This window comes from Lotus japonicus, chromosome 2 (genome assembly GCF_012489685.1).
Source record: "Lotus japonicus ecotype B-129 chromosome 2, LjGifu_v1.2".
NCBI classification, from domain to species: domain Eukaryota; kingdom Viridiplantae; phylum Streptophyta; class Magnoliopsida; order Fabales; family Fabaceae; genus Lotus; species Lotus japonicus.
Genome location: NC_080042.1, coordinates 87,837,100 through 87,968,815, shown reverse-complemented (window position 1 = coordinate 87,968,815; position 131,716 = coordinate 87,837,100). Strand labels below are relative to the sequence as shown.

General features: G+C 34.6%; 17 protein-coding genes and 1 long non-coding RNA gene across 28 annotated transcripts; 10 read left to right on the top strand and 8 right to left on the bottom strand.

Annotated features, from left to right (window-relative positions):
* Positions 1–1,281: 1,281 nt before the first annotated feature.
* On the bottom strand, positions 1,282–3,285 carry LOC130740645 (V-type proton ATPase 16 kDa proteolipid subunit). The gene is made up of 3 exons (XM_057593312.1): positions 3,088–3,285; positions 2,700–2,985; positions 1,282–1,699 (listed from the first exon to the last, which is right to left on the bottom strand). The coding sequence occupies exons 1-3, from the start codon at positions 3,161–3,163 to the stop codon at positions 1,567–1,569; spliced, it is 495 nt and encodes a 164-aa protein (XP_057449295.1). The 5' UTR covers positions 3,164–3,285; the 3' UTR covers positions 1,282–1,566.
* Positions 3,286–24,416: 21,131 nt separating this feature from the next.
* On the top strand, positions 24,417–29,206 carry LOC130740644 (NAC domain-containing protein 37-like). 3 transcript variants are annotated; one of them, XM_057593310.1, is made up of 4 exons: positions 24,417–24,560; positions 26,111–26,293; positions 26,586–26,857; positions 28,161–29,206. In XM_057593310.1, exons 2-4 carry the CDS (start codon positions 26,128–26,130, stop codon positions 28,713–28,715), a joined length of 993 nt encoding a protein of 330 aa, XP_057449293.1. In that variant the 5' UTR covers positions 24,417–24,560; positions 26,111–26,127; the 3' UTR covers positions 28,716–29,206. The 3 variants fall into 3 exon arrangements, with proteins under 3 accessions (XP_057449293.1, XP_057449292.1, XP_057449294.1); XM_057593309.1 differs by lacking the exon at positions 24,417–24,560 and adding an exon at positions 24,601–24,735; XM_057593311.1 differs by lacking the exon at positions 24,417–24,560 and adding an exon at positions 24,879–25,830.
* A 6,297-nt stretch (positions 29,207–35,503) lies between these two features.
* On the bottom strand, positions 35,504–37,041 carry LOC130740643 (histone H3.3). The gene is made up of 5 exons (XM_057593307.1): positions 36,905–37,041; positions 36,703–36,804; positions 36,168–36,244; positions 35,967–36,057; positions 35,504–35,875 (listed from the first exon to the last, which is right to left on the bottom strand). The coding sequence occupies exons 2-5, from the start codon at positions 36,772–36,774 to the stop codon at positions 35,705–35,707; spliced, it is 411 nt and encodes a 136-aa protein (XP_057449290.1). The 5' UTR covers positions 36,775–36,804; positions 36,905–37,041; the 3' UTR covers positions 35,504–35,704.
* A 7,477-nt stretch (positions 37,042–44,518) lies between these two features.
* On the top strand, positions 44,519–45,806 carry LOC130737209 (uncharacterized). The gene is made up of 2 exons (XM_057588966.1): positions 44,519–44,579; positions 45,157–45,806. The coding sequence occupies exons 1-2, from the start codon at positions 44,519–44,521 to the stop codon at positions 45,804–45,806; spliced, it is 711 nt and encodes a 236-aa protein (XP_057444949.1).
* Positions 45,807–47,025: 1,219 nt separating this feature from the next.
* On the bottom strand, positions 47,026–47,977 carry LOC130740642 (histone H1). The gene is made up of 2 exons (XM_057593306.1): positions 47,736–47,977; positions 47,026–47,651 (listed from the first exon to the last, which is right to left on the bottom strand). The coding sequence occupies exons 1-2, from the start codon at positions 47,895–47,897 to the stop codon at positions 47,190–47,192; spliced, it is 624 nt and encodes a 207-aa protein (XP_057449289.1). The 5' UTR covers positions 47,898–47,977; the 3' UTR covers positions 47,026–47,189.
* Positions 47,978–51,304: 3,327 nt separating this feature from the next.
* On the top strand, positions 51,305–55,097 carry LOC130740641 (uncharacterized). The gene is made up of 6 exons (XM_057593305.1): positions 51,305–51,510; positions 51,609–51,692; positions 51,777–51,864; positions 53,169–53,257; positions 54,104–54,215; positions 54,472–55,097. Exons 1-6 carry the CDS (start codon positions 51,475–51,477, stop codon positions 54,693–54,695), a joined length of 633 nt encoding a protein of 210 aa, XP_057449288.1. The 5' UTR covers positions 51,305–51,474; the 3' UTR covers positions 54,696–55,097.
* An 856-nt stretch (positions 55,098–55,953) lies between these two features.
* LOC130740639 (GDP-mannose 4,6 dehydratase 1) lies at positions 55,954–57,463 on the bottom strand. The gene has a single exon (XM_057593304.1). It carries the CDS (start codon positions 57,301–57,303, stop codon positions 56,200–56,202), a length of 1,104 nt encoding a protein of 367 aa, XP_057449287.1. The 5' UTR covers positions 57,304–57,463; the 3' UTR covers positions 55,954–56,199.
* A 4,509-nt stretch (positions 57,464–61,972) lies between these two features.
* Positions 61,973–66,915, top strand: LOC130740638 (zinc finger CCCH domain-containing protein 6-like). The gene is made up of 4 exons (XM_057593303.1): positions 61,973–62,354; positions 64,853–65,062; positions 65,195–65,319; positions 65,537–66,915. Exons 1-4 carry the CDS (start codon positions 62,295–62,297, stop codon positions 66,702–66,704), a joined length of 1,563 nt encoding a protein of 520 aa, XP_057449286.1. The 5' UTR covers positions 61,973–62,294; the 3' UTR covers positions 66,705–66,915.
* Positions 66,916–71,522: 4,607 nt separating this feature from the next.
* Positions 71,523–73,492, top strand: LOC130740637 (uncharacterized). 3 transcript variants are annotated; one of them, XR_009020218.1, is made up of 3 exons: positions 71,523–71,681; positions 72,814–73,183; positions 73,295–73,492. XR_009020218.1 is itself a non-coding variant. In XM_057593302.1 (2 exons), exon 2 carries the CDS (start codon positions 72,747–72,749, stop codon positions 73,179–73,181), a length of 435 nt encoding a protein of 144 aa, XP_057449285.1. In that variant the 5' UTR covers positions 71,537–71,681; the 3' UTR covers positions 73,182–73,492. The 3 variants fall into 3 exon arrangements, 1 of the variants encoding a protein (XP_057449285.1); XR_009020217.1 differs by having other exon boundaries at positions 71,537–71,681; positions 72,747–73,183; XM_057593302.1 differs by having other exon boundaries at positions 71,537–71,681; positions 72,747–73,492.
* Positions 73,493–75,119: 1,627 nt separating this feature from the next.
* On the bottom strand, positions 75,120–76,638 carry LOC130740636 (60S ribosomal protein L8-3-like). The gene is made up of 2 exons (XM_057593301.1): positions 76,141–76,638; positions 75,120–75,639 (listed from the first exon to the last, which is right to left on the bottom strand). The coding sequence occupies exons 1-2, from the start codon at positions 76,578–76,580 to the stop codon at positions 75,294–75,296; spliced, it is 786 nt and encodes a 261-aa protein (XP_057449284.1). The 5' UTR covers positions 76,581–76,638; the 3' UTR covers positions 75,120–75,293.
* Positions 76,639–77,111: 473 nt separating this feature from the next.
* On the bottom strand, positions 77,112–77,681 carry LOC130737208 (uncharacterized). Its single transcript, XM_057588965.1, has 2 exons — positions 77,444–77,681; positions 77,112–77,380 (listed from the first exon to the last, which is right to left on the bottom strand). The coding sequence occupies exons 1-2, from the start codon at positions 77,679–77,681 to the stop codon at positions 77,112–77,114; spliced, it is 507 nt and encodes a 168-aa protein (XP_057444948.1).
* Positions 77,682–81,776: 4,095 nt separating this feature from the next.
* On the top strand, positions 81,777–84,072 carry LOC130740635 (uncharacterized). Its single transcript, XM_057593300.1, has 3 exons — positions 81,777–81,934; positions 82,621–82,831; positions 83,656–84,072. The coding sequence occupies exons 2-3, from the start codon at positions 82,650–82,652 to the stop codon at positions 83,840–83,842; spliced, it is 369 nt and encodes a 122-aa protein (XP_057449283.1). The 5' UTR covers positions 81,777–81,934; positions 82,621–82,649; the 3' UTR covers positions 83,843–84,072.
* Positions 84,073–85,022: 950 nt separating this feature from the next.
* On the top strand, positions 85,023–90,018 carry LOC130740634 (filament-like plant protein 6). The gene is made up of 6 exons (XM_057593299.1): positions 85,023–85,269; positions 86,161–86,300; positions 86,397–86,598; positions 86,755–88,561; positions 88,764–88,824; positions 89,314–90,018. Exons 2-6 carry the CDS (start codon positions 86,175–86,177, stop codon positions 89,755–89,757), a joined length of 2,640 nt encoding a protein of 879 aa, XP_057449282.1. The 5' UTR covers positions 85,023–85,269; positions 86,161–86,174; the 3' UTR covers positions 89,758–90,018.
* A 3,371-nt stretch (positions 90,019–93,389) lies between these two features.
* LOC130735820 (protein SMALL AUXIN UP-REGULATED RNA 12-like) lies at positions 93,390–93,926 on the bottom strand. The gene has a single exon (XM_057587712.1). It carries the CDS (start codon positions 93,881–93,883, stop codon positions 93,572–93,574), a length of 312 nt encoding a protein of 103 aa, XP_057443695.1. The 5' UTR covers positions 93,884–93,926; the 3' UTR covers positions 93,390–93,571.
* A 3,624-nt stretch (positions 93,927–97,550) lies between these two features.
* On the top strand, positions 97,551–98,224 carry LOC130735819 (protein SMALL AUXIN UP-REGULATED RNA 51-like). Its single transcript, XM_057587711.1, has one exon. It carries the CDS (start codon positions 97,623–97,625, stop codon positions 97,935–97,937), a length of 315 nt encoding a protein of 104 aa, XP_057443694.1. The 5' UTR covers positions 97,551–97,622; the 3' UTR covers positions 97,938–98,224.
* Positions 98,225–101,593: 3,369 nt separating this feature from the next.
* Positions 101,594–111,413, top strand: LOC130740633 (uncharacterized). Of its 7 annotated transcripts, none has more exons than XR_009020211.1 (13): positions 101,594–101,970; positions 102,207–102,402; positions 103,720–103,773; positions 103,846–104,016; positions 104,828–104,928; positions 105,350–105,431; positions 105,725–105,806; positions 106,100–106,181; positions 106,722–107,091; positions 107,403–107,467; positions 107,572–107,636; positions 108,242–108,311; positions 109,014–111,403. It is a non-coding gene; the product is annotated as an uncharacterized LOC130740633 (long non-coding RNA). The 7 variants fall into 7 exon arrangements; XR_009020216.1 differs by lacking the exons at positions 101,594–101,970; positions 102,207–102,402 and adding an exon at positions 103,471–103,620 and having other exon boundaries at positions 106,722–106,788; positions 107,039–107,091; positions 109,014–111,413; XR_009020215.1 differs by lacking the exon at positions 102,207–102,402 and having other exon boundaries at positions 101,598–101,970.
* A 2,388-nt stretch (positions 111,414–113,801) lies between these two features.
* Positions 113,802–116,821, bottom strand: LOC130740632 (protein WUSCHEL). The gene is made up of 3 exons (XM_057593297.1): positions 115,372–116,821; positions 115,192–115,292; positions 113,802–114,671 (listed from the first exon to the last, which is right to left on the bottom strand). The coding sequence occupies exons 1-3, from the start codon at positions 115,793–115,795 to the stop codon at positions 114,318–114,320; spliced, it is 879 nt and encodes a 292-aa protein (XP_057449280.1). The 5' UTR covers positions 115,796–116,821; the 3' UTR covers positions 113,802–114,317.
* Positions 116,822–126,066: 9,245 nt separating this feature from the next.
* Positions 126,067–128,713, top strand: LOC130737207 (replication protein A 70 kDa DNA-binding subunit C-like). Its single transcript, XM_057588964.1, has 10 exons — positions 126,067–126,222; positions 126,325–126,592; positions 126,700–126,796; positions 126,897–127,018; positions 127,133–127,217; positions 127,369–127,504; positions 127,654–127,808; positions 127,986–128,103; positions 128,208–128,399; positions 128,480–128,713. The coding sequence occupies exons 1-10, from the start codon at positions 126,067–126,069 to the stop codon at positions 128,711–128,713; spliced, it is 1,563 nt and encodes a 520-aa protein (XP_057444947.1).
* The last annotated feature ends 3,003 nt before the right edge of the window (positions 128,714–131,716 follow it).

The following is a 131,716-nucleotide window of genomic DNA, read 5'->3' as shown; positions in this document are numbered from 1 at the left end:
TGTAGTTAGTACCAACAACCAATGTTCGAACATGCTTAAAGAGGTTTATTATTACCAATCATGTTAAAATGTTGAGGAACTAAAATTCAAAATTGATTTATACACCACTCATGAATGTAGACACCAGGGAGAGGAAGGAAGAAAAGAAGATAGAAGTAATGAATATGATATATAATGTGATGTGATACGAAGTAAGAGACGGAAAAAAAAACCAGGTGCTTGTGGGTGTCTATATAATTGAGTAGCCTATGAATCAAACTAAAAAATACTAGTTTACATTCTAATTAATGGATTATTAGTTTGGTGTTGTATTTTTTTAATCAGCCAATTGTTGTAGGTAATTCACTCAGATCCCTTTGTTAAATGTTGGCTAGAGGAAGTTCTGTATTTAGGCACTTGGTCTGTTGGACTGCTGTAAGCCTGTAACACCCATGTGTGGGTGGGCTTTTAGGCCTTTTTCCATCAATGGATCGCTGCACCATTGACCAAAAAAACAAATTTAATCCGAAGAAAGAGTTTTGATACAAATTAACAGTATTGAAGACCATGGAAATTAGACCCAAAAAAAGCATTGTTTTCTAAAAGTATCTTAAAATTGGAGAGGCTGTTTTGACCAAAAGAAAAAAAATAGGAGAGGCTGCCAAGAACCAAAGCCAAGACACTACTAACAAATTAACAATATTCTCCATCTCTCTGTATACATAATTACATGCTTAGAAAATTCGAGCCTCCAATCTAAAACATTAGTCTTAAAGTAATAATGCATTTTATGATTATCATCTCAAGTGCAATATGCACTCCAATGGAGTTAAGTCCCAAAACATTGACAAAAAGAAAACAAAAAGAACTAGACCATTAACTGTTTTGGAGACTCTTTTGTATGGGCATTTCGGACCGTAGAATCCTTGATAAAAAAAAACTGCAAATCAAATTATTATCTGTCTTCTCCAAGATATAGGGTGTGAACAAGTAATTTATCTCTAGTTCGCCAATGTTTGAGAAATGAGTTGAATGAATTAAACTTCAAATAAGCCTTACATTATTTTCAAAGCTAAATAAGAGAAAATTTGTATGTAGTAGGATAAGTTTATTTGGCAATTTCAGCCGTTACTTTTCAGAATGTTCACGAGTAGAAAATAACACAAACAGCATTGTTCAAGAATCTTCTATCCATGACCTACACGAATCATTAGCCAGACTTGCAAGTGAAAATGATCCATAATGTTCAGAACTGATACCATTTTTACAAAGAGATATTGGGTTGGGGGAGGGGCTAAGGTGTTTAACAGTACAGAACACAATACTAAACATTATTGAATCAACACAGACATCTGTTTTATTACATAGATAGCTAACCTAGATTGAATTCAACATAATTAAATACAATTACTCCAAAGAAATAGTTTGACAGGCTTTATTCCAGGATAACCTGAATTTCATAACGAGTAGAAAAGAGTCATAAAACGAATAAAGAGCATGACAAACCTCCACTTGTACTAAGCCAAAGTCCCAGCCAAAAGCCACAATCCATGGTCCTGCACGCTACTAGCAACATGAAATTTTATATTACTCAGCTCTGGATTGGCCAGCTCGGGAAGAGAGGATGATGCCAACAATGAGACCATACAACGCCAACGCTTCGGCAAAGATGAGAATGAGAATCATCCCAACAAAAAGCTTTGGCTGCTGAGCATTTGCTCTGCAAAAATTGTTCATATTCAGCATATCAAATTCATTAAGTTAAAACAATAGAATTGAAACACAAAACAGTGAACAATTAACATAGCATCAAATTTTTGAAAGCAGGAGCAGCAGTAGTGATATTGTGATTCTAGCATTATAATATTATATAACTGTGGGACTTGTAATTCAATCAACAATAGACAGAGACTGATTGTATCTACCAAAGTACCATTTAATTTAGCCTGGCCTAGAGAAAGACCATTAACTCCAAGTCTACAATGCTAACGCTTAGGACTTCACGGACTGCATATCTATCGATTCGAGCTATTGTCTATAATAGCCCGACCTAGAGGAAGACCTTTATCTACAAGTCCAACTTGGAGGGCTGTGTATCTATCGAGCTATCATCTACCATAAGCCGGCATGAAGGAAAACCTTATCTATGACGGGGGTTTGTCTTTAGCTCTACTCATGTATACAAGTGTCAAGGTAGAGGTTCGCACACGATGACCGTGGGTCTTCTAATTATTCGTAACCCCCGTAACCGTTCAAAACCCCCATGTTAATTAACTAATCATGGGACCATTCAATGATCTAATAATCACATAATAAATGCTAAACGTCAAGAAAAACCAAGAGACAATTCCAAGATCATCAAGTATCTTCGCTCTACTGCTATTCCTGGGAGCTAGGCCTAGTCACTTAGTCTGATCCCCGGAGTTTGGAGATAACACTGATGAAGTTGAATACAGCCACATGCCATCAAAGAGGTTAATCAGGTCATGATAACATCAACTAAACTACGTATAAATCAACGGCAATGCAAGTAACTAGCACAACAACCCTCCAAATTAAAATGTCAACAATAACAACACACTTTGCTCAAATCCATATAGTATTCACATGTTCTATTTTCACAGTTACATCATACTAGACAATTATAATTCAATTACAAGAACAAAATGTAAATGAAAGAATAAAGCAATCAGTGAGAGAGGATAAGGGGGAAAAAAGACCTAACACCAGCGTCGCCAACAATACCAATGGCCATGCCAGCGGAGAGGCCAGCGAGACCACAAGCGAGACCAGAAGAAAGGTGAGCATATCCATCAAATAGATAGTAAGATTTCGCCTTAGGGTTAATCCCGGTGCTGATAATCACAGCGATGATCAAGCCGTAAATACCCAACACACCAGCCATGACGACGGGGACGATGGATTTCATAACAAGCTCCGGTCTCATCACACCCATCGACGCCACACCAACACCACTTTTCGCCGTGCCATAAGCCGCTCCCATACCTCAATTCATCAATCATCAAACAACAAACACCATTCAAATAATTTCATAAAAAAGATTAAAATTAGAGAGGAAAATGGAAAGGAGAAGAAGGTGGTTGTTACAGGAGAAAACAAGGGCAGCGGCGGCGCCGAGAAAGCCGAAGAACGGAGCAGTTTCATCGCCGCTGAAACCAGCCATTCTGAGAATCGCGAGGAGATGAGAATTTCTGATGAAGAAGAAGAAGAAGGAGATCTATAATTTTATTTATTATTGTTGGACATTATTAAAGATTATTATTTAATAGTATCGCTTTCTCTTCTCTGGGATTTTATTTTTGGGACCAATAGGAAGTTTCTTCACTGGACCCAACTTTGCGTTTTGTTTGTTACTTATCTGTCACAATTTCAAATACTTTTTGTTTTATTTATCATATACTTTTGTAATTTTTATATAGTACTAATATTATTTTACCAATTATATATTGAGATTAAAAACTTTAAATTATAAGTTAGAACCACAGATAAGTATTAGTACTTGATAGAACCAGAGAAAACGAGAAAAGGAGAGAGAGAGAAGAGAGAGAAACTGTAACAGAATCTGAAACTGAATTTCTATTTTCATTATGCTAAGTATTACAATAGTGAGTAGATGACTTATATAGAGTGCTGGTAGCTTGCTCTTCAAGCTAACTATTCAGTTATCAAATCCTAACTGAATCCTAACTAATAACAGCTGTCATTACAGCTGTCGATATTTACATATCCCTATTCTACCCTTATACACTTATACACCCCCACAAACTGAAGGTGGTTGCACAAACTTGTGTTTGTCAAGCACATTCAGTTTGTCCCTTAGAAACTGAAACCTAGTGGGGGGTAGGGCCTTTGTAAAGATGTCTGCTTTCTGATGCTCTGAAGAGATGTGTTGAACCACAAGTTGCTTTGCCTGAACCCTTTCTCTTACAAAAAAAGATGTCCATTTCCATGTGTTTAGTTCTGGAATGAAGAATGGGATTATGTGTGAGTAGCACTGTACTCATGTTGTCACAGAGAATCAGAGGTGTTTGAAATGGAAGATGCAACTCAGTAAGGAGAGATTGGACCCATAAAAGTTCTGTTGTGGTGTTGGCCAAGCTCCTATACTCTGCCTCAATGCTGGATCTTGCTACTAAAGTCTGCTTTTTAGCTGTCCAAGAGATTAGATTGGGACCAAAAAAGACACATGATCCAGATGTAGACCTCCTATCATCTGGATCAGCCCCCCAATCTGCATCGCGGAATGCAACAAGAGGAAGAGGTTTGCTGAGAGAACAAGGTTGCAGAACAACCCCATGAGAGATAGTCCCTTTGAGATATCGTAAGATTCTCTTTACTGCCTTCCAGTGCTCTTCATGTGGCTGAGCTAAAAACTGACACACTTTGTTCACAGAAAAAGCAATCTCAGGTCTGGTAATTGTTGCATACTGAAGAGCCCCCACAATACTTCGATACAAGGTTGGATCAGACATGAGAGTGCCACCATGTCTTGAGAGTTTAAGACCATGTTGCATAGGAGTTGAAAAACTAGTTGCATCACTCATCCCAGCCTTGTCCAGCAGATCAGTAATGTATTTGGTTTGATTAAGCAACAAAGTGCCATTAGACAAGTGGGAAACCTACACTCCAAGAAAGTAATCCAGCTGGCCAAGTTGCTTGAGGGCAAAAGTAGAGTGAAGTTTGTCAATAAGTTGCTGAATTTGAGGCATAGAAGCTCCTGTGATGATTATGTCATCTACATAGATGAGCATGTAAATACAACACTGGGAAGTGTTATATGTGAACAAAGATGGGTCACATTTACTTGCAGTAAAACCAAAGTGAAGAAGAACCTCCTTCAGCTTTTGAAACCAGGCCCTAGGAGCCTGTTTAAGTCCATAAAGAGCTTTGTGTAACTTACACACTAGAGCCTTATTCCCTTGTTCAAATCCAGGAGGCTGGGACATATACACTTCCTCTTCTAGTACACAATTCAAAAATGCATTATTTACATCCAATTGCTGAATAGGCCATCCTTGAGAGATTGCCAATGAGAGATTGAGACGAATTGTGATGGGCTTGACCACTGGTGAGAAGGTTTCTGAATAATCAAAACCATGAACTTGACTATAGCCCTTAGCTACCAACCTAGCCTTGTACTTGTTAACTGAACCATCCTGATTTTCCTTTATTCTAAAGATCCATTTGCAGCCCACTGGTTTTCTATGTGGTGGAAGAGGCACTAGAGACCATGTACCATTATGCATGAGAGCATCATACTCCTCCTGCATAGCCTTAAACCATTTCTGATCCCCCAAAGCTTGTTTAACTGATGTAGGCTCAGCCTGAGTAAGAAGAAGTGTAGGCTGAAGCCTTGGTTTGACAATACCAGATTTAGCTCTAGTTTGCATGGGATGAGTATTTGCAGGAACAATTGCAACTGATGTTGGAACAGACTCTCCACTGAGAGGAGCCTCTGAAGGTGCTGGAGAACTAGGCTGTTGTGAAGAATCTGAGGAAATAAGACTCACTGGCTGTGCAACAGTGGCTGACTGGCCTGATTGAGCACTTGCTGCTGGCTGAGAGATAGAATGCTCTTGTACAGAAGGTGCTGGAGCTTCCTGAGGTTGAAAAATAGGCACTGCAGGTTGCTGATCTGCAGGCAATCCTCTAGAAATAAGAGGAATATGAGATACTGGATGGGACAGATCATCTGAGGTACAAGGAGAGCTTGCTGTGTGAAACAGTTCCTCATAGGGAAATCTATGTTCATGAAACAATACATCCCTTGAAACATATATTCTTCCTGTAGAATCTAGGCATTTGTAACCTTTGTGACTAGATGAATAGCCAATGAACACACATTCTTTAGAATGAAGAGACAATTTATTAGAGTTATAGGGTTTAAGATAAGGAAAACAAGCTGAACCAAAGATTTTGAGGCTTTTATAATCTGGAAGTTTGCCATAAAGTTTGGAGAAGGGACTGTGTCCTTGAAGAGTAGCAGTAGGCATCCTATTTATTAGATAAGTGGCAGCTAAGAAGGCATGATCCCAATATTCAAGAGGAATTTTAGCATGGGAAAGAAGAGTAAGACCAGTCTCTACAATATGCATATGTTTCCTTTCCACACTACCATTTTGATGGTGTGTGTGAGGACATGTTAACCTGTGAACAACTCCCAGATTTGTAAAATGAGAGATTAAGGGTTTAAACTCCCCTCCTCCATCAGTTTGAACACTTTTGAGTTTGTGACCAAACTGAAGTTCAACCATGGATTGAAAATTAAGAAAAGTAGCACATGTATCTGATTTTCTTTTCAAAGGAAAGATCCAGGTAAAGCGAGTGAATGCATCAACACAAGTAAGAAAGTAATAAAATCCACAAGATGACTCTTTGGAGGAAGGCCCCCAAAGGTCTGCAAAAACTAATTCAAAAGGAGTAGAATAAGTGGTAGAAGACAAAGAAGAAGGCAATCTATGAGATTTACCTAAGCAACAAGCTTTGCAAAAGGAAAATATGCTTTTATTGCTGGGAATTGGTATATTACAATGAGATAAAGCAAGTTTGAGTACATCATGATGGGGATGACCCATTCTATAGTGCCACAAATCATACAAAGAAATATTGCTACTGCTACTACTATCAACAACATCAGCGTGAGTGTTGGATTGTGTAAAAGAAGACAAAGAAGGTAAACTACTACTTGTAGCAAAAACTGCTTTATTGACCCTAGGCTGTGAGACAAGAGCAGCCTGGTGATGCTGAAAGGAAAGTGCTGATGAAGACTGGCTTGAGGACAAAGAAGCTCGAGTGAGAGGTCCATCAAAGGAGTAGAGACCATCTTCACCCACACGTCATGTGAGAAGAAGCTCAGAGGTGTCCTGATTACGAACACAACAGTAAGTAGCATGAAAGGAAAAATACACATTGTTATCCCTAGCAAACCTACTAACAGAAACAAGATTCTTTGTAATGGAGGGAACTAACAACAGTTTATTAAGAATAAGAAAAGCTTTAGGGTTAAAAATTGAGGGAAGAGAAGATGAACCTATGGATTGAATAGGCAATCCTTGACCATTGCCCATGTAAATCTGTTATGAGGAGCTCACTGGACTATTATCAACAAACACAGCAGGGTTATTGGTGACATGGTGAGTAGCACCAGAGTCAGGAAACCACTGTACTGCTGCTGCAACTGCAGTAGGAGAAGGACCCTGAGAAGGAACAATAGCAAGCATTGCTTGTGGTGGTGCTTGAGGTGGTGCAGTAGGAGGAGTAAAACCTCTGGGAATAGCTCCTGCCTGTTGTTGTGGTCTGGCAGAAAATTGAGAGCCCCAAGTACCATGTACAGTAGGAGGTGACCAAGGACCAAAAGGATTGTGCATTCCAGCTCCAAGACTAGTATAGGGACCAAAACCTCCATATTGAGCATTAGGAAATCCCAGATTTCCTCCAGAGAACCCTAAATTGAGTCCAGAAAATCCCAAATTTGCTCCAGGAAACCCTAAATTCGTGTAGGGACCAAAACCCCCAAATTGAGCATTAGGAAACCCAAAATTCCCAAATTGAGCTCCAGAAAACCCTAAATTGGGTGCAGCAGTCGAATTTCCAAAATTGGATTGACCAATAGCACCATTCGAACCATTCGATGCTGTCGCAGGCTTCGACCAGCAAGAACTAACATCATGACCAAATTTGTGACAAAACGTAAACTGGAGAGTACTGCGACCTCTCCCGCGACCGCGTCCACGACCATAGCTACCTCCATAGTTGCCATTGGTGCTTCCTCTATTGTCGCGATCGTGCTCATCATTCTGCACCGCAGATTGTGACGCTGAAGGTGGTTGCCACGGAGACGATGGAGAAGGATTGGCCACCGGTGGTGGTTGCGACACTGGTGCAGGAATCTGAGAAGGAACTTGGGTAAGAAAGACAGATGCAGTGGAATCTGCATGCTGCTTCTTCTTCATGCGCTCAAAGCGTGCTTCATGAGCAATCACCATGGCCTCAACTTCAGAGATGGTGAAAAAGGTGTCACGACTGTAAATCACAGTCATCAACGCACTATACTCATCTGGAAGTCCATCAAAGATGGCTTCAAGATGATCACGAAACAGAACTGGCTCACCAATCGAAGTCAGTGTATTGACAATAGTCTTGATTCGCTTGAGATACTCTGTAGCAGTCTTCGTTCCTTTTGTGATTGTCTTCAATTCCGAGCGCAGTTGAGTAGATTGAGCCTTGGAATGTGCGTTGAAGAAAGTATGAACCTCATTCCAGATCTGCCATGAATGTCAGACACTGAACCACTGTAGGAAGAAGAGAAGCAGATAGTGTTGAAAGCAACCAAGTAAACAGAGTAGAATCTTGTTGCTCCCATTCAGAGTATGCTGAATTCACTGTTTCTGTCAATCGATCTTCCTCAGTCAAGAACTGTTCTGGAATTTGCAGTGGATCTTGAATGAACTTCTGCAATTTGTGAGCCTTAATCACTCCTTCAACCAGTTGTTTCCAGGAGTAGAAATTCGTGTCATCAAGCTTGATGACAGCATGAGTCAAAGCTTTCTCATGCAAAGAAGAAGATGAGGGAAGCGTAGAAGAAGAAGAGGGAAGCGTTGAAGATGAAGCTTTTGCCATTGAATCTAAGCTCTAGATACCATGATAGAACCAGAGAAAACGAGAAAAGGAGAGAGAGAGAGAAAAGAGAGAAACTGTAACAGAATCTGAAACTGAATTTCTATTTTCATTACGCTAAGTATTACAATAGTGAGTAGATGACTTATATAGAGTGCTGGTAGCTTGCTCTTCAAGCTAACTATTCAGTTATCAAATCCTAACTAATAACAGCTGTCATTACAGCTGTCAATATTTACATATCCCTATTCTACCCTTATACACTTATAGTACTTTTGTCTGGGCTTATACCCGTTTTGTTCGAGTCTCAAAGGTCTTACGTCTTGCTTCTTTCTTCTTTGTTTGGGCTTGTACTTCCGCAGGAACATCATTGGTCGTCGAACTTGTGCTCTTTCGTTTAAGTCTCGTAGATCTTGTGACTTTCTTTGGACGCCCTTTCTTTGTCTGGGCTCTGTACTCCAACAGGAACACCATTGGTCTTCAGACTTATGCTCTTTCTTTGAGTCTCAGAGACCTCACGACTTATTTTATCTTAAGCTTGAGTTCGGCATAACGTCATTTTAGACTTTTGACTCGGTAGCGTGTCTTTTAACATATTGTGATTGAAACTCAATACTCTCCGTCTCACATACATTCAATTATTTTTTTATTTTATTTTTTTCAAAATTTAGAAAGGAAAAACTGGCCTTATAAAAACATGACATACATAATTTTTCCGAAAAAAGGCCAGGCTTGAGCAAATAAAAGCCTTTTTTTAATTGACAAGTGAAACCATTTCTATGAATTTGTTGTGGCCCGTCACGTAAAAAAGGACTAACTTCTATGAGTCTTTTGGGCTTGAGAAAGTATTATTCTTGGACAACCGCATGGATGGACTTCTTCTTTTGTCTAAAAAAAGGTGGACTTATTCTTGACAATTTATTAAAGCTAATGTGACACTTTCTTGGAGAACCAAATCCAATTCATCCATATTTTTACAGGGACTAAAAATACATTAACATAGAAATCAAATTTTGTCACGTTTAATTAACTGAATGTGAGTTAGTGTTGAGTTTAACTGAAGCACACACGTAGTAATAATGTGTTCATAGAAGTGTTACCACGTTTTTCAACATTCACACTTTTTGATTTTGCTGAATCGAACCTTCACACCGAAGAGGAACAGTATTGGCCACACGTCAATTCAGAGATGGTACGTGCTCATAAGATGTATGATAAAAGTCCAATGAATACATTACCAAAATAATTACCAGAGGCATTAGCACTTTGATATGGAAGTGTAATTATTCTCAAAAGCTTATTACATTCATGAGTTGTCCAATTTCTGTAGCAAATTAAACTGTAAATCTTCTGTTTGAATCCATGTATACTAATGCCTCATCATTCATCATGGTTCTTTTAGAGCATGAATTTCACCTTGTGTTTCAGTTTTTTGTGGGGTATAAATTTATACATATAATAGACCTTTTTGATCTGCACACGGTTTGCTCCACTGAAATTTTAATGCCATCATTGCTATTTTTATCTTTGCCCTCGCTTAACAGATGTTACACTCCAAAAACGTTGGCCCATCTATAAGAACATTCCATGGTGAAGTTGTAGCTTACACCTGTCATGCCAAAACGAAGTTTTTTTCTTTCAATGAAGTAAGCGGGCTAAGCAGCCTTAGGAAAAAAAACAAAGCAACTGCAAATCTCTGCAATAGATAGTGTAGCAGCAATATCAATCAAGAAGAGAACCGAGCAAAAACTAGGAAAAAAATAAAAGATCCTATCCTCCATGGTGATTCCCTGGCCAAAGCTAAGTTTAGCACAAAGGCAATGTGTTTGTTACTTATGGGAACAGTGACATTATAATTGGGGCGGTTACAAGTGGAATTCAATGTATGCTTGTGCAGTAATAAAAGGTGAGATTGGCAATAAAAACAAAAAAAGTAATCATTGATATTCAATCCTTTATATATATTTCTAAACTGAGATGAAACGGGATGCCGATAAGCTAATAATTTAGCTAGATAGAAATATTTTATATTGTGATTTCGGTATGGATGGTTAATTAGTTTAAATGATACATGTGTGATTTCTCCTAAGTAATGTCTTGAGTTCGAGTCTTATGAATTAAAAAACTCTTACTATGAGACTTAGTCTCCTTGTGATGTGAATGTTTCCGGCTCGAACATGATTGTATTCGAAAGGAGATAGGTATGAGCACCAAAAATTGGTTTAGGCAACCATTTTGTATACTCTAATATTTTGGTGTCAACAAGGATACACCAATAATCTAAACAGTTTAACTTAAACATTAAATCATAGTTATGTTCTGTCTAATAACGGGGAGAAGCATTATATCTAAATCTTTCAAACCTTTGAATAGCAATTCCGTCTTGTTTTTGCTCGATACTTGCATCACTAGAACTAGAATGGCATACATGACAAGCTTTCTTAGATTTTGACCTACAAAAGCAAGTAATAGCTAGGGAAATTAACGTGTTATTGCAAAACTACAACTGCCACAGTTTGCTCTGGTTCATGAGTCATGACAAGCAAATTGCAAGCGTGTGAGGATTGATATATGGTAGCCAGCACCATTACAACTCTAGTGTGCCTCTCTTTTTGGTCGGCACCTCTACATTCACTGTGACATCATTTGAAGAAAACACATACCCTCTCAGCTTAATTACAACGTCCATATCAAGAAGTAGCAAATATCTTTCATTAATTAAGAGTGGCAAGTCTCAATCAGAACTCGGTAAGAAAATTCATTGCCTACAAATTTGTAAAAAGTGTGATATTGAGTAGAGATATAACCAATATAGTCATTATAAATAGTATTGTAATACTGTAATTAGTCCTTCAACACTCGAGAGCTAATTTTGAACTAGAGTTAGATCTAACCTAAATTGTAAGAAATTAATGAGGAAGTTCATTGACTACAAATTGGTCATTAAGAAAGTGAGGAAAAGGTAATGCAAACAGAATCATAGCTTTTTGACAAAATTGCACAAAGGAAAATTCCTTATCAATGTGATATTTGTAAGTGCAGAACATTAAGAGGCATGTCTGTGAAACACAAGCAACAAGAATTTTTATTTGTCAATTTTTATAACGCGTTGTAAATTGTAATCGATTTGAGTTGGACCCTCCACTGAAACCTTAGAATACTCAGCACTAGGCCTAGCCCCGGGGAGCCTCTTCATTGAAATTCAATAGCAACTCTGTTTGAATTTCCATTGAGATCAACTTAAAAACACATTCAACCCAAAAAAAGTAAAAAATGTACTTTCATGTTTACTCTTCTGAAATTCTAGTGTAATTTTTTTTTCCATTGAAGTTACCTTATAACGCGTGTGAATTGTAAACCAAACAAGAACTTTATAGCTCCGTTGTGGCCATCATAGCCATCTATTTGTGATCAATTGCCATCCTTTCTCAACCAGAGGTCCAGCTTGTGCCCCATTCATATCTCATGCTTTGAGAGAGTTTGTGTTCAAATGAATTACTTATCCATCACTTTCATTTCTTTAAGTCCTCAGTTTCCTGGTACCTAATTGTTGATTGGGACAAACCAAATCAAATATGACATTTTGTTGAACATAATTCTGTTTGTTTTCTTGTTTAATTTGGGAGCTAATGGCTTATCTCACCAAGAATGAATAGTCACTGGATTGCCCCCACATTCAATATCTTAGGCATCATAAAAAGTATTTACATTGAACACAACCCCCTATCATATAGAGACATATATTCACACATCACACATTTAATTTCAACCCTTGGTACCATTTTATCCTATAATCATTCTAAACACCTAGAAGAAACTTCCATTGGCACAACACAATGCCTCCGTTAGAAAATCATTGGTGCAATTTTTAATCAATCCAAACTTTTTAACACGAGTAATAGAAATTAGTCCACTACTGATAAACATGATAATCAATCATCACAGCATAGAATGAAGAATTACACGTTAATAAGTGCTTATAATTTGATACCCACAAATATAGAAAAAAATGTCATCAAAGGAGGGAGAGGGGCTCTAGAAATTGATATCAATCATAGTGTTTTTAGAGTTTGGCTCTAGAAAGTGAAAAACATGTTCTTATTGCTCTTTCACTGAAATGTAAAAATAGCACCTATGAGGGTGCAATCATAGTTCATGTCCCTCTTAAAAGAAGCTTGTGATTCACACCTAGACACAAAAAGAGAGTAGTGAAGTAGAAGACTTTGGTGGACGGCGAACCCCATTTTATTCATATTTTATATTGGTTTATTCCTTTTCATTTCAATTCATGTGAATAAGCAGATCTAGAGTTCAATTCAACGTGGTGATTTCTCTCCACCAACTACCGTCAACTATAAATAATTAAAATTGCATAACTAACATAAAAAATTGAACGGTAAGGTGTAATTGATTAATAGAGGTTTGGAGCAAAGTCCATGTCAAAAAGGGCTAAAGATCCTTGTATGACCCCGCAAGGATTTCCACCTTTAGCTGGTTACGCTAACTCTGTGTTTCTCTCACAATTTTCTTAGGAAAATAAAAAAATTATGAACATTAAATTGGTGTGTTAGAGAGAGATAGTTCATTTGATTGTTCATTACGGCCATAGCATTTGGGAGAGGAAGCAGAGGATGTTGTTAGTGGGGATCCACAGAGATCTTGGAATGAGATTACTGATGCAGTTCATCTCATGATTGGGATCCCGTGGCAGACCACCACCACCATCTTACGTGGACTAATCCTGTGTGTACATTATTTCCGGAAAATAATTGGTAGATATTCACAATGCGTACATATGCAACAAATATTTAGAAAGAAAGAAAATAAAGAGAAGTAGTATGTAAGAAGAGATAGAAAAAAAGTTAAGGCGTGTGTGTTGGGTATAGATTATTTGCATGCTCAAATATCATTACCGCTATAGGTAAGTTATTCAACACAATGTAGTGATGTACACACGAGTATGGATGACAATGGGTCTCAGACTCATAGGGTATCCGTAAAAAATACTTACTATCGTAGGGTAAAAATCCGCTAGATAGATAAGGGGTCGGATATGGGTAATTACCCGCAAAACGTAGTGGGTGTGGGTGCGGATATGGGCACTATAGTACCAAACCCGCCCCATACCCGCACACATATATTATTATTATTATTATTATTATTATTATTATTAGTGGGTGTGGATGCGGATATGCTTAGTTGAATGATTTTACTTGTTAAGTATTTGAATTTGAATAATCTTTTGTATTTTTTATTAGTGTTTTTTATTTAAATATGTGCTTAGACCTGCAAGTGATGACTAGGTTGAAGTATATCTTCTTAATGGTTCTTTTGAAAAATTGTAAATGCAGGTGCAAAATTAAAAGGATCACCTATGTAAGCATGAAGTTTTGCCGTTTCAAGAAGCTTGGACTTGACTTTCTATATGCTTATTAATGGATTAGGACACATGGCTTGTAAAGTGTCAAGTATGAATAGTAGAGTGTTGTAGAAACATATGTGTACAATATCTTTAGATATTCAAATGGGTTGACGGGTTCAATCTTTAAAGACACCCCGATTCTCGAGTATTTGGAATGTGTATTTGTACTAAAGTGGAAATTCAATCGCAAGATATTTTCATTTATGCATTTGTTTGATCGTTATATCTGTGTGTTATAAATTTGTATATATTTTCTTATACAAATTGAGTAGATCAAGGATTACACTAAAATGGGGGGGATTTGTTGGTGATTTTAGAATCATCAATGTATTTTAGTAGTAATGTGATCTACTAAAGGCTGATGCAATTATGCGTTAGGCTCAGAATCGAGTCAGGATAGTGCGGAGTGCACGCTCAGTGAGTCAACGCATAATTGACCGCGAATTCGAACCGGGGTCCAAGGGGCGGAGCCCCTGGCTGGGGTCCCGCTGAACAGTTGTGACCCTAGTTTGAAATTGTTTGAAGAATTATGATTTTTCGGAACAATTGTGATCATTCGTGCAAACACAACCTTCTATATAAGGTTGCTTGCAGCCTAAGGAAAAGGAACACAGAAAACAAAACCAAAATCGCTCTCTACTTTCTGATCTGTTCTCTATTGCCAGAAGCAGATTGATCTTCAAAATTATCCCAACAAGGATTTCGTGAACCCAGGCAAGAATAGGGTCGAAATACTTTGTTCGGAAAGTGCGCAAACACGATTTTCGAAGTTATCCAGGATTATCACACCCAAAATCCTAACATATACTTGATCCGCCAATACAACCTACAAGAGTCTGAACTATGCAAAAATATCCCCACATAATCTTAGGAATTTCCACTTTAATATAATCCATAGTCCATTTGGTTTGGCAGGTACACCCATTCCAATTTCTAATTTTCTTTCTTATGATAAATTGTCAACTAATTAGAAGATCTTTGTTTTTTCATGGTGTACATACCCAAACCTTAGTCTTATGCCTAAGATGAAAAATATGATTGTTGGAAGAGAGGATGATGAAATTTCAGCCCTTCAAGTATTAGAAAATTCTATATGGAGACTCAAAGAAGTCCAACATTTGGTAGATTAGCTAGTGTACAAGTTTATATAATAAAGAACACACACAATCATTGCCTTAAGCCTAAGTTTTGTGGTGGTATGTAATTCTAACTTATAATTCTAACATGGTATCGAAGCTGCCTTCTGTCTTTTGACAATTGGATCCTTACTGCCTTACCCCCAAACAAGCACCTAATTGGCGACAGTAGAAAGATACAAGGTTAGATCAGAATCCAAGAGATACACACAAATACATGATTTAGACAACTTTGAGACATTTTTTCCAATGGCAAAGATGGCCACTGTCAGGCTAGAGGCTAGTTCTTGCAATTACAATATCAAAGGATTGACATCTCCATCAATTTGATATTAAAAGAGCATCTTTATCCATCACATTCACTAGAGTGTCTACACTTCATTTTATATCATTTTTTACAATTTTCCATAGTGCCACATCATCTAAACCTCCAACCCAACGACTCTTAAAAGTTTCTTTAGTAGGCCCCACAATCAAAACCAAACCACTTTTACTACATTATAATAATAATAACTTTTTTTGTTTTTTGTGCACAATTTGAAGAGACATAGTGTCTAGTTGTAGACACTAATTTTTGACCGCATGGAGATTTTATTTACTCCAATAGTGTGAGACACTCATCTTCAAGTATCTTAGGCAAGAGACATTGCCGTTGGAGGTGCTCTAATAATGCTTTTTTATAATTAGCTTTGAAATCGTCACAGCCACCCTACCACCTCAATCATATTACTTCTTCCGTTCCACATTTTACAATAATCTCGGAGAGATGCTATATAACGCGGCATTTTTGGTGAACAATCAGAACAAATCAGGACGTGGGGCTCTTGGCGGAAATCATGGAAGGGTTGTGATTGAGAAGAGAATAAAATATGTATAAATCAATGGCACATAATGAGTAGTTGTATTTTTGTTTTCTCTTAACAAAAATAGTGAAATTATATTTTGGTTAGCTGAAGTACTCAGAGGGTACGGGGACGGACATTCAAGTTGCTACCCACGCGGGTATGAGGACGGGTACGGGTAATTTTTGAAAACGCAGGTATGTGGATGAGTACTATAGTACCAAACCCATACCCTACCCATTGCCATCCCTAGACACGAGGGGGGTTCACAAAAAAAAACATGAGGTATTATCAAAGACATTTCAACGCTCAAGTTAATGTATAAGTAAAGATAAAAAAAATTAAAACCTTAGAAGAACAATGAGTTAGAAAATATGTTTTGCTTATGCAAATGAATGATCGAACTTATATTTATGAAGTACATTGAACTATAATTAAAGTGTTGGGTTTTAGTGAAATCTTCTTGATGTTTGTGTCGGCTTCGTTTTGCTTAGCTAACTATGATACAAGGTAAAACTCACTTTAGTTGTCCTATGGTCAATCATTATGACGTTCACTTGGTTGTGAGTTCTTTGAGCTGGTTAAGTTGATATTGAACATTATGATAATTTAGATCAGCCATGAAAGTGGGGATTTGATCGGAGGATTGTCTTTTTGTTATTCTCTCATTGGTTTTTTGAAGGAATATTTTGTCATAAATAATTAAATATGATTTTCCATATGAAAATAGAATCAATCATTAACTATACCATCTTAATGCTTCGTGTTCAAACGTTTTAACAAAACTCAAAAGACTGTTTAAATAAGGTATGACCAGGAATTTAGCAACTGATTAATTCTTGAACTTAAATTGGTATGTGGTTTTGCCAAATTAAACTTAATAAAAGTTCAAGATGTTGGATCTTCTTCAAGATTGGCCTATACAAGTGGAGACCACTTTGAATAAATACCTCACTATTGTCTAACTCGTCACTTTCTGCTAATCCTCTAGAAGGAAAATTGCTACATGTATTGTATGCAATAAAAAGGGCCGTGATTATTACAAATTAATTACATTCCAAGCTATCAATTAACACTCATCAACCCACACACCCTTCTCCGTACCGGAGGAAATTAAGACTGAATCAGGCTATGATAAAAAATCTTGCTCTTACAATTGGCCCAAATGGTCCATTCGTGTTGGCAATCTCAGAAAAAAGATTGAATTATGCTCTTAAACATTCATAACACCTGCACATGTATAAAAGAACCACTAATGTTTACATGCCATTGCCGACATTGCACCCTTTCTCTATTTGTGTTTATAGATATTATTCATGATAGTTTCTGAATCCAATATCTATATCATAATGATATATACAGGCACAATGTCAGATATATACCTCATTCTTTAACCCTTTATATAGAGTTCATGTGCAAGTTTCCTTGAATTGTTAGGAGGTGCCACTTGATCTATTGCTATTCTTAGTTTGGAGCCACTGCCCTGCCAAATGATTTCTGGCTCCAAGTACTGAAATGGTTCCTTGCAATTAAGTAGGGGTGTTTATAACTAATCTAATCAAATAAAAACTAAAAAATTGATAAAAAAAAAAATTGAAATACAATCAAACAAACCAAATATTTTTATTGGATTGGATTGATTTTTAATTTAACTTATTGGACGATATCATACGAGTTGAACTAACCCTTTCAAACATATTGAACAACAAAATAGAAAAAAACACCTGAGATTTGTCCAAATGAATTTTCCTTTTAAAACCGAACTAATCTAATTCGTGAGCACCATATCTAGCTGAGATCAAATATATGTTCATATTAGAATATGATAGAATATTAGGGTACAATATTCTTTATTTATTTATCTATTATTTAATTACGCATGTAATCAGACTTAGATTTGTTTAGATTACATTGTTCAGTCAACTCGCAATAGTATAAATACATTGTCAAGTCTCAATAATAATCACGGAATACAATTCATTCATGCTATCAGAAGCTAGTTCCAATCCTCTGACCTAACCTTTATTTTTATTTATTTTTTCAGCCGCCGCCGCCGCGCTCTACTCTTAGAGCGCCGTCGTAACCGCTCTCACGTGTGATCCTCGCCGTGATTGAGCAGTCGTCGTTTCCGCCCTCTACTCTTAGAGTGCCTCCGCCGCATCTTCTCTTCTTCTTCCTCTCTCCCTCATCATCTTCTCCTAACTATATCATCATCTTCTCCTAACTATATATATATATATATATTCCTTCTCCTTCCTTTACACAATAACATTCGGAGCCTTGCCACCGTGCCTCTGGACTCTACGGATCGACCTCTCCTCCTATCGCCGGTGGTATGTAACCTAATATTCTATTATACTCTAACACTTAATTTTATGTCATAAATAAATATTTTTAAATATAAATATTTTTTTTCAATCATATCGATCAGATGAAAAATAAAAAATCATGTGAGATTTGTTCTTAGATTTTTTCCTTTCAAAACTGAACTAATCATATTTGTGAATACACCCAGCACACCGCAACTTGCTAACAATATCGTATATATGTTGATTTTTTGTCATAAATAATGTTTTTAAATGTAGTTTTTTTTAAATCAAATAGATACTCCGTGAGTCAATCTTGTTAAGCTAAAACAAATCCAGCCAGTAAATCAATGGATTTTTGTGGTCAAGTATATACTTAAAAGTAATTGTTAGAAATTTTATTCTAATTTGGATTTATATTGATTGAGGGCTTTTTATTTTATTAAAATGAATCTGATATTTTTTTTTGTGAGTCTATATGTTAATGTGATCCTTATAAGCTATTTTGGGAATCCTTGTCTGGATATAAGTTTATTGGATTGAATCCTATAAGTAATGTGTGAACTTTTTGTGCCTAATGGGTCTCATATCTATGATGGATGAAAATTATGTTTTCCTTGTTTTATTAATAAAGAGCAGGATCCCCACTTAAATCCTATAAGTAATGTGTGAACTTTTTGTGCCTAATGGGTCTCATATCTATGATTGATGAAAATTAGGTTTTCCTTGTTTTATTAATAAAGAGCAAAATCCCCACTTGACTCTAATGTTCTTTAACGGCTCAATGCTCATCAAAGAGTAGTTTGTCAGAGACTAGAGATCAAGTGGAAGTTCTTGTTGTTGTTGCATACAATTGTGTGCTTTCTTCCGCGAGTAAGAAAGATGTCTTCAAGGGACGAAATTTACTGTTTTATTAATGTTTATGAGGGTGTTCTAATTCCTAGTATTGACCCGTATAATTATTCTCCCAACATGTGGTATCAATACTAGGAATAATTATACGGATCAATACTAGGAATTAGAACACTATCAGAAACAATAAAGTGAATTGCGTACCTCTTGAAGACATCATTCTTACTCGCGGAAGCAAGCATACAATTGTATGCAACAACAACAAGATCTTCTACTTGATCTCTAGTCTTTGGTAAACTTCTCTTTGATGGAGCACTGAGCAATTAAAAAACATTAGAGTCAAATGAGGATCTTGCCCTTTATTAATAAAAGATGGAAAACCTAATTTTAATCCATTATGCATATTAGACCCATTAGGCAATACACAGAAGTTCAGACACTTGCATATTGAGTTCAACCCAATAAACTTATATTCACATGGTGATTCCTAAAATACCCTATAAGGATCACATTTACATATAGGCGGCGTCTCACAAGGAAAATATATCAATTAACATTTAACTCATTTTAATAAAATAAAAAGCCTAAATTAGAATAAAATTCTAACATAAATCTCAGGTTATTCTTTAGGAGAAAAAAACACATATGCATTCTCTAAATATGTAAATAATCAAGTTAGTTTTATACGACCAGCAGGGCCGGCCGGCCCTGGGTCTGTGCAAGCAGGCCCACAGCACAGGGCCACCAAAAAGAAAGGGTCCCAAAAAAAATTCTCATTAAACTTTTCCCTAAAATAAAATTTAGTTATAATAATTAATGTTCAAAATGTTATTAATAACTTGAGTTGATCTAGTGGTTAGTAATTGTATGTTACTTTTATGTACTGGGTTCAAATCCAACCTTTTGGCACGCAAAATATCGGTAGAGTAAATCTCTACATTGCACACAATCAAATCTTTCAAAGGTCTTTTCTTCTTCTATGCACTAGTCTAAGGCTGATCTTTCAAAAACGAATTCCGTGATTGACTTATATACTTAGTAAAATAATTCAGAAAATAAATATGTTGTTTCACCACTTATTAAATTGGTAAATGATTATTGATAATATACCACCATTGACCAGTGTTAATTGTCAATAGAATATATGTATGAAAGGAATAATATTTTCATTGTAATTTGGAGACATATCAACTAAAGAATTTTATTTGAAATTAATATTATATATAATGGCCTTGGAGGACCAGAGAAAGTGGGGTGGTAATCAAAGACATGGGCTATAGAGGAATGTTTTTGAGTTATTTTTTTGTCTTTTGTTTGTTTATCTTCTACGTAAAGTAGTGTTGAGAGACAAATTCACCAACCCGTGACTTACACGTACGTTGGTTGATAACATAACACTGTTGTTGCTCAAGTTACGTTTTCTCTTCTTTTCCACACTTCCTTCTTCAAAATACTTGTCGTGAAATCATTCGGAGACCGTAATTCGTACCTTCAAATGGACACTGTTTGGCTAAAGAAGGTCACAAAAGAAAAAGCATTTCATGCGATATTTGAGGATAATCCTATTTTGTTATCCTACCATTAAGGCCATAATTAACGAAAACTCAGCTATACAAGCCTGATAAAACATTGACCAACGATACAAGCCATGTTTTTACTTAAAAGGTAAAATATAGTATGATTCAAAAAATAAAATTACATAATTCTTTTGATTTATAGACTAAATTTTTCTTAATACATGATGGATAAAACCAACCTTATAGAAAAGGGCAGACAGCAAAGCTTATATGACAAATTTAGTTGTTTTGTCAAAAGAAGATAACGAAGATCATGTGATGCATAAAAAATTCTATTGCTCACGTGAAAAAATAAATATTCTTACAAATCACAATCTTATATCTTTTAATGCGAGTCTCTAGTTCAATATTATATCTTTAATGCAAGTGCAGATCGAATTTTGAAAACCATTTTTTACTCGGCTTACTTAAGGGCATTAGTTTTAATACCCCCTCAATTAATCTCTCACCCTCCTTTATTCACTAAAATGTCTTAAATACCTTTTAAAATTTAATTTTATTCCAAACATATCTCTTTTCCTATCTTATCAATACCATCATTTTTTTTTTGCCACACCACCCTTCACTTTTACTCTGATCATCTCATAGTTTTCTTCATTGCCACTTTTCACACTTAATATATGTGAAAATATTTCATACTTTGTAAGTGTGAACCGATGTATGTTTATTCTCTCTTCATCGTCTTCCTTTTGTTTTAAGTGTTTCACACTCAGTAAGTGTGAAACATTTTCACATTCTTAATAGTTGGTTCATTCACACTCTTGAGTGTGAAATTTGAAAATATTTCACACTCTTGAGTGTGAAATGAAAATATAAAAAACTAAAAAATAAAATTTAAAAAATAAATTATTAATAGTTCAATAACTCACACTCTTGAGTGTGAAATTTGAAAATGTATCACACACTTGAGTGTGAAATCTAATTCTAAAGAAACGAAAAATTTAAAATTGAAAATAAAATTTTCAATAGTTGGTTCATTCACACTTCTGATCTTGAGCGCGAAACTAAATTGTGTTTCACACCCTTGAGTGTGAAACACAATTGTGTCAATTGAGTATGATCATTCTCTCTTCACCTTCTTCCTTTTGTTTTAAGCGTTTCACACTTAGTGAGTGTGAAATATCTTCACACTTATTGAGTGTGAAATGTTTCACAGTTAGTAGGTGTGAAAATACTATCACATTTTGACTATCTCTTTTATAAGAGAGAGTATTAAGGGAATTTAAAAAATAAAAGAGGGTGTAGAATTAATAAGGGGGTGTTAAAACTAATGCCCCTTACTTAATTCCACGGACTAAATAAGTTGAGTAAAGCTAACTCGTGAGCTAGCTCATTCTTTCTTTTATGTAAATTGTATTTTTTAGTTAATAAAAAAATTAAAAGAATATTTTAATATAATAAGAACGTGACACATCTCTCTAATTTATTTTAATTAGTAATTTTTATAAATTTTATGAATTTATATCAAATTTTATTTATTTTTAAATAAAAGTGAGACAACTCACATAATCTACTATCTCGTGCTAAGTAGAGTCCGATTATGATTTTAAATGTTCATTTAAAAAATAGGCTAGTTTAACCCAACTCATTTTTTATCCAACTCGTGTTAGCTGGAAAAATGACTCACTTTGATTGCTCTATCAATAATATGGTTGTCAGTATTGCACTTATTTTATTGGTTGAAAATGATATATGTGCAGTAAATTAAATTTGTGTTCGAGAAGGGAACTTAATTGGTTTTGGGGAAGTCACTAGGCGTGAAGGTATGTCCTGTGTTGGGCCAACGTCGCATGTTTGTCAATAAAGATTTGAAATCTCACTGCCCCAACAGGAATGTACTTCGTCTTGGACCAAAAAAAAGGGATCAAGAAGGAATGTCCCACTTTTTTAATTTGGATGTATGTATATCCATGATTACTTATATTAATTACAACAGTGTTAAATTTTTAAAGGGGAACATAATTTTCACTTTCCTCTTAAAGGTGCTGTATAAATTATACACAAGACAAAACATTCGATCATCCTATTCATCGTATTTTTATTCATTACAATTTCAAACTAATAATATTTGTGATTTGTGATTTTTAACTAGAGGTAAAAAGTGAAAATAACTTTTTTTAATAAATCAACTTAATCAAACATTATTATATAGAGCACAATTTTTATGAAACTTGATTGATGATGTCAGAATAGTGTCCAGATTTATTTCCTTTTAGCCTATCTGTTCTAATAATTAGATCTATATGTATGCTTTTCTTTATTCTGATATAGTGAGTTTGTTTAAAAATTTAACAATTTTTGTTTTAATAACTTTTTAAGTGTTTGTTTAAAAAAAAATTATAGATGGTGCACTTGCTAAGTCAGCTTTTGTGGGTACATATTTTAGAGTCTTCGAGGAGTCTGAGGCTGATCTTGAGCCTCTATTGTTAAGAGATTCATTAGGTTCGGTTTAGTTTTTTATTTTTTTTTTATTTAGTCTTCCGATGTATCGAAAAAATAAAATAAAATCATTATTTAAAAATGATCTTGAATGAAATTATTTTAAAAAAATATTTTAATAAGAGCACGTTTGTTTGAGATTATAAAAATAATTTGTAAGAGTCTAAAAAAATTGTTTTTAGAGTTTTTTTTTAGAAAAACATAAGCTAATTTGTGTTTGGTAACACAAATTAAAGTTTTTGTCTTCTCACATCTATCATATATAATAATTTTTCTAATAAACTAATCAAAGTTTATTTTTCAAATAATTTGATTTCAATTTTTTAATTGTGTTTTTTTTTATTTAAATTATTTTTACTAAAAAACCTATAACAAACACACTCTAACTTATTAAGAAAATTATTGCAATAGAGGAGAAAAAATATATCTACTGTAACCAAAAACACAAATAAACTTATATTTATCTTTAAAATCTCTACAAAAGAGTCTTTTTTTTCTAGACTAAAATCATTATTTTTTTATCTAAAATAAACATACTTTCAATTCTTAATGGAAACAAGTAAGGAAGTTAACACTTTTGAATTTTGATACATTCATATTAAGTTTTTTTCTATTCTCTTTTTCTACATTAAATTACTTTTGTGTATTTATTCTGAAAATCAATTGTCTTCCCAAAAGCACGACTCTCAAAGAGTGACGGAGGGAGGGGGACACATGGTGTCATGGCCTGAAGCTCTTCAATTTTGTTTTTTTTTACATGTGCTATATACATATGGGTGTGAATTGTAAAAATTATTGTCGGGATGTCATATTCTTTAATCTTGATCCCCTAGTCCAAAATTTTTTCTCTACCACTTCTATTGAAAATTTAATTTTTAACTAATAAATTTAAAAATCATTTTTTACTAGGCATTCATTAGTACTTTTTTCCATTGTAATTCTACCTTAATTTTTTTTCTCTTCTTTTCCCTTTTCATCACTTACCATATATGTCCCCTACTTGTTTCATTTCGTTCCCTATTATTTTAGGTGAAAATGGAAATGACTGAAATGAGAGATGGATGAAAGATTAGTGTAAGATGGAGAATAAGGGTGGAAAGAGAAAGGAAACGAAAAGAAACAAAAAGAAACAAAAAGAAAAGGGAAAAAGGGTAGTTAGGCAATGACGTCACCTACTGGGGGGACAAGCATGAAGCCATGCGCAATTCTGCGGTCCTTCCCTCTCTTCCCTTTTATATTCCTTCTTTACATTCTCTTTCTTCTCTCACTCTTCTTCTCCTTCTCCTTCTCCTTCAACTTCATCAACCTCATTCATTCATAATTCATTTTGTCTTCATCTCTATACCACTATAACTCATCTTCAGGTTCAGGTGAGCGACCTCATAACACTAGCTAGCTAGCTAGCTTCAATATTCTTTACTGCATCATCGATCTTCAACCAGAACTAATGCATATTTGGTTTTCTTTTCCAGTGTACACAAACAGAATCATCCTTACAATTTCATGGAAATTCACTCATGCATGAAACCTTACTATTTTTTTCTAGTAATTTCCTATCATCAATTTTGCTCATCTCCTCCACCATTCTATAAACAAATTATATTATAGCAACCTTCAACATTCCATGCATCAACCATTTTGTTATTGAAATCTAATTCACCTCAACAATCATGCATGGTGCGTGTTTATAGAAATTCCTCTTAAGCTAGGTTATATTAAAGAAAGAAAAATAAGAGTAGCAACTAGCAGCACCTGCACTGCACACAATATGCAGAGATAGATAAAAGTAGTCATTTGGGGTCAGTGCATTTTCTCAAAGTCCGTTAAGGCTAGAGGTCAGATTTTGCTGTTGAAATTCTCGACAAACAGACAACAAAGTCAGAGTCCCAGTTTCCGCAATGAGACGAAAAACCAACACATTCTCTCTTCTTTTTTCATTCTTTCTCAACCTTTGCTTTTTGTTTACCATGGTTTCCTGCAAAGGCAGGCCTTGATCCAATACAACACAACGCTGCCTCTCTTTTTGCCCCTTACAACTTTTTCCCTTTTGAGAAAACGCGTGCCCAATTTGCTGTGATCACGTCACTCCCTCTATTCCATTAACTTCCCTTATTCATTTCATTTTCAACCTCCTTCTAAACTCCTAGCTTATACAATCATAGTAACTAATTAACTTGTCTCGGTTTAGTATACTAATAATACTAATCCCCCTGAAAAAGTTGTTTTTGGTTGTTTTATACATGTCATTAAGTATATTAAGTACTGCTTAACCTTATCTGTCTCATTATCTTTGAATATACATACATACAGTACATAATAATTAATAGTAATGTGGGAATGTGGAACCCCGTTCCTTGATGAATCATTCCCACCATTCACCAACACAAGACAACATCATTAGCACAAGCCTCTACCTGTCCCGTTTCTCACACAAACTGATAGAGGGCTAGCTATTCTAAGCTCCATCCATCTCTCTCATTTTCTTTATAAATTTATCAAAACCAAACCAAACCCTCCTCATGATTTAGTTTCTCTCTCTCTTCCTCTTCCAAACTCCTCATCATTGTTTCTGAAATCATGGGGTTTTGTTTGTAACACGCGCTTAATATTTATTTCTTTTAATTTTTCTGATTAACTCTGGTGAGTGTTGCTCACCACCAAATGAGCTGATCATTATCTCTGATAACACTTGTCACCTTTTTGCTAAAAGTACTTACATTTTTCTCTCCTTAATTTATTTTCTTCAGGGTTTACCCTTTTTTTCATTTTACTAGAGTTTGGCTTCTCTTCTCTCTCATATATATTCATTCATTCATTCACAGTACTCACATCACATCTTGGTTGGTTATAATTCACACATGATGAAGAAAGTAGTCAAGTGTGGTGGTGGGTATTAATGGTGGTGTTGAATTTGATGCAGCACCAGCAGTAATTGGTATGATGGAGTCAATGGAGTCATGTGTCCCACCTGGTTTTCGGTTCCACCCAACAGATGAAGAGCTTGTTGGTTATTATCTCAGAAAGAAAATAGCTTCTCAGAAGATTGACCTTGATGTTATCAGAGAGATAGATCTATACCGTATTGAACCATGGGATCTCATAGGTATGCATACAAATACACATAATACTACTACTACTACTGATCTTACACTCATGCATAACATTTTTCCAAATCAAATACTAGGGTTTTGAACTTGATCTGATAAAACCATCAATTCTTCCTTTGATACTAAGTATTACAATTATAATATAAAGTTCATTCATATACTTTCACCTAAGCTAGCTTTTGATATGGTTGGTTTATGATGGTAAGAAAGATCTGTCATCTGTGTTAATTAGTTTGTTTAGTTTTCTTTCTAAAATTGAAGGAAGTTGTGTCAATGATGTGAATGCAGAGAGATGCAGGATTGGGTATGAAGAGCAGAGTGAATGGTATTTTTTCAGCCACAAGGACAAGAAGTATCCAACAGGGACAAGAACTAACAGAGCTACCATGGCTGGGTTCTGGAAGGCAACAGGAAGAGACAAGGCAGTGTATGACAAGATGAAATTGATTGGAATGAGGAAGACACTTGTTTTCTACAAAGGAAGAGCACCTAATGGACAGAAAACTGACTGGATCATGCATGAGTACAGGCTTGAAACTGATGAAAATGGACCTCCACAGGCAAGCATATATAGATATAATTACTCCATATTCTTAGAGTGCATATATGTGCCATATATTCTTTTACACAATTTGACTATATATTGTTGCTTACTTCACTTGAGTAGTTGAGCTTGAAATGTTACCTTCAAACTTGATTGGATCAAGCAGTAGTGATAAGTAGACACTCAAAAAGTATATACACTCCTGGGACAAACAACAACAATTAAAGTCTTATTCCACTAAGTAAGGTCTGCTCTATGCATCACGCCATCACGCTACACCAATAAACGCTCCTACCACAATTGATTTTTTTTATCCCTCTCTTCTAATCTCAATACATCGTATATAAATTCATTATTTTTCTCTCTTTCTCACTCTAGAATTTGTCCCGTGTCTTTCCAATGTGCAAATATCTACAAATTATTTTCGGTTCAATAGTGCTATTTGATGGCCACCAGCTAATCATAGCATATTCCTTAGCTTTTTCCTCTTTCACACTCACACACAAAGCTTACCCTTTGCACAAGTTGGAGATCAGGCATTCTTCAATGGTTTTCAACTTCATGAATAATCTCCTTCACCAGTCTCCAAGAGTAAATTATTCTCTTTTTGTATTGTTTTTTTGTTTCTTTTACACTGTGGCCGTGCTATTTTGATCTTTTTATATGCTAGATGCTCTCTTGCGAGTGTTTCATGTGAATTAATAACAAGACCTCACTGTTAGTTAATGCAGACCATGCATTTGGGTTGGTTTCTCTAAACTCACTTTTTGCTTTTCCTTTTGTAGACCACTATAACGTTCTGAATATTCACCAAAGGCACGTACACTGCTTTCTCCCAACATAACTTTCACCAAACAACAAGTCAAAAGTCACTGCTTTCAACAGAGAATAATTGAGCATCTTTCTTTCACTTCCTTTTCGCCACTGACTTTTCTTGCCATTTTGATTGTCAAAACGTAAACCTCCATGTAATTAATTAGTGAACAGATAGAAAATTTTGCAAAAGTAGCTAAAGGGAAAACAGACATAAAAGGAGAAAACACTAATGAACTTTTCTTTCCCTTTTAGCAACACTTAGCATGTCTGGTCAACTTAAACTCAAACATAACTAATCACAAGTTCACAACCAACTTTTATATATTCCCAACCACAAAAAGACTAGAAAGTTTCATCTCAACTTTCAAACTGAGTGCATTTTTGAATATCTTTCTATAATGGATTTAGATTTCCTGGAGAAGCTTATGTAAGTAGCTTCTGATTGTCTGAACTGATTCCGAAGTAACAGAAGCTAATGAAAACATGCTTTTGTGTTTGTGCAGGAAGAAGGGTGGGTTGTGTGCAGGGCATTCAAGAAAAAAACTACCAACAGCCAAACAAAGACCATGGAAGGATGGGATTCAAGCTACTTCTATGATGAAGCAAGTGTGGTAAGCTCAGTGGTGGATCCACTTGATCTCATCTCAAGGCAACCTCCTCAAAGATTTTTAGCTCAAAGTTTCATGTGCAAGCAAGAGATAGAAGCAGAAAACTTGAGACATCACATGAATCCAGAACAATTTATACAGCTTCCTCAGCTAGAAAGCCCATCAGTGCCATTAATGAAGAGGCCAAGCACAGTAGTGTCTCTTGTATCAGACAACAACAATGAAGATCATGATGATCAAAACAGGTTATTATTATCCAACAAGAAAGTGACTGATTGGAGAGATCTTGACAAGTTTGTGGCTTCTCAACTGAGTCAAGAAACTGAAGGACTTCCAAGCTTTGAAAACCATGGTGGCTCAGACATGGCATTGTTTGAAGGAACCAAGCTAAGCCCGTTTCTAAGTACAAGCTCAGACTGTGATATTGGGATATGCGTGTTTGAAAAATGAAGAAGTTAACAAATGCATGGAGTTGGAAACCACATTTTGTTTGTAGTACCAAATATTATAAATGTTCTATTATATGGATCAATGCTGAGACATAACTATATATATTTTTGTAAAAATATATATGTGTGTGGAAGAATTAAAATCTCTCTGGCCTTCTGCAGCTGAGTGATATGTGTGCAAATTGAGATGCATGCGTAAGATGGCTCTGGAATCTAGATATAGAGTTTTATTTTTTATGTTATCATAAGCTGCAGGTTAGTGCTGTGTTGTCAAAAAATGAGTCGTCTAGGCTCGTGCCTGATTTGGGGAAGAGATGGCATGTAGCTGTGCCTGAAGACAGTGTGATCCTCCATTCCACACCATATTCTTCTTCTGTTATTCCAAAATGAATGCATGTATTCTTGGTTAGAACAAAAAACCTAGCTACCTCCTATCTATGTGCTCTTCTCTTTAAGCATGTTATAAATTTGTTCTGCATTAAACTTTCTTCACATCACGTGCCACGCAGAGGATGCACGAAATATGATCAGTTTTGATTTATTCACCTTATCATTTTCCTCTTTTATCACATTTCTACTCATTTTCTCTTCATGATTTTGAGGGCGACTGAAAATTTATTGATATAATATATAAATGTTACAATTTACTATCTTCAATTTTAGCAGTTTTGATACATTCACACATACTTCTTTTTGTGTGTGTGCGTGCGCAGAGATTGAGCTCTCAGTGGGTTATTTTCAAAAATACTATGGGTTCAAGTGAAAAGGATATAGAGAAAAAGTAAATTTAAACTTTAATTTCGTTCACATCCGTTCACACAGCAAGAATCATATGGTAGATGTGATAGAAATATAAAGAGGGATTGGAAGAACAATAATGAGTGAAAATATTATATAACATAAAATCATTATAACGTATATTTTATAAAATAATAACTTTTTAGAATTTTTAAAATATGATCGTTCAAACCGGTTCCGACTGGTTCAATAGCATCAACTTAAGTTCTAACCTGACTCAACTGATTCTTAAGTGATTCTCACTAGTTCTAAGATCTATTTGTTTCGAATAGACACTCTTGACCGATTTCTAGTTCAATTGCTCGGTGCATCCTGATTTTTGAAACTATGATGATTACTAACTAATTGCATCTTTTCTTTTCATGCAAAGTTCTCATTGTTTAGGCTTCCCTTATCTCCGCAACAAAAATGACACACAACTACCCAAATCACAATACACCAAAGAACTAGACTTGTTAATTTGTTATGGTGAGTAAAACTCAAATTAATTCTCCATATTTATTAACAACTCTATTTCTTTCTTCTTCTAAATGTAACTTGAAAGAATTACTCACTTTGACACTAAAATACAATGTACTTGAGTGCATCGGTCTTGAACTTCTACACATCCTTAACTTTAAAATATAACTCATAAGTAGAGACAAGGTCAAAAGGACGAAGAGAAAAGTAACCAAAGGAATGTGGGAAAAAAGTTATAACTGAAGTCAAGAACTGGAGATGAAAAGTAACTAACACCAATCACACATTTGAAAGTTGAAACTCTAAAAGTATAAACCTTAAGGTGGTGCATGAATTAGATTGATCGTGGTCTCGTTGGTCAGCATGGAGGGAGTTTCTGTGGGTCCGTATGTTGTCTAGCATGCGTTGCTAATGCTCGCCATTGCTCCTCTTCAGCATGCTTTGTCTTACGGTGCGCTCTCAAACCTCCCTCCACTCCCATGCAAAAAAAAATTCTTCTTCTTTTCGATCACCTTTCTAGCTACAAAAGTTTATATAGTTTCTTTATTTTGATTTTTTTCTCATAGACCCTTTTGCATCTGTTATAACTTCGCGATGTTGAATATGGAAATCAACTTTATTATCATTATTTATGTTAGAAGTCCCACATTGGCTAGAGATAGAGCCAAGATAAGCTTTATAAGGGTAGTGCAAACCTCAACTCTTGAGCTAGCTTTTGTGGTTGAGTATAGGCCTCCCAATTTCTAATATGGTATCAGAGCCGATGGTTGTTTGACCATGGGCCTGGACCCCTATCCTAGATCCATTTGTTGTGGAGACCACCCATATTTGGGCCACCCGTTGTTGATCCCACGTTCCAGTCTGTTCAATCCTGGACGTGAGGGGGTGTGTTAGAAGTCCCACATTGGCTAGAGATAGAGCCAAGATAAGCTTTATAAGGGTAGTGCAAACCTCAACTCTTGAGCTAGCTTTTGTGGTTGAGTATAGGCCTCCCAATTTCTAATAATTTAACCAAAGTAACAACATTCAATGATATTTAGAGATGGCGGCGTGTATGTTGAATAATTTGTTAAAAGAGGTATATATATTTAATGTGATTCTTAGGTCTCGTTGAGATTAGTATCATGTTTCTCAGCCTTGAGAATTCATTTGGAAAAAAGATAAGTAGTGTGAGAGTTACAGTAGATTACAGGGTCGAAATTTATAAAGACATTTGTTTATACTTTCTTATTGTAAGCATGCAGTGTGCAAGTGATTCTTTGATTGGAAACACAGACTCTTAACAATAATTTTCTCCGATCACGAAGAGAATCATCTTTATTCATGAGACTTAGATAGTAGCTACGGCCTATTATGTGGACCAAATGGTCCAGTTCACCCTCTAGATCAGTTTATTCCATCATTTGCAAGCCTTGAATTTTGTCTTTCTGCTATGACCAGAAAATGAAATTGAATTTTGGAAATATGGGTAGCTATTCAATTGGTATAGAAACTAGTGTGTAATGAAAAAAAGAGCAAAGTAATTGATGTGATATATAATATAGTGTGATAATAAGTAGGAGATAAAGAGAAAAAATAAGATGTATGTGAGATGTTTGTATTGTCTATTGTCCGGGAATCATAGCTTTTGAATTTTTGTACCTTATGTCTATGTTACCCTTCACGCCTTAAGCTAGCCACTTTGATTAGAGCAAGTACAAAGATCCATTTTCCTTTTTTTTTTTTCACTCTAAACAGACTTGTCGTTTCTATTTGCAAAACAACTTTGATAAGGATAATTTACCTAGAATGTGGACCAAATGGTCCAATTAGTATCCCAACAGAGTCCCATCCCCCTAATCACTTCATTCTAACATTTGTCGCATTATATTTGTCCTCATATATATCTTGTAGCACAAAAGATGAACATCCTCAAACTACATAGGAACTGACCATATGCTTTTATTCATTTGTCGTAAATATAAGACAATTTTGCTGGAATTAGGAACATTCACATATTAGTGGAGCTAGATCTCCCAATAAGAGTTTTTACCATATGCTATGATATTACCTTATCTTTGTGAATTTGATTATTAACATAGATTTTTCAAACCATTAATACATATTTTAAGCACAATTTATGTTTCTCATTTAAGCTTATAGTTTAGCACACTTTAGTGGCTAAAACTCTAAGATTGGGTTATGTCCTCTTGTGTTAGTTCAACAATTCAAGGCATGTCTGTATAGTCCGCATTGAATTGATCCACATGTTGTGTCTCCTTCAACAAGTAGGACCAAAAGGTTCAGAACATGAACAGAGAGTGTTTAGCTTTTGGCACTGAAGAATGACATGTCATCTTTCTGTCTGACTAAAGAGTTCAAGTTAAAACACACCACTCTACTAAATTTCTCAGCAGTATCATTTTACTAAGTTCGTGTACCGCATTCATAGCTGCTCTAAATCTAATTATATGCCCCAAAAATTTGATCCTGTTAGCCAATAGATACAATCCACGACAGGACCATCTTTCATCCACCACCAATAATTCTGTATCATTTATGTTAACAATGATTGCAAAACTTTGATAACTTATCCTCTTTGTGATGAATTAGTCCCAAGATAACAGTGAATCACACATTAATTAGACTTTCATTGCTTTGTAAAGCTATCGACATTTTTTGCTCTGCATATAAAAAGGGGTTTAAACCTGATGAAAGAAAAGGAAAAAAATACATGCCGGTACTTTGTATGGACATTGGATGAACTTTTTATGAGACAATTAATAATGACAAATATGAGTCACCTCACACAGTATTGAATGGGATTTGGAGTGATGAGAAATCCTGAATTTTGGCTACTATGTATCACAGGTGTAGTAGAACTATATGGCTGGATCACCTCAGTTAAGAACTTAAGATTATAGTATTTGATGTCACTCAAGTGATCAGAAAGAAAGCTTAAATTAATCAGCACTCTTCTAGAACATGTTCCTTTCAAGTAAGAGCTTTGATTAATTTACTATCATTGCAGGACTTTTTACTGGTAGTGATATTCTCCACACACCTTTATTTTCCTTATGAAAATAAATGTAATAGAAGTTGCTATGGCAACAGAAAAAATGCACTAGCTAGCAGATAAATCACAATTACTCAATGACAATTTGTGTTACAAAGATATGGATCATATATTTATTATTCAGTAAATTATGTGAGAACACGTGTACTCGTGAATAATTCTTACCAGTTTATATGATGTATTTATATCTAACCATTCAAATTACTTTCTATAACTGTCACTTTCCATATAACAGTAATATAACCATGCTATTTTGTGTCATGATGTATATTAGAATTTTTGGTTCTTATGATCACAAGGTTAAGCGTGGCATTTGACGGTGAAAAAGGAAGAGAGGTCAAGGTTGGATGACCTCACCCTTCCACAAAACCCATCCTTTTCAGTCGGTTTGTGACTGTGCGGCTCGACCAACCACGTTCTATTGAATTAGTTCAGTGAAAGCAAAGTTTTGAAACAAAAACCAGAGCAAAACAGAACACAACTTATTTTTATTAGTAACCTTAGATAGAAAAAGTATTAGGTGTTATTAACACAAGGCACCCTGATCTTGGTCGGAAAGTTTTTTTGCATATGTATGGGCCTGGCAGGAGTGTGCCCATTTTGAAAAATGTAGACAAAGTAAGTAAGGAAGAAAAAAAGATGATGAGAACCCCCAAAAAAAGGAGAAGGATAAGCAATTAGTGCATTGGTTGACCTAAACAACGTACCTTTTTAAAGAACAATGATAACTATGATGGCACGCAACTATGCAGCTTTGATGAGCCTCATGCAAGGATAAGAAAGGAAAAAGAAGTCCAGGCAATACCCACATTCTGAGGACCTAGTTCAAAACAGATGGGGAGGATTGTGTACCTAGTTAGTAGCTACCTATCTACACCCAGTGGCGGAGCCAGCAATTTGATCTTACCGGGGCCAAGAACGAAAATAGAACAACAGAGAAGAAGAAACAGTTGTGGGTTTTCAACGATACAAAAGCTAATTTTTTTATAAGAGATTTGCAAAATCTTGGGTGTGGCCATGGCACAGGCAGGCCACCCCCTGCCTCCGCCCCTGTCTACACCCCAAAAGTCAGAATATAATATAAAAAATTCAAGACAATTGAGTTTCTCTAGGATTCAATTTCTTAAGACGAACAGAACTAACATTTCAGGAAGTAACTGTTGATCCCATGCATTACAAGTAGAAGGAGGAACTTAGTTAAATCAATGGTAAACACAAACAGAACTTAATTAGAAGTAGAAGGAGGAACTTGGTCAAATCAATGTGCAAGAGGTGAATTTTCTTAACTTTTTATATTATTAGGAAAAATTGAGATATCATAACATTTTTTTATGTATGTAGCCAAACTTGGTAGTAATGTACTTTGTTCGTATATTATTAGATGAGATTTCTTACTGGCCTGAATAAAAAAGGACCTATTTAACAGAGCTAACACTAAATTGCACATAGTAATGCATAATTAAAAAGATGCCAAACCATATATTAATATCATTCCCATATTGTAAAATACATCTTCCAAACCTGTTTCAAACATTATTAAGTCTACGCAAATGGCTAAGTTGGTTTTGCAGTAGCCTTAGCTTATAGTAGAGTGGCTGCATAGCATCTGATGATACTTGTTTTCTAACTTTTGTATTATTATTACTAGGTTTTATTCATCAAAGATAATTAGAATATTAATATTAAGCCCGCCAAACTGAACTTACATCAATTATGAAAGCTCCATGTGAGGTGTACAAACCAGCAATATAACAATGCTACATACTTTGACAAAAAAAAAACAATGCTACATACTTAAACATTACACCAATTTTCTCTTCATATCCCTCTCATTTTCTTATTATATCACATATCATATCTCTCGCCTATCTCTCATTTATTCATATCTCTTTTCTCTTTCCGGAAGTGAGTCAGATTAGGGTGTAAGTCAAATAGGGGTGGGTGTGAATATAAACTTTTGGGCTATCTGATACAAGCTGACATTAAGCCCTAAATTTGGAGGACGCTACATCAATAGCCCATTGGTAGAGACATTCATCACTTCTCTCTTTTCTTTTAACAAAATAAGATAAGCACCAAATGAATTTGACACACACTCAGAGGATATCCATTCAACAATAAAGGCCCAAAGCCCCAAATCCAGTCCTACATAATCTCTGGCCCATACATAAGACCGGGCAACATTCTTACACACACTCCCTTACATGTGCTTAAACAGGTAAGCTTAATAACAGCCCAAGCCACAAAAAGAAAAGGCTAATAATTTATACAACCACGAGTAAATAGATTACAAGAAACTGATCAAAACCACCTGAGTCAATTTTTCATGATGTCACAACTTCTATATCAAAAGGCAAAAGAAGGAAACAAAACCTATTGAAGCAAACTTAGAAGTTAGAACACATCTTTTTTATTTTATTTTTGGAAAAACAAAAAGGTCTGCTCAGATGCGTACCAGAATCTATATACTACGAATATAACAAACATAGGTATATCAATAAGAAACAGTAGTACAATTTTAAAGTTTCACCATACAGAATACCAACACCAACAGAATACAGCAGTTCAAGTCTGAATCACATAGCAGCTTATAAGTGCATAGCATTATATAAACCTAAATGAACATAACAAAGATAATATTTTTTTCGTTCTTTCTATTGACGAAACACATACTACAATTAAGCCCTTTCACCACGAATACGTCTAGCAAGCTGGATGTCCTTGGGCATAATGGTCACCCTCTTAGCATGGATAGCACAGAGATTGGTATCCTCAAACAATCCAACAAGATAAGCTTCAGCAGCTTCCTGAAGAGCAAGTACAGCATGGCTCTGGAACCTCAAATCAGTCTACACCACAGAGAAAAACAAATACAATTCACTCAGTAGTTAATAATAGGACATCAATAACTGAGAACAAACATAAAGTATGAATCATAACCTTGAAGTCTTGTGCAATTTCACGAACAAGACGTTGGAAGGGCAGCTTCCTGATCAAGAGCTCAGTACTCTTCTGATACTTACGAATTTCACTGTTCCAAGATCAAAAGAGTGGGAAAATGTTTCAATACGAATTCCAAACAGATTTCAACGAAGCAAAAGGGAAAATAAGTATACTAATTCAATGGTAAAGTTCATGTACCGGAGAGCAACAGTTCCAGGGCGGTATCGATGGGGTTTCTTGACTCCACCAGTGGTTGGTGCAGACTTCCTTGCAGCCTTTGTATACAGAAGACACACAAAATCAGACCTCAATGTAAAAAAATTACATAAAACAAGGACCTATACAAATTAACTAAAATACATATCTCATATCAATAGCATGCTTGCAACATTTGTTACGAAATTCAACCCGTAAAGAAAATGCACATTAATTCTTAAAAGCCAACAACAACTAGGGTTTCAATTTCATAAGAACTTTACAATTTACAAGCTAAACTCAAATTCAAAAAGTGCCTTAAACAACCAAATTCAAAATCAAAATTAATTCACAGAGCGAGGGGAAACAAATTAGGAAAATCATAGCTCCTCTGAGATGATAACATGCTCTTGCAATTTTTTAAAGAAAATAAAAAAACGATTGTAAACAATTCAAATTCAAAAAAAGACGAAAATCCAAAATCCAAAATCGAGTAACAATCGTTGACGAAACGAAAAAAAGATAGGACGAAGAAAACCTTGGTTGCGAGCTGCTTCCTTGGAGCCTTTCCACCGGTGGATTTGCGAGCGGTTTGCTTGGTACGAGCCATGTCGCTTCACGGAAGACGAATTGAAATTATCTGCAGGTGAAGAAGCAGGTGAGCATGCATAGAAGACAAGAAGAATTCGAAATTCTCAGCGGGAAACAAGAAATTTGAAGAGAACGAGCAAGGGAATTACCAGATTAGGGTTTCAGAATCTCCAATCGCCAGAGGACAGGACCCAAGAAAAGAACCACAAAGAGATGATAACCGCTTCGGGTTCAAATAAACACTTCTGGACGCTTTTGCCGTTAAACGCTGCGTTTTGGTTTAAACAGATGCGACGGTATTTATACTAATTTCAATTTTGTTTTAGATTAAAAAATTATTTTTTCGATATTTTTAGGAAAAGCATAAATGGATTTCTTTTTTTTTCTCCATCGGAAAATTAGCGTAAATGGATTTTTGTTTTGACGGAGCGTAAATGGATTTCTGTTTAATTGTAATAATTAAAATTAATTTTTTATATTTTCTATAAACTATCATAATAGATTTTCTAAATAAACTAATCAAAATAATTTTCCAAATAATTTTATTGCAACTTTGTAAAAAAATTAATAATTTTTTAAAATGTTGACCATCTTCAATTTTTAAAAATTGAATTTTTTTAATTCAAAAGCAAATTTAAAAATAGAATTTGAAACAAAAGCACCATACAACTTTTTTTTTGGGGGTTGTTAAGTTAGTATATGTGGAATTTTTTTTTTTGAACTTAGTATATGTGGAATGTTGATGTGTTTCTATCGGTAAAATTCGCCTAATGTGAGGCGAGCTTGAAGGGGAAGCAAAGAAAAAAAAAATAAGGTACTTAGGATTCACATGACATTTGAAGTTATCTATATACTTTAGAAAAGAGGAAGGTTGTGAGCCCCACCTCCATGACTTGGCACTCCAAGACCCACTCTCCACCACCCCCCTCTTTACATGACAAGTGTCACCTCCTAATTATTTTGGACCTCAATTGTAAAAGCTCAATTACGTATTTCAGTTTTTAGCCCATTAATCAAAGAATGAGGTTTTTCATTTTATGGTGTAATGACTCTTAATTTGTTTCCAAGCTTCAGATGCAAAAACAATAAAAACGTAATAATTTTCACCTATGCGTTTTAAATCAAATTGAATGCAAATTATGTAAATGCATTGACCAAAACTTAATCAAAATAATAATTAAATGGTGTTGATTTGAACTATTCATTAGGCGGTGTAAAAGTGATATATAGTAGTAGAAATTGAAGGAATATTGAGTAAATCAGTAAATGCATTGACCAATCTAAGAATTTGCAAATGACATTGAAATCATTCCTTATTTACAATTTCCGTCAATTCAGCGTTTCAAAAATGGTGGAATTAATTCAGGTTGCTATATTTCCTTCAAACTTTTACACCGCCTACTACTATAATAATTAAATGGTTTTCATTTTATGTTATATAATTGAAGGCATTGACCAAATCATATTTATTGTTTTACGACCATTGATTCCAGATACAGCAATAATTGTTGCTATATTTGTTTTTTTTAAACCCCATTAATTATAATTAAATAGATTTTATTGAATTTACTAATTATTTAAGGAAATTAATATTCGTGTATTAATTGATTAATATATAATTGCCTCAAAATATTTGTTTTTTTTTAAACCCCATTAATTATAATTAAATAGATTTTAATGCATTTAATAATTATTTAAGGAAATTAATATTAATACATTCAATTTCATCATAAAAAAAATTTAAGTGCGTTAGAAACTTATATGGTTATATTTTTTCAATGGAAAAAAAATTGTTTAAAATAATTAATTACTTATTAAATAAATTATTTATTTATTTATGTTTCAAAAAATCAATTATTTATTTATTTAAGGAAATATATATTTTGAATTATTTATTTATTTCCTTTAATTTTATTATATAAACCAGTTACTAATATTAATTTAAAATCAACTCATAAAAGACATTAAATAATCATCAGAATAAAGGCTTTAATTTAAAAACAACAATCAACTATTTTCCTTTTCATAATTTAAAAGCATAATTTTAATTTTTTTAATTAGAAGTATTTTATTACGCATCAATACTAGGACAATTATCGAAAAAAGTCATGCAATGAATATAGAGCTATAATTATTATTGACTTTTTTTAGACTTAATGGTTCTAATTTTAAATAAATATTTAAAATTATTTAAGATTATGAAATAAGTAATCTGTATATTCAAGGTAAAATACCTTGATTGGAATACATTTAATGCTAATTATTATTTAAAAACAATAATCAACTATTTTCCTTTTTAAGCCTAATTTTAATTGAAAAAATAAAAGTATTTTCGTACACATCAATACTACGTAAATTATGGAAAAAGTCATGCAATTAATATAGAGCTATAATTATTATGGACTTTATTTAGTATTAATCGTTCAAATTTTAAATAAATAATTAAGGGGTGCAGATGCTAAAATAAGTAATCAAGGTATTTAAGGTAATTACTAATGGAATACATTTAATGCTAATTACAATTTAAAAACAACAATCAGCTATTTTCCTTTTTAAGCATGAATTTAATTAAAATAATTTTATTACACCAATACTAGGTCAATTATCGACAATGTCATGCAATAAATGTACAGCTTTAATTACTATTGCCTTTATTGAGAATTAATCATTCGAAATTTAAAGCAAAATTTAAGGTGAATAGTCTATTCTAAAATAACTAATCATAGTGTAATTTTATTCCTAATTATACAATTAATTTCTAAAAAGTCAAATTAAGTACGTGGGTGGAAAATTATGAAATCAAGTTGATTGTATTCCACCATTACACAACAATAGCAATATATATAGATACCTCCTTACTCATAGCACAACACCAAACTCATCTCCAGCACAACACAAATTGGTTTTTCAACATTTTGCTTTTTTTTCTTCTCTACCCGAAAATTCAATAACTGATGTTGGAACACTTAGCAGCGATGAAGATGTTTCAGGTTATTTTAATTTTCTATTTCTTTATCATTTCATAACATTTTTAATATCTACCATGGTTACTGTATTGGTTTCTATCTCATTACATATTAAACACTTGGCATCACGAATGTGTTTTTAAATATAGATGCAGACAACGATGTCTGTGAAGACAATGAACCATTACAAGATCCAATTCCTGAGATCCCTGAAAATATTGTTCTGTTGCTTAAAAAGGCTGAAGATACAGGTTCATAATTTCATTTATTTTAATCTATTAAATTTTTTCATGATTTAATATAAGATCGTAGTTATAATATACTAAAACCTCATTCTACACTAAATGCAGAAATACTTGACTTTGGTGATCCTACATGTATTTGTTTCTACTGTAATGCTCTAATGTGGCCTAATGAGAAAACTGGGAAAATAAAAAGCTCTGGCCAAGCTGCATTTTCATTGTGTTGTTTGAAAGGGAAAGCTACCTTGCCTTTTCTACGCAATCCTCCATCGTTACTAATGGATTTATGGACAGACAAAGATCCTAGAGCTACAAATTTTAAGGAAAATATCAGAGCATATAACAGCATGTTCGCATTTACCTCTATGGGTGGTAAGGTTCAATCTTCTATCAATGACGGAAGAGGCCCTCCACAGTTTGTTTTAAGCGGACAAAACTATCATCGGATTGGAACCTTAATTCCGCAAGTAGGGCAACCCCCAAAATTTGCTCAATTGTATATGTATGATACACGGAACGAAACAGCGAATCGGACGAGAGTGCTTAGGTAATCCAAAAGTTTAATATTATACGTTTTGTCCTTATATATTATGCTGTCTATATATCTATGAGTAATTATTTGACGTATTTTTTAAACATAATGCAGCTCCAATGGATCTGGAAAAGGGCTTGATACTTCATTAGTTGAAGATTTAAAAAAATGATTGACCAAAATAACGTACTTGCTAGAGTTTTTCGGCAGGTTCGTGATCATCTATCTTCTGATGAAACTTCTCAGCTCTCTGTGCGTCTATTTCGAGCAAGGGGAAAGGATCCTAGAACTTACAATATGCCTACGGCTGATGAGGTCGCAGCTTTGATCGTTGGTGACTTTGATGATATGGAATTTGGTAGGGATGTTGTTGTCAAATTAAGAGATGGTTTCTTGACCAAAATCCATGAAACGCATACTGCATTCATCCCCTTGCAGTACCCTTTACTTTTTCCATATGGTGAAGATGGTTTTCGGGAAGACATTCCTATTAGTGAACTATTCAGGAACATGGGTACTTATAAAAGGCACACTGTTTCTCTAAGGAAATTCATTGCATTTCGCCTCCAGACTAGAAATAATGAGTTTGGTACAGTTTTAAATTCAAGGAGATTGTTTCAACAATTTGTGGTGGACACTTATACTATGGTTGAAGCTAATCGACTTTCTTACTTAAAGCGTAACCAAAAAACAATCAGAGCTGATTATTTAAATGGTGTAGCAGAGGCAATTGACAATGGAGAAACTGATCCCTCATCAGTTGGAAAGCGAATTATCTTACTGCCTTCTTTTACAGGTGGTCGCCGCTATATGTTTAATAACTGTCAAGATGCAATGGCTATTTGCAAAAAAATTGGTTATCCAGATTTATTTATAACGGCTACTTGCAATTCTGGATGGGGTGAGATTCAGAGGTTTGTCCGTCACAGAAATTTAAAGGCAGAAGACAGGCCAGATATTTGTGTACGTGTTTTTAAGATGAAGCTTGACAACCTAATGTATGATTTAAAGAAAGGAAAGAAATTTGGAAAGGTTGATGCGGGTAAGTTCATTCGTTTGTTATTTCATTTGTTTTTTCAGTAATTTTTTTTTCATTAATATGTTTAACTTTCATCATATCTCTTTTATGTCAGGAATGTACACGGTAGAATTTCAAAAGCGTGGGTTACCTCATGCACACATACTTTTGTGGCTTCCACCTCAACACAAAATTAAAAAAATTGAGGATATAGACAAACATGTTTCTGCAGAGCTTCCTGATCCTAAAGTTTATCCAAATTTATACAAGGCAGTATCATCATACATGATGCATGGTCCATGTGGTGTTGTTGACCCTAAGTCAGTTTGCATGGTCGATGGAAAGTGTTCTAAACACTTTCCAAAAAAATTCCAGAATTGCACAACAGTTGATGATGATGGTTATCCAATTTATAAAAGAAGAAGAACTGGGATTACAATTTTGAAGAAAGGAGTTCCTCTCGATAATGGTTTTGTTGTTCCTTATAACCCGGTCTTGCTTATGCGCTATCAATGACACATCAATGTTGAGTACTGCAATAAGTCGAATGCTATAAAATATCTTTTCAAGTACATTAACAAAGGACCTGATAGAGTCAATGTTCAGATATCCAATGGTGGTACCAGTGCTGACAACTCTGAACAACAAGATGAAATCAAGCAATATTATGATTGCAGGTAATTTTCCGAGTCACAAATATGTTTTACTATAGAAATTAATTGAGTTATTGTTTGTTTATTCTTGCATTGAATGCATAAATTCCTCCAACAATTGTGCGTGAAAAAAAATTAAGTAATTGATTAAAACCATCTTAAGATGAAAACATGAAATTTCGTAAGCTAATGTAGTGGAAAAAAATGGTAAAGGATTTTTATTCCATAACTCTCTGATTTGGCTTCACATTATTTATTCATCAAGAAAGAATAATAATTTATAGTCTAAGAATTGATATATACAAATTAGAGGCTTGATGTCTGGATTATAACAAGTTAGATTATTTCCACTTTATGATCATAAAATGGTTTCCACAGTTCCGGGCATAATAAGGTTTTAGCCTTTATGATCATAAAATGGTTCAATAAAGGAGTACCTTATTTAATCAGCTATCACATCCCAAAGCCTATAGTTAGCTAATTAAAGTATAGTCACAAAAGTAAGCAGTAAAATTATTAGAGAAATGAAAACAGTTTATTAATTCAGATAGTTTAGAGACGAATTCCCACCAATCTTCAAAATCTTTCTTCAGGTATCCAGCAAAAATTTCATTCAATAGGTCCTAAAACTGAAGATTTCAACCATCTGAGAAGGAACTAATCACATAATAATTGGAGCCTTCTCAGTCATAGTTTGGACATCTGATGCCAGTATCTTCTGTATAAAGCTTTCAACTGTACAATGAAAAATTGATACAAGTAAGATGAAAAAATCCATTTAGTGAAGTGAGCCAGGAAAACTCTCAATAACATTAGAAGAGAAGTTTAAAACTAACATAACACAATATAAAAATTTAGCTAAAATGGAGCTACCATATAACATGAGTTTATGATTAATATCATTTGAATTGAGTTCTTTACTCCTCAAATTAATTTTGCAGGTACCTTACTCCATGTGAAGCCGCGTGGAGAACATTCAAATATGATATTCATGATAGGTGGCCTCCAGTGTTGAGATTAGAATTTCATCTTCCAAACCAACAAAGTGTTTTATTCAAAGAGAATGACGATTTGGAAGTTGTGAAGGAAAACTCAACTAAAAAGGGCACTCAATTCTTGGCATGGATGGATGCCAACAAGAAGTACTCGGAGGGGAGAAATCTCACATATGCAGAATTTCCTTCCAAGTTTGTGTACAACAAAAAATCAACAATATGGCTTCCTAGGAAAAGAGGCATTTCTCTTGGTCGCTTGCAATTTATTGCTTCTGGAATGGGAGAAAATTACTACATGCGTGTTTTATTAAATAGGCAAAAAGGTTGTGACAGTTTTAAAAGCATAAGAACTGTAAAGGGTGTTGTTTATCCCACATTCTGCGATGCATGCGAAGCGATGGGATTACTGGAGGATGACCGACAGTATGTTGATGCAATTTCAATTGCAAGTGAGCTTGGTTCCGGATCTCAACTAAGGAAATTAATTACCAGAATGCTGATGACAAACTTGATTTCTAGGCCACAAGAAGTTTGGAGAAAGTCTTGGACTCTTTTAAGTGATGGGATTTTATATGACAGAAGAAAAGCACTCAACATTCCAGGTATTTCATCAAAATTATTTTTAAAGCCATAATTAGATTTTTTTTATCCCTTAAGAAGTAGTATGCATGTATTTTTTTAACATGTATAATTCTAGAACGTTGGAATAACTTGATTTCCGTATTTGTTTAACATATTGTTGGAATAACTTGATTTAACATGTATAGTCGTTCTGTGTTTAATGTCCAGAAGATAAAACTACTACCAGATTATAAAAATAATTCTAAATTGAAATTATCAAAATATGGTGAGTGTGATTAGGAATGTAACTTAAAGTTGTGTAAATTCATTTTCTTTCTCACCATGTAAAAAAAATCAAAATTGAAGCATTTAAATTAATTTTCTAATTTAAATTATTTACCTTATTTCATTTAATTTCATTCAGATCTTCGTATAGAGGATGAAGAATTACAAAACTTATGTCTGATTGAGATTGAAAAAATATTGCAAGGCAATGGAAGGTCACTGAAGGAATTTCCATGTTTACCATACCCTAAATTTTCAGAAATTCATAATTTTGAAAATAGATTCATTGCAGATGAGTTGAATTATAATAGGGATGAAATGGTAAAGATTCATGATGAATTGGTCGGTTCTCTTACTTCAGAGCAAGAGATTGTTTATAAGAATGTTTTGGATGCTGTTTTGTCTGATAACGGTGGATTATTTTTTCTATATGGTTTTGGAGGAACTGGAAAAACATTTTTCTAGAATACATTATCTGCTGCTTTGCGTTCAAGGGGCCTTATCGTCTTAAATGTCGCATCTAGCGGAATTGCATCGCTATTGTTACCTAGAGGTAGAACTGCTCATTCAAGGTTTTCTATTCCTATTTCAATAAATGAGATTTCAACCTGTAATCTTTGTCACAGTTCCCCAAAAGCTGAATTATTGAAAAAAGCAAGCCTAATTATTTGGGATGAGGCACCTATGTTAAACAAACATTGCTTTGAAGCTTTAGACAGATCTCTTAATGACATTATGAAGACTCGGTTTACCCATGGTTATGACATTCCATTCGGAGGTAAAGTTGTGGTACTAGGAGGCGACTTTAGACAAATACTTCCAGTTATTTCCAAAGGAAGTCGTTCAGAAATTGTCGGTCCAGCTATCAATTCTTCATATTTGTGGAAGCATTGCAAGGTAATGAAGCTGACTATTAATATGAGATTGCAAAATGCTACATCGACTTCTTCAGCAGCAGAAATAAAAGAGTCTGCTGATTGGTTGCTTCAAGTGGGAGATGGTACAGTTAAAACGATTGATGAGGAAGAAACACTTATTGAGATTCCTCCAGATCTTCTCATTGAACAGTGTAAGGAACCGTTGCTTGAATTAGTTAATTTTGCATATCCAAAACTTGCACATAATTTGCAAAAAATTCATTCTTCCAAGAAAGAGCGATCCTTGCACCAACACTTGAATGTGTAGAGGAAATCAACAACTTTATGTTAGGAATGATTCCTGGTGATGAAACAGAATATTTGAGTTGTGATACTCCGTGCAAGTCAGACGAAGATTCGGGTGTCAATGCAGAATGGTTTACATCTGAATTCTTAAATGATTTCAAATGCTCTGGAATTCCAAACCATGCAATTAAACTGAAAGTTGGTGTCCCTATCATGCTCATTCGAAACATAGACCAAGCTGCAGGGTTGTGTAATGGCACTCGAATGATAATCAATGTTTTGACTAAATATATAATTGTTGCTACTGTTTTAAATGGAAACAATATGGGTGAAACAGCATTTATTCCAAGGATGAGTTTAACTCCATCTAATTCTGACATTCCATTCAAATTCCAGCGTAGACAATTCCCTGTTGCTTTATGTTTTGCAATGACTATAAATAAAAGTCAGGGGCAATCTTTATCTCATGTTGGATTGTATTTGCCAAGGCCTGTCTTTACTCACGGGCAGCTATATGTTGCACTTTCTAGAGTTAAATCTAGAAAAGGGTTGAAGATGCTTATCATAGATGACGAAGGAGTTGTATCAAACACTACACGCAACGTAGTGTATCAAGAAGTCTTTGATAATATTTGACATGTAAGTTTTTATTTATCTTATAAGTAATTTCAATTTAAATGCTAGAAATATAAAAACTGATATGGGTATTATATTTATTGTTATACAGCAAAAAAAGATATCAAGCAAGTTATTGATCATCTAATTTGAAGGTATAATGACGTTTCTATAAGGTTAGTTTACCACTTTCAAATTATACACAGTTTATATTTGTATTAGTTACTGATTATTACACTAATAATTTTTTCTTCCTTTCTAGGTTATATAGCACAAATATGCTTGATTGACAACAAGTTCCGTTATGATGTCTTTAACATTAATCATGGACTACAAATGCTATAGGGTTCATGTTGTTGTCATTGTTATGTTTATCTTATTTCAATTGTCATGTAATGCATTACTTAAAAATGTGTTTTTTATTACTATTCAAGTAATGACACTTTGAGGTATCTACAAACCTCATCGAATAAATATTTTTACTGTGGTCAATTCATCTACATGTTTGTGACATATGTTTTATTCCATATCTTTAATAATTACTCAAAAGAGACTAAACTAAGTTTAAAACGCATTACTACTGATTTATCTTTAAAATAAATTTAATCGCTGTGCAACGCATGGGTAAAGAACACTAGTGTTAGTGAATCAATCAAAAGACAAACAAGTAAGTAGATGGCCTCTATGAGTTGCATTATAGTCAAAGGGAACATTTAAAAAGTGTAGGAAATAGGGTAGATAAAAGTAAAACACATCTCATCTTAGGCGTTTTATGTTAACTTGCCCCAACTTAATTTTGAGAGTTCCTCCATATCTCTGGGTTTTATGTTTGATCACCTCTACCGCTCCATACAACTCGTATTACTCAACCCTTCAATGTCTACTTATGTTCTTAAATTTTAGTCATCTTTCAAAGTTCCTTTCATTCTTCATTTGTTATATTGTAAGATACTTTTATAATAAAATGTATTGACTGATTATTCCTATAATAGTATATTGATTAAATGATTTTCATTTTATGAAGGTATTGCAAATAGTGAGAGAAAAAGAGATTAATCCTCAATTGATTCGGCCAAACACATTTCACAAGTGATTCCAAGTTTTCAAACATTTTTGTGGCTTGAATTTTTGAGTTAACTATCGTCGCGAAGCCAGCGTGTAAACAAAGGGAACAAGAAATCACACATCATAAACAATAGTAACTAGCAATTAGCAGAGGAAGAAGAAGGAGGACACATAATAGCAAAAGGATTATTCTATTCATAACAGAAATACTCAGCAGTCAGCACCATCTGATCCCATATTACAGCGATCACACCATGTACAATACTAGTTTCAGTATTCACAGATTTTCTATGTCACATAGTTTCCTACACAAACAGAAACCCCATCCATCATCAAACATCACGCAGCAGTAGCTTTCCTAGCCCTCTTTGAAGGAGACCTAATGGACTTTGGCTGTTTCGGCTTCGCAAGCGTAGACACCTTCCTCGTCTTCTTCTTCATCCCACCCTTCTTAACCACCGCCTCGCTCTTCTTGCTCTTCGGAGCGGCAGCGGTCACAGCTGTCACGGCCCTGGTTCGTTTCTGGCGCGGTGCGACCTTAGCGGCGGCAGCATCCTTCTTCTCTGTCTTGGCCTTTGCCACCTTAGCACCGGCGCCATCCTTCTTCGCGCCAGAAAGCTTGTACGAAGCCTTGATCTTCACGAGTTTCCCCTTCGCGGCTTGATTCTTCAGCTGCAAACCCAGAATCTTCTTGAAATTCGCAGGGAGCACCGACTTGTGCTTCTCCTCCATGTATTTCGCGATCGCGTAAGGGCTAGAACCGCCTTTCTCGTTCAGAGCCAACAACGCCTCCTCGATCATCTGCAAAATTACACAATACTCGTGAATTATTCAGAGAAACAACGAATTAAACAGAAGCTATATGAAATCGATTGAATCAATTACCTGAAAATATGGAGGATGTGAAGCGATTTTCCCCTGTTTGGGTTTCTTCTCTTTGGGGGCTTTCGGCTTCTTCTCCTTCGCAGGCTTGGTTTCCTTCGGCGCTTTCACCTCCTCCACCGGCTTCTCGACGGCGGGAGTAACACTTTCCACGGCGGCAGTCATCTCCGATCACTGAGTTTACGAGTCGCTATACAAAACGGTGAGTGAGTGAGTGAGTGAGTGAGTTGGTGATAACTGAACGCGGCAAGCTTCGCTTATAAATAACGAGAGAAGAATCTGTGTGCTGGAAATATTCTTGTTTTCTATTGGTGGAGAGAGTTGAGTGCGGATTGCCAGCGTGTACAAAGAAATATCACGAACGTACACGTGGCGCAACTGACAGCGTTGTTTGCGGCGGTGAAGATCGGTGATGTGACTGGTTGTGTGAAATTGTGGATTGGATTGCCAACTGTGCTTTTGCTATTTCTGAGTGTGTTTGATTTGCTTGGCCTAAAGGGGAAACTCATCAAGACTCAAGAGTGTGTTTTCTTGCCGGTTTTCTTCCTCGATTTTCTTCTACCATGCTTCGTTTCTTGCTTGATTTTTTTTGGAGGATTAATTCTGACAGAGAGTTGATTACAATGTGGGTTACATCATGTAAAATGGTAGCCATTTTGGACCCAAACGAAATCAACAAACATGTTGAAGTTTTTCCTATGTTTTCTTTTCATATTATAGTTATAGATTGAAATTATGATTACAGATTAAAATTTTAAAATTACAATAAGTATATTTGTATCAATATTTTTTTTACACCGAAAAATTAACAATAGAGAAAAAACAAAAGAAAGAGAACAGGGGACTAGCGCATGGCCAGTCTATCCTTCAAAAGCAAATACTCCAACTCTAGAGGGGCAGCAACAATTTCCATGACTTTCGCGACCTTAGAGAAAGCACCATGCGAGCAAGCCAATCAGCTAGACCATTTCCATCCATGTTGATCCAATTCATATTACACTGTCAATTCATGTTCAGAAGCTCTCATGACTCCCGCAACCTGAGAGAAAGCACCATGGCGAGTTTGATAAAACTATTATGACAAAAATTGAAATGTATTTTTCATATCATTCACATAAATAAGTGTTATTTTAAAAAAGAAACATTCACCTTAATTAAGGTACCTCAAAAGTGGAATGAGCCCTAATAAAATTAGCACAGGCTAAGTATCTCCTGCTTTAAGAGGTTGTGGACTTTTTCCCTAGTTGGACTAACACTCCCTGAGTAGAGGAACTTACCATGTGACTAAGATATTATTGACCCATCACAAGTATGTTCGTGTAGAAGTCGTGTCTCATCCTCCCTACTAAGATCATTTACAATGGTTCAACACCCTCAACACCACTTTTTCTCTTCACAACACTTCACATCATTTTCTGTCTCCAATTCAACACTCATTCAACTTTTACCAACTCCAATGGTTTTTCATTCAACACCCTACCCCACCACTTTTTTATTTCATATTTTTATTTAACTTTATATTTTTGTTTTTATGATTTACATAAAATTACAATTATCGATCTAAATTAAATTAAAACAATAAACACTTAACAATTTTATTTTTTTTTAAATATAGACAATAATTTATTTTATAGTGAAAAACTTGATTTTTTTTTCTGTGTCCAAATCAAACGAACCAAGTCTTTATTTATAGAGGAAAAAAATCATGAATTTTGGTTAAAAAAAATTTCTAGACTTTTTTGCAATGAAATAATTGAGTTCAAAAGATTAAGAGGATAAAAATCCGGACAACGAACCAGAACGCGCCACGTGTCGAACTAGCAGCTTATCCTCTTTCTCTCTCCGCGTCGCTGCAGCTCTGACGCGCCTTGTCGGCGCGTGTGGTGCACGCGCCTGGCGTGTCCACACGCAAGCCGACACGTGGCTCCGGTTCAGCTCCTTCAACATGTTGAAAACTCTCAACACCTTCTCTCCTCCACATCATCTTCAGCACAACTCTCAACACCACTACACCCTCTCAACTACCCTCAACTCCCCTCTCAACACCACCATTGCACTTGGTCTAAGTTCATTATGAATTACGGGTTTGATAATCTTAGCAAGGTTTTAAGACACCTAAAAAGTCAAGGCATTGCAAACCATTGTAATAGTTAAAAGGTTTCCCTTACTACTAGTTTGGGGTGTAAGCGGGTATGGTCTGATCCGTGAATCCGATCAAATCGATCCGAACCGAACACATTATGGTGAGTTGGATTGGATCATTGGTTTGGTTCATATTTTTCTTACTAAATCTGATCACTATCGGTTCGGGTATCGGATTTGGGGATTGAAAAACCGATCAATCCGAACCAACCCAATGAATTGAGAATTTTCTGACATTAGGTTCAAACACTTCCAGCTCATTACATTACATGTTTATATTTGTATTAGAGATGTTAGTTTTATTTGGATTATATGAATTATGTCATTATTGAATGTTATGTTCTTTAAAAATATTGGATTTTTTTATATTTTTTATAATTTTTCACGTTTTTAGAATAATTTTCGTGCATATTTCAAATAATATTTTTTTAATTTCAAATCCGACCATCCGAACCGAATCAATCCGATTGAGATCAGGTTGGTTTGCTTCGATTTTAAAAGTAAAAATCATGAAATCCGAACCAATCCGAACCAAACATGTTTGATTAGTTCGGACATTTAAACACCATAAATTCGAACCAATCCGGTCCGATTACACCCCCTACTGCCAGTCAATGGAATAACCAACATAGTAGCAACATGTATGATAGTGACGATTGTTGTTTGTATTACAAGTTTGCCATCACTCTCCACCGCCGCCGCCACCACCACCCTCCATTGCCACCATCTCCACCGCTACTAGTGTCACTGCCATCACCCTCCAACACCAGCGTTGCATTCACCACCCTTCACTAATGTCACCAACGCCACCACCACTATCCTCCACTGTCTCCCCCACCACCATCGTTGCTACCTCCACAACCACCATCTCCTCCTCCATCATCGTCATCACCACCACCGCCCTCCAACAAAACCATTTCCATCCCCACATCGTTGTCACCGCCACCATCGTCACAACAACCATGTAACATTCACCTCCACCACCACATTTCATCGCCACCAGAACCACTTCCACTGTCACCACCACCACCCGCGATGTTGGCACCACCGCCATCCTTACCATTGCCACTTCCACCAGCACAACCACCACCGCTGCCACTGAAACCCTCCACCACCACAACCGTTACTGTCATCACCACAATCCTCTACCATCATCGCTATCTGACCCTTCAACTATCATGTTGTTGCTACCACGCGTTGTTGTGAATTTAAAAAGTTGATCATTGTTGTGATTATTATAGATTCACAAAATTGACAATAACTTTTTTTAAAACTGAAAATTACCCAAAAAAAAAAAACCAAGACTTCATTTATAAAACTAAAAACTACTTTTGCTTTTAAAATTACCCAAATGGGCCGTATACAGAATTTTTAAAAAATAAGAAATGAAAATCGGAAAGAAAAAAAAAATCCCCAATCTTGTGAAAAATATGACAGCATGAAGGCTTCCTCCATTGAAACCTGAGATGAATGTTTATATTAATAATCCCCCGATTATACGCTAACCCATTCTTATGTGTCACTTCAGCAAGAGATTCCGTCTAAAATTTGGATGTTTTGAGCTCGATTCCACTCCGTCCGCTTTACCATTGTACAAAGCATGGGCGCTTCAGAGTCCACTTTCTCAAGCGCACAGGTATCAATTTTTTTATTGTTGCAAAATTACAAGAAAAAAAACAAAGAGTGTTAATTGTTTCCTCGTTAATTAACTGAACTCTCTGAATTTGAATGAAGACGGCAGGTGACAAAATCACCACCGTATCGGAGCGTTTGGAAGTCTCTGACCCTATTTTAGAGCGCCTCAAATCTCTCAAAATTGTAAGTTTTCATAAATCTCTTCTTCATTATTTGATTTGATACGAACGAGATAATGATTCCGTGACCTTGATTGTTTCCCTGTAGACACCGCCGATATTAACGTCTCCTCCTCAAACAGAGGGTTCCTTAACTGATATTTTAGTCAGGAAACCTTCATCTTCCTCCGCTTCAGGTGAAATTCTCCTTCTCTTATGCCTCAATAGTAATCTTTTGCATCTACAATGCCTATTTCATTCTATTCATCACATAACAGCTAGCTTATGCTGCAACTAATACAAGCTATTAATTAGTTAAGGAATTTACAACATATGCATCAAACTTGTTACATTTATATATGTTACCCCAAGGCACTAAGGCCCTAAGAGACTAATAGATACTCCGATAGTTTGTTAGCAATTCTCTTTGTTAGTTATGCGGGTTAGTTAGGGTGTTAGTTGTTTAGTCAGTGGAGAGTTAGTTCAAGTGCAAAGGTGGGACTAGTATAAATTAGAGTTAGCTAAGAGGGATTAGTTTCTTTTTTTTATCAGTTGGGATTGGGAGTTACGGAGAGTGTGTGAGTCTCTTGGTTTACTCAGCAATCTTGTACTATTCTATTCTCATTCATATCACTTTCTCTTCTTGTTCTTGGTCGGGTTCTACCAGAGACTTAGTGAAAATGTTTGCTACTTAATTATTAGAGTTCACAAAGGAGGACATAATTTCTCCTGGGAAGAAGATGCTTTCTCAATTGAAGTGATTGTCCTTAGTCCTCTTATGAAATGCTGACTTGTAGGCAATGTGTAAAGCTACTTGATTATCGCAAATAAGTTTGGTAGTGGCTTTTAGTTCTTGAAGTAATTGCTTCAATCATATTAGTTCATGTGCAACAAGAGTCATGGGAAATATGGGACATGTAAATGTTAAAGGTTAGGGAGCTTCAGATTCTATTCCTATTTATATGGGACATCAGATCAACAATATTAACAAACCATATCAACAGTGTCAACATAAACTAAACTGGATATGCCCTATTGAACTTTAGCAAGGACGGCATTTCAGTTCCTACTGCAAATATGCTAAGTCTACATTTATCAATGTTCAAGGAATATCTTTTAATTTATCCCTTTAAGGTTTAAACTCTTACCTCTGGTTCCTCAATCATAGCTCACAGAAAAGAGCTGATGGCTTGAATGTGTCATGCAGTCATGCTAGATGGCAACATTGATGAGGGTTGAAATGGCATGTCCTTGACTCGTTATGTATGGGAAGATTTCTATACTATTCCGATATGATTTTTTTGGTTTTCAGAAACACTTTAATGTGCGTAAATGTCATGTTTGATGTTTCTCCGTCACATTTAAGTACTAATTGACTAATCCTTTTGCTGATATATCTTGTTAGTTGTGGGCATTCTGTTGTATGCTATAAGTGGTATTTAACTCTTAACAGTCATATTAGGGCCAGAACTTAGTTTCTCTCTTTTCATGGTTGCAACAGCTACAGTTAATCCCAAGGTTTTACTGGAGCTCTTCTCAATGTACCGTGATTTCCAGGGAGAAAAGGTCCATGAGATAAGCAAAAGACAGGTCTGTTTAATACAAGAATAATTCAGTGAATTCATCTAATATTATATCCAACATTTAGACTTCACCCATGGTTTCCACTCATGCGCACTCAAAAACCAGTTTTTTTCCATGGAGATAATAATAAATTTTAATTTGAAGTGGCATACTTACGCCTGCTGTCGCATACTCAATTCTACATTTTTGTAGTCTCCTTGATTTTTTTTTCTGTTTTCCTTGATAATTACAAAAATACTGCCTTGTTTTTACTTTATTTTTTGTTTTCGAATACTTGAACAGTTGTTTCCCCCATTTCTTATATACATTTTCAAAAACAGGAAATCATAAAAATTCAGAATACTTGCGGTTTTAACAGAATCCAGTACAAGCAATTTCATTAGGATATATTGTTTCTGTTAATATTTTCCCTTTTTTAGCCATATAGTTATTTCAATTGTAATGATAGTAATGACAATTACGATAATGAATTTGGCTCCTTTCATCATTATCTTTTTTATTTGTGCATGGTTAGTAACTTAGTATGAACTCGAACTGGCATGTTCCTCCTCTGAATACTGGGCAAAACTGATTTTTGATCTTTCAAATTATTTTAGTATATATGTGTACATTTTGCATTTAATCAAAGCTATTATTATGATTTTTCTAGCGTGTGATTTTGAATCCTGAAGCTAGTTCTCGACTTCCTGTTATATTTTTAGTTAGATTGATTATATACTTATACTTGGAGAGGGAGATGAAAATGTCCAACCCTTCCGTCCTTTTTAAGAAATTGGACTTGTGTTCCTCCTTTCAGTTTTGTGAAGCTAAGATATTCTGTACATGCCTTGAAAATTGAGACAATTCATGCAGGAGGAGATAGAAAACAGAATAGAAGTTGCCGATGCTCTGGCAATCAAACTTCTCCAGCGGTTTAATCACTCAATGTCCACAATGAAGACTGCTTCACAACATCTATCAGGAGGTAATTATCTGACCGGTCTAACTTCTATCAAATTTAGAATACTGGGATTCTCAACTTTATGTATAACGAGTAACATTGCGATGTATGATTTCATAATCTGCTTAATTGGAAGGAAAGTTACCTCTTTAATGCTTCACAAGGCTCATGAAATCATAAAATCTTGATTCATGCTTTCATAGTCTTATGCCCATTCTGCTAGTCTTCTATGATTGCTTATGATAACATGAGTTAACTCGACTTTGGAACATGCATGCAGTTCACTCATTACAGGTAGAAATTGGAGAGCTCAAAGGAAGGTTGACTGAAGTTATTAGTAACTGCGACGCATTGTGCAAGAGGATTGAAGCAGAGGGCCCGGAATCTCTCCGGTCATCTATCAAACCTTTTGCAATTGCTACGGCGGCGGACCAAGAAAAGTGTTCAAGTTCACTTAATTCACAGACAGTTTCAGAAACACATCCACCTGCTGCAGAAGAGTAGTTAGACTAACTGGTTTGGTTCATGCTCATGTTTTCAGAAGCTTCCTGCATTTTGCTATTGATTCTTGAGAGCTTGAAGAACGATTGGATCACATTCACATGATTGATTATTTTTTTAGTATGGACCATGTTTTGGATGGTGCAACACTGCATGAGGCTGAGATCTAAATCATGGCAACCGTAAAAAGGAGCTCCCATCACTGACACCGGCACATAGAGAGGTAAAAAATTGAAGACACTGTAACACTACACGTGATCCTGTGCAAAGTGAGCTTCTCTTATAATCGTTTTTTTTTCTTCTAGTTGGTGAGAAGTTCAAATTATAGTAGTTGTCGGCACCTCAGTTGCAAAAATTGTGGTATTTTTAGTGTGAAATGTGCACATGATCATGTTATTGTGCGGATATCGTTGATATTTTTTACAATGATATTAAACAAATAAATACACTTGATTTCTTTGTACAAAACAAGTAAATAAATAAAAAAAAAACACTTTGCTGAACTCACCCCTTCAATTAAAAATTCAACAATAGGACAAGATATTCCTGAGATTTTGTAATTCTTAAATGAGGTTAGATACAATAGGGGTAAGAGATATCTTTTGCGTGTGAAAAATGATATTATGAGTCTCTACTCTCTATTGTACATAAAAGTATTAGATGAAATGATCTTGTCCGAATTCAACAAATGACAAAGTGCACGATAGAGATAAAGATCGTTTAGATAACCTAAGCAATTGAAGATAATGCCATTCTATTTCATTTCCTTCCATTTCATCTAATTCTACAAACAGAAACATACTCTAAAGTTATGATATAAGTGTCACAGAAGATATTCTAAAAGAAAAATAACTTGGAACTTGGAAGCCATGATCCTTTATTTTATTCTAAAGTGATGAGATTAAGTGCCACACAAGATTTTGACGGTTGTCATTTCATATTTCTTTATATGAACATGTATGTTTTAAATCATAAACATGATATGTGAACCAAATCATAAAACTTCTAGCTCATTAAAAAATCACAAACCAGATTCAACCCCTCTTTTGTGTGCAGGCACGATGTACAAAATCTTAGATCAGATCCAACGTTCCCTCCAAACACATCAACCAAATGAACATTTTGCATTACAGTAGTGGTGGTCCACAGTCCACACTCAATTGTACTATTCATGTCCATGGAAACAAATGAAAATATCCAAAACTAAATAGTAAATACAAAGGAAGAAAAGTAGACAGTAGAACTTGTTAACAAAAAGAAAAGCACAAATAGCAGGGTTAACCTTCTACATTCCAAAAGAAGATGACATGACAAGATATAGATTCAATGAATTATCAGGCTTACAGAAAAAAGAATATGAAATTCATACACATTTAAGAAACAAATAACAATTCCAACTGCATAATACAAATAGCTCATAGGATTTGAACTCTGACAACTATGATGAATCTTTGAAAAAACAGAACATTGTTACTAAAACAGCAAAACCCCTGAACAATGTTGATGATCAAGGTTGTTGCTGAGCATCAATGTAGCCAGCATCAACAAGCACCTTCTCCTTCTTAGCCATTTCAATGTCATGATCAACCATCATCTTCACCAGCTGAGAAAACCCAACCTTAGGCTTCCACCCAAGAATCTTCTTAGCCTTGCTAGCATCTCCTTGAAGATTATCAACCTCAGAAGGACGAAAGTACCTCTTGTCAATCACCACATGATCCTTCCAATTCAGACCCGCAGAGCCAAAAGCCACCTCCAAAAACTCCTCCACCGTGTGCGACTCCTCCGTCGCGACAACATAATCATCTGGCTTCTCCTGCTGCAGCATCAACCACATCGCCTCCACGTAATCCCCAGCAAACCCCCAATCCCTCGAAGCCTGCAAGTTCCCCAAGAACAGCTTGCTCTGGAGCCCGATCTTGATCCGACCCACGGCCCGGGTGATCTTCCGGGTCACGAAATTCTCACCACGCCGGGGAGACTCGTGGTTGAAGAGGATCCCGTTGCAGGCGTAGAGCCCGTAGGCCTCGCGGTAGTTGACGGTGTACCAGTGCGCGGCGCACTTGGAGGCGGCGTAAGGGGATCTCGGATGAAACGGGGAGGTTTCCGATTGGGGCGGGTTGGTTGACCCGAACATCTCAGAGGATCCGGCCTGGTAGTATCGGATGTGAGAGCGGCCGGAGTCGGCGATGTGGGATCGGACGGCCTCGAGGAGGCGGAGCGCGCCGGTGGCGACGACGTCGGCGGTGTAGTCAGGGATCTCGAAGGACACAGCAACATGAGACTGTGCGGCGAGATTGTAGACCTCGTCGGGGAGGATGGTGTCGAGCCAGCGGCGGAGCGAGGAGGCGTCGGAGAGATCGGCGTAGTGGAGCTTCATGCGAGCCTTGTGGGCGTTGTGAGGATCGACGTAGATGTGGTCGATGCGTTGGGTGTTGAAATTGGAGGAGCGACGGATCAGGCCGTGAACCTCGTAGCCCTTGTTGAGGAGGAACTCGGTGAGGTAGGAACCGTCTTGGCCGGTGATTCCGGTGATCAATGCGACCTTCCGTGACGGTGGAGAGGCGTCGCCGTTGGTTGACGTTGGGGTCTCAGATCCCGATTCGGCCATTGGAATTGAAGGTTAGTGGTGGTGATGGAGAAATGAGAGATGAGAAAGACTGATGATGAATCACAGCGAGAATGAGAGCGAGATCTTGATGTGTGTCTTTATTTATGGAGCAGTGTAACACAACGCGCTTGTCTTCCCTCACTGGGATTCACAATTTCACACTGCAATTTGTAAATTTACTACCTTTCTTCCCTCTATAATGTTTATTTTATTGACTTTTATATGATTAAATGTATATGCAGCTCATTACACCGACATTTAATTTAGGGTTAATCCTCTACTTGGTCCCTGTGGTTGTGTTAGTCCCTCTCCGGAAAATCTGAAAATTTAAGTCCTCGCGTTTGAAAAAGTGTGTGGAGCAGGTCCTCGCCGGAGGGACTAATTTCCACACACTTTCCAAACCCGAGGACTTAGATTTTCAGATTTTCCGGGGAGGGACTAATTTCAGAAGGCCACACAACCACAGGGACCAAGTAGAGGACTATCTCTTTAATTTAATTGAATTCAGTTAAATTACCAAATCATACTTTAGTTTTAACTATTTTTTTTTGTTACATAAGGAAATTAATAAAATAATAAAATTAAACTAGAGCATCCTGCAAGAGTCACGGGATCAAGGTGTAGGGTGGTTGGCTCCATACACGTCGTGGAGTGTCATCCCTAGCCGCTTGTCGAGCCAACATATTTGATCATGTGTTCTTATCCTGAGAAACCGGTGCGATCACAACCTGTCAGTCTAACTGTAGCAAGTTTCTTACTTTGGCTATCTCCTCCCTAGCTCAGAAAAATCTAACATCCATATTAGATTGGAGAACACTCACCACATTTGCACAATCCGTGTAGCAAACTAAGAACATCACAATTAAACTGATTTTTTATTCAATGTTTTCAATATTTTGACTTCAAATTATTTCATAACTCATATTAAATATAATTTAATATCTTGTTGAATAAATGTATTTAATTTAATATAATATTTAAAATGACATCTAAACATAACACTCTTGTACCAAAAATAACATAACACTCTTGTAACGGTGAACATATCATTTTTAGCACTTGAAATTTGTTCATTTCATTTAAAAAAAAAAAGCTCTTGAAATTTGCTATTAGAGTTAACATTTGATAAAATAAATATTATTATTAAGAATTTATTACTTTCTCTGAATTGTATAGGTCTGTAAAATATGAGTCTTCACAACTTAGATTTTAACTAACCCAACTCGTCGACGAGCCCTTAAGGAATGTAACAAAAATTGCAGTTTCCTACGAGTCACCATCTCCCACACTCTTTGTGATTTGCATGTGCACTATTCATCTTCATTTTGAAAGCTTTTTTTTGTTTTGTTTTGAAAGCTTTGTCGGTACCATTATTGCTGGCGTCCCTTACTTTGTCTGTTTGTACTTTTGGGGCTTGTGGTATCAGCAGTACTGTTTGCTGTGTATGGGCCTGGCCCTTTTTAATTAATGCACATACTTTTGTGACAAAAAAAAAAAACGTTGTATACCTTTTATAGCCTAAGCATGGAAAAAATTGTGTTGAATTTCATCATCAAAGTGAGTAAACGATAATGGTGGTTTATTATGACCCTTTCACAATCCAATGAGCTTCTCTCAATCTCATCTTCTGTCACCTACCCCTAAAATTAGGGTTCATGTGTTCACCCCGAATATATTAGTGGTTCGTATCTCACTCAATTGTAACTAATCTTCATTTTCTTTTTTCTTCTTCTTTTCGTGAGGTTGACGGAGGGAGATTTCAGGTCACTCACTATAATTTCTTAGGTGACCACTTAAGATGGAGGGGATATGTATCTTCTTATCTTGATTTGTCATATATCGTATGTTATAAACTATTATAATTTTTAATCTAGTTATAATATTTTAAGTAGTAGCCTATGTGTTTATGCTTCTAAGTACACACCGTGTTGTAGTCAACCATTACGACTTGGTTTAGGAACAAACCACGCATGCGCAACTAGCAAAGTGTTTGATCGACATGGCAAATGATCGAGACGTATACTTAAGCATGATGGCTTCAAGTCAATTGTGCGCTCAGAAGCTCATATTAAAGGACTTATTACTTACTTTCCTAGACTACAAACACACACGTCCGCCAAATGGCGGAACATAGTTAAAGCAGGGGAGGGCCTTGGCCTCCCAAAAAAATAAAAAATGAGCTTATATATACCATATATAAATAATGTACTACCACAATTTATACTTATATTAATACACTACCTAACTCCATTTAACGATTTTTAATTTTTGTAAACTTCTATCTACTCATCTCTCATACTTTGCTTCACACGGCTTACTTTTCCTTTGTTACAATAAGAGCCTAGTAAAAATTAAGACAAAAGATCTACAACATGTTCTTTATCTGTTCAATATATCTCCTGTTGATTTCAACTTTATCCTATGAATTTTGATGAGCAAGAGAATAAGATTAATTTAACATTTGAACTTCAAGATTTCATCATTGATACTCATTAAGAATAAAACTTGTATAACTTGTCAACTATTCAAGAATTGTGTTCATATTTTTCAGCAACGAAAAAATCAGAAGTTTGTTACTTGGTTAGTAGATTACTTTTTCTTATCATGACTCTTTTGGTTTCTACAGCTACACTACATCTGAAAGATCTTTTTCAACAATGAAAATAATCAAGATTAGGTTGAGAAACAAATTTTAAGCTAATTTTCTAGCTGACAACATGATAGTTCACATTCAAAGGAAGGTCACAATAAGTTTTATTTCTAACTCACTTATTGATGATTTCAAGTCACTAAAAAGCGCAAAGTAGAACTTTAATCGAAGGTCACTTTCAATATTTACTTCAATATTATGATTAATTTTATGTTAAGATATTTTTTTTTTTTGAGAAATCAAGGATATATTAATAAGGGCAAAGCCATAGTCAGATACAAACAAAAAGCAAAAAAGACTGCTAAAACGAAAGGAAACTAGTGAAACAAATTGAAAACTAAGAACAAACCTAAACAAAACCAAAAGAGCGAGCAACGCGAGCTCGCACAGGAACTGCCAAAATAGACTCGCGAGCAGTATCCTGACCCCGCAAACGCATATCCAGCTTCAAAATACCAACAGCAGGAGACCTGCCAAACCATACAAGTCAAGGCATAAGCAAGAATCATCAACTAGTACGCTCAGAATGCCACCAGGGATTGGTTGCTCGGTTGCAACCAGATTTTGCGAGAGAGTCTGCAGAAGAATTGGCTTCTCTGAATATATGGTAAACTCCCAGGCAGTGAACTTCAATCATCAAAAAATCAATTTGGTTGAGCTCATTAAGTAATTTCCAAGGGCGATTTGCTTTGGACGAGACCCAGCCGATTGCAGTTGTTGAATTACTTTCAATTGAAACATGTCTCAAGTTAAATTCTTGGCAAAAAACCAGTGCTTTCAAAATCGCCCTGACCTCAGCCTCAAAAGCCCAGCCAAAACCCATGTTTAGAGACTAAACTTAAATTTTAAATATATAAGATATTTAGCCCATGCATTAAAATCTTAATTTTGGCCCTTCCAAATATGATTTTCTAGTTCCGCCACTGCGTCCGACATATAAAATGTACATAAAATGTTATTCATTATTAGCATTTTAATGTTATTTTTAAGCTCGTGAATTCTCTCTTTACTCTTTAACTAGCTTGAGCGTCAGAGTATTCTTTGCGAGTACGCACCCTCCACTTAAGGCCAACGCCACCACTATGTCAGACCAATCCGCGACTGAGCATGACAAGAGAAACAGTTGAGAGATTTTGATCATAACACCTTGATTTTAAGGTTCAACTTCTATTTCTCATTCAAGAAGAAACATATAAATATATTGGTATTACATCAAATGTAATCAAGCTTGAAGCCTATGGGATCTTCCTCAATCCAGCAGTAATCGTGGATTCTAAGCGCTAAATGCGCGAGGAAATCAGTAACTCTACTGCCTGACATCTTTACATGTGAAACAGTAAAAAAGTTAAAACCTGAAGACATTTTTTTCCAGCTCCTAATAATATCATGCAAGTAAGAATTTGCCTAAACTAATTGCTTTCTCATTGTTTGTACCAAAATTAGGGAGTCGGTTTCTAGTGATATCTTGTGAAGCCTAGCTGCATCGTCCATTCGATAGCTCACTTTACTCCTAACACTTTTGTCAGGATCACTCAACGTGCACCACATTCATGTTGTTGCCGCCATTGTTTCTCCTTGAAAAATGGAAAACATGTTTTTTTAAAGATGTCTAATTTTCCATTCGAACATGATCAAAGTTTAAAAAGTGAGTTGATAGTGAAAAACTCTTTTTATTTTTTTAAACAAAAACACTTTTTATTAATAAGAGAAATTCGGTGCTTTAAAAAAATGAGAAAGAAAAATATGTTAACGACTTTTAACCTACTTCCAAAACATAACCATACACACACCACAAGTCTTTACTAACCTCAACTAAAAACCGTATCGTAATGGGCAGGCAGGAGCCACTAGGCAGAGGTATTATCCAAAAAGTCCAGTAGCATTTGGGCCTCGGTCAAGAGGCGTACACCTTTGCAGGTGCGGTGTCACACACTGACGACACCCTACTTGGGCCCTACTTTAATTAGATTTGATTTATTTATTTAACTCCCTTATATTTTTCCTTTTTCCACGCACACACACCATCACCAAGCGTTACGTAACCGAACCAACCCAACCCAACCCAACCCAACCCAATTCACAACCTCGCCCCCTTCTGCTAGGGTTTCCAATTTTTCATTCAACCTTCAAATCTTAAATATCTCTCTCCTCTTCTCTCTTCTTTCATCAACACCTGTCTTTCTCTCTCTGCTGCGCGCAGAACCTGTATTCGAAGAAAAACTCGTTAGGTTTTTTTCTTTTTGATTTTTCCAGATTCGATTAGGATTTTCTGAAAACCGATTCCACCGATCTGGTTTCAAATCTGTGTGTTTGTTAATTGCTGGATAATCTGAGATTTAAAATGAAGCGGTCAAGAAAATCGAACAGGGTTTCATGGGCGCCTCGATCTAATCTGTGTCAGGTATAACCGCCGCATTCCTTCATCATCATCCAATTTTATATTTTCCTGTTCAATTTTTTTGGTCTTTTTCCTTCACGGTTCAACGCGATTCGATTTCTTGTATTTCAATTTTTTTTTTCTTTTATTTATTCGTTGAAATTAGCCTAACACCCTCTTCCCCTTAAGCCCTAGAATCTGTTAATTTTGGTCCTTTTGCAGCTACAGAAGGAACAGGGGAGACGCTGCCAAAAATTGAAATTAAAATTAACCATGAATAAATTTATTTATTTTGTTTATCAATTTAATTTTTACTGCAAAAATTAATTACATGCAGAATAACCTTAATTGCTGAAATTTGAATCTAAATAATGTGATTAATATTGTAAAATCATGATGATAAGTGATAACCATGGAGCGGCAACGGGTCCACCCTAGCTGTTGCTTTGCTGGCAGCATCTTCTGGTTCCGATCTTATCTTATAAAAAACAAACTTATCACATGACATGAATATGCATTCAAGAAACATGTTTATTGTTTTGCAACATCAAGTATAATTAAATTACTCCTTTAATTATCATTCAATTATGAAAAAAAAGGTTATTGGAAGTAAATTGTTTTTTTACATGATTTCAGCAAATTTAAATTCTAAGGAACATGGGCTTAAAAGTTTGTAACTCATCTTTTAAATTGCATAGGATACTGTCAAGTTGTTTTTATTTTGTTCAAAAGGATGCAAGTTGAGATATCCTATGGATAAGAATTTTCATTTGCATTCAAAATTGATTTTAACCTTGAAAGAAAGTATAAATAAAAAAGAGATAACAGTGATAATTGATGTGATTGAAAAAGGAAAAAAAAGTGGAAATATGATGACAAAGAAGTTGTGTGTGAATATTATAATGCACTTGATGAGGTAAAAGTTAAAACCTAAAGCCCGATGGTGACGGGAGCAATAATTTTTAACGTAATTCACCCAAATAATTTTATTAAGGTTACACAGTTTTTATGAGATAATTATTTGTCCATACCTCATCTTTGAGGTGGAAAGAGGTGGAGGATAAGAGAGATAGGAAGAAAAGAAAAAGTAAGAGAGAGAAAGTATAAAATATGATAGATGATAAGAGGAGAGAGATAGAAATAAAAATAAGTGATAATGAAGTTTATAACATATGAGGTGTGTATATATCATTACTCGTTTTTATCCATTGGCATATCTTCAAAATTACCTAAAAATTTGTTTTCAATTTCATCATACTGAAAATCATTGGAATAAAGTTGAATTTTAAAGGGTAGTATCTGATAGTACCTTTGTTACTTGTCAAATATTTTTTTATTTTATTATGATTTTCTAAAAATTATTAAATATAATTAATAAGTAATTAACATTTAAATTCTCATTTTAGATATTATTCTTTTTTTATTTTGGAAAAGAGGGGTGTTAAAAATATTTTTCATTCAAATGCATCTACCACTTTTATAAAAGAGGTAGACGTAGCTAGTCGTGTGGTTGGTGTTATACGACTCAAATTGATTTATAACTTTTACAACTACCCTAAAATCAAACTCACCAAACTTGTGTATAAAAATAAAGAAATGTGGCTCTTCTTTATATTAAACTAAATTATTTAGATCTCTAACATGAATTTTCATGGTTGTGTTATTGACCCTATGTTAGATGTGGTGGTTGGGTAAAATACTTTTCAAAATAATGTCTTTAATTTTAACCACCCAATATTGTAAATTATGATTATGATCAATCATCAATCACTATTAAGTATTAGTATTATACCGAATTTGAATAATAATTTTTTGGACTGAAAAATTCTTCTAATATTTTATTAATACATCATATGACTTTTTTTAACTTTCATGTTTTTCTTGTAATTTTTTATTTAAATTCTAAAAATGCATTTAAAACACAAGGTACTTACTGGTAAAAAAAACAGAGTATACTTGCTTTAACTTCAATCCAATACAAATTAATTGCAACACATGCCAAGCTATGAAAATGTGATGTGATTCTCTATTCCCAGAAAAAATACAATTTATCCACTATTACAAAGAAAATGCAATAGTACAAGTTTCATACATAACATGACAAGTGCTCCCTATGTTCAGTCTATCACTTGGTTGTAAAAGAAAGGAACACTAATGATAACAGGAAAAAATGGTGGCCAGATACCAGACTGTTATATTTACGTCCTTGTTTGAATGGGAAGTCTTGCTTAGACATGCTTAAGAAGCTGTGTAAAAGATATTGAAATACATCAAGCTTGCTATTATTTGCAGTACTTTCTAGTGGTAGTGGTTATTGTTTAGTACTTTGGTCTGTCATGCTTGTCAATAGTGAGTGGTTTTACTTTGGCTTCGTAGTTCACAACTGTCAGGTTCCTAATATGTGACTCCAATGTCCAACAATACAAAATCTATTTTTCACATGCTGTTATATCTTCATTTTTCTATTTATTTGTGATTTATGTTTCCCCTCTCGAATGCTAATACTAGTTTGTCCATAACAGGTAAAATTGTTCTTATCTGAGGATTGTCCTTCAAAAGTTGGCAAGAAATCCCAAGATCATCTTCAAGCAAAGACATCTCCAATGTTGCCTTCAAGTACTAATGAATGTGATGATGATTTACCACCTGGCTTCGAAGCCAATCACTTCCTAAGGCAATCAAACACTGAACTCTCTAACATTCCTCAGATAAAATGGAAATGCCCTCCTCTGGTAAATGAGATATTAGAAACTTATTTAATGATGTTGAATCTTTATTATATGTCACCTTGTTTCATCTATGCTTTTAGTTTCTTTGTTCTGTGTTCTTGAATAAAGTTTGTTGATTTATTGCTTTCAATACAGTTTGCTTTGAGCAGTCATTGGCTTGTTGCTGCTGGTGAAGAAAGTAAGGAGAAAGATTCTCAGAAGCTAAGAGACATGAGAGTGCTTGAAGCAGTTTATCCTCGTCTTTCTGCAATTCCTCCTAGGTAAAATGTCACATTCATTGGAAAAGCCTTGTTTCACAGCATGTTAGAATCAGTTTAGTTTTTTTGAGAATCAATTTTGACTCTTAGAAGCTACTTGCAGAAGTTTCTTTCTAAAAGAGTTTGCTTTTAGAATCAATTGTAGAAAGATTTCCAAACATGCTATTGTTTTCCTTACCTTTTTTTTTATTAAATTTAAGTGTTTCATTTGGTTGTGCAGCCCTTATGTTCCTTTTGAGGTAGAGAAGGAAGATTATGATGACAACCTCACTCCTCTTATCCCTATGATTCCTATTGAGGAAGAAGAATCTATGGAATACATTACACCTGATGTTGCAGTCCCAATGCTTGCTGAGACTCACACCAATTTGCAGTCACAAAACATGCCACAGCACTTACAAGCAGTAACATCTCCCATAAATTCACAGTGCAAATCTTCCTCTACTACTGATCCTTCATCTATCAGTGGAAAGCCTTCAGCTGGGGTATCTCCTTGTTCTGAGGCAGTTTTCGCCGCAGCTTCTGTTGTCGCGGCAGCCATCATGAAAAGCAATGAACAAGGGAACTTGCTTGATATGGATCTTCTCCTTAAAATTTTTAATGACCCAACAATGATTGGGAAATTAATTAACCAACATAGTACTGCGGCTTCCACTGTTAATGCCTCAAATTCTTTGGGTATACCCACTTCTGCATTGAAACCTGTTGCTTCACCAGCTCCATTACCTGCTTCTGGGCCAAAGCAAACCACTTCATCAGAGCCGTTGTGGAGAACCACCTTTGAAAAGCCAACAATTCAATCTGTTCCAATGTTGACACCTACTTTCGATAAGCCAGCAACTCCACCTGTTCCTTTGTTTAGGCCTCTATCTGGTTTATCAGCAGCAACTCCTACACCCATGCCTCATATGCTGCAAAGACATACCAACCAAAATATTCCCCATATGTCAAATGGAGCAGCATCATTGCTTTCTGCTTTCTCCAGTGAATTGAGCACATTACCATTGCCTTCTGCTTCTGTGAACTTGCATGCAGCTACAACAAACCAGGTGCAATCCACTTCTGGTACTGTGAAGAATGCCAACTATTATAAGAACCTTATTAGGCAGCATGGTGCAGATAAGCAAGATATCCCGGACTCACAAATAGGGAACCGTTATAATAATCTTCAAGACTTGAAATCGGTACATAACATTAAACCAGGGGAAGTGATGTTCAAAACTCAGAAACCAGCTTGCATATACTTTAATAGCTCAAGAGGGTGCAGGAATGGTTCAAGTTGCCCTTATCAGCATGATATGTCAGCTCAGTTGGGTGCTGGTGATGTCCTAATGAGCCAAAGTGCAAAAAGAGTGAAACTTGGACCAGAAATTAAGAGGTGGATATAATCTTAAATGGTGAATATAAAATCTTAAAAGGCACATTCTAATGGTGAAAATTATAACCCCTTGAACAGGGAATTTTGAAGATTATAACCCCTTGTTCAGAATGAAAGGTAGCTTAGAGTAAAAAAACAAAATATGTTCATGTTTAGTAAGTTCATTTAAAGCTATTTTCGAAGTAGCTTAATCGAAATGAGAATTTGAAATTTTGAATCAATCAATAGAGATTTACTATTGCAACTGTCAACTATATAAGACTAATCTATGTTTGTCTCTGAACATTTTGTACAAACAAAATTGACTTTGTACGCATAACCCTTCATGAAATTGAGTTGGGCTGAAAATTAAGAAAGTAAAAGACATAAAAATAATAAAAATATTTTCTAATGTAGCACATCAAAATGAATATTTTTAATTTGATTATCGCTGTATTTAATTTGACTATATTTTCTATGAATGGATGCAACGGGTAACAATAAGTCATAAAGGAATATGGGAGGCTTTGTGAAGAAACTAATTTATTAATATTACCAACAATGTGTTTGGTTTTATTGGATTTGTGGATCGGACTATACCGTTTACCAGATGAAGTCCCTAAATCAATTCCCAAATCAACCCTATCCCTCCTCTGACAAACAATATGAAGTCCCTAAATCAACTCTCCCCTCCTTCTTTCAAATCCCTAAAAAAATTCTCAAATCAACCCTCTTCATGCAAAATCTAACCCTAATGTGTTCATCTTCTACTTCATCTCAATCCACCACCAATCAAACTTCCTCTTCCGTTATTTCAAATTTGTCCAATCAAATCCAAAAAATCAACCGTACAAATATGAATTTTCTTTTATTAATTTTTGTTAGGGATGTCAATGGATAAGGATGGACATGAACAGTACAAATCTGTCAATCGCTACGCCGATAAAAATCACACTCGTACTTGCTTCATACCCACCCACATAGATATCCAATAAGGGAATTTTTAACGGATTTTAAAATATCCATAAATATCTCCTCTTTATATATATATATATATATATATATATATATATATATAGGGGCTGTTAACTTGCACTCATTGAAATTTTAGAAGGGGCAAGTTAACAAGCTACACTTTTTTTGAATTTGACTAAATAACTAACCCATTCAATTTTGAAACATCCCACGTTTTTGTATATTATTGTAATTTGCAGTTTTTCTAATTTTAATTTCAGTTTTTAAACAACCCATGATTTCAATTTTTTTTACTTTTTCTTTGGTCCATCATCGTCGTGTTACAGAATTATATTTTTGTTTACTCCATCTTTATCTCATTCTCTCCATGAACGTATAAAATTGCAACATATGAAACTTTGAAAGAAAGAAAAAAAACTCTCAATCACAAATGGCGTAAAAGAAATCGAAAGAGAGACATATGCAATGATAGGATGGAAGTGAATTGCAGAAATTAACTTAACATGATGAGGGAGAACATGTGATGGAGAAGAAGGCATAACTGCATATGAGTGAGAAACTGGTTTTTGAAATTCAAACATAAATGAACTCAAATTACAATTATACCCAGAATGGGGTATTATTTTAAAATATAGTTATTTGTTTTTTTAGTGCATAAGAAAAGGTGTTGCTTTAACTTACACCTTCTAAAATTCAAGTGGGTGTAAGTTAACAAACCCCTATATATATAGATATTAAAAGTAAATTGTTAAGCCCCTAAGGTTTAACATTATTGCCCTAAACTCCCATCTAAGTTGTAAAATCAAAAAAATGCATTGGTCTCCCTCCTTCATATATCATTTTAAATAATAGAGTGGTGCTTAGTGTTATAATGATTTATCTTAAGGGAGGTCAGTGCACTAATAAACAACCCCAAGAGAGATTAATGCAATGTTAGTGTTTTGTTATTTTATAAATGGTGATTAGTGTCTTGTTAAATAATGAAAGGGAGGTAAGTACAACAATAATACACCTTTAGGGAGTTCAATGAAATTTTTCCTTTTAATAATAACAATGCTATATAATCAGTATCAAGTTCAAATATAAACATGTTAAAATTTCTCATTATTTAACTTATATAAACATTTACTTCAATGATAATTATTTACATATATACATATAAAAGAATAATATTAAGAAAAATTATTATACATCAAGTATCCATGTGTATGATTATACGAATATACCATGTACATAGATAATTTTGACATCCCTAATTATTGTACATGTAACGCGCGTTAACGAAAAGTTCAAAAAAAAAACGTTAACGAAATTTAAAAAATATCATATTACTATTACAATTTAATAATTTCAAGTACATCAATATACTTTTCTAAAGAGTTGTGTATTTTTTTCTTTTTTGATTGTTACTTTTTTTTTATATCGTCCTTATATTACGATTATGATAACATTGTTGATTCCTTGATGACTTGTTGGGTGTGGAGAATTCTCAAACACCAATATGTCCCTTATTTAACTGTTGAATTATAAATTGACTTTGATTGTTTGTGTCAGATCTTATAAAATTTAAAATAATATAAGTTTATAATCAAATAGTTGTTATATTCACATATATGAAAATGTATATTTGATGTTAATATTATTCAATTTTAATAATATGAATTTAATGTGTGTGCACCGTGAGTGTAAACTTTAAGTTTACACAGTCACCCAATTGAGTTATGCCACATCAGCACATATATTTTTGTTTTAATTAAAATTTAAAGTTCAAGTTATTATTCCACCTACGTAACATAATGTGATTGGTTGTCAGTTTTACACTGACTGTGCATATTCATTAAACTCTAATAATATATATTTTTTAATTATGATATTGAGTTGTAAATATGATGAGTTTTAGGAACATCGAAAATATTTGAAGGGTGGGGACTAAAGAAAATTGAAATTGGTCTTTATCACTTACTTCATCTTGTAAATTACAAGCATATATTTACAATTGTAATCTATTGTAGTTAGTGACAATAAAGGTAATTAAATCAAAAGTTAAATAAAGTAAATTAGATCAAGTAGTAAGAGCTGTGAGACATATGGGTTAAGTATGAGAGGTCAAGGGATCGATTTCTGGCGGTTACAATTTATTTTTTCGATGTAAAAAAAAACGAGAGAAATCAATGGTTAAATATATGAAAATTATTAATGCCTAAGTCAACACTCAATACACAAACAAGTACAATGTTAAAATTGAGTAATGATATATTCACACCTCACTTTCTCTTCCTATCTCTCTCTGCATTTCCTATCACATTATAAATCATACAAGGTGAAGGTGAAATTGACATGTCATCTAAACATTATTCGTTAAAGAGATTAATTTATATGCACCGACGGTATAAATAAGTTTTACACCATCATTCAATCACATCCCTCCATTTTAAAATTTACATAAAACTTATAAAACTGATGGGTTCATTTACTATACACAAAGAAATGTTTGTGCAAAGTTACACAAATCTAGTTTGACCTGTTATCACAAGTTTACAAACAGGTCGCCTTTTTTAATTTAAAAAGGGATTAAAGAAAAAAAGTCTTAATCTATCATCACCATCCTTAATGCCTATAAAAAAAACATCCTTAATATTCTTCTTTCATCTTAACCCAGAAATCTTCATTCTTCATCTTCTAAGTCAACATTTTTCAGATTTTGGAACCCAAAAATCCAGACCACACCACCACCGCACCACCACCTCAACCACCATCAAGTTTATGTCTTTTTCTTCGGATCTCCTCCATCACCATCACCCAATTCATCTTCTCATTCAGACCCAGAAAAGAAGAAGATCTGACAGACAGTGATATGGATTCTGAAGAAGATCTTTTACAGTAAAGTCCTTCATCTTCCTCTCTCTATCCTCTCCAATCTCCATCACCGTCAAACTCACTACTGCAACCACCACCTGGAACACAAACACAATAATATGACAACTAAAATCTCATTATCACATTTAATTTTCAAGATCTCATTAACATTCCCAAACTCTCATCACAATTAATTTATTGCTTCTCCACCTTCACTCCTATCGGTGGCCAATTTTACTATCACGAGGTCATCTTCTTCATCCTTTCTATATATCCAATTCCTAGAATATGCAACTAATTTGTTGCATTTCAAATCTCACCCCACTGCACAGATCTGGCCACCATCTTTTATCTAATTCAAGAAGACAGATTTACATCTGCAACCTCTTGCTCTTTGTTAAAAATGAAAACTTTATCTCTGACATTCCCTGCGTGTACGATCTAGAAGTTGAAATGGCTAAAGGAAGTAGTAAGGTTACAGAAAATAGAAGAAAAATGGAGATTGGTGGTCGCCGGAGAACTCACCGGTAACTGGGTTACGCGGTGGTTGTGTCATCGGAGATGTTGGATTTACTCTTTCTTCTTATGACTGTGACTTCCTTAACCAGTGATTTGGTTTCTAGTGATATTCATTGTGAGGATAAGCTTCCAAGGCACAAAAAAAAGCTAAATAATTCCAATTTTCCATTGGAATCACCCCCTTGTTTGTACGTTCGTTTATCATCGTCAATTTCTATTTCAAATAAAAATGAGTGTTGATGATGAATACATTTAAAATTGTTAGAGGATGTAGGTGATGATAATAAAGGTTGTAGATTAATGGGATTTTTTTTACTATACTAATTTTGTTTAAAAAAATGATTTAACTTGTTGTAACCTGATATAATAGGTCAAGTTAGGTTTGTGTAACTTTACACAAGTATTTCTTTGTGTACAGTAAATGAACCCGACCGACCGTTGTGATAAAATATATCAAGTGAAGTGGTTGAAATGTCAGCCTAATATAACGCGCTTCAAAAATTATATATTTTCCCGCTTATAAACAAAACAAAATTATATATTTTAATAAATAGAGTATATATTTTAGGACCCTTGTTTGATTTTATTCAGTCCTCAACGCAGCTTCTCTATCTGCCTTATTCGGTCACGTTCGGTCGCTCTGCATTCTCTGGTAAAGGTATGTGATCACCTTCATTAGTTAGGGTTAAACCTTATTTCTTCCCCCAAATTAGGTTTAGAGGATTATGAACTTGCATCTCTCTTTCAGTTATTGAAAATGAAAATTTTCAGGTTCCCGATTTTCTCAGCAATTTTTCTCCTAAAAGGCAATTCATTCACTAGATATTAGGATTATGAACTTGGTGCAGCAGATTTGTTTATTAGTTAAAGAAATTCAAAACAGATAGATACTCAAAATCAAATACTTTGCATTTACAATACTGTTTCAAAGAAATTAAAACCCACAAATATAGCTAAGGTGAAATTTCTAAAATCATTAGTTAGCAAGGAAATAGAACTTCACTCGAAGTAAAATGAATACTGTTTAGCTTCATCTTTAGACCTAACAGAACAGGCTAAATGTAGGTGAGTTTCACTCTGCTTTATATCTGGGCATTGGACTCCATTGAGATTTTGTGATTTGATGAAGTATGCATTTGGTATTGGGAACAATGGATTTTTATTCAAATAAAGTTGAGAAGTCTCACATGACTAATGATATGGCCAAAAAGATCTTTGTAGAGGATATAGCAACCCTCTCCTGCTAGCTTTTAGGATAAAGTTAAGTCTAACCCGAATTCTAAGATGGTATCAGAGTCTATCATAAATCCACAGATATTCATTGTTGCAAATTTTCATTCTATTTTTTTGGTACACTGATGCATCTAAAGAGTCAGCAACAAATTTTCATTCTATTTGTTAGAAAACTAGGAATTACTGTTCCAGAGCATGTGTTTATAAATATCTTGAACCATGGAACTACAAGCATTACATTTCCAAATTGGGGAAATATAGATGATATTATTTGTTGGATGTTTTGATACTGATGGACACTTTCTTGTGATAAACCTCAATATTTGTGTAGCAGGATTCTATAGCAGACCAATTTTTTAGATTTATGATACAACTTCTTTATTGTACAACTTGTGCCATTTCAATTATTGCATGTGAATTGTCTTAGTTAAACTTTTTTATTATGTGTATGTATTTGAAATATATGTCGTATTCTTTACTTTTATCATAGATGATGGATGAAGATATAAGATTCAGATATATGCAATTGCTTCATATGATGATTGGTCAACTGTCAGGCATTCTAGCTGCAATTTGTGCAATGAAAGCCAAATCTTCAAAAAGAGCGAGGGAAGATGATGATGGTGATAATACAAACATGGCTGAAATTGCTAAATCTCTTAAAAAATTGGTCGACCTGTTTGAAAAGACTACAGAAGAGTTAGTCAAACAAAGTAAGAATGCTAGTGCAGAGGGTATTTGGGCACAATTGGAGGACATAGGTGTTGAACCAGATCTCTTGCCTCGTGTATACATGCACCTTATTGAAAATCCTGATGCCTTGAAAGCTTTTAATGGAGTTCCAGTTCACAGGCGTAAGGAAATGCTACCTCATATTTCACCTTATATGAGGACATATCAAACTGATGATTTTGCTCTTCTTTAGGGGTAATATATGTCGATAATTCTTTTTAGTTTACCTAATATCTGTCATTTTGAACTTGTCTTGAATGTGTTACATTTGGTGGGTTTTGAGAATGTTGTATTGTGGTTTTGCAGATTTTGTAATTTGTGGGGGTCTCGGAAAAAGAATATCTTTGTATGCTACTGGCGTACGTTGGCATTATCATTCTGTCTATCGGATTTCAACTTGTATGACTTGACTTTCTTCTCTAAGATTTTATAACGCTATTTCCTTTTAAGATTTTCGTATTGGTGAATGTTTTGCTTCTCTTAATGGAAAGATTTGTTATTTTAGCAGGGTTGCAAATACTTTTAATCCAAAATGTGATTGTACATTTGCATGTTGTTTTAGTACTTAGTTTTGCAGCTCAAAATTGTATTTGATTTTTTTTAATGCTGCTTTATTTGAATCGGTAATGGTTTTACATCTAGTGTCTCAACTACATTTGAGCAGATAAGTATCTGATAGCTTAAATATGTTTACGGCCTCTCAAAATATTAGAACTTCTTCACTTAGTCCTTCAAAAATATGCTGCATAATAAACGTCAGCCTTTCACTGTGAAGTATGTTCTTTGTTCTTTAAAGTATCAAAATTTTCACCCTGGTCTTTCATATATTATGACTTTTACCAAATGCCCCCTGAGTTGTGTATATGGCTGTATGCCCATGAAAGCACTTGGTTGTTTTGTTTGAAAGAAAGTGAAAAGGGGAACCCATATGGTATAGGACATTTATATTTTCCGCTGATTTAATATGTTAATATTCAATAATTTAGAAATTTTTATAACCGAATAGGATTTTAAATGGTTAACTATGAAGATACCCCTACTTTCATTATCGTTTGCATACATCCTCCATTTTCTCTGCTGCTGAACCAGCACCCAAAAGACATTGAGTCCTTCACTTTCAGCAGATCTCGCGAAACGAATTTCTACCATTAGTTTGGGTTCCATCCCCATCAAACCCATGCACCCTCCAGTTAGCGTGAGTTTCACTACCCTAACGAGTCCACATTGCTTCTCCTTGATGCAAACCAACACTGCTCGCGTTGCCTCAGGAATCTAAATTAACTACCCTAAGTTTTTGTGCCCTACCGTCGCCCCATCTCTTTGCTCTCTGGTTTGCAATGCAGCAATGAGTACTCTCCTAGTTTCATATTTACACCGTTGAAGTTTTGAATGATTACTATTGGAGGCTACTTTTTATCTTTAAATTCCAATTGGAATGTTTTGCTTGTTTTTGAGTTTATCTTATAACATAAAAATGTATACACATGTTTAAAAGATCTTCTGATGATAATTCATAATCTACCTATAAACTGTTTTGAATTTACTAACACAAGTATTTCAAATTAACTTACGCATGCTTATTATCATGAACATTTAATTAAGTAGCTTATCTAAACACACCCTTAATTAAGTGGGTGATATTTTGTATAAGAATGAAAAAACAAAAACTCTACAATATATCAAGTTGTAATGTTGTAATGTTAATTAGCGATTTGATGGAGCTGAATAAGAACTCAATAGACAGAAGAAGCTTACAGAGTCAGAACTCAAAAGATCATTAGAGTAACAGCTCTGTATTATTACTTTTTAAAAATTTCTGCTTGCGATTTTATTGTTTTTTAAATGGATGCAGCAAACAAAATGTGATCTAAAACGAACAAGCAGCTCAAAGTAGCTAAATAAGTCAGTGAATAACAGAGACTTGAACATATGAACTACCAAAAATCCTAATTAGGACATAGAATAGAACCTCTACACAAAAACCCATTCACTAACTTAGCGAACGTAAGAATTGCACTAACAGCAAACCAGCCTAACAATCCAATTCAACGCAGGGTACTAATAATAATTTCATCTCACAAAAAAAGGATAAATTATAGCATCACACTTAGTTAACTGAACAGAAGCAAGGTAGATAAACTGAAACATTAGATAGATCATACCACATATAAAATGATGTCCAATTAAAAACTTCATAATTATCAGGAAAACAAATCTCAAAACAGTACCCACGAAGTTCTAACCCAAATTGTAAAAGAAACAAAATTTTGAAAATTTGCAATCAAATGAAAAGCCTAACAATCCCTTAAGTGGTCTTATCAGCCTTAGCAGCAGTTGCAGCAGCTTGTCCTCTGAGACGACCAGTCCTCTTGGCAGCAATGAGACCAACCTTCTGTCCAGGAGGCGCATCACGCCTGACGGTGCTAGCATGACCAATATGCTGGTGGTTACCACCACCATGAGGATGCTCAACTGGATTCATAGCCACACCGCGAACCTTGGGCCAGCAGTTCCTCTTCACCCTAAACTTATGGTAAGCATTACCAGCCTTAAGAAGGGGCTTCTCAGTTCTTCCTCCACCTGCTACTTGCCCAATCATGGCCCTGCACCCACTTGGAACAATCTTCTTTGCCCCAGATGGAAGCTTAATCCTGCCAACAAAAAAAGACCCAATACTCATCATCTTAAAACTAATGATACAAGTATTTGATTCCTCGCGTAGACAGCAACTTTTCATACTATAGCTATAAGCTATTATTTACATGAGTTTCTGATAATCCAAACTAACTCCAAATTACTGATAATAGTGACACTTAAAAAAAATCAGATTAGATGACCAATACTCAGATAATCAATTATAACACCAAGTTACTGATAATGATTACACTGAAAAATTAACGCCATATTAAACTACTAATACTCTGATAATCCAAACACAAAACAACTATAACAATTACAATGAGAAACCACCATCAGATCAGATTACTAAAACTATGATTAGCCAAACTAACTATGAATTAGCGCTCATAATTCATAACTACACAGAAAAATTAATAACTGATAAAAAAACTAATCAACAACAACTAATCATTCACTAAGAACAAAACAGGAAAATGGAACCTTAACATGAAAATGTGAAAAGGGATTGATACCTAGAGGTGTCGTTATCAGGGTTGTGGCTGATAACAATAGCATAGTCACCGGAGCACCTAGCAAAAGCGCCACGGTCACCAACATGGTGCTCAACGTTACAGATAACAGCTCCTTCAGGGATGGATCTGATGGGCAAGACATTGCCAACAACAAGAGTAGCCTTCTTCCCACAGAAGATGAATTGACCAGTGTACATACCTTCAGCAGCAACGAAAAGCTCGGTTTGCTTCTTGTACCTGAAAGGGTGGCGGAAAGTGACCTTGGCAAGAGGAGCACCGCGACCAGGGTCGTGGATGACGTCGGTGACCACTCCTTTCAGGTAACCATTTCTCTCACCGAAATCGAGACTCCGGAACCTCGCCGGACCCTTGCGGTGGTGGGTGTGGGATTTGAAGACGGACCCCGCTCCCTTACGCTGCGCCCGGATAACCCTTCCCATGGCTCCTCCTTCTCGACGGCGACAATGAAACTGGAGTGAAGGGGAAATGTGAGGTTAGGGTTTCTGCTTGGTATATATAGGTCACACTGGTTTGTATTTGACCTAGCAGGCCTTTCAGTTTGGGCTCGAGTTAGTATGAACAAGATAAGCCCATAAATTCTTCGACCAAAAAAAAAACTAAATATGGATTGATATTTACTTATTTAGATTTAGATATTTACAATTAATATTTTATTTGACAGAAAAAAAAATTTATTTGCATAGCATGGCTTCATTGTCTCTGTACTTTACACGCAGAAAGTTTAGGATATTGCAATAATGAGGTAAGGAACATGATTTGAGATTGAGAGATTAGTGTTTGGATGCTGGATTTGAGGAAAAAAAGTGATTGAAATAGAGTTCTTATTCTTAACCACACATTTGAGGAATTTGAATATGAGAGAGAAAAAACCGATCAGTTTAGTGTGGTGCAAGTATGTAATGTTTTTTTTGTACAAAGGAAGTAGGAAAACATGAACAAAGAAACCGAGGCTAAGGCCTCAAGAACGAAGCACCCATCGCATTCGCTAAAAGGAAAGGTCTCAAGCCATCCGAAGGGGCCACCAACTCCACTAGCTCTTTAGCCTGAGCAACACCAAACTTTGCCAAGAAGTCTGCACAAGCATTCCCTTCCTGAATAGTGTGAACAAGCTCCATCCTCCAGGATCTACTCAACAAATCCTTGATATCCCATATAAGAGGCGCGTAAACATGCCTAGAAGAAGGAGTATACTTTACCAATACCACAACATGCAGAGAATCTGATTGACACTCCACTATTCTATGGCCAAGGTCCTAAGCCATGGATAGCCCATGAAAGATACCCAAGAGCTCCAATAAGAGGATGTCAGGATCATCCCGGAAACCATCAAACCCCGCAATCCAAGCCCCTTCAAAGCCGCAGATACACCCACCAAACCAACCTCTCCTTGGAGAGCCATTAACACTCTCGTCCACGTTCACCACCACGCAATTCTGCAAAGTCGGAAGCCATCTCACCCACCGCTGCTCCACCGGACCAGCAACACGACTAGGGAATGCTCGCTCAATGTCAGAAGCCATCAACGTGATACTAACCGCTAGAGACTGGTTCGACAACACCCAATTCTCGAAGCAGGCCAGATTTCTAGAGGAAGAAGGGAAAAAGGAGAATAAAGCTATTTGCAACAACATCTACAGAAGCAACAAAAAAATACTTGTGCTACAATTATCCCCCCACATCCTTGAAGAAAGACTCCAGAGAAAATGTCTCATTAAAACCTTACTATGAAAAACTCAATTTGGGAAAATGGAAAACCTAATGAAGGAAAAATAATACAAATTCACTAGAGGCAAAAGGTAACCTCCGAGGAGGACTAGAAATAGGGCAAACAACCTAAAGATGAAAATCATCAATCCAACACCCAATCCAAATCTAACAGCCAAAAACCACCTTCAAAGTGATATCCAGCTGAGATATATTGTCATACAAAGGAGAAAAGTTCCAGCAGTATATCCAATCATCAAATAAATCCTCGACGCCCTTGAAAATACATGTGTTGCACGCCTGCACCCACAAACCAAATTAAAACCTCCATGCTTGCAGACTTTCCTCCTCTGAGATAAAATACGTAAGTAAACAATATATACCACCCAGCGATACACGGCCAGGGTCAAAGCCTTGCATCCATTTCACATGACAGTTCCATATAATTGCTGGAAATGAAGCATCAATAATTTCAACTTCTTTTAGTGCACTAAAAAATTCCTACGAATAATCAGTTGCAAGAAGAATATTTGTAGGAGACATTCTCAATAAATCATTACAGCAAAAATTATTTGTAAATATTTTAAACTTCTTCAAATAAAAAAAATAAAAGTTTTTTTTATTACTTAAATATTTAAATTAAGATGTAGACATGTAGTTAACTTGTTAGGGTGAGTGGGGTGAATTTCAGAAAAACAAAAAGAGTAAGTGGGGTGGAGTGTAAATTTAGGTTATAAATGAGATTTAGTGTCATCTTGGTAACTGTTGAGGGTGCAAAAGTGTATTTTACTCTTTTTATTTTGTTTTCACTCATTTTTCTACTATTATTCTTCTATTTTCTATTTTAACACTTATTAAATCTTATGCTTTCATTTCTTCTATGTCTGCAAGAGAAATTTCTTGTAGTTAATTAGTTTTATGACACATAACTTAAATGCTACAAATAACTCTACTTACTTTTAATTTTGTTAAGTTTTTTTTTTTAACTTGAGTTGCGACTAAGGTAAAATTATGAACTAAACGAACATATAAAATGGGTAAAAGACTAAAAAGCGATAACGAATGAAATGCAAAAGGCTAGAAGGTTGTAAAGGAATAAAAGTTTTGAAAATGCATAGGAAGAAAATTAAAGGCAAAGTAAATGCGGAAATTTGTAGGTTTGATTGATTGTTATGTGTTGTACAAATGACTACTCCTTATTTATAGGGACAAATTTGGCAAGTCCTAACAATCGCAAGCCACAAACCCATATTTCAAGTATTTATAAATTGTGGGGTGTTGGTTTTTTCTTCTCCTAATCAGTCTAGAAGTTTATTTTGAACCGAACTTTCTTGCACGGGCTTGTTTATGGGCAATAAATGTCTTCCCTAGATCAAAGGAATTGAACTTGATGCTACTTTTATAAGTGAGGACCTTCTAGAAGCTCATAAAATATCTTCGGTTTTGAACCCAAGCCTGGGTCATGGGGTTGGCAGTTGAGTTGAGTTTTCGTCGGATGTGCTTCGAGACAATTTGTCTGCAATCGTACCGATGGTGGAGGACCCCTCCAGGGGTCTTTTTATTTGGCTGTTGTTGTTTCCGAGTAAGAAAAATCTAAACCGAACTGATGATCCACTCTAATCCACTATAATGTGGATGGTTTGGTTTGATCGGATTTGCGGATTAGGGTGTACCGCTTACAGAATAAAAACAATGATTTTTTTGAGGAGCGAAATTTATTAAAACACCTATTTTATAGGAAATAAAAATAATTTTTACTCTTAATTCAATTTTGAAGTCCCTTTAAAAAAACCAGTATTTGAACTTTGAAGGAAGATTTGACTAGGATTTTGATTTGATTTAAGTAAAATAAAGATTCGAAATACAACAACAATTAAAACCCATTAAATAAACAATTAAAAATAAATTTGTCTTTTTTTTCTTCAGATAAACCAAATAATTGTATTCAACCTTAGCCCAAATGTGTGTTAAACCCAAATATAAAAAAAAGGAAGAAAAGAAAAAAGGAAAAAATAAAGTCTAAAAGTTCAAAGACATGCAAATAACATAGTCAATGGTCACCCACTAAAACACCAAGACCAAAGAACCATTAAACATGACCCAGCCCTATAAGATGGTTTCACCCACTCAATCTCTCACCCAAAATTTTAGAATTGATAAACAAGCAACTGAATTTGTCTTCTATTCAAACAAATAATTATGAAAACCTCCTCATTTACCTTAATCTAGTGCCAGGAGCGCGTCTGAATTAAATCTACAATATGATTCAATTTCAGCTTTCCTCTTGTAAAAGAAAAAAAATTCAATTTCAAAATTATTCGAACAACGATCAGAATTAAATTGCACCATTGATTTAAAATAACACTTAAAGCGAAATTCCTATATCATCCTCATCTTCTTCATCAATTCCCAAATCAATCATATCTCTCTCCTCTTACAAACAAAATGAAATCTCTAAATCAATCATCATCTTTTTCCTTCAAATCCCTAAAAAAAACTTAAATCAACCATTTTCATCCAAATCCATGGCCCTAACATGCTCAACTTCTACTTCATTTCAGTTCATCATAGATCAAGTTTCCTCTTCCACTATTTCGAATTTGTCAAATCAAATCCAAAAATGTCATCGTTCTCTTTAATCTTAGTTTGAAATTTATGTATGAGTCTCAAGTTTCATTTGAATTTTGAGAAAGGCTTCAATGACATGTTGTCACATCGTTACAAGCCTCCTTTCTGGGGTCAAAGTTGCTACCTTTATTGATAAAGAAGGAGGATAAAACATGTTTGAGAATTGAACAGTTCTGGGATGCAAGATTAGTCTCAAATGAACTGTATGTTGCTGCAAATAGTTACCTGCCCACCTTAGTCACAAAACGATTCAACCTAGCTCAAAGTTGACAAATTTGATAAGAATCTCTAGTAATACACTTTTCAGTGGAGGAAGGCCAAAATACCATGGATCAATTTGAAGGCGTGATGATGATATAAGGAGAGTTGCAAATTTTTTAGGGGACTTTTCTAGCTTTTTTATCCATGTAATCAATTTTTTATTTTTTTACTTTTGGACTTCAGGCTTTGCCAATGTATTTCTTTTTAGCCCTGTGGACGTTTTGGACAATAGATTGAATGAATTTACTTTTATAGAATAATTGTTTCATATTTTGAGCTCAAGAACTTCAATTCCAGGCACTATTGTACAAAGTTGATAGTATCTTTTGTTGCATGCAAACAAAATACATTCTATACTTATATTATAGTTTTACTTTTTTATGAATTTTTTTGTTGCAAAGTCTAATTTTATTGTGATGCAAGTATTTATTGTTTCTTTGAAAAAAAAATTCATTCTTCTTTGAGCATGTATTTTTTTTCTTCTTATTTATTGTATTAGGTCTCATCGCCGCAACATCATCCTTGTTGCGGCCCCATTGTTGTCGGCTTGAAAAAAAAACACGTTGAATATAAAAAGACGTTGAATAAAAGAAGAAAGAAGTACCATCCATTCAAAGAAGAGAGGGGTCAAAGTTCATATTTTAGATGAGTCCAGAGAATGAAAAATGACAAATCATAATCGAGACAACTGAAATATTACTGTGCGTAGGTTGAATACATCACTCTTGGTTTCACAAAAGTCTATTTCTGTAATAAATATTATTCTTTTTTTTTTCAAAAAATATTATTCTCCTTATGATCATTCACACACTCCTCTTCCCTTTCAAATTAAAACCTAGATTTGGGCATGTAAATAGTAAACAATGGGGTGAGTTTTTGTTGTTGTCAAAGATGTTTTCCTAAAATATGCATGAAGTAGGCTGATGGGCTTACCCATTTCACACTTACATGGGCTTGAACAGCCTAGACAAAAAAAAAAGTGTGAAAAGTAGAAAAAAAGGAAAAATTAAGCAAGGAAAAATTTTGAAAAATAGTGGATTAGAAAGGCACAAAGAACGTTCTGAGAGTCTGAGACGCAAACAAAAGAAAGTGAAAGGTGCTTGCAGCGTCGCGAGGTAGCGGCGGCAACTGAGTTGAATCTCTACGAGTTCCGACGAGTTCACTCATTCCTCGGGAAAAGGTAATGCTCCTCCTCCAGTATTCGCTCGCTACAATTGAGATATCATTCCTTCTTCCGATCTCAATTATTGATTTTCTGCTCTCTACCATTCCATCTATTTCATTAATATACGTGCTTTTTCTTCTGTATCTGCCTTTCCTTTAAACTCAAGCCAAATTGTTCAGATTTTAGGCTTTTAGGGTTTTGACTTTATACCTCTTGCTATTGATTTTCTTCATATCCTCAAAGAGTAGAAGAATTTATGGTTCTGTTTGGGTGAACAACTTAATTGACAATAAGGGCTTAACTCATAAGTGCTTATTGATAAGCTAATTTCAGAAACTTATTGAAATAAACTGAAAATGGGTCATGGATAATTTGAATGACGTATAAAAAAACCCAAAACAACTGATAAGTAGGCCATAAGTTATTTACATAAGCTCTCCCAGACACCAAACGAGGCCTTAGGGTGTTTCAAATAATGATCATGGACCCGGAGTAGTATATATTGTTCAGCTGATGCCTTGTTCCACATTGCCTTTTTTTGTTGGGGCCTTGGGGGTTTCTAGTTTAGAGTATTGGGTTTATGGTTCAATAGAAAGATGCTTGCAATTATGTATGAGCAATGATTATGGATCCAGAGTGTTGTGTTATATATTGTTCACCTTATTCCTTGTTCCTCATTGACTCTTTTTTGTTTGGTTCAGGTTTTTGTTGTGGTTAACTTGCGGACTTGATGGCGTCAAAGCTACGACAATTGCAGTCCAAAGCGTGTCAAGCAACCCAATTTGTAGCCAAGCATGGAACTGCTTACCACAAGCAGTTGTTGGAAAACAACAGGCAGTACATTCAGGAACCTGCTACAATTGAGAAATGCAATGAACTGTCAAAGCAATTGTTTTACACCCGCCTTGCTAGGTTATATTTTCTCCTTCGCTTTTTTCTTAGATTATGTTTACCTAGCTGGATTCAGTGTATACTGTATGACATTTTCTAATTCTATATGCTTGTTGGCCACTATTTATTCATTTCAAATGATGTTTTGACTTTCCTTATCACAATTGGATGTCAGTCATGAGTGTGAGGTTATGAGTTTTGAACCTGCTTTTCATCCATGTTGGTTGCCACCAACACTTGAAAATTAGAGAGCCAGATTATTGTTATGTAACATCTGATCGGCACCTGCTTTTCATTATTGTTGGTTGTATTAATTTTGTATTTGCTAGTTATCTTTTAAGAAAACATTGAAGTGCTACTATGATGCAACATAGGAATTTGTTTATAAATTGGGCTGGATGTAAAGAAAAATTGGGGATAGGTTGTGTCGGCTTCAATAATTTGGGTCCATGTGATGATAAATAAATCCATAAACCCATGGTAGCCCCCACAAAAAACTAACTTTCCTAGGATTCAAAATTTATCAAATGCGCAAAAGTGATAAGACCATAAACTTTAGCAGTTCCAGACTTCTAGTCTTAAGTACATTGAAAAATGAATATTGAATTATGAAACAACTGCTTCATTTTATCTACGTATGCAAAACTTGTATATCTTGGACTTGTGATGTGTTAGCAATTATTAAAACAAGGCATACATCAAATGATGACTATAGATGGGCATGCTGAATTTCTGGTTGATGACTGGTGCTTAAATCATATGTATTTATTTAAAAAATCTGTTGTTATATTCCAATTTATTTTTCGGAGCTTCTGCTTTTTGTCTAACTCATCAATTTTTCGCAGTATTCCAGGTCGTTGTGAGGCCTTCCGGAAGGAACTTGATTATACCAAGAATTTGTGGAAGAACAAGCAAGATTTAAAGGTTGAAGATGCGGGTATTGCTGCTTTGTTTGGCCTGGAATGCTTTGCATGGTTTTGTACTGGTGAGATTGTTGGCAGGGGATTTACTTTCACCGGTTACTTCGTCTGACAATAACCACTTGCAAGGGTAGGTTTTAGCAGAGCTATAAACTCCTAAAATCAGCCTCTCTGTCATTTTATACGCAGTGGATTATGGGCATTCGGCATGGCGACTTGCGTTATTCAGATTTTTTGTATTTATTTTTTTGAAAAAAAAAGGTTGATAAACTAGTTGTTAACTATGATATGCCTCAATAACCCATTGAATTTGAAGCGGGATATACCTTGCTTTTGTTCTCTTATCATGTTGTAATGGTGGTGTTCCTCAACAATACAGCCCCTGTAACTTTTGAATAAGTTTTTCATTAGTAACACACCCTCTAGGGTGGAACCGTTGCCTGGCCTGATCATCTAATAACCCCTAGTCTACAACTATATTTACCAAGTTCTTTAGATGGAGGCAGTAGGGACTAAAGCGCAACCTGGAGGCGAGGCAATAGGGACTAAGGCGCAATCATTGTTTAGTGTTTGTTTGTTTTTCCATTCACTTGAAAGTGAAAGTACTTTGTTCCAACCCAGCTAAGTGTCTGATTATTTTCAGTTAGGAAGTCCGTTTGAAGCATTAGAATTCGAGATCACAATTTCCAATGCACATTCAGCCAATGAAATGCACTTGTTGGGTTGAGTGAATGTGCTTTCACATTCACCCAACTGAAAACCAAACAGGCTCTTAAGAGTTCCATTGAGAAAAAATGCCTAGAAATTTGAGATTCTTACATGGCATGACAACACAGTTGATACTAACCCAAAAACAAACATGCCCTTAGACATCGCTCAAATTAAACAAAAAAAAGCTTATCTCATTAAGTAATGTCAGCTATATGGATCACACTATGTTTTATTAACGCTGTAGTAAAACTAGAAAAGTTATTTATGAATAGATTAAATATTATTTGACATTTTAGATAAAAAATTGTGAAACAATCCAAATATGCCACTTCAATTGTGGGTGCTCTAAGCTACTAAAAAAACCTCATTTAACAAACACTTCAAATATATATTTTTTAAATTAATCAAATGTGTTGGAAGTTAGTTAAATAAATATTAACTAGATTAAAGTCTTGCCAAAAAGTGTGCAATAAGACAAAATTTTCATATCACAAATAACCTTGACAATGACATGTTTTTGTCACTTTTTATTGTGATGTGAATTTGAAATTGTCATTCTGTTGATTGAGGTGGAGCCGCAGGCACACTGGCAGGAGCGTTTAAACAGTGACCGCGCACGCACGCTAAACCTTCATCCCGCTCCTCTTCACTTTTGTCTCTTTCTCTCTCTTCTCTTCAGAGGAGCGTTTAATTAACACTCTGCATTCAACTCCACTCTTCAAATTCAAACCCCAACCTCCATTTCCCATTTTCATTCTGCGCGTTCGTTGTTTCCATCACAGAAACTATAAAACCTCCTCCATTCTTTTCTCTTCTTCTTCTTCTCAAGTAAGTTCTCTCTGTTTTTCAGTTTCTCGCACCAGCACCATGTTTGGTTTACAATACAGTTTCACCTTACTATTATGCATTGCAATTTGCAAAATAACGCTTGTAATGTTGTTTCTGTGAACTCTCTGGCTGTAGTTTCTGCATTCTGCTCGCTCAGTTACTGCTCATTGATTGATCGATTCTTGAGTTCCTTCTTAGTGGATTTTGAAGTTCATGGAGTAGTTTAGTTGTTTTATTCTAAATTAGGTTTAAATGCTGCAAAATTGAACACACAACACAACAAAACAAAGTTTCTAAATTAGTACATTATGGATGGATGCGTTTGATAAGTTTCTTGCACGGATATAGGTAGGTCATAAGTATAAGCTCTCGCAAGCACTTGTACAAGCGCATTCGCTATACAATAAGCTCAAATAGGCTCTTTTAAACAAGGTCTATATAGAAGAAACTTCTTCAGAGGTGAAAATGTTGATATGGCATTAATAACATTCAAAGCAAAATGTTTTAATTTTGAGAGGAATCGTGTCCTTTAGGGAAAATAAGAGATTGTGGATTATTTTCAAGGTCTTACTTGCAATCATATTGTTGATGGAAAGGGCACTCTTTTGGGGGTACTGGCCCTACTGGGAGGTTCCACACTTTATTGACACTAATTATGAAAAATTGATTGGATGAATTTAGTTAATCTGGAAGATTTATAATTTATAGCAGTGGCCAAATTTTTTATTATAGTGTATTTCCAGCTTGTTTCTTTGGTTTGATTTTATTATAATAATAAAATTATTTAAGCTGGCAGTGATTTTTTTGTTCATCCTTGCATATTAATACTTACAACTTACCTGATGATCAAATTACCTGCATTAGTACTCAATTTGAGCAATCTGTGAGCAGGGTAGAATTCTGAGATGGACCGCAAGGGTTGGCCCTGGAAGAAAAAATCATCTGATAAAATCTCAAAGGCTGAGAAGCCAGTGGATACACCTGAATCTGTTGGCTCTACCTTGTCTTCTGTGGCAAATCTAGGAGATCAGGTTATCTTTCTAAGGGTTCAGGATGGACAAGTTCTTTATCTGAAGTGACTGGCTAAATTACTCACTAGCCCTGTTTTTTTTAAATATTTTTTTCAGAAGGAAAACTACAAAAATAAGAACTATGTTCAAATATCCATGGAATCATACACACACATTTCTGGATTGGAAGATCAAGTTTTAAACTTAGAGGATCAAGTAAAAAGTTTGGAAGCAAAGCTATCTGCAGCATGTTCGGAATTAAATACAAAGGAAAATCTAGTTAAACAGCATGCAAAAGTTGCTGAGGAAGCAGTCTCAGGTAGTACTTACATCATATTCACAGATTTGAACAATTCCACATACCTTTTTTTCTGAAAAGTAACTGAACTATAGTAGCTGAAACAATTAGACCAATATTATATTCTGCTTGTTAAGGCGAAAAAAGAAAGTCAATTCATTCTTCTATGTGTTTTAGGTTGGGAGAAAGCTGATGCAGAAGTTGTTTCCTTAAGACGCGAACTAGAATCTATGACACTCTCAAAGCTTAGTGTTGATGAGAGAGCATCTCACTTAGATGGAGCGCTGAAAGAATGCACGAGGCAGATAAGAATTGTGAAGGAGGAAAGTGAGCAGAAACTGCAGGAAGTAGTTCTTTTGAAATCCCAGCAGTGGGAGAAAATCAAGTTAGAGCTCCAAGCACAGATAAACAAATTGGATAAAGGACTTCGTGAGGAAGCTTGTGAAAACGCTGCCCTTCTGAGATCACTTCAAGACAGTTCGAATAAACTAGTCAAACTAAAGGAAGAAAAGTCAGAAGCTGAGGCTGAGGTAGAGCTTCTAAAGAAGAATGTTCAATCATATGAAAAAGAAGTAACTTCATTGAAGTATGAGCTGCACGTAATGTCTAAGGAGCTGGATATCCGAAATGAAGAGAAGAGTATAATTATGAGATCTGCAGATGTGGCAAACAAACAACAGTTAGAGGATGTTAAGAACATTGCCAAACTAGAGGGTGAGTGCCAAAGACTTCGTGTTCTGTTGCGAAAGAAGTTACCTGGGCCTGCTGCATTGGCACAAATGAAGCTAGAGATTGAGAGTTCACACCATGTCATCAGTGGACCTCATCTAAGAAAAACTGGTAGCCTGCGAGAATCCAAGTTTCTTACCAAACAACTGGAGGTTTTGGAAGAAGAAACAAAAACATTGAAAAGAACTTTGGCCTCAAGTAATGCTGAGCTGCAGGCTTCTAGAAACTTATACGCGAAAACAGTTGGCATACTTAAGAGCTTAGAAGCAGAGATGCAGGTTCTTCACCAAGAAAGAAGTGCCCAGAAATCAGTTTTGGCAAACAATTATAGAAGTTCTAGCAATCTGCCAAGCATCACTTCTATCTCTGATAGTGGGCATAGGGATCCAGAAAATCCTGTTGAGTCACATGCAACCTCAAATTGTGACCATTCTGATACCGGTAGAGATAAAAGTTCAGGTAAATTGGATAATCACAAGAGTGAAACCTTCTCTGAACTGATGGACGACTTTCTGGAAGTGGAGAAAATGGCATGTTTACCAGACAATGGCAGTGTACTTATTGGCAAAGTCAATGACAATTCTGAAGTTAAGCAATCAGATGAGACTCCTAAAGCCAGAGAGACCAGCTGTTCTCCTAATCAAAATTGTTTTGACACTACAAAGCCGGAAATAGAGCCTGATTCTGACAATGATTATCTTACCATATTGAAGAGGCTTCAATCTTTAATTTCTATGGTCATTAATGCTAAAACAAAGGACTCCAATACTTGGATGTTTTTTGAGGATCTTCGAGGTACCTTGTCTGAATTGAGAGGTTACCTTCCACCAAATTCAGAATGCCCTCTCTGTTTGAAATCTAATCTCAATGATAGAGAATTGGATAGAGATGATTGTTTTACTCAACTCAGTTCAAATTTTGAGGTTCCCGGAGAAGTTAGTCCAGGTTCTGAGTTGAAAGATAAAACAGCTGAACATGATGAGTACTTGCAAGATCATGAGGAAAACATGCAGCTTATGGCAGAACTGAAAGCACAATTGGCATCATCTCAGGAATCACACAGCTTGGCTGAGATTCAGCTGAAATGCATGACAGAATCTTATAAGGCACTTCAAATACATGTAGAGGAGTTAGAAGCTGAAATTAAGTTTTTAAAGGAAAGGGTAGATGAACTAAAGAACAATCTTGCGGAGGAGAAACAATGTCATCATGATGCTTTAGTGAGGTACAAAGAAATTGAAGAGAAAATGCAAAGGTTAGTCCTGAACCCCTAAAACTTGATCTTGTTCAAAATTACAGACAAGCTAACAAATAATAGAACCCAATAATTTCCTTTTGTATGTTTAGGCCAATTGGCAATGATGACATAGCTTATATAGTGTAGAACTTGAGCTTTGTTTCTTCAGCTTGATATGGGATCCTTTTCTGAAATTCTGTTTTTTCTTTTCCACTTGAAGGAACAAGTGCTTGGTGTGTGCATCAAATTCGGCTGCAAACAATGACATCAGTACTGCGAAGGTATTTACATAATTTAAGTATCATAGTAAACAATGTACAAAACAATGCATCATTTTCTTGCTTTATGTAGAAAACTCTTTTTTTCTTTCTATTGAATTGGTATTTGTAGAAATTTGTACACTTGAGCTTAAAAGGAAATCAATCATAGTATTTCTAAAATAACCTGCATCAAATGGAAAAGCGGGAACATGGCATGTCCTTATTAGTAAAACTATTGTTTGATGCTCCTAATTCTAGTGATATGTTTGTTTTAGCTCATGTGAATACTGAAATAAACTTCATAACATGAAAAACAATTATCTCCCTCTTCCTCATGACCTTAGGTATCCTTCATTAACTACATTCTTTTGCAGCTTCTTGTACATGTTATTGTGTGCAGTTAGCTCCATTGTCAACTAGAAACAGCTAGTCAATGTTTCATTAGACTGTGTCTTTTTATCCTTGGATTTATAGTTGAATAAGTTTTCTCCAATATCTTCATGTCATCAGGATAAAGAGCTAGCAGCTGCAGAGAAAAAGCTAGCAGAATGTCAAGAGACTCTGCATGTACTTGCTAAGCAATTGCGAGCTATGTGTCCTCAAATAGGCGTAACGATGTCTCATCATAATAAAAGGCTTCAAATGAATGAAATGATAGCTAAACCAACTTGTGGGTGGTCAAATTCTTGCGGGTCCAGTAACTCAAATGAAATTGATCAGGCTGAGGCATCTAGCGCGTCTTCTGATTCTGACATTCAAGGAGTGATTGATGAGTTTTCGTCGCAGAATTTCGGGTCCATATCAGATACTGAAGGCAATTTTTCATTGAATTCTTCAATAGGCTCAAGCCATCCTGGTATTGAATCAAATTCCTATTCTTCTGCTTCTGCTAAAGGGAAGCATGCACAAGGTTTGAGCCACTTCTTTTCCTCAAAAGAGAAGATTAATCACTAGCATTTTTTTTGCTTCTTCTCTTCAAAAGAGAAGACTAATCACTGGCATTTTTTGTTGCTTCTCAAGTATCAGAGGGAGCTCCCTGATGATATTTGTACATATGACTATATAGTAAAAATTTGTGGAGAGTGATGTCTGTGTCTGTATTCTCCTGAATATTTTTGAATTTAGGTAAATCTTGATTCCATACATCACACTTCTATGCCATGAATCAGTGAAGCTTCACCAAATAGACAATGATACTCTTCCATCATTCTATTACACCACTTATATTTCTTTCTAGGTAGATAGTAAATTTGGCTTATCTTGCTAGTAGATTATTATTATGTATAGCTTTTAAAATGTGTTAGAAACTTTTAAAAGCTGAAGTTTATAACAAGTTATAAGATAGGAAATAGTAAGTTATTTAGTAAGATAGGTATAGAAGTCTAAGAATAATATTATTTATTATTATTATTAATTGATATTTTTAACATATACTAACAAGTTGACTTCATATCTGGTTTAGTATTATTTTATTCAGTACATAGGAAACAAGTCAGAATAGAAAATAAGAGTACCTCTGACTTTATAAAATATCAAAATTGCAGTATCATTGTTATTAACTAACTTTTCTTTTGATTAATTTATACTAGTAGCTATGACATAAAAAAGAAAGGGGCCTAAAATATATGTTTCAAATCGACAATGTTCATTAGAAGTTGAACATCTCTAGAAAAATTGAAAAACACTTCACGTGCGAGCTCAATTAACATTTCAAACTACTGTCTCAACTCTCAAGTCTCAAAAAGATCCTCTTTCAGGATTAAGCTGAAGCCTGAGTCTTGAAAGATCTTGTTACCTCGTCTCGATTAATTAATAGTATGTTTAAAAATTCTTCTATAATCAATTCTACAAGTACCTTTTGAATGTTGGAATTGATTCACTGAAAAAATAAATTAATCTAGACATACTATAAATCGTGCATGTAGAAAGTTGAACATTTAGTTTCATTTTTAAGAGACAAAACTTGATATATTGATTTTATAATTCCGTTGGCGTGGTTGAGTTTTAGTGTTTGGAATTAGTTTAGGCCCGTTGACTTGGAGATGATGAGTGCAACCTTGAAATTTATGTTATTTTGTGTTCATGAACCTGACATGTCTGTCCTACTATTTCTTAAGCAACCGAACCAACCTTTTGTGCTCCTTCAAGTGGAAAACAACGTTCAATCCAATGGCACATATGTCTTTGATGTACATCTGATTAGTAGTCAACAGTTGAAATTTATTATTTTGTTTTACTTGTGAGTTCTGACTTTGGGTGCTGGACTAGTTTTGCACTTTCAAATGGAAAAAGTTAATTAATGTTTCGTGAAACCCCGTGGTTGTAAATTTGTAATGGTTTTAGACCACTATAAAACACATTTCTTGAACATTCCCCTTTGTGGCAGTTGTGTTAGCACATAAAAAATGTGTTAATAAATCAGCACTAATTATTTTATATTATTATTTCTAACACATTCCTCATGCAAGATGCTAAATGTATAGACTTAGTTATTATGTGCTTTAATTTTTTTAAAAAAATTGAGAATAATGAAAATCAAACTCTACACAGCTTAATCATAGAAATTGTGATACCATATATTGGATCAAGCACCTACCACTTAACCAACAAGTAAAAATTATGACATTATATTATTATTATTTATATGACCTTTAAATTTTCATAGATTATGAATTGGATCTACTTTAAATAAAATCAATTTTAGATATCAATACCCTTGCTTTGGAGAGAAACTGATTTTAAAGGAAACTTAATTTTTTATTTATTTAGATCACAAATATTCATTAATAAGAGATAATCATGTTACAAACAAATTGGTTGACTTAAGTGGTGGGTTTATCTAAATTATTCTAGACAAAGTTTAAATTAAATCATCATAGTTTTAAGTAGACCAGTAATATTTAAAATAAGTGTATTTTAATTTTGTGGCTAAGCTAATCGGATTTTGTTATCTGTTTATCAATGAAAGACAAAGGAGGGACCCATTTGATGGACAATGAGGCCCCATTTCCATGTGCACCAAATGGACAATGTTGCAGACACATTAAGCATGTATTTGCCAAATGACGATTATTCAATTTGTTAACAATCATGGAATTAGATACTAGAAAGTACTGCTGAGTATGACTATACACTAATTTGGTGGCAATGCATTAGTGCTCTGTAATTTTCAAGTAATTTAGAAGGAAGGTAACACAGTACTTCTAATTGTATGGGCAAGTACGTTGTCCTAGTCCTATATAATATATATATTTCAGATGGAAGAGCAAACGAACCATTAATAATTCAAGTTACTTTTTAATATTATGAAAATAGCATACTTTTTTGGGATTTTTTATTTTAAAAACCTTATTTAATCATTATGAAAAGTTTTAAACATTCATTTATGAAATAAATTGAAATATTTTTTTTCTTCATAAAAAGCATCAAAAAATTGGGCCACAAGCCCACAAGTAAGGGTCGTAGAGATTAAACTCAAAGTCAAACTTAATAACTTATCATTGACCAAAAAAAAGTCAAACTTATCAATTTGACCCAAAAAAAACTTATAAAAATTAACTATACCAAAAAATTAAAAACCACATGGGATCACTCAAAACACTCATATTTGTAGTGTTTTTGATTGACACAAAGGAGAAGTATATTTTTTCTCCCACTTTCCACTTTAATTATGAAGGTTTTTACTTAGGTGTTTGTGAGGTTTGTGAGGTGTTTGTGAGTGGTTGTCACTATTAAGTGCTCTGTCAAACGAGGTTATTAATCATAAGAGTTAGAGTTAGAATTGGTGTACACAAATGTCATTGATATCTGCCGCAAAATAGGGTGTTCACGCATATTTTTTTTATGGGTATCATAGTTCTCATAACCGCATGGTATATATGATGCTTATAATTAGTAACATATTCAGTCGTATATGGCTGATATCGTCCTTAATCATGGGATGAGATGACCAATCCAAAAACACCCAATTTGGGTTAATTAGTTAGACATATTAATTCAGGTCACATGCTAGCTGAGCTAAGCAAGAAGCCAATACATGAAAAGAAATAGCGGCCAATGTGCAAACTTTTCCCCTGCAAGACTAAACATGATGATGGTTACTTCTCTTACTGCTGATGCTATTTGCAGTGATTGTTATTCTTTAATTTGGTAAATAAACTTTTGCATAATTCCGTAATGCTTTTGAACTTTGCAGTTTTAGAATGGTGGCAACAGCCTGTGTATGCCCCCCCAACTTTAATTCAACCGTGGGTACATCACGTAACTTAAATCTCACCTTTACAAATTACTTACAGTTAATATATACAAGTAAAGAATAAAAACAAAGCACTTTTTTTTGACGATTTTAAACTTTCACAATATAAATGGATCATATTTATGTATTTTAGACCTCCATCTTAACTATCCTAGTTCTCAAAAGCAATAAAGCTTCTTTTTGTTTTGGCCATCAAAAGGTTTGAATGTCTAAATTCTAATACAATTTTTAATAGATCTAACCACTAATCTTTCAAGCAAGAAAATGCAATTAAGTTAAAGCAAAAGGGTATCAAAAAATTAAATATTCAGAGAAATTTTTGTGACTAAGTTCTTGATGTCAGAATTGATTCTTGAGAAAAATAAACTAATTTAAATGATTCTTGAGAAAAAAAAAACCAATTCAAACATACTATACGTCTATACAATTCAATCACATACCAAATGCAAAATTCTAGTCAGAACTACCACTTGACAAGGGGTTTGAAGCTGTAAACCACCGCATGACAAGTGATTAATGTCTAACCCACTTCATCAGTGAGATTATGGACTCAAAAACCACTTCATCACAGGGAATGGTGAGTCCCATGTCATGGCAGAAGCCAAACTCCTCCTCAGCTCTTTTCAGAAGACCTTGAAACTGTGGGTGATTCAGCCATAAAATTGGAACAATGTGTCTTGTCCTGTTCTCACCAACATACACTGCAAAGTGGCCTTTTGGTACATCTTCAGGATAGCTCTTCTTCTTCCTAAAACTTGAGCATCTTTTCAGGATTTTCTTGATCATAACCGCTTGTGGTAGTTTATGGGACTTTCTAATGGCCATTGTTATAATTATTGAATTGGAATCTTGTTAGCAGGAAGGGTTTAGGGAGGTAGAGCAGAGAAGTGCGGATTTTGGGTAGCGTGGAGAGGTATTTATCATGGGATGGTATAATAGATAAGGATTTTTATTGGCAGTTGCTTTCTATTCCTATCTCATCTTTTTTATGATATCACTAATCTTATTGTTATGATATTTAGAAAGAAAGAGATAAAAGATAGAAATTTCTCTTATTTAAATATGAGCAGACTACATAATTATAAACAATTAAGCATAGTCCAGTGAATAATGAGTACACAATGGCAAAAATTATTTGTTAAGAAAGATAATAAACCCCTTATTTCATCGAAGAAAGATAAGGGAATAAATTTTAATATAAAAATTAGTAACAAACTTATTGGTGTGTTTTACTTTTACTGATAACATCAACAGTGAATTGAAAATTTAATTTTAGGAATAATATTTTATCAGTTTGTTATAGATTTATTGCTTTTCTGTTCTATATTTGCTCATATCCCTTGATCCAAAACAATAATCAATGAAGTTATATTCTTCCAATTACAAATCTTTTTTCTACGGATACACATTCTGTTTTCCATCAATTCTTTTTCCAGTGATTTTCTTTTATTTTGTCTCAACAAAATGACTTCATGGTTTCATATATTCATGTTTAATAGTAACAGAAAATATATATTCATGAAAATTTGATTTTTGGGGGACCATTTTGAAATTGTGTTTTTACTATCTTGAAGTAATCATGTACGATGGTCGAGGATACCAAATTGCACAAGCCCTGTATCATGTGATTAATAATTCAGAAGTATAAACAAATGCAGTCTTGTAACAAGAATACCAGAACACTACACTGGTAACTAACTGTTGGGGGAGATGCTTGCTTCAAATTACGGATTTCACCAATAAATCGCGCAACACTTCAGTTTGCATCACATTAGACTTTTTATATTCACACTTATATTCCAACAATAAATGATGTCACCCAAAGCCTGTTTGGGATTTTAATAAATGAAGCATGTAAAATGATCAAAATAAATTTTTACCCTGCACCCAATTCCTCCATGAAAAGCCCTTTTAATGAGATAAAATTGATTATGAGGAGAAGTTTGGGTGAGTATGAAGTTCTTGATTTCAAAATTAATTCTAAGAAAATAGAAAATGATTCAAATATGTTAGTACTACTTAGGTTCTTCATTGGTTTCTCCCCGTTTTGCTTGTAATGCCTGTGATTGACCCAAAACCTAATCATTAGATGGTTTTAATGAATTTATTTATTTTAAGACCTAAATAAACTTTCCTAGTTCTCAAAAGCAATAAAGCATGTTAAGATTCTAAAATAGTTTTCCTAGGATTTAACATTTAACCAATAATCTTTCAAGCTTCACTTTTCTAGCAAGAAAATGCAAGTTAAAGAAAGAGGGTTTCAAAAAATTAAATCCCGTGAATAACAAATGATATTGCCTAGGAAAACTGCTATTGGATTAATCTCTATTTAAAGAGAGGTTTTGACATGGTTCCTACTTGTGCAAATGCAATTTAGAACTCACTTTGAGCTAAAAAGTAAGCAAAACTCTTGTTATAAATTAGAATCAAACTCTGTTCGCATGAGACTTTAAAATCATTATAGCATTGCTTATAAAGTCTATCAATTATGGGAAAAAACTTTTAGGCTTAATCAAGTTTTTGGTCCCTAACCTTTGTCATAAATATGGCTTTAGTCCCTCGCCGGAGTAAAGGTGGGGATTGGTCCCCAGTTTTTGGCAAAATGATTGGCTTTGGTCCTTCCGGCCGGTTGGGTCAACGCCGGAGCTCCGGGATGCCCATGTGGCATGGCCACGTCATTTAATGAGTCCATTTGGAATTTTTTTCTTTTTCATTAAAAAAAAAACCTTAAATCCCTCCTAATTAAATTCTTCCCTTCCCTGTGCAGATCCTCCTCCACCTTCAATCTCTGCACCGTAAAGAACAAATTCATCTCTTCTTATTCACTTCAATCATACCACCATTCCCAAATTAACTCACCAACTAATACCAAAATTAAATCACCAACGAACAATTAATCCCAATCTGATTGTAAATTACAAATTATATACTGAAGATGTGCTGAAGCTGCTGAAACGGTGGATGATTCATCCTCTGCGGTGGTCACCACTCACAACCACGGGCACAACCTTCTCCTCCTTGTGGTAACTGTCTGTTTTTCTCTTATCAAGTTATCATCTTATGAAAAAAACTGGAGAAATTCATCTTCCTCCAGCAAACATTCATCTACACTCAAGAACCCAGATTTCAAGAAGATAATCCCAAAAATTCTTAAAACCTCTCCTTTTCCTCCTTCCTTTTCGTCCTCCTTTCTCTCTTTCTCGTGTGCCCAAAACCTCCATCTCCAAACCCAAAACCTTCATCTCCCAACTTCTCCGGAGAGAAAACCCATAGAGAAAAATTCCAACTCCAATGCTTTCTTCTTCCTGAAATAAAACTCAAAGATCAATAAAACCCATTTGTGTTTTACTCCGATTTAGGTTTTTCTCATCTTCTACGTCCACGCTTCGAGCTTTCTGCTTCTTTTGGTTTTTTTCTTTCTTTCTCAGAGATGCCTCGATCTGGGAGGGGCTTAGGTTGGGGTGGCTCGATCTGGGTGGGTTGGGGTTGGGGGTGACTCGATGTGGGAGGGGTGGGGTTGGGGGTGGTGGCTTGGTGTCGGGGCAGCTCGATCTGGGTGAGACTGGGGTTGGGATCATCTTCATCTCCATGTTCATCTATTTGTTATTTTATGGGTTTGGGATTTTGTTTTCTAGGATTTCTGCTGCACTTAGGTGAGTGTTTTAATTAATTTAAAGGAGGTTAATTAGGGAGGGTTTAGTATTTTAATTATGGGTTTTTCTTAATGAAAAAGAAAAAAAATCCAAATGGACTCATTAAATGACGTGGCCATGCCACATGGGCATCCCAAAGCTCCGGCGTTGACCCAACCGGCCGGAAGGACCAAAACCAATCATTTTGCCAAAAACTGGGGATTAATCCCCACCTTTACTCCGGCGAGGGACTAAAGCCATATTTATGACAAAGGTTAGGGACCAAAAACTTGATTAAAGCCTAACATAATCAAGTGATTATTAGAGACAAATTTCAAGAAGAAAAAAAAAAAGTTATGAGAGAGTAAGTGGCCCCATGTCTCCAGCAGCAGACAAACATAAGTCCACAGGAGTTGGAACTTGCATTTCCCAGTAAACAAGTTTGGCCTAAAACAGATGTGCCAACACCCCTCATGACTGAGTCTCATAGATGAAATATAAGAGATAAATGTGTGATATGAGCTGGATTTTGGATCAATGGAAGGTAGATAGAAAGATTTGTAATTGGAAGAAGATAATTTTATTTTTATTGATTAATTATTGTTTTGGATTAAGAGATATAAGCAAATATATAACAGAAAAACAATAAATATACTAATACATAGATATTAACAAAAAGTTTGAATTCACCGTTGTTGTTAACAAAAAGTTTGTAACCAATTTTTAAAGTCAAATTTATTTCATTATCTTTTAAAACAAGTATTTTCTAATAGAAAGTGTACTGAGAACAAATCAAAATCCTTATCCATTATCTATTATACCAACTCATGATAAATACCTCTACACGCTACCTTATAGAGTCCACACTTCTCTGAATCTACCTCCCTAAACCCTCTCTGCTTACAAGATTCAAAGTTCAAGAATTTCATATAATGGCCATCAGAAAGTCCAATAAACTATCACAAGCTGTTGTGATCAAGCAAATTCTCAAAAGATGCTCAAGTTTTGGGAAGAAGCAGAGCAACAATGAAGAAAATCTTCCTGAAGATGTACCAAAAGGACACTTTGCAGTGTATATTGGTGAGAACAGGACAAGACACATTGTCCCAATTTCATGGCTGGATCATCCAGAGTTTCAAGGTCTGCTCCAAAGGGCTGAGGAAGAGTTTGGTTTCTGTCATGACATGGGACTCACAATTCCCTGTGATGAAGTGGTTTTTGAGTCCCTAATCTCATTGATGAGATAGGAAGGAAGAGATAGACATTGCTTACCAACATGAAAGTCCTTGTCATGCGGTGGTTTGCGGCTTAAAACCCCTTGTCAAGTGGTGGTTCTGAACTTCTCACAAGATCACTATTGTTAGCATTTTACCATTGGCATTGTGATTGAATTGTATATAATATGTTTGTATTAGCTATTTAGCTTATTTTTCTCAAGATTAAATTTTGATATCCTATTAAGGAGCTACTCCGGAGTATGGCTTTAATCAAGTTTTTGGTCCCTAACCTTTGTCATAAATATGGCTTTAGTCCCTCGCCGGAGTAAAGGTGGGGATTAATCCCCAGTTTTTGGCAAAATGATTGGTTTTGGTCCTTCCGGCCGGTTGGGTCAACGCCGGAGCTTTGGGATGCCCATGTGGCATGGCCACGTCATTTAATGAGTCCATTTGGATTTTTTTTCTTTTTCATTAAGAAAAACCCATAATTAAAATACTAAACCCTCCCTAATTAACCTCCTTTAAATTAATTAAAACACTCACCTAAGTGCAGCAGAAATCCTAGAAAACAAAATCCCAAACCCATAAAATAACAAATAGATGAACATGGAGATGAAGATGATCCCAACCCCAGTCTCACCCAGATCGAGCTGCCCCGACACCAAGCCACCACCCCCAACCCCACCCCTCCCACATCGAGTCACCCCCAACCCCAACCCACCCAGATCGAGCCACCCCAACCTAAGCCCCTCCCAGATCGAGGCATCTCTGAGAAAGAAAGAAAAAAACCAAAAGAAGCAGAAAGCTCGAAGCGTGGACGTAGAAGATGAGAAAAACCTAAATCGGAGTAAAACACAAATGGGTTTTATTGATCTTTGAGTTTTATTTCAGGAAGAAGAAAGCATTGGAGTTGGAATTTTTCTCTATGGGTTTTCTCTCCGGAGAAGTTGGGAGATGAAGGTTTTGGGTTTGGAGATGGAGGTTTTGGGCACACGAGAAAGAGAGAAAGGAGGACGAAAAGGAAGGAGGAAAAGGAGAGGTTTTAAGAATTTTTGGGATTATCTTCTTGAAATCTGGGTTCTTGAGTGTAGATGAATGTTTGCTGGAGGAAGATGAATTTCTCCAGTTTTTTTCATAAGATGATAACTTGATAAGAGAAAAACAGACAGTTACCACAAGGAGGAGAAGGTTGTGCCCGTGGTTGTGAGTGGTGACCACCGCAGAGGATGAATCATCCACCGTTTCAGCAGCTTCAGCACATCTTCAGTATATAATTTGTAATTTACAATCAGATTGTGATTAATTGTTCGTTGGTGATTTAATTTTGGTATTAGTTGGTGAGTTAATTTGGGAATGGTGGTATGATTGAAGTGAATAAGAAGAGATGAATTTGTTCTTTACGGTGCAGAGATTGAAGGTGGAGGAGGATCTGCACAGGGAAGGGAAGAATTTAATTAGGAGGGATTTAAGGTTTTTTTTTAATGAAAAAGAAAAAAATTCCAAATGGACTCATTAAATGACGTGGCCATGCCACATGGGCATCCCGGAGCTCCGGCGTTGACCCAACCGGCCGGAAGGACCAAAGCCAATCATTTTGCCAAAAACTGGGGACCAATCCCCACCTTTACTCCGGCGAGGGACTAAAGCCATATTTATGACAAAGGTTAGGGACCAAAAACTTGATTAAGCCATTATGTTATTATCATGTTGGAAAACAACTCGGGCACACATTCTGTTTTCCATCACTTCTTGTTCCTGGTGGTTGCTGCATCTCAGCATTACCCAGTGATTTTCTTTAATTTTGTCTCAACAATATGACTTCATGGTTTCTCCTATATATATATTCATGTTAATTGCTTTTTTGGGGGGCCATTTCCAAATGGCACTTTTACTATTTTTGAAGTAAACAATATCATGTAGTTGTACGACGAGGATAGCAAATTGCACAATTGCCCTGGATCATTTAGGTTGAGAACAAGACCTGATTAAGCCATTTTCTTTCCTTAAGCAGATGAGACTAATACTTAAACCACATGTTTTAAATACAGTTTGGCTCAGAAAAATGAAACAATGAGACCAACCTAATTTCACTATTCCAACTACAATTTTCTAGTTAGGAGTGCTAATTATTTGCGACGTGTTAGGCTTGTGATGATTCTAGACTCTTATTAATTTGTTCATTGAGTTAAGGGATGTTTTCACTCAACCTAACTCACTAATGATTCAGGGTGCCAGCATGGTTCCATTGAATCTGTGAACAATTATGATTCATGATAACTAATACTAAGTATTCACCCTTATTTTTTTTCTTTATCTTCATCTTCATCTTCATCTTCCTGTTACATCACATCATATATCATATCTATTATTTATCTATATTCTCTTTGTAGTGAATTAAACTTTTAAAAAATATTTTATTAAAATAAATGCAAAGTTATTTTCATAGTTTAATTTTTTCATCTCAAATCTGCTGCCGAAAAAGAGAGACGAGAAGCAGAATTGGGACTGGGCCTATAAGTTCTTCAGCCCAATGAAAAGACAAAAGCATTTTGATATTAAGCCCGTCATCAGAAAAATGTGGTATACGCAAGAAAATTTCTATAATTAAGAGGATACTTATTATAATTGTCAAAAAATAAGCATAGCATTATACAATTTAAACAGGTGTTTTGATGGAGTTTATAAATGAAGAAAGGGGGACCCTATAATTTAAAATGATGCACATGTGAAGCCATGTTACTCTTGTCTCCCCAAAAAATTATGTGAAGACAAAACAGGGCAGGCTCTATGCTAAGGTCGCACAAACAGTGAAGGTTTATAGTTAAACCAATCAACACTTCTCAGCTCTCTCATGCATTACCTGCCAATCTATTATGTCGAAATCGTTATGTATGTAAGTCTCTATAGGCTATTAATTAAATGTGTTGTCTTCCATGCAGAAAGTACTTAAAAGTACACATGCAGTTTCAATATTTAACCTTGAGGGATTATGGACATTATAAAGGCAACAATAATATCCAGTTTACATAAAGCTAAGTAAGAAACAAATGTTTGAGACAATTTCTTCTCACAATGACTGTGGCTTCTCACATTGTAAGAAAACCGGGTGTTAGACTGTTAACCATACCAAAAGGCCTCAATATTAGAAAGTTTCCAACAAATTAAATTATCGACGATCCAAATATTGTCGGTATAAGTCTTGCATGAGTAAAAGTTATGAGGTGAAAATATGGGTTAACCCGCTCAACTGCTCAACCTGCTTGTCTCGCCTTTAACCCGCAAATTTGGGCTAGCTGGCTTGACCCATATTAGGTCGATCACCATACCCGCTCCAACCCGGCCGTTTTAACAAATCTAATGATTGAATTATGTCTTATGCTATTAATCATATGGGATTTCATAAACGAAACTCCAACCAACATTTAGTCGGCGCAGAAGGCATTATATAAAAGCAAATGATATAGGTACGTGCATTTAATAGATGTAGTGTAATGTAAAGCAGCATGCACATGTAAACATGTGAAGGCTTCTCAGTCAAAGACAAAATTTGAATCCTTGAGTAACATGAATTGAATCCGTGAGTGAGCCTCATAATAAGCCATTGCCTTTGGCTCATCCATTCATTATATACCAACAAACCATGAGAGAATTTAATATTCTCCTATTTTCTGTCACAACTTTCTCGGCTTAACTTAAAGCCAGTGAAGTGAACCACAAGCTAGCTAGCTAGTGCATTCATTCAAGCCATCCAAGAGTAACCAACCATACCAACACATATTAATTATTGAATCATTGTTCCATATTCAATAATTAAATTCTCATATAAAAAGCAAGCGATTCTCCCGGAAACAGAACAAATCGACAGAGTAACAGAAAGAAACGAAAAGATGATGAAGGGTCAATGCATTCCACAAATGAAAGGCAACAAAATTCCCTCCCCGATGACCTTGTTAGAGCGTTTCAGGGAAGCAGTGCTCCGATTGATGATGTTCTCAGCTATTTCAAAAGCAACCAATAATAACCGCGGTGGCGGCTCCGGCGGTGACAGAGAACGGCAACGACGGTATAGTCCTTATAATGATTCTCACCATAGTGAAGCTGTAGCAGATTGCATTGAGTTCATTAAGAAAAAGTCTGCTATCGACAACACCATTGAAAATAGTCCTTGCTTGGATCTAGAACTAGAAGTTCATTATCTATCTTGTAATACATAGATAGATCAACATGTACTCTGTGTTATTTTCCATTTATCTTCTATTCAAGCTTTTAAATTGTGGTTCCGTCACGGATATGTCGCAGAATGCATGGCAGATTACTCCGTTGATGCAGCTGCAATTGCGGTTATGGCCTAATTGCGGATGAATTTGATTTGATGCGGCTACAATTACAGTCGCATCAACAATTACTTGAAGCAAGCAACACTATTCTTGTGTATCTGATACTAGCACGGTGTGAGATTCTGATTGATTTCTGACATTGAATTGGGGATTCTTGTGTATGTATTTTGTGAAATTGAAGCAATGTAGATAGATATATTTTCGTTATTTTTTTCTCCCTTTCCTATTATTTCGTATAGTGGTGTTTTTTACATGTTATCTACTACTTCTTAATCTTCCACTACTGTAGCTATAAAACCGCCAATCACGCTTTGACACGTGTTATTCTTTAACTTCATTATGTTTTTTTTTTTTTTTTTCAATTCAACGAGTGAAGAACGACGTCGTTTTGCCTTTCACACTGTTCATCACCGTCTCTCCTCAAGCTTAGGTCTCTAATCGCGTGTGTTATCTTCCTCTCTACCTACTCATCCGTACCATCCACCTCCTTCTGATTTCGTGTCTTCTCTCATAGCCTTTCCTTCATCCACTTCAATATTAAACCCTAGGTGTGGTTCCGTGTTAGTCTTCCTCTTTCAACCCCTCTGTCACCAATCCATCAATAGAGTCTCTTCCGATTGATCTAACGAGGAATTGCTTTTGGCCGCCGGTTGATTTGTATTTCAAGCCAACGTTGCCGTCGATTAGGACTGTTCATGGTTCGGTTCTTTGCTTGAACCGAACCGAACCGAACCTGAACCAAAATTTTGGTTCGAGAGAACCGAACCGAACCGATATAGTATGGTTCGAACCGAACCGGTTACAAATTTTGGTTAACCAGTTCGGTAAAATATGCATATTTATAGATGGTTCGAACCGAACCGAACCGATATACTATGGTTCGAACCGAACCGAACCTGAATTGGTAGTTGATATTTTGGTTCGGTTACCGAACCGGTTTTTCAATTTAGGTTCGAGTTCGGTTCGGTTCTTAAAGGTTCGGTTCTTAAACGGTTCGGTTTTCGGTTCGGTTCTTGGTTAGCTTCGGTTCTCAGAGAACCATGAACAGTCCTACCGTCGATTATTGTTGAACCAATCCCCGATCGACAGCTTAAATGGTCCACTGTTCATTTGTCATCCTCCTCACGTGAACCCCAACTACTATGGTTGAATGTATCAGTAGAAGTTGTATACTCTATCAAATGGTCAGTATCAATCTCAATCCTCATTAATTTTATTCATTTTGTTTAATATATTTCGTACACTCCAATTTGTGAAAAGAGATTTCTCTGCCAGTGTATTGAGTTCTATTGTTGTCAGTTCAATTTAAAAATTTGGCTATAAATACCCCTATTGTGAACTCCCATTCTCACCATTCCTATATCCCAATTCTTCTGGTTGAAACTCTCTTCTTATATTTTATCTCATTCACTGATCTGATTTATTCTTACTATGTTTTTATTCTTACTGTGTTTTTATTGATTCTGTATCTGCAGACATGAATTCCATTCGAAGCTTATGCCCTGGTAGAGAAGCATGGAAGATCCGAGGTGATTTGTTTGATTTCTCTTATTTCTCATGTATCTGCTGCTCACATGAAGCTAATAATTATCTTCATATAGGCAAAACTGAAGGCCAAGGTTGCTAATACAGCAAAACCTGCTGCTGTTGCTGGTCTATCAGCAAAACAAGTAAAGATTGTTGATCCGAAGAAAGATGAGGAAGAGGATGAATCTGATGAATCATCAGAGTATGTGTCTGGTTACGAAGATGATCTTATAAGTTCTGATCGGGTATTGTACTCACTCTGGGTTTAAATCACTTTTTTTCTGTAGTTTATTACTGAATGTGTGGGATTTCAAGCTGCTTTTCTTTTTAAATCCAATGTTCCCAAGTTGATCAAACAAGATTCTTTTACAGAAGATCTTTTTTGTAGCATTTGTCTTTTGTGAGAATAATCTCTTAATTTTTCTTGGTGATGTTCATGGTTTTTAATAGCAATCTTCCATCATTTATCTATGACCTTCCGGAGGAAGAACAATTAATGTATCCTTTGTGTTTAGAAAATGAGAGGTTTATGGTTGCACTGGTGAATTGTAAGCGGGATGGCATGGTGGTAGATGAGCTCTTGATAGACGATTCAACTTGCTGGGAAATAACCCCATGCCTCCAATTGTGAATGATCGATTAATTGTTGGATGCACTTGGAAGGGTGTACTTTAGCTGTACAAACAAAGGGTGGCACAAGGATTGCCATTAAGCTTAAAATAGCATAAAGTGGGAAGGTATTTTAGTTGGTGACTGGTTAAGAGTCATCTTCCATTTTGGAACAGTCTGAGAGTATAACAAGAGGAAACACCAAATGTGCTATGTCTAAGGGAAAAGTAATGGATAGATAAGCCAGTCAATGAGTACTAAATGGTTTCTTTATGCTTCTCATCCAATGTAATGGAAGGTATCAAATAAAAGAAGAGTCATGCTGAGGGCACTCACTTGTATGTAGAGTTGGAAATTTCTTTCAAGGAAACAAAATATTTTTGTTGTTGATTGACTGTCTCCAAATTTTGAATATAACATTGTATCCTGCTAATTATGTTAACACAGATGCCAAATAATATTGGAGTACAAAGGTTAAGATTGCAAAAAAAGAAGATAGTGATGATGAGAGTGATGAAGAGGTAGAGACCCCTACCCCTGCTAAGAAGGTAATGATATCATTCTTGTGTTATGTTTTTCTTTTCTTTTGTAATATAATTTACTAACATGATTGATTGATGGTCAAAAGAAAGAAGGCTAGCTTTTTATTGTAAAAAAAGTAGTATGATTGATGATTTTACCGTGTGTCATGTGTTTATGCTTCTTTTGGCTTGATTGGGGGGGGGGTAGTGATTTGCGAACTGAGATGCTTTGTTACTATGCATCAGAAAAATGCAAAATTGTATGAAAAACTTTAACTGATGTAGAGATTGGAACACTCTTTCCCCCAGTTTTGTATTTCAATGACAGGCCAAAACCGACTTTTCTGTGATTTATTGTAATGTCACATAGGGTTGCTGCAGTAATATAATTTATTTGATGATTGTATGAGCAGAAGAATTCACCATCTCTAATCTATATGTTTTGTAGGCGGATAAGGGCAAAAAGGGACCCAATGAGTCTGCTGCAAAAACTCGAGTTTCTGCCAAGAATGCTACTCTAGAAACGATTGGTGAGGATAGCTATCTTCTACATGTTGAAATGTATTTATTTATTGGCTTTCCCCTCAGATTGTTTTTTTTTTAATATAGATTTCTAATTTTGATAAGTGTATGTTCTTAGTTCTTACATTCCTTCAGTAGAGATTGGAACACTCTTTCCCCCAGTTTTGTATTTCAATGACAGGCCAAAACCGACTTTTCTGTGATTTATTGTAATGTCACATAGGGTTGCTGCAGTAATATAATTTATTTGATGATTGTATGAGCAGAAGAATTCACCATCTCTAATCTATATGTTTTGTAGGCGGATAAGGGCAAAAAGGGACCCAATGAGTCTGCTGCAAAAACTCCAGTTTCTGCCAAGAATGCTACTCTAGAAACGACTGGTGAGGATAGCTATCTTCTACATGTTGAAATGTATTTATTTATTGGCTTTCCCCTCAGATTGGTTTTTTTTTAATATAGATTTCTAATTTTGATAAGTGTATGTTCTTAGTTCTTACATTCCTTCAGTAGAGATTGGAACACTCTTTCCCCCAGTTTTGTATTTCAATGACAGGCCAAAACCGACTTTTCTGTGATTTATTGTAATGTCACATAGGGTTGCTGCAGTAATATAATTTATTTGATGATTGTATGAGCAGAAAACTTCACCATCTCTAATCTATATGTTTTGTAGGCGGATAAGGGCAAAAAGGGACCCAATGAGTCTGCTGCAAAAACTCCAGTTTCTGCCAAGAATGCTACTCTAGAAACGACTGGTGAGGATAGCTATCTTCTACATGTTGAAATGTATTTATTTATTGGCTTTCCCCTCATATTGGTTTTTTTTTAATATAGATTTCTAATTTTGATAAGTGTATGTTCTTAGTTCTTACATTCCTTCAGTGCCAAGACAATGTCAATGATTTCTCTCATTGCTGTGTTATTGTTAAATTTGTTAATGCTTTCTCTCATTGCTGTGTTACTCAAGGTCCTCTATAAATCCTGGCATCGTTTAGCTGGTTTACCCCTTTATATTTGTTGATTTCATCTGATGTCTTTTACTGCTGGACCCGTGAATCCTCTCCGCAGCTTATGATGTCCCGTGAATCCCCTCTAAAATTTACTGATTGAAACAACTGGAATAATGGATGTGAAGCTTTTTGATTTCTCTCTTCTATAGTGTCTTCATTGAGTTCTTTTTTCCATTTTCTTCAATGCTTCAACTGCAGATTCCATTTATGGTCAAGATTAGAAGTTAGAGTCATGTGATCTTTACTGAACTTCTAATATTTTCTGCCTTCTCCATTTTTTTGTAGGGCACTCTTGCAGATGAGGCAGAAATTGCTTTTGAAAGACTCGCAGAAACGTCTGGTCATGTGTGTGGTTAGTGCAGACTTCATTCCTTATCTAAAAACTTCTTTTAACGATTTTGGTATTTTCATTCATTCATTAGGTTTTTCTAGATATGTATTATGTAACTCCTTAAAAATATGGTGTATCTCTGTGCATTGGTTGATTTGTTTCATTAAGTATTGTTAATTTGTTGACTATTATTTCTTTCTTATTTTCTCTGTTATTTTTTGTAATCTTGGTGTGTTGTTAATCCGAGGTATTGACATTTTTGTCTGTTGAGGTTTAAATTTTATCCCATCTCAAGCTCAGTCACCAACTCTCTTCCTCTTGGTGGTTAGTTTTTTTCCCCTTCCTTCCTTTCTTCTAATTTACTGCTTTGCTTTCTGATTCTCCTTCCTTCCTTTCCCCAGTTTGTTACTGATTTTCCCCAGCTCAGTCACCAACGCCATTATTGTTACAGATTTTCTTTGATTTTTTGTAATTTTTATTCATCTTTATCTGTATCCCTTTGATCTGGACAGAATCTAATGAAATAATTAAATACATATGCTGCTTCAGTTTTGTTTCCTAAAGAATTATCTTATAAGTATGCGTAGTGTTCCAAATCTTTAGAATTGATGGATTGTTATTATCTAATAACACAGGTGTGGGATGCCCTCCCGGTTCTTGATGCTGCTGATATTGATAAACCAGAAGATTCATTGGGAATGTATGCACTTATCATGGCTTTTTCTTTGTTTTATATATTTCCATTTATTTATGAATGGTTTCTGTTTATGGCATTAGCTGATTTTCATATATTATGCTATGCAGAGTTTAAATATACTCCTTAAGAGTTGTTCCCAAAGAGCTATGAGGAAAGCCACAGAGATGGAATAGTGAGTCAAGTCAACTAATAAATTTGTTGGGCTTGCATTGATTTTGATTCTGTTCTTTCACCAGTCTTGAATTATCTTATGGCTTTTCAGCTGTTTCTCTCAAGTTAATAAGTTCCAAAAGTTTGGCTCTTTGATTATTGTTATTTTCAACTAATGACTATAATTTTTTCGGTCTAAAGAAGTGAAGTATGATCAGGGGGACAAAAGGATGTGTTTAAAGGGAAGATATTACCAATTGTGTTAATTAGTCTGTTAAAAGTTATTTTTACAGTTGTCAGTTGGTAGTTATTAACTGGTATATGCCTATATCAGTTATATTCAGTAGGTAGATTCATCAGTGTAAATGCACTTGCTTATCTAAAAAAATCAGTGTAAATGCACCCATGTATATAAACTTTCACCAAGTAATGAGAATACACAATCATCACTCTCCTAATGTCAGATTCAACAGAAGAGAATGGGAAAATTGGGAGGAATGATAGATTTGGATTTGGCAGTGTCAATTTTATTTGTGTGCTTTGGAAAATTGTTGACAACTACCATTCAAGTGTTTCCTTTCCCTCTTTGCTGGGTTAATTTCAATTGTTTTATTCTTCCGTATGCAGGCTGAAAAGAAAGGGCTGGACTACTGGATGGATGTTGGAGCTTTGAAAGATAAACAAAAACAAGAAATTGGTAAAGAAACTAGCGAAAAAGTACTATGCCTTTTTAGCTTCTGAAGCTGTTACATTATGAATTCATTATTGATTTGGGTTCTTGGAAAGTTCATGAGTTCTAAGTGAAAGCAACATAATCTCCTAGGATGAGAACTAACTAAAGAAACAAGAAAAAATAAAAGGAAAATTTTAAGCTATTCTAGGAATGTCAAATTTGAGAGCCAGTGAAAACAACTAAATGTCATTGCGACAAGCAAGAGACATTAGGTGAAGTAGAAAAAACTAAAACTAAGATATGGTCATCAAATCAGAACTGATATCACAGTTTTCCTTCTTAGAGTCTCCATATTGTGTTTGATGTTGGCAATATATTTTCATGCCGTAAGTTTCTACATTTATATCTTGGACCCCCCACCTCAAGTTGACCCTTCGTGGTAGTTCTCATTTTTACTTCCTGGGTTGCATAATGTATTGCACTTATGAATTTATGCTTATCTATAATTGGGGATTTCTATATCTCCTTATGCACAATGTTATATCAAATATTGAGAAGAAAATTGATCAGAAAGTGACTGAGCTAAAAAATAGGCAAGTAATTGCACTTCAGTTAGAGGATAAAGTGTGTAGTGTATGATTTTGTGTCTTTAGAGAAGTAAATATGTAATATGTATTATATGTTTATAAATGAGAACCGGCCCTGAAACTTAATGGTGTATTGTAGAAATTGAAGCTTTAATGCATGAACTTGATGAGGAAGAGATGCAAATGGATGAATTAGCAAAGAGGACTATAGAAGTTGAAAGAATCCACTCCTTGAGATGTTGAAACTGCTAAACCTGTTGAAAATGACTCATGACAAACTGCAGTTGTTAAACGTGATGAAAAATTGAAATTATTTATACAGATATAGAATAGTTGGTTGGTTGTCTCATACAACTATTGGTACATAGGGATAATGAGTAATAGCTTTTGAAAGAATCCACTCCTTGAGATGTTGAAACTGCTAAACCTGTCGAAAATGACTCATGACAAACTGCAGTTGTTAAACGTGATGAAAAATTGAAATTATTTATACAAATATAGAATAGTTGGTTGGTTGTCTCATACAACTATTGGTAGATAGGGATAATTAGTAATAGCTTTAGTGTGATGGTGTTAGATGATCATATGTGAGAGAATTTGATGAAGGGATATTTGAAGGAAGGTGATCATGAAAATGCTACATCTTCTCATTTGATATTGTGCTGAAAAACAAAATATTTTGACTTGATATTCATGCTCTGAATACTATTGTTAAACTATATTTCACCTTAAAAAAAGAATCTACTTTAGTAAAGAGATATTATAAGTGTGAATATCACATAAGCTCTAATTTCAAAATTTTAACTTTAATCTTTCTGGCCAAGGTTAATCAACTTTTTGATTGTGTGATTGCTAAATCATTGTCTATACGGTTATGCTTTTTTGTTTGTTTAATTAGCTAACTACTAACAAACTTTCAAAGAGCTATGTGAACAACAATGTTTTTTAATCTTATCAGTTTTGTGTTACAGTTTTTTAGTCCTTTTTCTTTCTGTATCTTATCTCTTAAAAAACCAAGTATATGTTTTATGTGGTTTGGCAATCATAAAATTTAATCTTTTCTTTCAGTGACATCATTTAAATGTTATAGCTAGAGAGATGCTTGAGAGCTGAGTTAAATTGAACAATTTTGGTCTCTAAAAGAAAGTTGTTTCCGAGGGAGTTGTTTTTTTAGCTACCATCATAATTTAAAACCACAAAAGCACACATAACACACCTATACTAACGGTAGTGATTATGGCTAGACCAGTACAGGTTAACAACAATAAATTGCAGCTCAAAATCTTTGGGTAATACCTATAGAATTTAAGAAACTAATTAAGCTAATTGGATTTAGAACTTTAAGGATTTAAGTGCATGTAACTTCACTTCTAAGGAACTAGGATCATTTGTCTTTTTCATTTTAATGCATGTATGCTCATTTGCAAGCTCATGGAATAATGTTTTGTTGACACTTCTTATTCACATCCACTCCACCTTAGATAATAGGAAGAGAAAATAGTGAAATGTGTGGAAATGAGATAAAGAAAGTGAGATACGAATAAATCATTACTCTTGGATATGTGTATAAATATTTTTTTTTAGTTTCAAATATCTCCCTCACAGTCTAATATGTTATTACATTTCAGTCAACTTTTCATCTTTTACAGTAAAGATTGCACCAAAGTGCAAGTCGACAGGGGTCAAACACAATTAACATTTGAAACTCATCTAATTCATATATAAGAAAGATAAAACATTTAAACATAAACATAAGATAATAACGACATATAAGTGTTTAACTAATTAAAATTGCATGTCTTAGTAAATACACCATTGTATTATTCTATATATATCAAATACTCAATAGTTGTAATTAACAGTGGAGTTCGTAAAAAAGTATCCGTGCATCGCACGGACAAACGGGTTTAATACTAGTTTGTAAGAACTGGACAAAGTATAGCAGTTGCAAATTCAATCAGTACATGTATGATGTATCTGTTCTTTCTATCCTTCTCTTTTTTATGTTTGAACTTAGAAGCAAAGTCGGAAGATGCATTAGAGTCAACCATTTCTCTTTTGTTTTCTCTATTACATGAATCAAACAAAATATGGTTCACAAAAACATCTTGTAAATAGTATATAGCGCATGTTAATTGTAAATAATTCATGAATGAATCTATTTTTAACATGATCCAACATTATATTCATGCAATAATTAATTGCCTATCAAAAAAAAATATTCATGCAATAATTACTCTAAACGAATAATTTGCTTGCATGTGACTTAGACTCAGTTGACAAACATTGATGAAGGCAATATTTTAAATTAGTTTTGCATTTTTTTCAACAAAACTATGAAAATGAAACATAAAATGAATTACATGCATTTATCCGGCCCAAATGTGTAAGCCCATGTTGCAGCTTATAAACAAAACGAAGCCCGGCCAGTGAAGTTATCCGGTGATGATATTTGTCGTTGTCTATTGCCCTTTTACTTATATCTTTTTAGTAAAAAACTTATATCTCACTTTTTCCAATGTATATTAGATGACATATTTTTGAAATAATTTTTTAAAAATATTTAATTATAACAACATATTTACCATTAAAATGAATAATATTATATTCAAAAAATTATAATATTTACATTGAAAACTAATGAATATGATTCAAGATGCAAATTAGTCATTTTGTGGACTTTTTTTTTTGAAAGACATTTTGTGGACATTGATGGCATGCACATGTTTTCTTCCCATATGGGAGGGGAAAATTGAAAGTGGGCTCATGTGCCAATTTTCCATTTTTTTTCTGTGTCTTTTGGGCCTCTTTCTTTTTTTCCCTTTTTTGAGCTCCTTTTTTTCTATTTCTTTCATATTATTCTGGCTCTTTATATTTTTTCTTTTTTTAGCCCTTCTATTTCATTTTTTTGGCCCCTTTTATATTTCTTTTTAACCTCTTTTCTTTCAAGTTCTTGGGTGGGGGGCCATGAGATGAGGAAGATATATCCACAAGAGAGAAGGGAAACCACAAACAAATAGATTAGGCACCATATGTATCTAACATAAATCCTTAAGGTAATTATGCTTATACTCTGTTTAATATTCTATTTTCATCCAATATGGGACTGATTGTTCACCTAGCAATATTCCAATTAATACATAGTATAACATCAATATAGCATGTGATATTGAAATGCACCATCTTCAACACACGGAGACTACTCTCGTCTAACTAATTGAAATGCACACAACTACACAAACATAGCATGCATAGGAAATACCATGGCAGGAGCAAGGAGTGACGCCTCAATACCTCACAAATCACAATAATCTTTATGGAAAATCAATAACAAATTAAAAGTAACATATTTCAAAAGAACACCAAATTCCAATCAATAATAACTTATCTCATCTTAAATTAATATAATTAAGGCTTAATTGCAACTTTGGTCCCCAACGTTTACCAATGCCACGATTTTGGTCTCCCACCTAATTTAATTACATGAATGGTTCCCGACGTTGTAGGTCGTGTGCAATGTTAGTCCTACCGTTTATTTCTTAATGGAGGAGACTTACGTGGACGTCTAGTTGGAGAGAAAAATGAGGTATGAGAAGAGAGGGAAGCACGTGAGTATCACGTGAACCTTATATGAACTCATTATACCCAAATCTGAAACCCTAGGGATCTAAATCGTGTTACCTTCTTCGTTCTAGGGAGGTCAGGGGTTTGGGTATAATGGGTTCAAATAAGGGTCACGTGATACTCACGTGCTTCCCTCTCTCCTCATACCTCATTTCTCTCTCCAATTGGACGTCCACGTAAGTCTCCTCCATTAAGAAATAAACGGTAGGATTAACGTTGCACACAGTCTACAACGTCGGGGACCATCCATGTAATTAAATTAGATGGAGGACCAAAATCGTGGTATTGGTAAACGTCGGGGACCAAAGTTACAATTAAGCCTATAATTAATCCATGGACACACTTCAATTGATCTCCACTTGAGGGAATAGACAGAGAAATAGGGGATCATTATTCACTGTGGAGAGGACATGGAATAGTTTTGTTATGCGGTATTTACGAAGTGAGCTGCAGGTTCAAACTTCAAAATATATACTCTACTACTACTACTTGCAGGGTCACAGTGGTCTATCTATGGCTATGTCTTTCTCGTCATAATAATTCTCCTTAACGGGTCCGTTGGCTCTCTGTTTCTATGCTACTATATTGCTATGCAATTTGATAGTCATGTCCTTTTTCTCTGGCTCATATACACTCATAGCATAGCATACACTAGTTTGCATAGCACCATAAAATGCTCAGAGAAAGATAAAGCTGTATGTATGAGTAATGAGAAGATAGAGATTGAGAAAAGGAAGCCCAAATTAAACTTACCGTACAAGTTGTCAGTCACTTAAGACCACAACAACACAGCCCTTCAGTGGTCCCTACATCAAATCTCTGTCGACAGTGCTTTCCTTCTCTATCTCACCCTCACGCGCCTATATTATATGCACTGCACTATTTGCAACACCACACGGGCCTCTCTCTTTTTTTAGAATAGGTATAGCATGTGATTAATTTCACACCTTAATGTTAGCACATTAAGTGGTAGAAAATTAACTAACCAGTTTGTATATTAATTAAAGTTGAGATTCGAATTTTCAACCACTTACTTAAAGTATGAATCAAAGCGTTAACTAGTATAAGAACCTAAGTAAAATTTGTTATTGAAGAAGATATTCACTCAGAAGAATAATTATATCCTGTTCAGATCACTCATACTTTGGTTCAAAAGTATGTCATAATGAATCACTGATTCAAAAGAAAATGATAGTGTGTCTTTTCTTTTATGCACAGGATTTGCACTTGCTGATTCTACTGCTTTTGAAAGTGGTCATGGAAAAAAAGACTACAATCTTTTTAAGCCTTTATTAGAGGGAAAGAGAGGTGACCAAATCTTCCATTTCAAGCTAAATATGAAAATTGTGAGAGTTGGTAGTTAGTTGCATATAATTACTGTTATTGCTTTAATTATTGATACAGATCATACAGTTGTACATGTTCGGTTTAGGATAAAGCTTGATTTCCATTATTATCACTGTTAGTAACTTTTTTCTAAAGCCAATCATTTCAATTAGCAAATTAATGAAAGAATGTTTGTGGGGAATGGGGATAATAGACAAAGAAACATATATAACTATAATAACTATAATAATTAATTAGTCAGTGTCAGTTCATTAAGTTCCCTGCATGACAGGTGTCAGGCTGGGAACATCTCTCTTCAATGAGAAAACAGTTCATTCTCACACTGATTAGCCTTAAGTCCTTAACTAACTTAACATACAGACCCTAATTAAGCTGATTGATTACATATACATAATGACATCATAATTCATAACCAAATAAGCATCATATATAGCTATAATCACCTTCAAATTAATCTAATATATATAAGCAATTAAGCAAAATCAGGATATTTGAGGCTGAGCTCCAAGGAAGCACGAGAACCATTGTTGAAGTACCCTTCTTCAGTCTGGTACCAGCCACCAGCATAGTGAGAAGAATTAGACTTGAGGTTGAAATAGCCACTATGAATGTCCTCACCATGCATCGGGAATAAAGGAAGGGTTTCAATCTCTGGTGAACCATTCTCTTGTCCTTCTTCTTCCATGGTTTCTTCTTCAGTTGGCCTTATTTTGTCAAAGAAATTGGTGTAGGCTGAGGAATATGGATCCACACCCATCCATCCCAGGTTGTGGTTTATAGCACTTCCAGCATAGCCTGTGTTGCCTCCAGCAGATATTGAGCAGTCCTAACAAAAGGGTTCAAAAAATTAAGGATCAAAATTTGACTCAACTTTGCAGAAAAGATCTCTAAAGTTAGACCTAGAGTACTCTTAAGCTCTAAATCTAGTAAATAGTTGAGGTAGTGAACTCTTGCTTGAACACTACTACTCCCTTCAATAGAAATGTAACTAACTTACTGAAAAGTTTTCCTTTACACTTACCTTTATCATTTTAGAAGAAAGTGAAGAAAGAAAGGGGTTGTTCCTTTTATGGAAGTTTGAACTTAATTTGAAGGATTGAACCAAAAAAATTAATGGATTTTTCTCCCTTTTTCTGTTAAATGAGGTAAGGGATCAAGGATCATCATATACTATCATTTGCTTGTGCACACTCCAATATCACATGGACGCATGAAACCCATGATAGATCATTAAAAAGAGAAAGTAGATAGCAAGGAATTAATCCATTTAGGTAAAATAAAATATTCAAAATCATATTTAGTACTCTTTTAGGTTCATAAAATTCCAAAGATCCTAATTAACTTACCCTAAAACTCTTTTCCATAGGCAAAGATCCATAACCAAAGTTTCCTATCTGGCCAACAGAAACAATCTCTGCAGAAGAAGATGGAGCAGAAGTGATGATCCCTATCCACATCATAAAACTCACATTTAATCAATTAGAATCAGAGTGAATGAAGTAAAGTTAGCTTTTTTTTGTGTGTACCTGCAGGAGCTGAAATGTTGTTACTAGAATACTTGGTGTGGTTAATAATGGGTTGTTCTTCAGGTTGCTTCCAAGCAGCATTAGTTCCATTTCTTTGTTGTTGTTGTATGGGATTGGGAAGAAGATGAGTTTCAGAAGTGAACCTTTTCTTCTGCCTCTCTCTAGCTTTGTGGTTCTGGAACCAGTAAAAGACATTCTTGCCTTCAATCTTGCCGTACTGTCTCAGCCGAGCAGAGATCCTCTGAATCTGCTCTGCACTCGGGGATCTTATTCCATTGTTGTAGTAAAGCTCCTTCAATATTCTTATCTGGTCTGTGGTGGGAGTCCACCGTGTACTGCTTTGCCTGCTCAGAAACCCCCCTTTTCCACCACTACTCCCACCACCATCCTCATTCTGTTGTTGTTGTTGAGGTGGTTGTTCCATACTTGAAACAAGAAGAAAACAAAGAGAAGCAAACAAAACAAATGTGTAAATTATGAGAGAACAATTGTAGAGGGTAGGTGAAGGTGAGGGAGAGTACTACTGCATGAATTGGAGGGAATAAGTAGGGGAAGGGGTGATTATAAAGTTGTAAAAAAAATCATTTATAGACATCTACACTGATATAAGACACTCTGAGTGAGAATGGAAGGGAAGAGAAGAGAAATAAGTGATAATTGTGATATGTGATATAAGAGAGATATTGAAAGAAAAATGAGATGTCTATTAGGTGTTTGCACTAATAGTATGTGTGAGTGATTACTAAAATTATAATAATAGGGGAGGAAGGTGATAGAAGAAGGGGCACATGGTACATGGAGTGATAATGAGAGAAAATCACAAAAAGTATCTGGGAGAGAAGGACTGAAGTTGACAGAGAGGTGTTCATAAAAAGGGAAGGGACAAAAGAGAGCATAGAAAGTGAGGGTACAATAACCAGGAATTTAATTTACTTGGATCAAAAGGCATTGCCAGGGAGTAGTAGTGAAGGGTAGAAAAATGAGGCATGAAATGATATATTGGATGAAAAGAAAGAAAAAGTAAATGTTCTGAATGAATGAATGAATGGCAATAGAATGATGCGAGTGTGAGTGATTTGGGAGTTCAATATTATAGGTTCTTCTTTTGATGGAGATACATATCAGACATGGCATGGCCCCTACATTATATATTTTTTAATACTCTATGATTAAGTCGAATCAGAAAAAGTTACCAAGATATTCTTGTACTTACCTCAAAAAGTGGAGGGTAAAAATGTATTTGCAAACTTACTATGCATCTCATGACCCATGTTTTCATTAGGGTTTTAATTCTGTGTTCTGCATCAGTCCACATTTCATTCTTAATATGCTTAGATCAGCTTAATTTTTATCAAAATTATCATGAAACTTGAAAATCACTTACAAAAGTTTTTTTCTTAATTTGATTCTAGCTTTAAAGTTTCAAAACATGCACTCTATCCATAGGTATTGCAGGAAGTATAGCTTTTCTAATTGTACTAATTGAGCCAGTGGGAGGTGATCAGCAGAACAAGACCATATTGTGTTTATAGGATGGTACATCCTATATATGTAACAAATATTTCCAATACACAGTTTCTTGGGAGAAGAGGGCATCTCAAAAGGGCTATTATAATTATTTTTGTACAAGCCTGTATTATCAGTTCTGGCAATGACAAGAAAAACAGAAAAATAATTTGTAAACGACACTTGTTTGGTTGGTTATATGTACCTTTCAAAATGGTTTATCCTCAACTAGAGACAAAATTCATTTTCTTCTTACTTTCTCCCCATCATCATCAGTTGATCACACAACAAGGTTACGATTCTCTCTTATATTATGCCAGAGTTTTCTGCATATTTGCATAAAGTGATTGCACTTTATGTGAAGAAAATAAAATAGAGACAAAATAGCTAGATAGGTTCCAACAAATAATATAGTGATCCTGTTGAATTGGATTTTGGTTGAAAATTGTGTGTTATTCGTCAAATAAACCAACTCTTTACCTTCCTGTCTCTTTTCTTTTTGTCTCCATAGCCGGCCAATCACCCACCCCCAAAATGTAAACTATATATTAGTCATACATTCATATAGTTTTTCACTTGTATGAACCAATTAAGCATATCTTATTAGATTGTTTTGATTTGATTTTTGAAATCCGTTTTGGCGAACTCAAGGCTTGTTTGATTCAAATTATTAGTTTCTTTTTTTCTCGTGTGAATCAAGTATTTCCACGACCGATAGTTTAAGATTGCAAAATTAATCTCTAATCTCAGTGTTTGTGTGCTAAAGATGCGCACTAAATAGAAGGAAAAGAATAAGTTTTTTCACATTAACGGATTAGAATTGAATATCATTAAAATTTATTAAAATTTTAAGTGTTTATATGGATATTCACTGTAAAAATTAATTTGCAAATCAGGAAAAGTTAGACACTAAAATTCAGTGCATAGAATAAAGTCCAAAATTTACAGAACCCATTGAATATTTATAAAAAAAATACAATAATAAAAATAATAAATTACTCGTACTCATGAATTTATAGCACATTTGGATTAATATATACATTTTAGAGTTAAAATTGTAACTCAAAAGCTTATGTGAATTTGATTATGACTTTGAAATCACTTAAAGAAAAAATTTCAAAACATGCACTTAGTTGATGAGGATCTCAGAATCAGTTTCCGTACGTAGATGAGTAAAATCACTTTTCAATGACAATATAGAATCATGAATCATCTTATATACAATTAATTTCAGTGTTAATGCATTTTTTGTTTGGCGTTAGAATCAACGCAAATGTATTTTCACGTATCTCAAAATACTACGAAGAAGTTAAAACTTGTCATATAAATTAAACGTAAATTAAAAAAGTAAGATTTTCATGTTGAGTTCAATAAAAATCTATATCCGGATTGAGACACTAACTTCTACGCATAATCAACCGTGAATTTTGCTGTTGGGTCTCATAATATTACTACCTTTACAATAATCATTTTGAAGTTCAACAACTCAAAGGAGTAGTTCATGACAAAAAAGAAACACACACACAACCAGCATAATTGAATATAGAGGTGATTGGGAGGATATAGAAGTAAAAGTAAGTTGCAGAGTTTGTGATGGGTACAGGTGTTTAAGCGAGGGAGCACGCGCCCCAAAAATTAAATGCTTTGTGCGGCATTAAATGCAAGGTAAGGGATGGTATGTCATGGTTTGTGGAGGGTGCTTTTTCTGTGTTTATGATCATCTTCGTGTGAGATCAGAACTGGAAAGCAACATCATTTTTTGCCACTGCCGCTTATTTCAGCGTTTTATGCCATTTGCCTGTAAGTAACCCTTGAAAGTGAGTGAGCGAGCAGCTCGATCAGTGATGAAAAGATGTGCCCAGGCAAGCTGCAACTCTATAACATTTCCCAAAAATGAATTCTTAATTGTCCCACAACATTTTATTGATGATTCAAGTCATCTATATAATATGCGGCAACCTTGATGCTTAGGTTGTTCAAATCGGTGAATATATATAGCTACAAGAATATTATTGCTTACAACTAAGCTAATCTTTGCTTAATTGCTGAACGTGGTGTGAGTGATTAATCTCTTATTAATAGTAGAAATACCTTGATTAACACACAATAAAAGTGATATGATATAGGTGCAATTGATCAACCAAATAATTCAAATCAAATCAATTAGTTTAAATTGGTTCTTTCACTTTAAATTTAATTGAACTAAACAAATTATACAATCAATTTGATTATTGTGCTTATCTTTCTTCAATTTGAACAAACTTGAAAATCCTATTATTTTTAATTTAATTTTATATTTTATTCTGATGATCTAAATAAAATCATAAAGTTTCATGTTCAATGCATGATACTTCACATAAAAATTAAATTAAAGTATACAATTATTTTAATCTTAATTTAAAAAAACTAATCTTATTGATAGATAATTAATATATGAATATTTTAATATTAATTATTGGAAAAAACTTACGCATTAATAGACTGAGTATCAATTTAAAAATTAAATTTATATTAATAATTTCAATTAAGGTTTAATTGCACTTTTGGTCCCCCAACTTTGGCCTTCCTGCGAAAATCGTTCCCGAACTTCAAAATTACCAAAAAATGACCCTGAAGTTTACACTCAGTTGCAAAATTGGTCTTCCGTTAAATTCCGTTTGAAATCTAACAGAATATTCCGTTAAAAATGAATTAAAAAATAAATAAAAATAAAATTGAGAAAAAAATAGTATTTTAATGAAAATCCAGAAATAATTCCAATTAAAACCTTAAAAGCCATTGCAAATAAAAACCGTAAATCCCAAAAGTTCATATACCTTTCCTGTCAAATTATTTTTCTGTCAAAAATTTCATATACCTTTCCTATTCCAAATAAATCTTTTAAACCCCAAATTTAATCCTTTTTAAAGACTAGAGAGTGATGTAACAAAAAAGAAGAAGAGAGCAGCGGAGTCCCCATCTCGTCATAGATCTGGGTTCGAAGGAGAGTTTTGCAGTGGAGAGGAGGAGAACGTGGACATCATTGGCTTCATCTCCACCCTCACTTGTCATTCGCAAGTCGATAATTTCTCCCTTCAGAGTCGCAACCTTGTGATTGTAAAAACCAGCTGCTTCATCTTTCAAATTTATTGGTTCCAGAGATCTGAACTTCTTTTGAGTTTGTGGGTGGGTTGATTGAAAAGCTTCTTCAGATCAAAATGGGTCGCTTTGTTGTTGCTGTTGATTTGGATTCTCAAGTGAAGCCATAAACTTTGACCAGAAATTTTAATTGCATGAAGCAAGAAGAAAAAAAATCAAACTTGAGAATCAACAATTAAGAAGAAGAACAAGATGGGATCTCCAGATGATGGTTAGTTTCAGATCTGAAATTGATGTGGGTTGTGAGAATGTTGGGTTGTGGTTGGAGTTGGATGAGATGTGTTGCAGTTGGAGTTGCCGAGTTGGATGAGAGGGAGGGAGAGGGGATGAGGTGGGGTTTATGATTTACTGGGTTTTGTGGGAAAGCTTTTCAGGGTCGTTTTTTGCTAATTTTGAAGTTTGGGGACGATTTTCGCAGGAAGGCTAAAGTTGAGGGACCAAAAGTGCAATTAAGTCTTCAATTAATTAAATATCTATTTAGAAAAACTTAATTTAATTTTATTTGTATTTAAATATGAAGCCCATGCCACATGACTTCATAAGAAGACAATTAAACTGAATTAATCTAATTAAATATGATCAAAGAATGTAAAGATCTAAGTTGCTTGCTATACGGGGTCAGGTTAACCGGCATGCAGAAGAATAAGATTTCCAAATAAATATCCAAATAAAAGATATCAATGTGCTTTATGTTGGTTATTAGATTAGATGTCGAGGCCTGACACAATCATTCTCCTTTGTTCGGGTTTGGGACTAATTACGTAAGATTTTCTATCGTGTATCTAAACATGTACAAAGTTGCTTGCTCTATTAAGTGAGGTTAATTGCCATGGAAAAGAATATGTGTATAAGCAAATGATCACATTACAACAAATATTATTTTATTATTTTAAGTGATACATACTTGATTTATTTAAGTAATGTCTCATGTTTAAGTTTAACTATATATTGTGTAACCATTTAAAGAACTAATTCCACCACAATGATGTTGATGTTTGCGGTTTGAATAAAATTGAGTTCGTGAATGGTTTAAAAGTCTCACATAAAGTAAAAATATGATCAAATTATCCATGATAAAATGTAGAATAGCTTTAATTAACCTCTAAGTTAACTTTTAAGATAAATTACTCTCAAATTCTAATATAATATCAGAATCTATCATATATCAGTTGGAGACCTAATACATGAACCACCCCACGTATGTTAATCACCTCTGCAAATTTCCGCTCTAGTTAAAAAAGTCCAATTTCTCTCACACATTTAAACTAGTTTTTAGAATAGATGGAGTTTTATCTTCCACACATATCTATTATATATGGTTAAAAAAATAAACATGCATACAACAAGATAGCATACTTTGCAAGACTTTTTGGTTTTTCTTTCTCCCGTGTACATACTCTGTGATGCTAAAGCAGTACAAGTTTTACATGAAAACGAACCAATCAGGGAAACCAAGATGGATGGAACTATTCAATGTTTCCTTTTTGAATTCCTTCAGTTGCAACAGTCTCGTTCAATCGATCATAGCTAGCTGATAGATAGATACACATAAAACAACAATAAATAAATAAAATCTGAACGAAAACGTTGTTCAATCCTTCCTTCCTTCGTTTACGTGTCTCTCCATTTCAACTTTTTCAGATTGCACAATTTGCTTGATTTTGACACCGCCATCATGAGATTTTCCTTTCCTTATCATGCATTTACATGGCATTGGTTCCAGCTCCTTCTCTCTCTACCTCTCTCCTTCTCTCTCTACCTCTCTCCCACATAGCACATACATAGGGATGGTCATGTGCATGTTCCTTTAATTTAATAATAAGACATTAATTGGCTAACTAGTCACTATCTTGATTCAATTCTTCTGTTTGATTTACCTTTATAAATGAATATATATATATACTTCATTTTTTCTGATGTGCTTACCTCATAAGGGAGTGCCCTAAGCTAGAAAGGAAGACCTCACAGCCGCAGTGGTACACTCCCTAGTCTTACGGGTAATCATCTTCTTGCACTAATTTTCTTTCCGCCCGTATCTCTAAAGATACACATCACATAGATATATTATACCATTCTAGCCTTCTATATACATCTACACGAGTCTCATTTTCTTTTTGTTTTCTTTCTTTCCATCTTTTAGAAAGTGACTCTACAACCATAACAAGTAATTGAAATCCTAGCCATACAACTTCTCCATTGTTCAATTCTGTTCATTTATATAATGTACGATTTGTTGTAAGAATTAAACTGAAGTGATCGAAGGTTTATATATTTTTTTAATTTGTAAGAGAGAGAAAATTAATTGTTGTCTTAAATTATTTCTATTTTTTTGTGGTAAAAAACACCACTTTTGGTGGGAGATGACTACATGTATTATGGGTGAGGAAAAAAAAGAACTATCTCTCTCTTCCCTTTATATATCCTGGTTTTGGGAAGATTAAAAAAATATGGCAGGACCTATCTGTCATTAAAAAACAAGGGTGTATTTGATTACAGCTTTTCAAACTTGTTTTCTATTTGTAAAAACTTGGATGTTTTCAAAAACTGTTTCGAAAACAGTTCTTAATTAATTTAAAGTCTTAAAAACTAAAATACCATAACAGATAAGACACCGTTCGGGGTGGTGATCGGTAGGGATGGCAATTTCTACCTGCATATGGGGATCCCCGTTGGGGACTGCCCCGTTTGGGGCCCCGATCTTGGGGAATTTTTCCCTGTGGGGATGGGGATGGAGATAAAAATTCCCCCGAGATAAATTTGGGGATGAGGATCACCCTCCCCGCCTTGCGAAATCCCCGCCCTGTATACATAAGTAAAAAATCAATAATACCCTTAATAGTAAATTAAATGTTATTTGAACTTCATTATATATTTTCATAGAATTTGGCATGTTCCATTCTCATTTGTGATTTTCATATTTAACTATTTGTAGTCCACGTGGAAATTTAAGTATTTTTATATTTAATTTAGTTTTATTTTATTTTTAATGTTGTGTTAATGGTCCCCATGGGGATCTGCGGGGAGGTGGGGATTGGGGATGAGAAGAAAATTCACCCCGCCACGGGGATGGGGAGTGGGGATGGGGACATGAAAGAGACGCGGGGATGGGGACGGGGGAGGCACTCCCCGCCCCCGCCCCTCGCGGGTGCCATCCCGAGTGATCGGTTTTGAGTTATGAAATTTTCAAAAACAAAAAACGGTTTGCATTTTTTGGTTTATAGATTTTTGGTCTTCAAATATAAAAGATGTTTTCTATTTTAGTTGTCATATTACAATTTTTTTAATGTTGGGAAACGTCTAATTCAAACATTTTTTTTCTTGAAAAATAATTTTCAAAAATAGTTTCCAAAAATGTTTTAATATACATTTTTTAAAGGTTATTTTTCTCTAATCTCTAACCCTTAGGCCTTGTTTGGTTAGCATGGAAAAAAAGAGAAATAAAATATGTAGCGTAAGAAATCACAAATTTTAATGTATTTTAATATCATTGAGAGAACAGAAAAGGTATGGACGTATGGTGGAGGCACACAAACTATTTTCTCCTATGATGTGAAGAGAAAATGTGAGGATTGGAGAGGTTTTTTTTTTTTTTATAATTTGACCAAATACCCCCTCACTCTATATTTTATATAATTATAAAAATTGCTAAAAATATTTTAAAAATACACAACTGATAATACTCCTAAAAGTATAATTTTTTGGTAAAAAGACAATTATCATATTTAATTTTTAATTAAGAATATTTATGTCATTTATATACAATAATATTTTTTTCTTTCCACTTTCTCTTCAACCAAACAATTTAAAAATTACCTTATTTAATTTTCTACTCACTCTTCTTTCTTTTTTCTCTTTTTTCAATTCATTTTCTTTTCTCTAGCTTTTCCTCTCTATTTTCTCTTTTTTTTTTCTCTCTTCTCTCCTTCACTCCAAAACCATACAAAACATTAGTAACATGAAAATAAACAGATAGATAAATTATTTGCGGATACCGAGTCATTAATTGTGTTGTGAAATTGTGACCGGCTTCCAGTTACTTTTTGGATATTGCACAGGCAGATTTGTCGCTAGATGAAATAAAGTTTGATTACATTTTCAAAATTGTTATTGATGCTTTGACCATGGAAAATAAAGCAATTACTAGTATTTTTTTTAAGAATTATTTTTATTAAACCCTATACACACTATTATAAGTAAAAAACAACATTTTAAATTTATTAAATAAATGATGTATCTAGTCTATAAGATGCATCATTATTGAATGAATTTTAAAATTTATTTTTTACTTATAACAGTGACAGGATAGTGTATACGTTAAGAAAAATAAATACATTCACCCTCCACCGCTTAATATACTGTTTGTGTATATAAACATAAAACAATCACTATATGCCTCGACCAAGCCAAGCCAATTTAATTTGATAACTTCAGAAAGTATGAACTCGCGCGTGGGCTTCACCTACGTTTGTTATTTTTTGATTAAATATTTGCTCTTATTTTTGGGTTATTTTTGTTTTTCAACATATATCTTCTGCAGATTCCTTTTCAGATTGATGAAAACATTGAAAAGTCTAGTCATTCATCGAAGTGAAAGTTTCATTGCTGCACCCGATAGATCCTTGGGAGCAACGCATTGCATTGTCGCTCATCTCATTATTGATAATCTATTTTAGAAGCCTCATTCCTAGGATTTTTGTAATTATCAATCAGTAAATTAATATATTATACAGAAACTGTAATAATATGCATGGGGCATACAATTTTCTCGTTAAACAGTGAGTATGTCGAATATTATATTGATCACTTTTGGCAAATAAAAAATAAGCTGAAGATACTAAAACTAGTATAATTACAATATATATAAATCTATAAACACTACAAATAGAGAACCCAAATCCTACTGTTCACTAAGAGAGTTTGCTAGCATGTGTCGTGGAGCACCGTAAGCCCATCAGTGGTATCCTTTTAGTTGCTTTTTGAGGTTTATAGACTGGAAAAAGCAAGTTCTTGTCAGTAGTAGTAACTATTGCAACAAGTTGTTGGAATTTTGTATATTATTTCTTTGTTAACAGCTGTTACTTTTAATTGTTTATATTATTTTTTATTTTTAATGTCACTGCATACTTGGCATACATGGTTAGTAAAGATGATAATATTAATGATAATATATTTAATGAAAACTTAGGTTTTTTGAAAGGTCGAAAATTTAGTTTAGTATTTGTTTATTAGTATTAGTATATTTAGACTGTTCATAGATTAGTATATTTATATTTAGATTAGTAAATTTAGATTTAATTTTAAATTTATATCGATTAATGACGGTGATGAATTTCAATTGTTGTTTTTTTTTTGGTATATCAGATTTTTTTTTTTGGTATATAATTTCAATTGTTGTTAATAGTAACAAGTAATTTGAAATTCGTTGTCAAAAAACTAATTTGATATTCGTAATTAGTTATAATTTGGAAATTAATTTCTAGAGTATAATATATTTTACTATTAAAATAGTTTAGGTTTTGGGTAAGAGGGATAACACAATCTAGATTAGGATTTTTCTTTTCATCTATTCACTCAAATTCGTTCCGGCTTTTTTCGTTTCAATGGTTTTGGATAGCAGTTGTCGATTCATGCGGATTGAATCAGGTGATGTATACTTTGTAATTGTAATAGCGATGGATTTCCCTTTAAACCAGTTTTGATCTCACTTCGAGATCGAAAGAAAGCTTTTGGTTTAGGGTTTGTTGTCAGTTGCATCTGATGAAAACTTTTTCTGGTGTATCAATGTTTTGAGATGCTTTCATTTGTCGAGTGGTATTGGTTTTACTTTTGTTGATTAAAGTACAATTTAAGTAGATTAGTGGTATTGGTTTTACTTTTGTTGAAAGTTCTGACTGGTTATAAACTTTTTGTAGAAAAATAATTTTCTATGTGCATAGCTGATTTCGTTGGGTATAAAAGGCCTTCCATTTGACATTTTTTTATGTTCCAGAGCCATTTCCTACTTTCTTTCATTTGTCCATCCTGAGTCTAATCTGCTTGGAATCTATTGTTATGACTTCCTCTGATTCAATTCATTCTGTTCTGTCTCTTTGTCCTCCAACCCATAAGTGGAGGATCAAAGTTAGGGTTGTGAGAATGTGGATTGCTGATGCCTATATGGGAGATAACAAACCTGTGTCAATGGAGCTGATATTGCTTGATCAATATGTAAGTATTAAACATAGCATGTAATTTAGTTGTGTTTTTGTGTATCTTGTGTATTATTGTTGTATGTATGATGTATTCCTTTTGTTCTTCTTTTCTTTGTAGGGTGGAAAAATTCAGGCCACAATAAGGAAGCTGTTGTTTAGGAAGTGGGCTGAAGTGATAGTGGAAGGAGAAGTGTATTTGATCACATTTTTCCATTTAATCCCAAATATGGGTTCTTACCGTCCCACTGAACATGGTTTCAGGATTTTGTTTAATAACAAAACCAATGTTCTTCCATGTGAGAGCAGTATCATTCCAAGGTGGGGATTTTCATTGAAAGATAGTGAAGTGCTGAATGGGGATGCTGTCCAGTCTGAGTATTTAGTAGGTAAAGGTTTATTGTTTTTATGTTTTGATTTTGATTTGATTAATATAGTATCATACAATTGAATGATTAATTAGAGTGGATAATTAATTTTAATGATTTATCTTTAGATGTGTTGGGTTTGTTGACTGCTGTTTCTGAACTGAGGACCTATGTTAAAGATGGAAATACTATTAGGATGGTGCTGATTGAGATCAGTGATGAGAAGTAGGTCTTTCATTTGAAGTGTTTTTCACTGTTTTCCATTAGTTTACCATTTTGCTTTTGTAATCTAATTTCCTTATTTGCTCATTGCTTATGTAAATAGGGGTAAAGTGGATTGTGCTCTCTTTGGAGAGTACGCTGATCTTATGTCTGAGTATGTAGCTGCCAATGCCAATGAAAAACCCATTATTGTTTTTCAGCTTGCTAAGCTGAAAACTTTTAGAGGTTTGGTTTAGTAGTTTTAGTATTAGTATTTAGTATTTAGTATTGACATAAATTGTGATTTTCATTATTATATTAGTTGTTGATTTTGTTAACTCCAATGTATGCATTTTGTAGGAAAGAATGTATTGCAGAATGTTATGAAAGCTTCACGGATTATGTTCAATCCTGATTCTGCAGAGGCCATTTCTTTCAGGGATAGGTATGTGATTCTGTGTTGTGTTCTAAAAGTTTAATTGATGTGGAAATCATGATATGTTAGTTTTTTCTATTTCTATTCTATAGTTTATTCTATTCTATAGTTTACTAGAATTGATTTGATCTTTGATATATGTTTTTATTACATTGTGAAGGATTTCAATTATTGATTTTAAAATAAATGAACCTGTGGGCCAAATTATCACTCCCAAGCCTGCTGTTCCTTTATTTGAGGACTTTATGAACAACAATGCGAAGAAGACAATTGCTGGGTTGAATGAAACAGCAGAGGTAATTTGTTTATAGTTATTTTTATAATTATATTGGTTTCTACTACTGTGGTTGATGTGCTTGATTGGTTATTATTAAGATATATTATGATATTTTGTTGGATTTATATTATGTTTAGTATTTAATTTAACTTGTACAACTCAATGTAGGATGGTTGTTTCATTGTGCTTGCAAAAGTTGTTGGTTTGTTGCAAGATGACCAATGGTGGTACTTTGCTTGCAAGTGCCACAAAGCTGTTACCTATGATGATGGTTTATACTACTGTGGTGGATGTTTTAAGCATGTTATGGATGTTATCCCAAGGTGTGCATCTATCAGTTTGATGTATAATTTCATTTGCTGTTTGTGATAATAATAATGATAATAATAATAATAATAATAATAATAATAATAAAGATGATGATGATAATAATAATAATAATAATAATAATAATGATAATAATTTATGAATTTGACTAAATGAAGTTGTTATTGTTTTAGGTATCGGATTAAGCTTGAAGTTAGTGATGAATCAGATTGTGCAACATTTATTCTGTTTGATTATGATGCCCAAAACCTTTTGATGAAGTCTTGCAAGGAGGTGTTGGCTTATGTGAAGGTTTTGTATTACATTTGTTTGTCCCTGTTATAATGATTTGTTATTTTGTTATTGGTTATTGGTTATTGGTTATTTTTGAAAGTGTGTTTTATATTCTATTGTAGGATCCTAAGTGTGCTGAATTTCCTCCTATGATTGAGGATATATTGGTAGGCAGAGAGCTGTTGTTCAAGGTGGAGAAGAAGTCTAATAGTCTCTTTCAATATGATGAGTCCTATCGCATCAAGAGGGTTTGTGATGATGCTGCTATTATAGATGCATATAAATTATGTGGGGAAGTTAAAGTAGCTGATACGGTAAATGATTATTGCTTTATGTGTTTTTTATTCAATTTAAGAGTATATTATTTTAAGCTTTATCTTTGTTGAACAATAAGGTTGCTGGTTCATCCACTGCTGTGAATCTGTGTGAAGAAAAAGATATTTCTCAGGGTCCTTTTCAATCTGGTGAACCTTCATCCCCTGGGGTTTTAACACCTTATTTGGGAGATGGTCCATCTTATGTTGGGAGTTCTGGAAATTTGTTTAAGAGGAAGGTTGTGGAGGAGTCCATAACGGTTGTAGAAGTACCCAATTTGAAGCTGAAACAAGTTAAACTTGAGAAAGAGTAGAGAAAGATTGGTGCATTTGCTGTCAAGATATATAAGTGTTATGTTATATGTTATATTAGAGAATAACAGTGGGATGGATGTTTGAAGGTTTGTTAGGGATTCTGTAAGAATTATGATGTTGGTACTGTTGAAGAATTTTATTAGTTCCAGTGTTATGTATTAAGTGTTGGAGACCCAATCTTTGGTCTCCATAAATGTTGTTGAGACAATTTCCTGTGATGTAGTGGTTGGTCTGCTGTAATTTCAAGTATTATAAGTAAATGGCTATCTTATGTTTAAGGAATCTGTAAGATTGACAAATTTGTTTGGTTAGCACATTGTTTATTGTTTACAACAAAGTAATAACCGTTTTGTCATATTTTGTGGGAAACATTTTTTATGGCAAATTAATAAAACTGTAATGAAGGAAATTAAAAAATAATTTTATAAGAAATGCAAATATCTGATTTTTTTTTTTGTTTCTTAATGGCAAAAGTTTTTTAATATTAAGCAACCTCACAGAGTGAGGTATTGTGATAGAGAAATTAGTTTGTTGATAAAAGACTTTGTCTTTACGAAAAAAAATGTTTGTCTTATATTGGTTAAAGAAAAGTATTTTTTTCCTCTTTTAAAATGGACAATTGAACACAGTTTTGTTAATGTTGTAATCTTCCTCATTGGAGTGTCTTATATCGGAAAATATAGGAAAAATATATAGGGAAATGTCATGTTAAGTTAACTGCTAATTGGAATTTATGTAGTAAATGAAAATGTTAAAAAGTTTGAAGTTAAAAATTTTCAAGGAGAGTGTAAATAAAGGCAATAAATTTCGGATAAGTCTACAATGTAATATACCTTCAAAAATGTTCAAGCTTCACCTTTGCTTTTGATTTGAATTTTTTTACCTTTCTCCCTATGCTTCATTGGAATCTATATATATTTGTTTTGTCTCTTTAATTGGGCATCTTATTAATGTTATTTTGTCTTTTATATTGTTTTTCTCAAGTAATATTAAACATGATATTTTTTTAGAAAATTTTGTAGTCTTAAGTAATATAATATTTAAGTTTTTCAATTAGGAACATATAATATTATATGTGGAATTAAGTATTTGTGTTATACTTTCAAAAAAAAGTATTTATGTTATTATTTGACTGAATGTTTTACCGAATTACGTTATTATTTTACTTAATTTGTGATTAAATTTGTTTTTAATAATTGTTTGAGTTGATGATTAATTAAAAAAGTAATACTGTTATTTTTTTAGAAGACCTTTAATTTTGGGTGTTTTTTAAGTAGCGTCTAGGTTCAAAATTAGGTTTTTGTTTTAAGATACCTCCACTGCGATACAGTTTGTCGAGTGCTTTGGTGTTTATGTTGTTCCTTTGGTGTTGCTGTAGCAGTTTTTGTAGATGAGATTTTGTTGGGTACCATCCTTATTATACATGAGTAGGAAGTCCAGGTGAGTTTATTCTTTATTCCGTATTAGATGTAGGTTTTATGTTTCCTGTTGTTGCTCCTTCAGTTCTTCGAAAACCAGAATGTGATAGAGATATTCGTATTAACTAATATGATGAGAAACAGATTGGTTGGTATATCGTTTATGTTGGAGTGTATGGAGTAAGTGTGGTCGTTTTCATGGTTTCTGTCATTTAGAAAGTAGGTTAAATTTTGAATTACAATTGGAAAATCTATTTAGTGCTTTTCTGATGGTTATTTCTGCTTTTTTAGGGGTATATGTACTATTTATTTCTGACAAGAAATGGCAAAGTTATTTTGAAAAAGTTAAGTCTTTGAAAAGATAGGTTAAGCAGTGGCTTTTTACTTTTTGGATATCTAAAAGTTTGCATTTGTAGAAGTGAATCACTACAGGATGAGGTATAAATAGTTGTGTAATCAGCAAATATTGGTGTTATGGTTTTCATCCATTTGAAGTGTTTCAGTAGAGTTCTATGAGGGTTCTCATTTGATATAATTCTGTCTAAGTTATTGAAGCTATATATTGAATGGATAGAGTTGTTGATCTCTGTCCTCCAAGTGTTAAGTGGTGTATCACAGTGAGAGTAATTCGTAGATGGATTTTACCTGCATTTAGTGCGAACAATGGGTTTTGTTCACTGGAGATGGTATTCATGGATGAATATGTATGATTATTTATCACTAATATGCTGTTAAGTAGTCAATGTACCAGATTTCTATTTTTGATGATGAATTTTTTCTTTTATGTGTAGGGGGACAAAATTCAAGCATCGTTAGGAAAGGCTATGTTTTGTAAATGGGCTGAGAAATTTGTTGAGGGGAATGTTTATGAGATTAACTTTTTTAATGTTCTTGCTGCAAAGGGATCATATCGTGCAACTAATCATGCATACAGGATTCTTTTTAGCGGGAAAACAAAAGTTATTCCATGTGAGAGTGATCTGATACCTAATTGGGGACTATCATTGAAGACGTCAAAACAATTGATTGCAACTGAGTCGAATACTGATTATTTATTTGGTATACACACTTTAAAACCCTGAGTTATTAGTTATATATATATAGGCTGTAATTGTTTAGAGTAGATTTTGATTATAGTGTACTGGTTTTGACTATGTAATTTTCATAAATTAACATGTTTTGCTAATGTGACAGATATGGTTGGTTTCGTTACAGCTGTGTCACCTGTTCGGATTTGTAAAAAAGAAGGAGTAGATGTGAAGATCATGATGATTGAGTTATCGGATGACATGTTATAGTTCTATTTCTTATATTTAGTTGATTTATTTAAATGTGGATGTTTAAGTTTTTGATCTTTAGTTTATGGTTTGTTTGAATGATTTTATCTATGCAGAGGGAAAGTGTGCTTGCTTGTGGTTGGGGATTTGGTTGGTTTTGTTTTGGAGTATTTATCTTCTCATCCCAATGAGAACCCAATTGTTGTTCTACAATATGCAAAGATTTATGAATTTGAGGGTATATGGTGTTATTTTAGTCTTACCTTTGTATGTATAGGTTCTTAAAAGATTATACATTTGTTAATGC

Excerpts from the sequence above, each read along its gene's own strand:
- LOC130740645 (XM_057593312.1), bottom strand. The coding sequence starts at position 3,163 with ATGGCTGGTTTCAGCGGCGATGAAACTGCTCCGTTCTTCGGCTTTCTC. Across the intron at positions 2,986-3,087 it reads CGCTGCCCTTGTTTTCTCCT|GTATGGGAGCGGCTTATGGC; the intron begins GTAACAACCACC and ends TGATGAATTGAG. Across the intron at positions 1,700-2,699 it reads GTTGGCGACGCTGGTGTTAG|AGCAAATGCTCAGCAGCCAA; the intron begins GTCTTTTTTCCC and ends CAATTTTTGCAG.
- LOC130740644 (XM_057593309.1), top strand. The coding sequence starts at position 24,708 with ATGCATGAAACCTTACTATTTTTTTCTA. Across the intron at positions 24,736-26,110 it reads AACCTTACTATTTTTTTCTA|CACCAGCAGTAATTGGTATG; the intron begins GTAATTTCCTAT and ends AATTTGATGCAG. Across the intron at positions 26,294-26,585 it reads TGAACCATGGGATCTCATAG|AGAGATGCAGGATTGGGTAT; the intron begins GTATGCATACAA and ends ATGTGAATGCAG.
- LOC130740643 (XM_057593307.1), bottom strand. The coding sequence starts at position 36,774 with ATGGCTCGTACCAAGCAAACCGCTCGCAAATCCACCGGTGGAAAGGCT. Across the intron at positions 36,245-36,702 it reads GGAAGCAGCTCGCAACCAAG|GCTGCAAGGAAGTCTGCACC; the intron begins GTTTTCTTCGTC and ends CTGTATACAAAG. Across the intron at positions 36,058-36,167 it reads CCTGGAACTGTTGCTCTCCG|TGAAATTCGTAAGTATCAGA; the intron begins GTACATGAACTT and ends ATCTTGGAACAG.
- LOC130737209 (XM_057588966.1), top strand. The coding sequence starts at position 44,519 with ATGTCGCATCTAGCGGAATTGCATCGCTATTGTTACCTAGAGGTAGAA. Across the intron at positions 44,580-45,156 it reads GGTAGAACTGCTCATTCAAG|AAAGAGCGATCCTTGCACCA; the intron begins GTTTTCTATTCC and ends CATTCTTCCAAG.
- LOC130740642 (XM_057593306.1), bottom strand. The coding sequence starts at position 47,897 with ATGACTGCCGCCGTGGAAAGTGTTACTCCCGCCGTCGAGAAGCCGGTG. Across the intron at positions 47,652-47,735 it reads CACATCCTCCATATTTTCAG|ATGATCGAGGAGGCGTTGTT; the intron begins GTAATTGATTCA and ends GTAATTTTGCAG.
- LOC130740641 (XM_057593305.1), top strand. The coding sequence starts at position 51,475 with ATGGGCGCTTCAGAGTCCACTTTCTCAAGCGCACAG. Across the intron at positions 53,258-54,103 it reads ATGAGATAAGCAAAAGACAG|GAGGAGATAGAAAACAGAAT; the intron begins GTCTGTTTAATA and ends CAATTCATGCAG. Across the intron at positions 54,216-54,471 it reads TTCACAACATCTATCAGGAG|TTCACTCATTACAGGTAGAA; the intron begins GTAATTATCTGA and ends ACATGCATGCAG.
- LOC130740639 (XM_057593304.1), bottom strand. The coding sequence starts at position 57,303 with ATGGCCGAATCGGGATCTGAGACCCCAACGTCAACCAACGGCGACGCC.
- LOC130740638 (XM_057593303.1), top strand. The coding sequence starts at position 62,295 with ATGAAGCGGTCAAGAAAATCGAACAGGGTTTCATGGGCGCCTCGATCT. Across the intron at positions 65,063-65,194 it reads AATGGAAATGCCCTCCTCTG|TTTGCTTTGAGCAGTCATTG; the intron begins GTAAATGAGATA and ends CTTTCAATACAG. Across the intron at positions 65,320-65,536 it reads CTTTCTGCAATTCCTCCTAG|CCCTTATGTTCCTTTTGAGG; the intron begins GTAAAATGTCAC and ends TTGGTTGTGCAG.
- LOC130740637 (XM_057593302.1), top strand. The coding sequence starts at position 72,747 with ATGATGGATGAAGATATAAGATTCAGATATATGCAATTGCTTCATATG.
- LOC130740636 (XM_057593301.1), bottom strand. The coding sequence starts at position 76,580 with ATGGGAAGGGTTATCCGGGCGCAGCGTAAGGGAGCGGGGTCCGTCTTC. Across the intron at positions 75,640-76,140 it reads CCTGATAACGACACCTCTAG|GATTAAGCTTCCATCTGGGG; the intron begins GTATCAATCCCT and ends TTTTGTTGGCAG.
- LOC130737208 (XM_057588965.1), bottom strand. The coding sequence starts at position 77,681 with ATGGCTTCTGACATTGAGCGAGCATTCCCTAGTCGTGTTGCTGGTCCG. Across the intron at positions 77,381-77,443 it reads CCTCTTATTGGAGCTCTTGG|ATTCTCTGCATGTTGTGGTA; the intron begins GTATCTTTCATG and ends AGTGTCAATCAG.
- LOC130740635 (XM_057593300.1), top strand. The coding sequence starts at position 82,650 with ATGGCGTCAAAGCTACGACAATTGCAGTCCAAAGCGTGTCAAGCAACC. Across the intron at positions 82,832-83,655 it reads TTTTACACCCGCCTTGCTAG|TATTCCAGGTCGTTGTGAGG; the intron begins GTTATATTTTCT and ends AATTTTTCGCAG.
- LOC130740634 (XM_057593299.1), top strand. The coding sequence starts at position 86,175 with ATGGACCGCAAGGGTTGGCCCTGGAAGAAAAAATCATCTGATAAAATC. Across the intron at positions 86,301-86,396 it reads TGGCAAATCTAGGAGATCAG|AAGGAAAACTACAAAAATAA; the intron begins GTTATCTTTCTA and ends TATTTTTTTCAG. Across the intron at positions 86,599-86,754 it reads TGCTGAGGAAGCAGTCTCAG|GTTGGGAGAAAGCTGATGCA; the intron begins GTAGTACTTACA and ends TATGTGTTTTAG.
- LOC130735820 (XM_057587712.1), bottom strand. The coding sequence starts at position 93,883 with ATGGCCATTAGAAAGTCCCATAAACTACCACAAGCGGTTATGATCAAG.
- LOC130735819 (XM_057587711.1), top strand. The coding sequence starts at position 97,623 with ATGGCCATCAGAAAGTCCAATAAACTATCACAAGCTGTTGTGATCAAG.
- LOC130740632 (XM_057593297.1), bottom strand. The coding sequence starts at position 115,795 with ATGGAACAACCACCTCAACAACAACAACAGAATGAGGATGGTGGTGGG. Across the intron at positions 115,293-115,371 it reads CAACATTTCAGCTCCTGCAG|GGATCATCACTTCTGCTCCA; the intron begins GTACACACAAAA and ends TGATGTGGATAG. Across the intron at positions 114,672-115,191 it reads CTATGGAAAAGAGTTTTAGG|GACTGCTCAATATCTGCTGG; the intron begins GTAAGTTAATTA and ends CCCTTTTGTTAG.
- LOC130737207 (XM_057588964.1), top strand. The coding sequence starts at position 126,067 with ATGACTTCCTCTGATTCAATTCATTCTGTTCTGTCTCTTTGTCCTCCA. Across the intron at positions 126,223-126,324 it reads TGATATTGCTTGATCAATAT|GGTGGAAAAATTCAGGCCAC; the intron begins GTAAGTATTAAA and ends TTTTCTTTGTAG. Across the intron at positions 128,400-128,479 it reads AAGTTAAAGTAGCTGATACG|GTTGCTGGTTCATCCACTGC; the intron begins GTAAATGATTAT and ends TTGAACAATAAG.